Below are 144,179 nucleotides of genomic sequence, written 5' to 3' on the forward strand. Positions count from 1 at the left end.
TGAGAGCTCATAGAAGTCAACAGAAAGACTTGCATCAAAAGTCAACTCAAACATTTCCAAAAATCACCAAATAAATCATGATCAATCCTAACACATAGCATGGTAAGCATGTCAAATTTCATCTCATTTGGACAAGTGGAAGGCAGTCAATGAAAATCAGAAAGTCAAAACAATTTCAAGCATGCTCAAAGAAGTCAACCAAACATGTATCAACTTCAAAAAATCATAAATCAGTGATAACATATGATAAATGAATGGGATCAACACCATGACAAAGCTTAAGATGTCTACTTATCTCATGTAAAATTTCATGATCATCCAATAAAGTATGAGAATTTCACAAATGGAATGGCAACATGTATCACAATAAGTCAACATTTTGGTCAAACAGGGGAGAAAATCTCAAACAATTAGGAAATAGCATAATTAATTCCAAGAAAAATCACAAGTGAACTAGACATATAAGAGTAGGTTCATGCAAAATTTCACATCAATTGGAGGTCAGGAAGCATGGTATCAAAAATCATGAAGTCGCATATCAATGGTGTGACACAAATTGTCACACCCTAATCCAAAAATTCATAACTCCACAACCAGATAAGATAAATTCATGAAATCTACATCAAAATAACCATGGATGAGTCTAGTTTATGCACAAACAATTTCAGGGCCATTGGATATATCATCATCATTTCACAATTGAATTGGCAAAAGGTACAAAATATTGATACATGAGCAAAACCCTAATGCCATTAAAAATCCACTTAGCCAAAAAATCAGCAAAAATCATGATAAAAAACTAGGGATCATGATGAAGATGATGCAAAAATTCCCACTAAATTTGGATTTGAAATGGATGATTTATGAATTTTGCAAGATTGACTAACAAAGTGAAATAAAAATTGAAGAAAAAAATGAATTAATTTGGATTTATGAACCGAGAATGGCATTCCTGTAATTATGGTATTCACTTATCAAAACGGTGCCGTTTTGGGCACGGCCAGGAAATAATGCTATTGGTTCATGCTGGAACAGGGCCATGCAATACGTAAATAGAAGGAAATCTGGGCATGGTTTATGAAATTAGGGTTTACTCAAGAACAGGAACAATGTTCATCACCTTCAATCGAGCTCAACAATAAAAATTCCCAGAAATCAAAATTGGCTACACAGGAATGATCATCCAAGCATGGCAAACACGAATCCAACAATAATTTTCATTAAAACATAACAAAACTCATGAATCGAGCAAGAATCAAAAACATCATCAAACTTGAAAACAACATAACTCGAGCAATAATCAACCATTTCATGCGTTTCAAAGCTCAAAATACTCAGGAACAAAGGATCTACACAATGCATATCATGGATTTGAGAAATAGAGAGATCGAGTTCTTACTTGATTTTGAAGAAAGTTGTGAAACAGTTGTCGTTTTGATAGTATGAGCTCGAACAGATGTCCAGTACCCTTCCAAATGATGATTGGTGAAGATGCTTTGGCTCAATGAAGCTTGGCATGGAGGTACACGAATTCTGCCATGGAAGTTGCTTTGAAAAACCAGTTGAACCAAGGCTGCTTACAGATGTGGAATGGTGGTTGAAACAAGCTTAAAATGGTGTATGGATGTTGCTTCGAGCAAGGCAAGGTTCAGCTCTTTGGAGTTATTGGACAGATTTTGAAAATGGTGAGGAAATGAAATTGAGAGAGTGAATGAATTTCTGAGTTGGTGTGGCTGCTACTAGGGTTGGAAATGACAGAAAAAGAGTTTATATTCATCTGTTTAGGCTTGGATTAGTAAGTGCTAATCAAAATTATCTCAAATGAACCAATATGCCACTTTGCTAAATTTCAACCAAGTGCACAAGGAGGGTGTGATTCTGCACGAAATGGGCCTTTGGCAAGTCAGAAATATCATCTTAAACCATTCCTAATTGGCCATTTGGATGGAAAATGTTTAAATCAAAAATCCAATTTTGCACCCCACTTGAAATTTAAACATGCTAGGTTCAAAAGTGCCATTTTGATTGGCAATGTTTTGGCACATGAAAGTTGCATTTTTGGAAAGAGGAGGTTAAATGTGGTTTGTTGGAAAAAACCTCACCAATTTTGGCCAAATGGTTTGAGAGATATGGCCTTTTGAAGTTCAAGATTTTGTGAAAATGATTTGATCATATCTTGCCAACCATACATGGGAATTGAGAGTTCTTGGACTTTTTGGAAATGGGAGAACAAGATCTTCAACTTTCATGTTGGGCAAAAATTCATTTGAAGCTTGTATCATGATGTAAGTTTAGGATCAAGAAGTTTCCATTTTTGGCAGTTAAAATTACAGGTCCAGTTTCTATTTTTGGAAATCTTCTGTTTGGCTTCAAATTCTCCAATGATATTGTTTGCCATGATATATGAGGCCTATTTGGACATGAATAAGCTCTCTCAAACCAAATCCATCCATCAAAACCATAAAATCAACCACAGTTTACCAAGTTTGACTTTCTAGGGTTTCTGACTGATTGTGCCTTGACTGATGACCTCTGAGCCTCCAATCTTTGACCTAAACACTTCAAATGGATCCCCAAGTCATGTGAACATGTTGGACCAACCCTAGGGCCTTGGCTCCTTGGAAATTGTGCTTGCTTGCTTGGTTGACTGATCTCTTGATCAGTTTGACCTAATTCTCTTGATTGGCTTGCACTTGAGGTAAATGGGGCAATGCAATGTTATGCAGTGGACCATGTTATGCTATGACCTGATATGAAAATGTATATACAATGATAGGTGCAAATTTGAGGTGCTACAGCTGCCCCTATTCAATCAGCTGGGAACCCGAACGGATGATAGCAACGGCTGTCAGACTTTCAGGGTAAACAGGGATTGAATACCAAGAACCGTAGAAATTTGCACCGACTGGATATAATACAAGAATGCCTGTCAGGATCGGCAAAGAAACAGTCTTGAAAGAAAAATCCGTCTGGAACGGAAAAAGAAATCGGCCTGAATACCGAAACAGAAACGTCGACCTGGATACCAAAGTAAATGGTAACACAGGGATAACCACGGCCTGAGCGTCGTAAGTACATCGACCTGATCGTCGGAAACTTCTTCGGTCTGAATACCGGAAAAAACATAAGTACATCGACCTGATCGTCGGAAACTTCTTCGGTCTGAATACCGGAAAAACATAAGTACATCGACCTGATCGTCGGAAACTTCTTCGGTCTGAATACCGGAAAAACATAAGTACATCAACCTGATCGTCGGAAACTTCTTCGGTCTGAATACCGGAAAAACATAAGTACATCGACCTGATCGTCGGAAACTTCTTCGGTCTGAATACCGGGAATTCATGAGACATATCATCTATAGCCGTCAAAACGTAGATAATACACTCGCATGGAAGATTATCCATAACCGGGTTGTAGGTTGTTAAATGAATAATCGACCGACATCATCCTGAAGAGAGCGAAGGCAAACTTGTTAAAGGATGAACATTCGATTCCACAAGGAATACGAATCTTACTCTGCTGGAGATAACAATCGAAAGATTGACCAAAGAGTGCATGAGACATATTATCTATAGCCGTCAGAACTTAGATAATAACCTCGCATGGAAGATTATCCATAACCGGGTTGTAGGTTGTCAAATGAATAATCGACCGACATCATCCTGAAGAGAGCGAAGGCAAACTTGTTAAAGGATGAACATTCGATTCCACAAGGAATACGAATCTTACTCTGCTGGAGATAACAATCGAAAGATTGACCAAAGAGTGCATAAGACATATTATCTATAGCCGTCAGAACGTAGATAATAACCTCGCATGGAAGATTATCCATAACCGGGTTGTAGGTTGTCAAATGAATAATCGACCGACATCATCCTGAAGAGAGCGAAGGCAAACTTGTTAAAGGATGAACATTCGATTCCACAAGGAATACGAATCTTACTCTGCTGGAGATAACAATCGAAAGATTGACCAAAGAGTGCGTGAGATATATTATCTATAGCCGTCAAAACGTAGATAATACACTCGCATGGAAGATTATCCATAACCGGGTTGTAGGTTGTCAAATGAATAATCGACCGACATCATCCTGAAGAGAGCGAAGGCAAACTTGTTAAAGGATGAACATTCGATTCCACAAGGAATACGAATCTTACTCTGCTGGAGATAACAATCGAAAGATTGACCAAAGAGTGCATGAGATATATTATCTATAGCCGTCAAAACGTAGATAATAACCTCGCATGGAAGATTATCCATAACTGGGTTGTAGGTTGTTAAATGGATAAACGACCGAAAACATCCTGAAGAGAGCGAAAGCAAACTTGTTAAAGGATGGACATTCGATTCCACAAGGAATACGAATCTTACTCTGCTGGAGATAACAATCGAAAGATTGACCAAAGAGTGCATGAGACATATTATCTATAGCCGTCAGAACGTAGATAATACACTCGCATGGAAGATTATCCATAACCGGGTTGTAGGTTGTTAAATGAATAATCGACCGAAAAGAAAGGCATCGGGGTACCAGACTAGGTATGCAAAGATGACCAACCAAAAGAGGATAAAGTTGCTAACTCGGAGCAAGTATCCAAAAGAAGGGGAAGACCCAATGGGGACAATACTGCTTGATCAAGGCAAGTATCCAGAGGGGAAAGAATATCAATATCACAAACCGGATACTGATAACTGCAAAGAGGGGATTACATCTACCGGTTAGTAGGCAGAAAACCACGGAAAAGTAACCAGTCATCGATAGGATGAGCACAAAGGGTTAACTCCAACAAGGGGATGAAAGTGGGATTTTACAACTACCAGCTAGTGGGTAGAAAACCACAAAGATAGGACTTACAACTACCGGTTTGTAGGTAGAGGCCACCAAACGATCTACTGAGAGACAGAGTGAGAAAAAAGGATTTACAACTACCGGGTAGTGGGTAGAAGACCGTAAAGAAAGGACTTACAGCTACCGGTTCGTAGGTAGAAGCCAACAAATTCCGCTGAGGATAAGATGAATGAGTGCCGGTTAGTGAGCGACTATTCATTTATGCCCCAGGGAAGTACAGGAGACAGCCAACAGGAAGCCAATTTAGGATCGATCCAAAAAGGCAGACTGAAACAAGACTCATCCTAATGAGGAAAGAACTCAATAGGGAAAACCCATCCCAATGTGTGTTGGGAGGGAACGGAAACAACCGTCATCCACGAGGATGTATCTCAGTGGGGAAATGGCAGGAAAGGATAGACACTTTCTGCTTAAGGGGTTGGCTCTACATGGAGAGATCAGACACACCCAACTCTGCTAGGAGGATCTACTGGAGAGATCTGTATTAACAAATAGCAGGAGGCAACAATCAACAAATACCCGGCAACAGCTGCAACATGAGTATCCGAATGCTATGATTATGCATGTATGCATTCTACCTAAAATGTATGATGAATGCTGACAAACAGACATGCTCAACACGCAGGTCCAGGAATCAACCATCCGGCACCACTCTTTTTCCATAGGGAAGGCAAAAAACACCAGAGAGCAAACGCTATCTGCTGGAAACCGGGATATCAGGGAACAACACCATCCTGTGGGGAGAGGAGAAGACTGCTCTGCTGGAGAGACGAACGCTGACGTCTTCAGTAAACACTCTGCTTGGGGAACTGCCCCACAAAAGTATTTCAACAGCAACCTTGCTGGGAACGCCCCACGGTAGGGCTCAAACAAACCTATATTGGAGATGCCCCACAATAGGGCTAACAGGGACTTGGAGGAAGAATGTTGTACTGCCGGGTAACTTCAACCAACACTGCACTGAGCAACCTTGCTGAGGAGAAACCAAAAGAGGTTCTGCAGGTCAAAGACACAGTCATGCTCGAGATACGAACAAATGTCTTACCTGTTGGTAATCATACCACCCTTGGGAGAGCACTACGGATCTCCTAAGTATCCTTCCATCATTGTGAACGTTCACCTTGTTTAAGAATAATTTTTTTGAAAAATTTGTTTATTTTGAAAACAATGATACTTTATCAATTAAAAAACATGCAAAACATTTGTTGAGTCGGAACAAATAAGAGTGCAAACAATTGGATAAAAGCTCAAATAGATGTGATGGAATGGTAGTCTGCAAAGGGCGAGACTCCATAGATCTGTACAAGTTTGGAATCGGTGATATATATTGGAGAGGGCTACATTGAACATAGTGACCTTTCCTCTACCATTCCGAACTTTCGATGTATTCGGAGCTTCAGTCGACGACGAATCGAGAACCCCTGACGGATGACGGATATATAGCACAGTCTTGTCAAGATGCAGTTACTTGCCAAATCCCTAATTTTTGCCTAGATTTCCCCAGTGTGAGGTGTTCAATCTAGCGGGATGCAAATTCTTTTTCAATGTCTCTAACTTTTGCCTGGATCGCCCTTTCGGGTTTTCAATCCACCGAGACGCTCCTTTTTGCCTAAGTCGCCCTTTGGGGTGTTCGACTTAGCGAGCTATTCTGTTTTTTTCTTTTAGGCGAAGTATTTCTTGACTGCATCGGAATTCACAGGACGAGTGAACTTCTATCCATTGTTGTAAGTGTCAAAATATTGCCTGAAAAGACTCTCTTGACAACATACGGACGTTCATAGCTTGGGGGGTTCGCTTGCCCCTGGAATCGGGCACGAAAGACAAGACTTTCTTGAGCACAAGGTCCCTCGGAACACACGAGGCTTGACCTTCTTGTCGAATGCTTTCACCACTCTCTGCTGATATAACTTGACCATGACACATGGCAGTTGATCTCTTCTTTTCGATCAAATTCAGCATCAGTCAACTTGGGACTTTGAGGGTGCTATTTTTCTTTTATTTCTTTCTTTCTTTTTCTTTCTTTTGATCTCTTTTGATTTTGCACCCTCCTCTTTTTTGTTTGTTTTTTTTTGTTTGTTTTTTTTTTGTTTGTTTTAATGCCCCAGTTGGCTATTCTGCTGATTCTCGAGATGCAGCTGAGTGTGATCTTCTTTTTTTGCTCAAGAAGTCGGGAAATACCGTCAGGAATCCCTTCAACATCATCTTTTTCCGCTTCGAATACAGGGAATTCAAAATTGGGAGATGACGTCCGATCATTATGTTTAATGGGTTTGAGAAACAACCTGCATAAAGATTTTGATATGAAAAGCTCTTTGAAAATCAAACAAGACAATCGTTATGCAGATGAAAAGATTGCTTTTATTCTTGTTTTTTAAGGTTTTTTGTGATCACCAATTTCATGCAAAAAGCGAAAAGGAAAAACAAATTGGAAAAAACAAATGTTTAACATGCATTTATTTGAATGAAAATATCATTGCACAAAATGTTGCCAACAATGTCATCACTTCTCCTTTTGGCATGGGAGAAGGGTTTTTAAACAAAGTGATTATTACTCTGACTTATGAACAACTGTAGAAAAGCCCACAGTGACCCAATTGTGATAGATCCCACCGGGGATGACAACTGTCAGTATCCTTTGCACCAGCAGCTTCTGTTTTTGGACAACCCTTCTGAAGAAAAAGTCGGCGCCAGCCCAGGACTTGTTATCTTCAAGCTTGATTAGCATTGGGACCTAAGTCCTCCAAAATCAGAATACCTGACCTCACAAGGTCTTGAACCTTCATCTTCAGCTGGAAACAACTGTCCACATCATGACCAGGAGCACCCGAATGATACACACAATGCTGTTCAGGCCTATACCACCACCGAGGGTTGACAGGTATGGGCGGCGGGTCTCTGGGAGTAATCAAGTTCCGCTCTAACAGAGAGGGATACAGTTCGGCGTAGGACATGGGGATTGGATCAAAAATGATCTTCTTCCTCTCATTACTTGTACTAGCTTGATTATCAATGGGAGGCTGGTAAGCCTGCTGCTGAGGACGACGTTGTGGAGTCTGATACTGCTGAGTTGGTCTTCTCGGCTGTTGTTGAGTTTGAGTTGCTGGAATAGTCACAGCAGCAACTTGCCGATACTGTCCTCTGTTTGCATTCCTCCGACGGTGCACAACGTTTGTTTCACCTTCTCCCCTTTTGGGTGCCCCAGAGGATGGCTTCTTAGCACTCGAATAACCTGAAGAGCCAGGGTCTTGTATCCTTCCTGCTTTGATAAGACTCTCAGTTCTTTCCCCACAGACAACAACATCGGAAAAACTACTGAACGGGCAGCTTCCCATGCGATCCATGAACACACCTTGCAAGGTTCCAATGAACATGTCAGTCAACTCTCTCTCCAGCATAGGAGGTTGCACTCTAGCGGCTAGCTCACGCCACCTCTGGGCATACTCTTTGAAGCTTTCCTTGGATTTTTGACACAAACTCTGCAATTGGGTTCGGCTCGGCGCCATGTCCATGTTGTGTTTGTATTGCCTCAGAAAGGCTTCACCCAAATCTTTCCAGCTTCTGACTGATTCTCTCTTCAACTCCATGTACCAGTCCAAAGATGCCCCAGATAGACTATCTTGGAAAAAGTACATCCACATCTTTTCATCATCAATGTAGGCAGAGATCTTCCTGAAGTAAGCTTGCACGTGGGTGCGAGGACAGGAGGTACCGTTGTACTTTTCGAATAAGGGTGCTTTGAACTTGTACGGGATTCTCAAACCCTCTACCAACCCCATATTTGTAACATCAAATCCGAGGGAGTTTTGGCATTCCATAGCTCTGACTTTCTCAGCAAGGGCATCAACCTTACGATCCCTATTCTCAATTCTGACCACTTCATCTTCCTCACTCAGCAACGTGAACATGTCCTCTTGTTGGTCGACAAACGGAGCTGGATGACGAATCGGAGCCCGGGTAGCTCTGACATTGACCTCTGCAGCAAGAGGCTGTCCACTGACTCTTATTCCTCTCAACTCATCAACCCCATCAAAGTTACTGGCGGGAGCGGCAGCAGCAGCATTATCATCCACAGGAACACCCACTGGTGAAGCACGGTTGGCAGTTGGAATCATAGCTTCCTGTCTCTAGGCTAAGGCACGCAGCTCCTCTTGCCCCTGAACGACCCCTTGCATCATGTTCATGAACTGGGCCATGTTCGCCCTCATCTCAGCTAGCTCAGCTTGAACCTGGTCCATACTCCTCTGTTGGTTTGGTCTGGTTGCGGTGCGGACGATGATCAACAATCCTGTCTCAGTCAAAACCCAAAGTGAGAAGTCACGCCCCCAAACATGTCTGTAATGCAAGGATGATATGTGTATGATATGCATATGATGCGAATGCTATTTTATCATGAATGATCCTGAAAAGGATATGCGTATGCGAGTTAACTTTTTTTCATTTTCATGCATTACTATTTTTTGGAAAATAAACATGCTATGATGCAAATGATGGAGCCAAGACTGGCAGGAACTGGCATCTGAGGAACCATCTGAAACCCCAAAGTCATCTGAGGAGCTGGCATTAGAACCCAAGTCTGGAGAACTGAGTCACCATCTGAGCGAGTACCCTCAAATTCAGCCCAGGGATCCGAAATAAACGGAACCCACTGATAAACCACGGACAGAACTCCGGCGTCCCAGAAATATAACTCGTAGTCACTATCAGTACCAGGAGTCACCAACTGTACCTGTTAAAATGATCAATCCCCCCCACTCACGGGTGTCATCTAGGCCAAGGTAAGGTCGAGAGAAACGCAGCATAAATAACCTTTCGCAGAATATCATCCTGTGCACACCCGATGTATGCACCGATAATATCCCACCAGGGTCTGAACTGCTCGTGATATCAATGTTCCGCTAAGTGGCGTACACCACCCGCTTCCCATGAATCACTCTATTCCTAGGTTTCCTAGATTTCACTCATAGCCTGGGTATTGGGCCTTTTACCTCGAGTAACTCCCACCCCCAAACAGAGAAATACAGACAGCACAGCAGATGATAATGAATGAATGCAAACATTGATGCAAACAATAAATGCAAATAATAAATGCACATATATACAATAAATGCAATAAATAACAGCAAAAAGCAACCAAAGCCCTAACCTAGAGAGCACTAGGAGAGACTCGCTCAGGGAAGATGGACCAGCAAGAGGTCAACTTCCGTATCCCCAGCAGAGTCGCCAGCTGTCGCATCACACGAAAAACCAGCGGGAAAACAAAACAACAGAGCCGCCACCGTGCGTTATTTATCCCAAAAGAGGGAAAGGAAATGCTCAGAGTAAACCTGGAAAAGACATGGTCTCGCGACCAAAGAGAATGGGATCGGGAGTCGGTTATGCGAAGGGAAGGTATTAGCACCCCTACGCATCCGTCGTACTTGACGGGATCCACGCACAATAGGAAGGAAAAATGGTTGCTAAAACACTGCTCAAACACACACACACTGGCTGAAAGAGACACAGGAAAACAAACGAAACAGGACTCGGCAGGATATCGCATCCTGGGCCTACTTAGTCTATCAGGCATAGACATCAGAGTCGAAGTAGTTCGGACTGGGGAAACGACACATGCTCGCTAGGATATCGCATCCTATGCATACGTATCTCCTTGGACGAAGGAGAATCAGAGCATTCGTAGCTCGGCTGACACGCACACAAACAAACACAGGCAAAGGCAAACATGGAGCCTGAATGCCAATCACTGGACTTACATCAGCATCCGAACCAAAACACACCCACACTGGAACCCGAATGCCACTCGATGGTCTTACATCAGCTTCCAAGCACACAACAACACAACAAGTTAATAGGGAGTCGGGGACACGAGCCTATAACTGTCAAGCACACACTCAAACAAACAGACAACAAATTGCTAAGGAGTCAGGCACTCGAGCCTAGCAACTGTCAAACAACACACTCAAACAAACAGACAACGAATTGCTAAGGAGTCAGGCACTCGAGCCTAGCAACTGTCAAACAACACACACAAAAGAAAAAAAAGGCGCCCGGAGAGATCAGCTCATCTCCTGCCTACGTACCTCATCTGGTATGAGGATCAGGGCGACGTAGTTCCCGTACGCAGGGAAAAAGGACTAGCCTAACCAGATAACAGAGGGAGACACAACACTAGGGAGACTACGACTCGAGCCTAGATGTTGTCATGCAAAGTCGTCCCTAAGTTAAGGTTTCTAGCTAACTTACACAGGAAGCAAGCCTATCCTAAACATGACTTGCACAGGAAGCAAGCCACACCTATCCTAACTTGCACAGGAAGCAAGAAGGGTCTCGATTGCAACTAGGGCAAGAGAAAGGGGAGGTCTCAATCGCAACGAGGGCGAGAGAAGAGAAATAGTGTTAGTTGTTAGTCAAACTCGACAAGACATCGCATCTCGTGCCTACGTATCTCATCTGGACATGAGAATCAGAGTTGCCGTAGTTCGGCTAAACTATTCTTGTTGGTTTGTGTTTTTTAAGTGGACAACGTCACTACGCAATCTACCGGATGCTCGACCTTCGGAGACTTACTCGCCTGTAGTAGAAGGAGTGGACGTATCCTTACGAGAGGATAATGTTTGTTTGTGTTTTAGGAAGGCTCAAGCAAGAAAGGAAGTCCTATACGAAGGAACCGTGCTACCTTAATTGACATGCAAACGAGACTACGTGGAGTCTAACAAACCTAGGGGATACAATCACACCACACAAGCACACACAAGCACATACAGCATAAAATAAACACACCAACAAGGGGCTCAAACATCAAGGTTAGGTTTTAGTCAAGGGGTCATATCAACCTCAACAAACAAACCTCTGGAACTGGGTAGATGTTGCTCTTAACCTTGCCATTGAGGGGCTAAGGTGAAGCAGATGAAAGGTGAGTGAAGATAAGACTTCACAGCTCTTATCCCTGGCCTGGGAGAGCTCAAGACAAGAATGTGTGGGTTCAGAAAGTGGGAACCCTTCTACACATTTGAAACTGACTCAACTGTACAGTTGTACAAGATCTTGGGTTTGTATTTGCAATGCATCAACACAGTGGTGTGAGCAAAGCAGATGACACACAGAATAGCAGGGGATAGGTTGCATATCCCTTGGATTCTGCCAATTGCCTCTTCACTTAGGAGGTCTTTGACTATGTACAGGGACAAATTGTAAACATACACAAACATTGCCTCTTAAGGAGGACTTCAGACAGTTGCCTGGCCAAGTAACAGGCCAGGTCTTCCAGACTACATGAAGATGAGAAATATACCTCAATGCAAATTGCTTATACAAGCAAAGCAAAGCAAAAGTTCACAAGGAACTGAGCAACTAAAAGCACCTGAAATAGTCAAGCAGACATTAGTATACAACTTCAAACAAAGCAAAAAGAAACAGACATCAACAGTTAACCAGAAGCAAATGGATGTGCAAGGCATAAGGCTTAAGGCATGTGAGCCAAGCCACCTACAAAACAAACAAGTTAAACAATGATATTCAAGCAAGCTCAATCAAAAAGAAATGGTCTCATTGGTCATTTGTTGGTCAACCTGAAAACACAAGCTCAAAGGTAAGTAACAGGACCACTAGGGCAAGCCTAGGGTCAAAGGAGAGTGAAAAAGTCAAAACAGCAAAGGGCAAGCATCCAAAATCAAATTCAAACATTTAGGAAGCAAACCCAATTGGTTTCATGTTCATATCATGCATCATCATCATTTCATAAGCAAAAGAAGTCAAAGCATGGCAAATGAGAGCTCATAGAAGTCAACAGAAAGACTTGCATCAAAAGTCAACTCAAACATTTCCAAAAATCACCAAATAAATCATGATCAATCCTAACACATAGCATGGTAAGCATGTCAAATTTCATCTCATTTGGACAAGTGGAAGGCAGTCAATGAAAATCAGAAAGTCAAAACAATTTCAAGCATGCTCAAAGAAGTCAACCAAACATGTATCAACTTCAAAAAATCATAAATCAGTGATAACATATGATAAATGAATGGGATCAACACCATGACAAAGCTTAAGATGTCTACTTATCTCATGTAAAATTTCATGATCATCCAATAAAGTATGAGAATTTCACAAATGGAATGGCAACATGTATCACAATAAGTCAACATTTTGGTCAAACAGGGGAGAAAATCTCAAACAATTAGGAAATAGCATAATTAATTCCAAGAAAAATCACAAGTGAACTAGACATATAAGAGTAGGTTCATGCAAAATTTCACATCAATTGGAGGTCAGGAAGCATGGTATCAAAAATCATGAAGTCGCATATCAATGGTGTGACACAAATTGTCACACCCTAATCCAAAAATTCATAACTCCACAACCAGATAAGATAAATTCATGAACTCTACATCAAAATAACCATGGATGAGTCTAGTTTATGCACAAAAAATTTCAGGGCCATTGGATATATCATCATCATTTCACAATTGAATTGGCAAAAGGTACAAAATATTGATACATGAGCAAAACCCTAATGCCATTAAAAATCCACTTAGCCAAAAAATCAGCAAAAATCATGATAAAAAACTAGGGATCATGATGAAGATGATGCAAAAATTCCCACTAAATTTGGATTTGAAATGGATGATTTATGAATTTTGCAAGATTGACTAACAAAGTGAAATAAAAATTGAAGAAAAAAATGAATTAATTTGGATTTATGAACCGAGAATGGCATTCCTGTAATTATGGTATTCACTTATCAAAACGGTGCCGTTTTGGGCACGGCCAGGAAATAATGCTATTGGTTCATGCTGGAACAGGGCCATGCAATACGTAAATAGAAGGAAATCTGGGCATGGTTTATGAAATTAGGGTTTACTCAAGAACAGGAACAATGTTCATCACCTTCAATCGAGCTCAACATTAAAAATTCCCAGAAATCAAAATTGGCTACACAGGAATGATCATCCAAGCATGGCAAACACGAATCCAACAATAATTTTCATTAAAACATAACAAAACTCATGAATCGAGCAAGAATCAAAAACATCATCAAACTTGAAAACAACATAACTCGAGCAATAATCAACCATTTCATGCGTTTCAAAGCTCAAAATACTCAGGAACAAAGGATCTACACAATGCATATCATGGATTTGAGAAATAGAGAGATCGAGTTCTTACTTGATTTTGAAGAAAGTTGTGAAACAGTTGTCGTTTTGATAGTATGAGCTCGAACAGATGTCCAGTACCCTTCCAAATGATGATTGGTGAAGATGCTTTGGCTCAATGAAGCTTGGCATGGAGGTACACGAATTCTGCCATGGAAGTTGCTTTGAAAAAACAGTTGAACCAAGGCTGCTTACAGATGTGGAATGGTGGTTGAAACAAGCTTAAAATGGTGTATGGATGTTGCTTCGAGCAAGGCAAGGTTCAGCTCTTTGGAGTTATTGGACAGATTTTGAAAATGGTGAGGAAATGAAATTGAGAGAGTGAATGAATTTCTGAGTTGGTGTGGCTGCTACTAGGGTTGGAAATGACAGAAAAAGAGTTTATATTCATCTGTTTAGGCTTGGATTAGTAAGTGCTAATCAAAATTATCTCAAATGAACCAATTTGCCACTTTGCTAAATTTCAACCAAGTGCACAAGGAGGGTGTGATTCTGCACGAAATGGGCCTTTGGCAAGTCAGAAATATCATCTTAAACCATTCCTAATTGGCCATTTGGATGGAAAATGTTTAAATCAAAAATCCAATTTTGCACCCCACTTGAAATTTAAACATGCTAGGTTCAAAAGTGCCATTTTGATTGGCAATGTTTTGGCACATGAAAGTTGCATTTTTGGAAAGAGGAGGTTAAATGTGGTTTGTTGGAAAAAACCTCACCAATTTTGGCCAAATGGTTTGAGAGATATGGCCTTTTGAAGTTCAAGATTTTGTGAAAATGATTTGATCATATCTTGCCAACCATACATGGGAATTGAGAGTTCTTGGACTTTTTGGAAATGGGAGAACAAGATCTTCAACTTTAATGTTGGGCAAAAATTCATTTGAAGCTTTTATCATGATGTAAGTTTAGGATCAAGAAGTTTCCATTTTTGGCAGTTAAAATTACAGGTCCAGTTTCTATTTTTGGAAATCTTCTGTTTGGCTTCAAATTCTCCAGTGATATTGTTTGCCATGATATATGAGGCCTATTTGGACATGAATAAGCTCTCTCAAACCAAATCCATCCATCAAAACCATAAAATCAACCACAGTTTACCAAGTTTGACTTTCTAGGGTTTCTGACTGATTGTGCCTTGACTGATGACCTCTGAGCCTCCAATCTTTGACCTAAACACTTCAAATGGATCCCCAAGTCATGTGAACATGTTGGACCAACCCTAGGGCCTTGGCTCCTTGGAAATTGTGCTTGCTTGCTTGGTTGACTGATCTCTTGATCAGTTTGACCTAATTCTCTTGATTGGCTTGCACTTGAGGTAAATGGGGCAATGCAATGTTATGCAGTGGACCATGTTATGCTATGACCTGATATGAAAATGTATATACAATGATAGGTGCAAATTTGAGGTGCTACACCAAAAACCTGGTAACCGGTTAGACCTGGGACAGCAGGCCAAAATAATGTATTTTTCAGCAGCAGTGCAGTTTCCTTTGCATTCAAAATTAGTCCCAATGCTTGCTTCAATACACATTGTAACCTTTACACAATTATGCAGCAACTAATCATACCATTCATGCATTGAACCAAACTCCTAACATACTTTAATTCACCAAAATTCCCAACATTGTAAGTTAATCATAACACTCCCAACTAATTTCAAACCTCATCAAACTAACTCCAAACCACTTTAACTAACTCCAAGCCTCATTTAACTAACTCCAAGCCTCACAAAACTAACTCTGAACCTCCATTTGATCCGAAATTATAACCTATATAATTCATCATCATCTTAATCATTAGGGTATTTTTTTGGAGCATCTTCACTCTTCACCAATTCTTCTCCAACTTCATCTTCTCCAATCACTCACCAAACACTAAGGCTCTATCACCATTGAAGACATTCTTCACCTAGAAGTTTTCTATCAATTGAGATAAACCTCTTACATTCAACAATATTCTTAGATTCACATAATCAACATCAACAACAACAATTTAGTTCATAATTTTTCAGAGTCGATTCTTAAAGAGAAGAAATTCATAGCAGAAGTAGAAGATTAAAGGTTCAAAGTAGCATACCTCTGGTTTTTACTTCATCTTCTTCATCTCCAGCACCAAACTCCAAGAAAAAGCTTCATTCTTGTAAGTCATTGAATTCATATCCTTGCTTGTTTCCTGAATTTTTGATACCACAATGTAGCTTCTGCATTAGAGAATCAAAGCCCCAAAGTTTGGTGGCTTAAGTCTTCTCCGTCTCCATTTAATTTTAGCTTTTGTGCTTAGGGTTCTTGAATTTAATGCTCCAATTTTAAAAATTGGTTAACTTTAGTTAGAAGTAATGAGAGATTAGAATAGATGAGGTTGAGGGGAGTAGGAAAGTGGTGTTTTTTCCCGATTCCGGCCAACCTCACCGCCTTCGGTGCGGTGGTGCCGGAGCTCTGGTGGTGGTTTCTTTTTGACATGAAAAATGGAATATGATGTATAGATAAAACAAGTTGGCTTTGCTTAATTTTTGCTTCATTTCCTTGCAAATTCTGTTGGGCTTAGGCCATTAAGTCCAATATTTTGCTTTCCACACCCTTGTTTTGATATATGTTCTCCAAGCTGAATCCATTAACAATTCTTTATGTTTGGACCTTTTCTTTTGAGCCCAAAGCCTCCATTTCCAGTCTACACACCTCATGGGTTATGCACCCCTGCATATTTATCCATGAATAATAGTTGAATACATTCTTCATTATTTGTCCATATTGATTCATTTTCATATGAATTAATAAAATTCCATTAAACATGTTTCCATTTGATGGATCATTTTCATTTGTTTTCTTTCATGCTAACTCCATGTGTTTGTATGATTACATGACCATTGAGATTTAAAGTTCAATTCAAGTGTGGATTCAATCCATCATGATCTTTAATCATCATTTGCCTTGTATTGTTTGAGGACATCATGCCACTTGATTATTTTAAGCATGGTGCTTGGTTTGTAACTTGTTTAATCCCATTTACTTTACCTCTTGTACTTTATGTTCTCATCCCCCCATTATGGGTCACATGTTCCCCCATCCCATGCAAGTGTAATAGTTTATGTTTACTATTCTTTTATAGCTTTCCATGCTTGCTAACTAAAAGATAAAATCAAACGATAAAAACAAAACATTTCAAAAGACAAAAAACACATTTGATCCAACGTCAAGTGTTTTCCAAATCAAATTCATTTCATAGCAACGCGAGTACTTGATCCAATGTCAAGTTACTCTTTCCATTATCATTCTCTATTGTCTTCTCAATCTATCTCATTCTATCACTATCTCCATTTTCCACACACACGTTTTTCACACTAAATGTCAAACACTTGATCAAACGTCAAGTGCCTTTTCAAAACAATGTCTCAATAAATTGGAATGCAAAAATAGGTTGTACGTACTTGTACACAATATTCAAGTACTTGGGTTGTTGCTCATACCTAGATTGGGGCCTGATGCTTGAATTCCTCCTCAAAAGTCTAACAATAAAACAAGTTCAATCAAGTGCTCTGAGAGAGAGAAAATAGTGGTTAGGATGTCATTATCCTCTCAACTCCCGAGTATTTTAATTGTTGTTCGTACTTAGCCAAGGGTTAGATACTTGTCTCCCTTTAAGTGTCAATGATTAAAGTTGCCAAATCCTTTCACAAATCAAAACTTATTTTGGATGAAAAAGAGTGTTTAGGCTGCCACTGTCCTCTTAACTCGCAAGTATTCAGATTGTTGGTCGTACTTGGCCAAGGGTTAGATGTTTGTCTCCGTACTAAAATCAACCCCAACTAATCAAATCATTTTCTACCTTAGGGTATCTTTCAAACCTTTTCCGAAAGGGTATGTTACTTTCATTCTATTGTGAACGAAGCTTAAGCCTCCATGAGTGAGCAAGTAATGTTTAACTTCTAGAATACGATCCAAACGCGTCCATTCTACCACAAACAAACAAACACTTAAAGCTCACATGCTCGAGCATACAAGAAAGTTGAGTGTAGAACATGAACATCAATATTGTTCATAAAAACAATCAAACAAATACTTTGTTTTGTGAGCGGAACTACGGAGCTCTGACTTCCTTATTGCACGAATAAAAATACATAGGCACAAGGGTTCGAAACCTTGGCGAGCACACTAATTTAAAACTTATTTTCTTTCCCCATCTTATTCTTTCATCTCATTTCACCAATAGCAAGCAAGATTCAGATAAACAACATTCATACGCATTGATACAAGCTAGTGGTCATCGAGTATGATTGATGTGACGGGTGCTAATACCTTCCCCTTGCATAACCGACTTCGGAATCTGCTCTTGGTTGTGAAGACCATCCTCTTTGGAGTTTTATCGTTATTTTCCATTTCCTTTGGAATAAATAAAATCTGGTGATGACTTTGTATTTTTCGTGGCGCGACAGAAGTCAAGGGAGAAAATGGAAGAATTGAGACACAAAGGGAAATTAGGGTTAGGTTTAGAAACTAGATTACTTGACTTTGATCGACTAGTTTACCACAAAGTCAACAATTGGCCAAAATCAACTGTAGGTCAGAATCAAGTTTTTTTTGTTGTAATTTTTGTATGAATATTGTAATTGGTACTTTGTAAATGAAACAAACAATTTTGAATGAAAATAGTTCCTTGCAAAAATGTTTTATTTTTCAAATTTCCATTTTCCTCTCCAAAGATATGTTTGAATTCTCATTGAATTGGATGAATTATGAATGCACTATGCACTATGAAGCATGAATCAGTGGAATATGAATGCATTATGAAACATGAAGCAATGAATGCACTATGAAACATAAATGGAAACTATAATGAAACATGAATAAGACATGATTGAAAGCTTGAATAAGACTTGGATCAAATGAATCATCAAAAAAATAGTCATGTAATAAGCCATGGTCAACAAATGATTAAAATTGATGAAGGATTCCACATAATAATGGTATGGTGCAAACCAAAGTGATAAGATACCATATTCCATGAACTAGGGTTCAATAGTTAGGCCAAGATCAAGATGAAAATCATACAATCAAGGACCTCAAACCAAGAAGTAAGGCTTCCAAACCAAATGGTCCACCAATGACATGAACCAAAAACTAGGGTTTCCAATATCCCAATTATAAACCACACGGTTTATGAGCATTAAAGATCAAGAACTAGGGTTTATGCATACCATGATGCAATCTCCATAAACCAAGGTCTTAAGCTCCAAGAATTAGGTTTTCATGGCTTGATTCCAAACTGGCTGCACCACAAAAGCCCTGGATCTTCATTCTTGTGTAAACCTTATGCTCTTGTTAGGTATAAATAATCACAAGCTTTGAATCTATGATGATTATTTGAAAGTGCTAACATGAACGAATGATATACATGTATTTGGCATGAATGAGTGCGGACTAATATCAAACCAAAAGTCAGATGAAAAATGAAAAAGAGTGGGCAAATTTTGGGGTATGACACTCTCCATTGAGATTACTTCCTGTATGGCCCATATATTTACAAACTTCCCCACTGAGATTACTTCTTGTACCAGAAATATCATCATTTGCGCCATCATGCGAAGGTCCGTCATCTCAACCTCAAAAAACATGAGAGTTTCTTATGACACCCTAAATATTTCTACCATACCATGTAAATTTACAAAAATTCCCCCTATTTCCGGAGATATATCTCTGGACACACCCAAATGTAAGGTAACGTTAAAATATTTCGGAGATGCATCTCCGGAATATTTTGGAGCATAAGAGTCACGTCAGACTCTTCTCCTTTATCATTTCATATTTCTTCAACCACAACTTCAAACTCTCTCAATACACTACTATACATCAAATTAAATTTCATCAAACAAGGCTCAAGGGAACATCAAGCTTCATCTGTAACATCATTCAACTTCATAAAAACCATCAATTTCAAGTAAGTTTTTCGAGTTTTCGATAAATGTTTAAGTTTTAGTGTAAATGAGTAGAAATCAATAATTAGGGTTCGAAATATGTAGAAATCACATGTAACATAGTTTAGACATAGTGTATAAGTTGTTTGTTGGCTGGAAATGGTGATCATAACATATTTTTTCAACTTGCATGTGGCTCATTCACCATTGACGCAACTTTTGAGTTGCAGAAAATTCCGGAGATGCATCTCCGAAATTGTTCAGTGTTTCATATATTGCAGGAAATTCAGGAGATGCATCTCTGGAATATTTAAATGTATTAGTTCCCTGATGCTTCTAGAGATGCATCTCTAGAATGTTTCAATGTTTTAGTTACCTAGTGCTTCCGGTGATGCATCTTCAGAATTTCCTACAATGTATTTTATTTTATTTACTTGCTTGTGTGTGTTGTTTGCATGCAATAATGGTATACCTTACTTTAACTTACAGGAATAATGGCTGACAGACATGATAGACTGAGGCATGGCAGGGTTGCTCAACACGCATTCATTCGGAGGGAGCGGAGACAGCAGGTTTCGGATGCTCCAGGTACCTCTGGTTAGGCAGATCCGCCTACTTCTGGAGCTCGTGCTTCTCCTCAGGTCACTCCATCTTATTCTTCTCGTAGGAGACAGGATTCACCATCTGACGCGTCACTTCCCTCATCCTCCTGTAGGCGTCATGATTCATCAGTGCCACCTCCTACAGATGATGTTGTTGTTCTAGCCCCACCTTCCACTAATGATGCTGTTGATCCAATGCCACATTCGAAGAGTGAGGCTGCTACATATGTCAATCCAGAGGCTTTTGGAGAAGGTCCAGTTGATTTGTACTTACTTCCCCTGTATCCAGACCATACTTCCAGACATATTTAGGACAGAGAGGTAGAATTAGTTGGATTCTTTATTTTTTTACCTAAATTTTAATTGTTGACATTGATAATTTCTGACATTGATTATTCTTGACATTGATTATTTTTGACAAATTTCAGAAGCGTGATCCCTAGAAGTTTGTTAACCACGGGAGGAATATTGTTTCATTCCCTCAACCAAATAAAGATTGGTTTTAGTTGGTTCTGTCCTTATATGGCCTGAAGGACCTATGCATGATCGGTTACACTCTAGTCAATCATGTGATGCTTAATGCATTCGTATAGAGATGGAACTATGAGACCTCGTTGTTTTATCTCCTGCATGGTGAGATGTCTATCACTCTTGACAATGTGTCGTGTTTGTTACATATTCTGATTATGAGAAGATTCCTCGATCATGAGAGGATTATGAAAGATGAGGCAGTCGAGATGATGGTAGAGTATCTGGGGGATGATCCAGAGAAGACGGTGAAGGAGGTGGATAGGGTCAGGGGTGCTCATTGTAGATTTGATTTCCTAAGGAACATCTATGCGATTAAGATCTAGATATCAGAGCAGGATGATGGTGATGTTGAGCAGGTGACGGTCCATAAATCGCATGCATTGAGAGCATACTTGCTGTTTTTGGTTGGCACTTTGATTTTTATGGACAAAAATGTCATTTATACTGACGTCGTCTACCTACGGTACTTCGTGGATCTCCAGCGGATCCATGAGTACAACTAGGGCGTAGCTTGCTTGGTCTACCTGTATTCGAAGTTGAGAGATGGTTGTTTGTGGAAGACGAAGCAGGTCACAAGCAGCGTGACACTAGTGGTGGTAATAATTCTTGGTCTTTAAATGTTTTTTTTCATTTTCATTTCATATTTGCAAAACCATTGTCGATGATTTGTATTTTCCAAACTTTTTTATTTCAAGCTTGGATCCTCCAACACTTCCCTCCCATCGCTGGTTGGGCGAGTGTGCCTGGGTACACTGAGGTTATGCCGCGTGTTACTACTTTTACCCCCCTCAGTGGGAACCAGGCGGTCGATCCTTTCAGAGTCTATCTTGACAGTTTGGTTATTGAGGGCATGCACTTCAACAACTATGTTGATCACCGTCAAACACAACCATTTGACGAGATATTGATATACTCTAGATGGTTGGCATGAGGATCGCGTCTCACTGCTCCTCATCTACCCGAGCGCGTCATGCAGCATTTCGGCTACACTCAGACCATTCTCAAACACCCTACTGTCTCTACTCATTCTGCCTTGACACGTAGACAGATATAGAAGATGTTTGATGATTATGAGATTCATCTGGTACCGGAGGAGGCACGGGTTACCATAGCTGAGAGCGATTTGAACTACGTCGAAGGTTACATCATATGGTTCTTCAGGATGTCACATTCATACATGGTGCATGTTGCTCCAGGAGATCCGCCAACTAGCTCATCAGGAGGTACTAGAGGAAGAATAGACTCAGACTCAGCTAGATCATACTGATGATGTCTTGCCTAGGTGTCGTTGCATAATGGAGATTGTGTGTGCAGGCATTGATGACGGTATCTTCCCTGATGGGTTTGGTGTCAGGCGAATCCTAGATGCCATCATGGCGGAGGCACATGGGGCATTGTTGTACCGGAGACATCGTCGGAGGACAGGGGGGATTGAAGGCCGAGGAGGTAGAGCAGACGGAGGAGGTGGATGAGAGGTTGTCAAACACACACAGTAATAGTTTCTTATTATTTTGTTGTAGTATTATAGTCTGTACTTTATTTTGACGATTTTACTACATTTTGGATTCCGGTTGTACGATATTTTCGACATGTATTGTTATTTTATTTTCGACACACACAGTAGTAGTCTCTTATTAATATGTACGTCAAATTTTTTTTATTTTCGATCGTACGATATACTTTATCTGAACACAGATAAACAACTTATAACATTAAATATCTGTTCTGATACATTTCAGAGATATATCTTCGAAATATCCACGGATATGCATCTACAGTACAATTCAAATGTAAATGTCTTCTGAGTTGGTTGTATAAAATGTTTGAAATTATTCCGGAGATGCATATCCAGAATATTTCAATGTTTATTTAGAAATATGTGCGTCTGAAAATGTATATCGAGAAACTGCGACATTTAAATAATTCCACTTGGTGGTTAAGTGTCTAGAGTGCATTAAGAAATTCTCAATTACATCTCACCGATGTCCAACAAGCCCAAGTACTCCAACTACTACAATTTTGAGAATTCAGTTTTATTCTTCACTAAAGAGATCCTGTTATAGTCAAGAAATAGTTTACTTTATGCAATCCTCAACCAGTCGATGACAGTTTTGATATTCTTGAGAAACAGGAAATACAAAACATAAGGAAAGTAAATAGATTCTCATATCATAAAAATAGATTCTCTCATGTAATTTACACATGTGAGGATAAAGTGTGATTTTTCACCATCTACATTGAGAGATAAACAAGTGAGGAATTAAGATGGATGGTGAAAGATGATCCTTTGTGTATCAATTACTAATGAGAGGAGTTACTCCCCTCATACCATACATGCACACTAACAAATGCTTTGCTCATTATTACATTCCTGCTTTCTCACACCAACTTACTACTGTCGCTGCAATCGCAAGTATGAGAACAAAACTAACGGCATAAATTTCATTCTGATCGGTAAATTGCAGTATACTAGTCACAAGCATGACTCATGCACCATTAAAACAGTCCGGTATCAGTGACAGAAGGCCATTGTAATTCTTCAGGTTGTTTGGTAAGTACATATAGACGAAGACAATAGTTTGAAACAGTTCAAGTGGTGGAGATTTTAAGTACAAATTGAAGGTTGCGAGGACAATAGTTTGAAACAGTTCAAGTGGTGGAGATTTTAAGTAGAAATTGAAGGTTGTATATCCCATAAGAAACAGTTAAAAGTAGATTGTAAATGAACTCTTTTCTAGTATATTTTAAATCATCTATTAAGAAAAACATTCATATGAATGCCACCTACAAGTCTACCACTACAAGTTACATGTTCACATTTCCCTGAAACAGGAAACTTCTCGAGGCTGAAGAAAAGTGGCAAGAGCCATAAGGCCACTAGTACAGAAATGTATTGACTCCAATTCTGTAATTTAGCCTTGAGCCCAGACTTTGAATCCCCCATATACTTCAGCAGCCTCTTTAATCAATGCGGTGCTTTCCAATTAAACTCTTTAAGGCATCACAAAGCACAGTTACAACATACAAGTCACAACAAAGTTGTCACCAGTCAATCAATATCTTCTAGAATTTTGCCTCTCCAAGACACGACCAAGATTGGCCAAGGCGTCATTAAACTTATGGATCTTGAGGAAGCCTTTGATCATAGAGGTTTCCCTTTCCGACAATTTTGCTCTCTCCATCACCAGATTGATGAGTTCAATGAGAGTATCCTCCATCGATAAAGAACAGAGCCCTTCTGCCAAAAAACGGAACGATGGAAACTCTGGCAGTATTCCTTTCTCCAACATCTCAACTGTAAAATCAACAGCCTCTTGTATCGACCCTCCGCCATTACACAGCCCACGGAAAACAATCCTGTATGTTACGGCATCCGGTGGATCGCTCTTTTCTATCATTTCTCTGAAAAGCCTCATTCCTTCTTTTGTTCTCTTCCTTCTGAATAATGCTTGAATCACAGGGCTATAAGCATGTGGAGTCAAGACAATACCTTCCATCTGAACAGATCGAAGAAGCGTAGTTGCATCCTCTTCTCTACCAGCTTTACATAACCCACCAATAACCGTACCATAGGTAACAATATCTGGGTCACACCCATTTGATTTCATAGTTTGCACAATATCAGCTGCTTTCTCTATATCTCCAAGTCTGCAGAAATATGTAAGCAATGAATTATAAGTGAATTTATCAGGCTTTAATCCTTCCATTATCATCTGATCCATAAGTTGAGAAGCTTCTTCAACTTTCTTGTTTTTACAAAGACCATCAATAAGGGTGTTATAGGTTACTGAACTTCTCGACACTCCCAAAAGTTTCATCTGACCAAAGATTTCCTCCGCTTCTTCAACCCTTCTGCTTTTACACAAACCATCAATCAAATTATTGTACACCACCTCATTCCTAGCACAGCCACTCAACTCCATTTCTTTCAACAGCTTTAATGCTTCTTTAAGCCTCCTTTCAGAACACAGACTGTCGATCAATATATGGTATGTGAACTCGTTGGGTTGACATCCTTTCTTTTTCATGTCTTCGAACAGCTCCATCACAATATCCTGGTTCTTAGTCAAGCATAGACCTCGTATCAAAGTATTAAAAGTACAAATGTCCGGAAACATCCCCTTGCTAACAAGAATTCGGGCAAGTTCAGTGGCAGCTTCAATTTCATTCTCCTTACACAAGGCGCTAAAAAGTGTATTGTAAGTTACAGTATTTGGAGAACAATCTCTCAAAATCATCTGTTGCAAAATTTCCATTGCCTTATCAAATTCACCCAATTTACACATTCCAGATATCAAGGAGTTATATGTATAGACATCAGGATCAAACCTGTTCTCAGTCATAAAATCCACAATTTGCAACGCATCATTAACATTGCCATTTCTACATAATCCTTTCACCAAAGTATTAAAAGTAACCTGATCAGGGAAAAACCCTTCCTCAGAAAACCCATGAATGAATCTAAGAGCTTCCTCAACAAGTCCTTGTTTGCAAAAACAATTGACCAAAACATTCACAGAAACATGTGTCAACAAACAACCATACCCCGCCATTTGTTTTCCTATCCTCAAAGCACCATTCAAATCACCCTCTTTGATTAAACCCAGAATCAATGTGGTGAACGTTTTCTCATTAGGTTTCAAACCACCCCGATTCGCCATATCCTCAAGCATCAAAATTGCAGGTCTTAGCTGATGTGCTTTACACAAAGCCTTTATCAAAACATTAAAAGTAGAAACATCAAGAGGGACACCCTCAGAAACCATCTTAGAATGCAGCATTTCTACTAACTTAAGCTTGTTATCCTCAGCTAGAGCATTCAGAGCCAGATTGTAAAATTTGGTATCTGGCTTAAAGCCTAATTCATTTTCCATGATATGAAGCACGTGCTCAATTTCTTGAAAGTGGCTAAAACCATGGACGAGAGTAGCAAAAGTGTCGGCGTTTGGTATGAAACCAGAAGATTTCATTTGTTTGAGAACGGTAGTGATGGAATCAAAGGAGGAGGTTTGGGTAAGATGAAGAAGGATTTCATTGTAAAAGGATGAATTGGGGTTGAAATAGGGGTGGTTAGAGGCGAGTTGAAAGGTTCGAATGAAGGAGGGTTGGTCGTTTTGGCGGCGGAGGAGGTGGAGGAGTTGGGAGGAAGTGAATTTAGGAGGGAGAGGGTGGTGTGTTGTGGAGGGAGCGGTGGTGCAAAGAGTGGGGAATTTGAAGTTGGAATTGAAAGAGAAAGAAGTAGAGAAAGTGAAGGGTTGTGTTGAATGGTGGTGTGGGTTTAATAAGCGAGGGAAAGGGTGAGGGTGAGGATGAAGTTGAGAGATTTTCATTGATATAATATTACAAACATCTAACATGCGTGAGGAGAACGTTGGTAGTTTGCCGGTGATGTTGGGAGTGCGGCTTGGGGATGAGGATTGGACCAACTGCTATGGTAGATAAGCTGCTCCAAATCATTCCCGCTTTGAGGAAAAGTTTGTTGAAAAAAAAGTTTAAAGAGATAATTGCTCTTGATAATAGAAAATATATTTAATTGGAATATATTGAAAGTGTAAAAAGATTTTAAATTATCAGACGTTTCTTATTAAAATAAGTTTGACTTTTATTTTAAAAATCTATAAAAGAATGTAAACGAGTGATGGTGATGAATCGACGGTGTAAATCTTTTTATACAGACAATGTATAATAATTATTTCCATAAAAATTTGTTATTTAATCAATTTGATTATCTCTATAAAACAAAAATAAATAAATAAATCTAGAGTATTGTTTAAATACAAAAGCCTACATAATATTATTAATGTCAACTTTTTTAACTTCTGCCAAATACAAAAGAGTGTATCACCAAATACACTTTGATTGTTTCCATAGTAAATTTGAATTTGAGACCACTATACGATACAATATTTTGAATTTTGAACAGTCAGCAAATTAGTCAGATGAAAATAATCAATGCATTATGGATGAGGGTGTGACTTAAGAAGAGAAAGTTGTTTGTAAAACTACATTAAATGTGAGCCGATTACATAAATTGTCACATATTCGGGACATGTTTTGTCACCTCCATCAACTAGATTAGTTATGTTAGGTTTCAAAGAAGTCATTGTGCTTTCTTTGAATATTTTAAAAAACCTTTAATAATAAGGATAAAAGACACATGATGGATGTGATTAGAAAACACTCTCTAATGCTTTTAATCGTTATGGAAACATGCATTTGTTTAAGTTTATTTGAAACTGAGATGTCCTATATCACTGACATCACCGTAGTGGACAACTCACTCAACAAGAAAAGTTGAGACTTTGTTGAATCATTTTAGGGAAAGGATGCAACAATTCACTAAATTGAGATTGAAATATAATCAAATCAACAAAAGTCAAAGGCGGCGCCACCATAGATATAGATTTAGCCGGTGCCACATATTTCGGTTGATTTTAGTTTTTATTCAATGATGTATATATGAGGTTAGACATGTTTTATACGTAATCTTATATTAATATTAATGATGTCAAATATATACATTTTCAAAGATTTCAATACATGTTTAAGTTTTCAAAATACTTTTCCATTCTAAAATAGATTATGTTTCTCATTGTTTTTGAAATTGAATATGTGTTGTGCGATTATGCATTTTCTTAAGTTCGGAATAAAGTGATTCCGGAAATGCATTTTTTGAATTTCTCATCGTACAAGATAGAATTTCTAAGGTCCATATTGGCCTAGAACTGTATAAGTATGGGGCTCTCATCTCATATTATTTACCAAATCACATTACACCACAATGAATATCTTGGCATGTAGCATATGTTACTTCAATGGTGTGAAGCCCTCAATTGAATTAAAGTTCAATTAATACACCTCACTTATAAATCTGAAATTCATACTCGAGAATCTCCTAAGCACTCAGACAACCAAAAAATTGTGAAGCTCGAATACCGTTCACCCTCGATTGACAACGAAGGGAAGATTCAATTCAGCAACTGAGCTGAAGACTGATGCATATTTAAGGATTATGTTGAATACATTTACGAAACAAAATGTGCGATGGAGTTTAATGCGGCGATAGCGAGACCGATCGAAGATATTATGAAGATGATAAAACGTCCATCTGAATGTTGAAATGTAAGTTTTGATTTACTTTAGCGATTAACTATGTAATATTTCATTTTTTATGTTATCAATGTTAATTTATCTTCATTCTCCGTCTCCTCGTTTCTGTGTTTGTTTCAGGTTCATTAAATTCAATCAAATATTTGAGACGTAACTCAAAATCAGATGGATAATATGTGTTAGGAGTATGTCTAAAGATATATTTTCGGATTCTAAAAGTAATTTAAAGTTTTCATGAAAGTGGAGAAACAATCCTGCGTTAAACAATTCCCTCTCAAAAAACTTCTCAACAATAACCACTTTCTCAACCCGTGGGCATTGAATTTCAGCATACTGCTACATTATCCACTGTTTCAATTTGAAGCTTAAAATTAGAAAGTAAATGAACTCTTTTCTACTATGTTTTAAATCATCTATTAAGAAAAACATTCCCATGAATGCCACCTACAAGTCTACAACTACAAGTTACATGTTGACATTTTCCCTGAAACAGGAAACATAGAGGCTGAAGAAAAGTGGCAAGATCAGCCAGAAGACCACTAGTGCAGAAATGTATTGACTCCAATTCTGTAATTTAGCCTTGAGCCCAGACTTTGAATCCACCATATTCTTCAGCAGCCTCCTTAAGCAATGTGATGCTTTCCAATTAAACTCTATAAGGCATCACAAAGCATAGTTACAACAAACAAGTCACAACAAAGTTGTTGCCACCGAATCAATATCTTCTAGGATTTTGCCTATGCAAGATACCACCAAGTTTGGCCAAGGCATCATTAAACTTCTGGATCTTGAGGAAGCCTCTGATCATAGAGGTTTCCCTTTCCGACAATTTTGCTCTCTCCATCACCAGATTGATGAGTTCAATGAGAGTATCCTCCATTGATAAAGAACAAAGCCCTTCGGCCAAAAAACGGAACGATGGAAACTCTGGCAGTATTCCTTTCTCCAACATTTCAACTGTAAAATCAACCGCCTCTTGTATTGGCCCTCCACCATTACACAGCCCACGGAAAACAATCTTGTATGTTACAGCATCCGGTGGATCGCTCTTTTCTATCATTTCTCTGAAAAGCCTCATTCCTTCTTTTGTTCTCTTCTTTCTGAATAATGCTTGAATCACAGGGTTATAAGCATATGGAGTCAAGACAATACCTTTCATCTGGACAGATCGAAGAAGCTTACTTGCAACCTCTGCTCTACCAGCTTTACATAATCCACCAATAAGCGTACCATAGGTAACAATATCCGGGTCACACCCATTTGAATTCATAGTTTGCACAATATCAGCTGCTTTCTCTATATCTCCAACTCTGCAGAAATATGTAAGCAATGAATTATAAGTGAATTTATCAGGCTTTAATCCTTCCATTATCATCTGATCCATAAGTTGAGAAGCTTCTTCAACTCTCTTGTTTTTACAAAGACCATCAATAAGGGTGTTATACGTTACTGAACTTCTCGACACCCCCAAAAGTTCCATCTGATCAAAGATCTCCTCTGCTTCTTCAACCCTTCTGCTTTTACACAAACCATCAATCAAAGTATTGTACACCACCACATTCCTAGCACAGCCACTCAACTCCATTTCTTTCAACAGCATTAATGCTTCTTTAAGCCTCCTTTCAGAACACAGACTGTTGATCAATATACTGTATGTGAACTCGTCGGGTTGACACCCTTTCTTCTTCATGTCTTCGAACAGCTCCATCGCAATCTCCTGGTTCTTAGTCAAGCATAGACCCTGTATCAAAGTATTAAAAGTACAAACGTCCGGCAACATCCCCTTGCTAACAAGAATTCGGGCAAGTTCAGTGGCAGCTTCAATTTCATTCTCCTTACACAAGGCACTAATAAGTGTATTGTAAGTTACAGTATTTGGAGAACAGTCTCTCAAAAGCATCTGCTGCAAAATTTCTATTGCCTTATCAAATTCACTCAATCTACACATTCCAGATATCAAGGAGTTATATGTGTACACATCAGGATCAAACCTGTTCTCAGTCATAAAATCCACAATTTCCAAGGCATCGTTAACATTTCCATTTCTACATAATCCTTTCACCAAAGTATTAAAAGTAACCTGATCAGGGAAAAACCCTTCCTCAGAAAACCCATGAATGAATCTAAGAGCTTCCTCAACACGCCCTTGTTGGCAAAAACCATTGACCAAAACATTCACTGAAACATGTGTTAACAAACAACCATACCCCGCCATTTGTTTACTTATCCTCAAAGCACCATTCAAATCACCCTCTTCGATAAAACCCTGCATCAATGTGGTAAACGTTTTCTCATTAGGTTTCAAACCACCGTGATTCGCCATATCCTCAAGCATCAAAATTGCAGGTCTTAGCTGATGTGCTTTACACAAAGCCTTAATCAAAACATTAAAAGTAGAAACATCAAGAGGGACACCCTCAGAAACCATCTTCGAATGCAGCATTTCTACTAATTTAAGCTTGTTATCCTCAACCAGAGCATTCAGAGCCAGATTGTAAAATCTGGTATCCGAATTCAACCCTAAGTCACTTTTCATGATATGAAGCACGTGCTCAATTTCTTGAAAATGGCTAAAACCATGGATGAGAGTAGCAAAAGTGTCGGCGTTTGGGATGAAACCTGAAGATTTCATTTGTTTGAGAACGGTAGTTATGGAATCAAAGGAGGAGATTTGGGTAAGATGAAGAAGGATTTCATTGTAAAAGGATGAATCGGGGTTGAAATTAGGGTTGTTATAGGCGAGTTGAAAGGTTTGAATGAAGGAGGGTTGGTCGTTTTGGAGGCGGAGGAGGTGGAGGAGTTGGGAGGAATTGAAATTGGGAGGGAGAGGGTGGTGTGCTGTGGAGGAAGGGGTGGTGCAAAGAGTGGGGAATTTGAAGTTGGAATTGGAAGAGAAAGAGATAGAGAAAGTGAAGGGTGGTGTTGAATGGTGGTGTGGGTTTAAGGAGCGAGGGAAAGGGTGGGGGTGAGGATGAAGTTGAGAGAGTTTCATTGAGACGATATTACAAACATCTAACATGCGTGAGAAGAACGATGGTAATTGGCCGGTGATGTTGGAGTGCGGCTAGGGGATGAGGATGGGACCAACTGTTATGATAAGCTGTTCAAAATTTAATTTTCCCAGCTTTGAGGATTAATTTGTCAAAATAAAAAGTTTAAAGAGAAAATTGTTCTTGATAATTAAAAATGGTTATTTAGCCCACTGGGTTTGATTTTCTCTAAAAATAAAAAATAAAAAAAAGTTTATTGTACTCTTCAGATTTCTCACATTCATTTATTTTTGAATCACGTCTTAATTTTATGTGTAAATTTAGTTTGAAAATTGTTTTTTGAAAAGTTTTCGAAAATACATTTCTTGAATCTATTGATTGCATTTTCGGAAACATAGATATTTGCAATCGCTTATAGTAGTAGGCTTTCTATGTATTCTTCTATTTATGATATCAAATTATCAAGTATCGTAATGTGTTTGTACATCCTTGAAATCATTGAGGAAAAACAACCCATTGTGACAAATATTTATGAGTAAGAAACTTCAAATTAAACTTGGGGATTTGGTTGTCATGATCCCTAGCAATTCCAATTTTCTGCAATGATTAATCATTTAAACTCTCATAGGAAACAATAATAAAAAATTTGAGTCTAGGAAGTTGTACTCCATGAAATACATATTCAAAATTGACACAATGGTTGATAGATAAAAATTCAAGCGAAATCAATTTTGAAAGTTTTTTATTTGGAAATTAAGATTATTGTGATGCAATAACAAGTTTCTTAAGGCCAATCAAGTTTCTTATCTTTAGTAGGGATTGAAAATATATATCTTGAGTGTCTTCGAAATGTATTTCTGGAATAAATTTATTCACAAAATTGAAGTGTATCTCAAAAATGAATGAATTGTGTATGTATGTGTGCATCCGAAGATGCATTTTCAGAATTAGAGAGACATTTTTGAATTTCTATTGGATATTTTTCCAGCCTATAAAGTGGAATAAAAATACTAAAAAAAAAATTGGAGTATTGTTTTAAAAACAAAAGCTCACACAACACCACTAATATTAAAATAGAGAATTGTTGAATACACATTTTCAGTTACTCATACTTTATTGAGAAAATTTAAAAATAATTGTTAAATTTAAATTTTAAAATTTGGACACATTTAATAAACAATTATTCATATCTAAAGCACGTTAAAGCTAAGTATTAAAAAACTTTGGACTTTAAAATTCATATAATAAATTACGGAGATTGAACTCTGGACGCGCCTAACATATCACATTTATGGTCAATCTCAAGACCATACAAGCTAAAATTACTACGGATTTCAAAGTTCAATTTTTTTTACAAAAATTGGCATCTGAGTGCTTATGTTTAAGTAAACTCACGTCTTTTCCTCTCCCTTCCCATTTTCATTTTTGCAAAAGAGCAAAAAGTAGAGAAAATGAGAGATTCTCCTCATTTGCATTTATAGAGTTTGTTCACCTTATTTTCAAGCATTCTCAGAGTTTCCATCCATTACATTGAAGCTTATCACGTCCATACTCCACTATATTGTATATATTTGAAGTTCCACTCCATTGCCTTTGGAATTTGCTCATTCCATTTCCTTTTTTGATTTCACATGCATGCATTACCTAAATAGTTTATAGGTATGATAATTTATGCTTAAATACAATAGACATGTCATTTGTGTTATCCACAACAATATTTCCTTGAGTTTTTGAATACTAGAGCTTAGGGTTTATGCATGCTCTGTTGTCTGGTTTATTTTTCTGCTTAAATGCAGTCCATAGATTGGAATCCGCACCCTTTATCCAGAGATTGGAATAGCTTATTTAATTTTGTGTTGGTTCTTTATGTGTTTGTTTCTGTTTTCTGTGAATCTATGTGCTTACAGGTATAGTAAAAAAGTGATCAAGATGACAAAGCTTATGGATAATAAGGATATAAGAAAACTAGTAGCTACTTAGTTTCGATGATCACAACACTTGAAGTCAAGAAATTACTAAAGATAAACCAAGCGATCAAATATGCACAAGATGGTTGATCAAGCTATTATATTGAATCAAGTAGACATATGTTTAAAGTAAACATTATAGTAAAACGACTCTCAAGTGAAGACTTAGGATCACAAGTGATTTAACCTTTCAAACCCTCAGATGATGATGATTAACATGGAGTTATCTCCAGCCTCATCAAGAAGACTTAAGGTTCTTGTCTCAAAGATAATGATGTTAAGACTTGAAGCTTCATAGTATGAAAAGAGAAAGTGTAAAAGCTTACTTGATCATATATGTTCGAATGAATAATGTCTTGTAAAGACATAGTGACTTTTTTGGAAACATTATGGTTAAACCGCACACACTAAAAACATTGAGAAGCCTCTCATTTTTTTATTAAATCAACAAAAAGAATTTTGAGGCCTAGTTAGTTGATTAGGGGACAGTCTGCTTGATTAGTTTTTTCCATAACTCTCTAATTGACTATATCATTTGTCTAATTGATTAGATGATGCCTCTTTGAGTCGATAATCGATTATGACAGTCTCTGAATGATTGGTAACAAATTTATACCAAAACCTTTAATTTTGGACTATAATAATAGATTACTTGAGTTGCCTAATCCATTAGCCTAATTTATTAGGTAAGTTAATTGGTCCATGGATTATTTCTAAATTTATATCACCCCTTGACCTATAAATAGAGACTTTCTGTACCACCTTTTCACATCCATAAAACATGAAAAACCCCACTTTTCTTTTTACTTACCACATCTCTAAATTTCTCATATTTTCTCATATATTTTAGCCATGATGCTTTGAGAGTGTTTTTTAATCTAGTGAAAAATATTTTTCTGGATGAGGGCAAAAATGTAAATTTATTAGGAGTAAATTTTTCTCTTGAGTAAATAATTCCTCCAGATGAAATTGATTATTTTAGTTGGGAGCTAACATTTAAAAAGCTCTTGTTTGTATTTGTTGATTGGTCTTAATCTCCATTTGTTTCGTGAGCTCTGTCATTGAAAAAACTAACAAACAATTATCAAAATAAATTCTAAAATTAACAAACAATACCAAACTAAACAATTATTAACATAGATTCTAAAATTAACAAACAATTATCCAAACCAATCATTAATAAACAAATATAAAAAAAACAAGGTGTAGAAGAAGAAGCAGGCTGGGCTTTGAATCATGAAAACCCAATCGGAGGGGTGAAGTAGGCCAAGGGGAGTATGCAGTATCCAGAATTTGTTTGGGCCTTGAAAAATGCTTGAGCCAGAGGCCCAAGCTCCACATTCAGCAACGACCGGGTTTTACTCCTCTAATAACTCATCCACCGTATCCAGAAAAAACCACATCAAATTCAAAGGATAAAACTCAAATTAAATGCAGAGTGAAAGGCTCATCCAAGGAGGGAGTTAGAGATTTTGAATTTGAATTGTGGGGTAGTATATTAATATATAAATTAATTTTCATTTATTTTTAAATTATAAATATATATTATATTTATTTTTTAATCATAAATATATATTAGATTTGTTCTTAAATAAAATTTATCTATAGAAAAATATTTAATATTTTTTTAAATTTTTTCTTTTTGTAATTTTCTAAATTTTATTATCAAAAAAAATTTCTTTATGCATATTTTTTATGAGATCTTAATATTAATATAAAATTTTATAAATCAATTTTTTTAAAGATATAGGAAAAAACTATTTTAAAATTATAAAAAAAACAATTTGAATATATTTTATCTGACATGTTTTGATTTAATTATTAAAAATAAAAAACTCACATTAGTTAGTATCCTAAATAAATTTTTAAACACTTTATTATTTTCACCTAATTTTTAATAATATTTTTATAATAATAATATCATAATTTCAATTAATTTAAAATATATAACTTTAATTAAAAATATTATTTTAATATATATATATATATATCTATATATATATATATATATATATATATATATATATATATATATATATATATATAATATATATATATATATATATATATATATATATATATATATATATTATATATATATATATATATATATATATATATATATATATATATATATAAAACATAGTGGGGGCACATGCCCCCATTCTATTACACTTCCCTCCGTCCCTGGCTCACCCTCGACATTATCAATGGCCGCGCCGATCCGTGCTGTCGCGCTCCGTCGTCGATGATTCAGGTGCTCGTTATCACGTTGGTGAAGATGCGCGTTACTCCGCGTTCGTGTGTGATTGACCGAGGCGACGATGCAAATTAAGAATGACTTTCGATCTGTACCCTGCGTTGTTTAGATGAAGAAAGAATGAGTGCTCCGGTATGCTTCTGTTTCGAACTTCCTTCTATTTTCCTCTTCTTCTGTTTCTTTATGTTTCCCTCTGCTGAAGGTTGTGGCGATTTGTATGTGTATTCTGTGGAGTGAGGTTCAGCTATGGGCAGTGAGTCGAGGGAGAGGAATGGAGATTTTGCTCAGTGTTGAGGAAGATTGGAAGAGAGGTTTAGTTGCAATGCTATGCAAGTTTGAAATGGGTAAGACGTATTGCAGGCGACGAAGATTCAAGAGCTCCAAACTTCACTGCTAACTCTTGTATTTATAGACTTTTGAAGATTGAATTTGGGTGAGTTTGCAATTGGATTGTAAGTTGCGTTTCATATTGTTTATTACCGCCGTTTTCTCTTTTCAAGTTGCATTTTGATTAGCTGTTATCTGTTTGAAATGCTGCGCGTATTTACATTGTCGTTCGCGTCTTGGACTGCATTCAACTTCCTGCATTTCTACTTTTCCTTTTGTTTTATTTGGCTAATGAATCAGACAAATGGGCCTTACTTGAATATGGATAGGGGTGGATAAAAATGGATAATGGATTTGGTAATGGAATTGGATTAGATGAATTGGACATTGGGTTTAGGTAAATGGATATTGAATAAATGGGTTTGGATAAATGTATTATAATGGATAAATGGATTATACTGGATACTGAATGGTTCATGGATTAATTGGATGTTAATGGTTCAAAAAATTGGATGTTAATGGTTCAGAAAAAACTGGATTTGTCTTAAATTGGACAATTAATATGGGTTATTTGGATTGATTGTGGACATGGGCCTATGTTTACGGGCTTATGAATCTTGGACAAATGTTAATTTTTATGCTGAATTTTTATCATTAAAAAAAATGGATAGATGAATGGATGGGCCAAGTTTCAAATAAAACCCCCATGATCCATCAAAAAATAAAAATAAAAAATGGTTGAAATTCCAACAATAAGTCGAAACCGAAAACTTATTTTTTTTTAAAATGACGCGATGACTTCTAAAATTAATCAGAAATCTAAAAAATCAATTCCAACTTTAAAAAAATCAGTTTAAACCTCAAAAATTAATTTGAAGTTTAAAGTCAATTTGAAGCTAAGATTAACTCGGAAAAATATTATGACACAATGATGGATGTACTGGCAACATGTAATGGACTGATGAATCCAACTAGCAACTTGTAAATCAGATCACACCATAGTTGAATGAAATGAATGGATGAATGTATCAATGCAACAAGAAACCAGTAACCAAGAACCAAATGCATGACCAAGAATGATCATGGATCAAGAATAAATTGGGGTATAAAACCACATGGACACCTGATTAACAAAATACATGGCAAACCCTGATGATCAAGGCATGATCAAGCTTGATCAAATGCCTCAAAATTAAACAATTTACAATGCAAGTGAAATCATTCACCAATGTTATAAACCAAGGGATTAGGGTTTGATTGACCGATCCACCTCAAATTGCTGATGAACCCTAGCATCCACTAGGTGCAAGCACAAGGCCATGAAATTAAGCCACATGTCTCCTCGTGTTGAACCATGCTTATTCAAATGAAATGGATGGATGGGGATGATATGAAAATGTTTAGTATTAGTGACCTAGATGATCATTGTGAAATGTAGGGTGAATTTCAAGGTATGACAGCGTTTCTTGAGCTTAGCCCGGTTAAAAGCTGTATCAGCTTGAGACCAACCTATGCTAAAATTTCACTTTGTTTCTGAGTTTAACCTTGTGTAAAAACTCTGTACATTTGAGATCAACCAAGTAAAAATCTTGGTTCGGTTCATGGTCAGCATATGTAAAACCCCAATTCGGTTCAGAGGATATCTAAATAAAAATTTTGTCTTGGTTTGAGATCAACCTACAAAATCGTAGTTTGCTTTGAAGACTAACTGCTTCGAGTGTGGTTCTCTGTTTGGTATAAAGACTAACTGTTTTAATTCATGCTTACTGTATGGTTAGAAGTTAGCCTAAAACTTCATTTCCTTGTATTAGGGGGTTCATGAGCATAACCTTCTAAAATCTCTCAAGCTTAGTGTATACTCACAAGAAAAGTTCTTGGGAACATGATTATGTCTTCTTGGTCAAACCTGTATAATTCTCGGTGTTATTTGTTTTCCCTTATCTCTTTTATCTTTAAGTTATTTTTTCTTTACTTTGAATTTTCGTTGCATATTTTATCAACTATGTTATAAAATGGTTTTAAACTTTGGTTTCTCAAATGATTTCGTTTTAAATCATCATTTTTAAACCTCCATAATTCACCCCCTCTTGTGTATAGAGTCGTATGTCCAACAAGTGGCATCATAGTCTAACTCCAAAATACTGCATTTTCCAGCAATAATGCAATTTCCTTTGCACTCCAAACCAGTTCCAATGTATACATCAATACACATAACAACTTTCACTCATTTATGCGATAATTAACAATAACATTCATACATTAGACCAAGTATTCCCAACACTTCAAATCATCAACTTTAAGTTATTCTAACATCCCCCAACTGTCATAGCAGTCCCAATTGATATTTAACAGAAAATCTAACAATGTTAACATCACTAACCAACTTGTTCATTGAATCACTTAACCATAACAACTGCCCTAACTTCCAACTTCCGCCGCCCGAAAAACTGACTGAAATAGTTGGAATTTGCATCTATATAAACTCATCACTCTCAGCAAATCAAGGGGGCAATGACCAAAATCAAAATCACTCTCAAATTACTCATTGCAAATTCAACTTTTCTCCTCTCACTTCATCTTCTCCAATTCTTCTCCCTACACCAAAGCTCAAATCACCATTGGAGCAAGCTTCACATTGAAGTTTATTATCAATTGAGCTAAACCTATTGCATTCAACATCATTCCTACATTCACATAATCAACATCAACAACAACAATTCAATTCAAAAAATTTCAGAGTCAATTCTTGAAGAGGAGGAGTTCATAGTAGAAGTATAAGATTAAAGGTTCGAAGTAGCATACCTCTGGTTTTCACTTCATCTTCTTCATCTCCAACACTAAATTCCAAGAACAAAGCTCCATTCTTGCAGGTCAGTGAATGTGCATCCTTGCTTGTTTGCTGAATTTTTGATACCACAATGTAGCTTGTGTAGTGGAGAATCAAAACCCCAAGGTTTGGTGGTTTGATTCTCCTCCATCTCCATTTAGTTTCAGATTTTATGCTTAGGGTTCTTGACTTTATTGGCTCAATTTTTAGAATTAATTAACTTCTAGTTAGAATAAATGAGAGATTATGATAGAAGAGGTTGAGACGAGTAGGAAAGTGGTGCCTTTTCTTGATTCCGGCCAACTCCGCCGCCTCCGGCGCGGTGGTGCTGGAACTTTGGTAGGTGGTGGTTTTTGACAAGAAAAATTGAATATGGTGTGTAGGGATGATGAATTATTGTTTCTGAATTTTCTACTTATCCCTTTGCAATTTCTGTTGGGCTTAGCCATTAAGCCCAATATTTTGCTTTCCACACCCTTGTTTCACTAGGTGCTAGCCATATTGGATCCACAAACTTTTCTTTGTATTTGGGCTTATTATGTTGGGCCCAAAGCCCCTATTTCTGAATTATGCACTCTATGTTTAGGTTTTGTACCTCTTTTCTTGGGCTTGTTAATGATCTTAGGATTATTATATTAGAATTTTTAGAAATTTTGAGCTTGGATTAGTAATAGAATTTTCAGAAATGTTGATAATTAGATTTTTAGGAAATTAGAACTAATTAGATTTAATTGATTTTCATGATTACGATTTAATTCAATATTAATGATTTTGTGAAATGACCATTTTGCCCTTAAGGCTTAAAATCTTGATTTTTGTATATGTTCCCTTAAGTTTAGGGCCTTAATTAAAATGGTCTAATTTTACTTAGTTGATTACTTCAATAGTTTAGTATTGTATATAGTTCAACTATTATTTTAATCCCATTGATTAGTGTTGACCAAAGGTCACTTTGGTAAACCAAATCCTTTGTAATTGTGCTGTAAGCCCCAAGCATATTCAAGTGATCAAAAGACCCATGATCACTTGATATGAAAAGTTCATTGCGCTTAAGTTATCGTTTATATACTGAATCGTAGGAGCTTAACACCTCAAGGTTCAAACGCAATATCAAGACTTCAAGTAAACATCAGTCAAGCATAGCTAGCAAAGTGGACTATTTCTCAAGCACAACAAAGGTGTCAAAACACTTGACAAGGGCAGTTCAAATTGTAAGCTATAAGCTTTAAGCAATGAGGAATGACGAGATGGAGTTTCTCCTACCCTTATCTAGAACGACTTTGCGTAAGGGGCGTAGGCCCTAGCTATTCAAAGCATTCACCCTCATTCATAGACTTTAGCACTATGTATATCAAACAAATGTCAAGACTTCTTAATACAACAAATAATATGATATCATCAAGACCAATAGTCAAAAGCCTCTAACAACACTTGTCAATCATGATAAGGGTTACACGCTACGAGCCTTAAGTAATGAGGAATGATGAGCGGAGTTTCTCCCACCCTTATCTAGAGGGAATTTGCGTTCGGGGCGTAGGCCTTAGCTATTCAAAGCACTCACCCTTATTCATAGACTCTAGTGAAATTTGAATCATGCAATCGGAAAATCTTCTTCAAGCAAGCATCAATCTTTTAACACTCCAATAGTGGAGCATCTTTTACTATTGGCAACTTGTGGTTGTACACCCTCTCTCAATCAATTCTTTGCCCTAAGAGTCACGGACTCTAACACTTATTCTCTACCTTGTAAGGTGATAAACCTTGGCACTTACTCTTTTCCTTATAAGGTGCTAAAACTTGGATATTCACACTTGTTTCTCTTTGTCTCGAGAGGTGTTAAACCTTGGCTATTCGATTCAGTTCTTTGCTCTGAGAGTCATGGACTCTGGCATATGTTTCTCTTTGCCTTGAAAGGTGATTAAAATTGGCTATTCGATTCAATTCTTTGCCCTGAGGGTCATGGACCTTGGAATTTGTTTCTCTCCACCCTGTAAGGTGTTAAACCTTGGCAGTTCAGTTCCCCGACATATTCAGTTATAAATTCTGGTAGTGATACCTTGCCTAGAAGGTTATGAACCTTGGCACTCCTTTTTCAGCCTAGAAGTGTAGTGTACCCTGGCAAATCAATCTCGTTCCCCTTTGTTTCATCCGTAGTAGGATGAACTACGATTTCTCTGATTTTCTCATTGAACGATGAGAATACGTAGGCACGAGGGTTTGAATCCTCCGCGAGCAGACTTATTTATTATTCTTCCCCCCGCCTTAGGGCACCACTCATATCTTTCATGTTCCATTATCTATCTTCGATCATAAATCATTCACCTAGTGACGTATTGTTTCTTACAAATTTCTTTGGATACTCCATATATACCCTTTTAGGACCATATAGTGACGGATCCACATTTGGGCCTAGAGTTGTTTGGATCATCCCCAGACATTTAATTCCTTCTTTTTTGGCCCAACCATATGTTGATATCATGTCATGGACCCCTCACTTGTGGATTGTACCACCTTACCTCTATTGTAAAAATTCCACTCCTCTTATAGATTCCAATGTATATCTGACCTTTGGTTTCAAATTATACCTCTTCAATCACTATTATCAAACACTTCAATTTTGTAACTTTGGCCACTTCATTCCATTTCTTTCCATGGTACATTCATATACTACCTTCATTCACTCCATGTGATAGACCAGTCATCTTTGAGCCAAATACACTACCCCTTTGAGCTCCATCTTGTACCCCTGTGTGAATCAAGAGTTGTTTGTGCTATGAAACCAGACACTTAATTCCTTTCCTTTTCGATTGTTCCAATACAGTGATACCGTGTTGTAGGCCCTCACTTGTTGGTTCATATCAATTTACTCTTGGGTTCATATTTAACGCCTTGTTGGAGTTCAAAACACATCATTCATTCATTTAGGCCATACTTTAATCATAATTTCTTTTCATCTCCTACCACTAGTTCTTTAAACTACGGAGCTCTGAATTCCTCATTGCACTATGAGGATACGTAGGCATGAGGGCCCCAATCCTCACTGAGCACTTTATCTATTTATTTTCCTTTTTCCCTATTCTTTTGCAAGTAATCTTTAGATATAACACCCATTCGAGCGATAACAACCAAAACGGTTCCCATGGAGTACCATGGATGTTTGAGGTGCTAATATTTTCCCCTTGTATAACTGACTTCCTTACCCAACATATCTCTTTCCCCTGAGTTTTATCGATGTTTTCTCTTTCCTTCAAGAATAAATAAAGTTAGATGGTGACTCTGTTGTATGTTCGAGCATGCGATATATTGGGTATATTTCTGCTAGCTTCAGCTATCGACTCTGTCGGGGATATGCTTCTTGGAGTAATTCCTAGTCGCTAAAAGGAGTCGAGCCTAGTTTTGATTTCTTTCTTATCCTGCTTAGGGTGTTTATCTTTTCACTTTACTCGCTTTATCATTATATTCATTTGCTTTATATTATGGATAATATCTGTTATACTCCCTGTTGGGTTGGGATAGATTACATGAGAGAAAATCTCTATACCTGAGCTTGAGTAGATACACAGGATATCAATGTGACTAGAGTCATGTTTGACCTCTGTAGAGTTATTCTACGATTATGGTTGACACGAGACGTCACACCTAGAGTAGATCCTTTTGGGAGAATCATTGTCTGACGAGTCAGTCGTCTAAGGCAATGGTATCTTAAAATGGGTCATTGACTATAGGAACCTTTTTAGGTCGCCTTTAAAGGATAGAACCTACGTGTGATGGGGATATGGGTTTTTTCTGCAGGAAACAATAGCCTCTATATACCTTTATTCTCATGGACGTCGAACCTTTGATCCTGCATCAGGCAGTATATGCAGATTATCCAGATTATTTATGTTGTTAACATACATTATTGCATATCGTTTTTGCATTGTTGTATATATGCTGGAGTTTTGAACCTGAGTTATTATACCTTCGCAACTTTGAATCTATGGATGATGCATAATTATATGCATTCCATCCCCAACATGTGCATTCATACATTTTCATCTCATGACTGTCAACCAGAAAAAGCTCACATTGTCCTTTCCTTAGCCAAAAAGACGACAACTCTTCGATACCAATACTTCACAAGAGATAACAAGTCAAGAATCATGGAAAACCTAGAACAAGAGAATGCTATGTACAAGGAAACCCTGGCTCAGTTCCAAGGCGAGATGAACACCTTCCAAGGTAACATGAATACCATATTGGAGTTTATTCAAGCTCAGAAGGCTACTACCTCTACCTCTGCTGCCAATCCTATTACTACTGTAGTTACTGATGTCTTTGTTGTCACCACTTCTGTTGATGATGTTGTGGACATGTTAGCTGACAAATTTCGGCCAAAGAAGGCGAAGCATGATCGATTAGAAAGTCCGTCGGAATATGAGGTCGACGAGGAATCTGACATTCCAAGGTCAACATCAAAGGGTCCAGTCGAAGTCGAAGGATATCTCTCCATGATAAGGAGTGATCGTGGGTGACCGAAACGTGGGTAGTTACCTACGTACATGGGAGAAGTGGGCCAACTCGTGTCATCTCAAGACAGATTCGTAACCTCCTGTCGCAACTCGAAAAATGAGAGACACGACCTTAAAGCGAAGTGCAATCGCACGCTCGCAATGATGGACTGAACAAATTCGCCACCGAACTTTATTTATTCCTAAAAAGGAAAGGGGAAATATCGATAAAACCCAAGAAAGAACGACAATGATTATGGTCATCGCAACCAAATCAGGGTTCGGGAGTCGATTACGCAAGGGGAAGGTATTAGCACCCCTCACGTCCGTTGTACTCAACGGGAACCATTAGGTCAGTTGTGTGCGTTAGTGTTAGTTGAAATGTTAGGCTTTTCAAGTTATTAGGTGGGAAATAAAGAATAGAAGAGAGAAGAATGTTTCTGGATTTTTGACGAAGGACTAAACTTAAGTTTTTTATTAGTGGGCCTGACAAGATTTACAAATCCTGCTCCTACGTATCTTAACAGAGAAGTCAAGGCTTACGTAGTTCTGGGTAGAAAAATGTTTGTTTGTTGGTCGATTTTAGCGAAAGCTACTTTGTGTCAAATCGAAGAAAACATTGTTGGACTACCCAAAACCGGTGGAAAAACATTGCCTTGCATTGTTTTGAAACAAAGTACCTTTCGTTTGTGAAAAGGTTTAAGAGTCAATCGCACAACGGCGAGAAAAAGAAATTGATTGGTTTGATGTGTTTTGAATAATGGCGAGAACTTGGATGAGCGAGATATACATATCGAATCCTAGTCTCAGGAGTGCGTGGTATCCAAAACGTTCCATTTCCATCTTATTTGCAAAAAGTGTTTAATAAAGATTAAGTGTTTTGAATTTGATTGAGAAAGGGTTTGAAGAAACCGCATTGACAATTTTAGACGATGGCGAGAGCTAAGATAGGCGAAGCATCCACCTCGAATCTTAATCTCAGGAGTGCACGGTATCCACCATGTTCCATTTCCATCTTTATTGAAAAGTGTTTAGATAGGAATTAAGTATTTTGAGTTTTGTTGTGAAAATGACTTGACATTAGATCAAGCATTTGATGAACGATTGAGAAGGATTTGAATGAGTGTTTGAGAGAAAACACAGTAGATAAATTTGGATGATGACGAGAGCTAGGATAGGCGAGATATCCATCTCGAATCCTAGTCTCAGGAGGGCGTGGTATCCACCACGTTCCATTTCCATCAATATTGAAAAGGTCTTAAATATGAATTAATATTTTTTGATTTTTGATTATGAAAAATGGCTTGACGTTGGATCAAGCATTTGATGAAGTTTTTGAAAGAAATGGAATAGAATAGGAGGGAGAAATGAATTGATTTGTTTATTGAGAAAATACTCGACGTTGGATCGAGTCATTATTTTTGATCTTTTGAAATTGTTGATTTTATTCTTGTGTTAGTAGCTAACTAAGAAGTCAAGCAATAAAGAAATAAAACAGTAAAATTATTACATGCCAGGGGAGTGGGGGTACATTTTGTCAAATGGGGATTCAAAATACTGAAATAATTAAATCGGGCCCAAACAACAAATAATGCAATTTATGAGTGTAAGTGCAAGCGAACTGTCTCATTGTAAGAAGGCCCAAGAGTAAGCCATGTGAAGAAAATAAATAACACAACAAGTTATATTTACAACACACTTAAAAATTAAATCGAAAAAGGGCAAAATCGGGATTTGTACGGATGGAAATTGAGGGACACACAAAACCCAAATAATGTGCTCAAAGCCGGTTTGTGCATGTTGACAATAATTGAAATGTCATATGCGATTAATCAAAACGCGGCGAAATACTATGAATATATCGATAAAAATAATCATGGATAAATAACAAGAAAATTGCCAAATCCATAAATTAAAAATCGATGTTTAAACCATAAGTCAAGGACAAACATTAAAATCAACAAGTGTTAAAAAAAATGAAAAAATAAATAAAAGGTTTTAAATGATAAAAAAAATGGTAATAATAATAAAAAAACTAGTAGGAAATAGAAAGTACGTTAAAAATAAGAAATGCTAGAACCCAAGAATCAAACCCAGAACCTAGGGTTTACCAAACAATGTTTCTGCCACTAGGCTAGAACTATTTTGTTATCCAATTCTCGCCTGCATTACTATAAATATAATAAACAGGCACAAATATAACATTAGCAGTATCAGCTTCTTGTAAACATATTCATCTTACGATCATTTTTCTTTCCATTTGAACATCACAATTTTACAGCAAGATAACCAAACAAATGGAAGCTTTAAGGAATCTAAAACAGAGAAATGGAAATAGAAGCTCGAAAAGGAAACTAACCGGTTGCGGCGAGATTGACGGACGGATGTCGGTAAGGTTTCGTCTGAACCGGTCTTTGATCTTCTTGTCCGTTTTTCACCACCAAGAAAAAACTGTGGTTCTCTTTTCTCCTTGCCGTCGACTCCTTTTTCTCTTAGTGAACAGTAGTGGCTCCTCTCCAAACTTAGGGTTTTGGCAATCTTTTCAAAAAAAAAAAAGCATAAATGAAAAGTTTATTTTTTTTTGAAAAGATTGCCATTTTCTTAAGAGAAAGCAAAATAAATGAATAATAAGAATTTAACAAAATGCCTTTCATTCATCGATAATGATTATTTGAAAATAAAAAAGGGGCCCTACAACATGATCCATTAGCCTTGGGCAGAGCTAAGGATTTGAAAGGAAAAATACAACAGTTATTACTTTGACAAAGGAAAAATTTCGGGGATCTCAACCGCCTTCCAGTTGTTCAAAGCTGTCTCACACCGGTAAACCAAACATGGCTCATCTTCATTTTCGGTGCTATCTTCAATTGCATTGACCTGATCTCCACGGATGAATCCTATGCTAAGGAATACTTCCTAGATGCTTCGGGTGTTGTCCTTTGCAGGGACTCGGGCTCCTTTCGCAGCGGAAGGCACATATCCCAGACCAAAGCGATCATGCTTCTCACGAATATCGATAAGCTGACCCCAACCTTCAGGGTTTCCTCCTTCAATGCTAGACTTTGCGCTTTTCAGAGACGCAAAAGATGAACAAGCTTTCTCAACAGGGTCCTTCATCTCCACAAAAGTGGCATTGGCTATTTCAAGAGCTTGGAAAGAAGTTTCCAAAGCATCCTCATCAGCCTCGATATATCTGAAGGATGAAAGGTGACTGACCACAAAGTCCTCCTCTCAGAGAAGTAAAGGAGAACATGCAGCTCCTTGAGAACTCATCATTTTTGGAGAGGAGAGAGAAGTCAAAATCGGCACCACGCTTGAAACAAGCATCAAAGAGAGATTGGTTAAGCTGCTACAAGAATATGTGGATGTATTTGCATGGTCATACCAGGATATGCCAGGTCTAGACACCGACATCGTTGAGCACAAGCTTCCGCTTCAGCCAGAATGCCCACCAGTAAAACAGAAACTCCGAAGAACAAGACCAGATATGGCTCTGAAGATTCGCGAAGAAGTCAAAAGACAATTTGACGCTGGTTTTCTCGCAGTGGCGAAATACCCATAGTGGGTAGCTAATATTGTACTGGTACCTAAAAAGGATGGAAAGGCGAGGATGTGTGTTGACTATAGGGATTTGAACAGAGCTAGTCCAAAAGACGATTTCCCTCTACCACACATTGATACTCTGGTAGACAATACTGCAAGTTTTGCTGTATTCTCCTTTATGGATGGTTTTTCGGGATACAATCAAATCAAGATGGCTCTAGATGACATGGAGAAGACCACTTTTATTACCCCTTGGGGCACATTTTGCTACAAGGTAATGCCTTTCGGTCTCAAAAATGTCGGGGCAACTTACCAAAGAGCTATGGTCACTCTTTTCCATGATATGATGCACAAGGAGATAAAGGTCTATGTTGACGACATGATCGTTAAATCTCAGAATGAAGAAGATCATATGAGCCATCTGAAGAAGCTATTTGAACGCCTCAGAAAGTTTAGATTACGATTAAACCCTGCAAAATGCACATTCGGTGTCCGTTCAGGGAAGTTGCTTGGTTTCATCGTTAGTCAACGAGGAATTGAGGTGGACCCTGACAAGGTTCGAGCTATACAAGAAATTCCTGCTCCACGCACCGAGCGAGAAGTCAGAGGTTTCCTTGGACGTTTGAATTACATCTCAAGGTTTATCTCACACATGACGGCCACGTGTGAGCCTATCTTCAAATTGCTTCGAAAAGATCAAGCTGTTGAATGGAATTCTGATTGTCAAAGTCCTTTTGAGAAAATTCGTCAATACTTGCAAGAGCCTCCTATTTTGGTTCCACCTGTCCCAGGAAAGCCATTAATCATGTATATGACTGTGCTTGAAGGGTCAATGGGATGCGTGCTGGGGCAACACGACGAAACTGGTCGGAAAGAACATGCTATTTACTATCTGAGTAAAAAGTTTACCGATTGTGAAAGTCGATATTCGCTTTTGGAGAAAATTTGTTGCGCGCTAGCATGAGCCGCTCGTCGTTTGAGGCAGTACATGATTTTCCATATTACTTTGTTGATCTCAAAAATGGACCCAAGAAAGTATATCTTTGAGAAACCTGCCTTGACTGGAAGACTTGCCCGTTGGCAGATGCTTTTGTTAGAGTACGACATCCAGTACGTAACCCAGAAGGCAATCAAGGGAAGTGTTTTAGAAGAGTATCTTGCTCACCAACCAGTTGAAGACTATCAGCCATTGAAGTTTGATTTCCCCGATGAGGATATAATGGTGATAAAGGATTGTGAGACCCCAGGCCCAGATGAAGGACCAGAACCAGGATCTCGATGGAAACTCACGTTCGATGGTTCCTCCAATTACAATGGTCATGGTGTGGGAGCCGTTTTAATGAATCCAAATGGTGGCTTTACCCCTTTCACAGCGAGGTTGTGCTTCGATTGTACGAATAATGTTGCAGAGTATGAAGCTTGTATCCTTGGTCTTGAAGCTGCAATTGATCTCCGAATCAAGATCCTTGAGGTGTATGGAGATTCAGCCTTAGTGATCTATCAAGTCAAAGGAGAATGGGAAACTCGCGATGTGAAGTTGATCCCGTATCGTGCTCATGTTGTGAAGATGATAGAATACTTCAACGATATCACTTTCCATCACATCCCAAGAGTAGAAAATCAAGTGGCTGACGCTTTGGCAACATTAGCATCAATGTACCAAGTCAGATTCCATAATGAAGCTCCGCTTATTCGAATCGAGCAAAGAGATGAGCCTGCCTACTGTCAGCTGATTGAAGAAGAAACTGATGGTAAACCATGGTTCCATGACATCAAGCGATATCTTTTAAGTCAAGAGTATCCAGAAGATGCTACATTGTTGGATAAGAAAACTCTGAGGAGGTTATCGTCCAAATTCTTTTTGAGCAATGATGTGCTTTACAAGAGAAACCATGACATGGTTCTGCTCAGATGCGTGGATATACACGAAGCAAACATGTTAATCAAGGAGATTCATGAAGGATCCTTTGGAACCCATGCTAATGGACATTGTCGCAACCTGAAAAATACAGTGCGCAAAAAAACAACCGGCGAAAGAAAATGACAGAAGAGTCGCCACCGTGCGTTATTCATCCTAAAGGAGGGAAAGGAAACGCTCGAAGTAAACCTGAAAAAGGAAAGGACAAGACGGGGTCTCGCAACCAAATCTTGGGTTCGGGAGTCGGTTATGCGAAGGGAAGGTATTAGCATCCCTACGCATCCGTAGTACTCTACGGGATCCACTTTTGTAGTTCTTGTCTAAAGGGTGTGAGTTTATCTTGTGCTGTTTACAAAAAAAAAAAGGTTAAATGAAAATGACTCACGCGGATGTCGCATCCACTGCATACGTATCTTATCTGAATATGAGAATCAGAGTCTTCGTAGCTCGGCTGACCTATGGGTTGGGGGGATGTGTGCTCGCTAAGACATCGCGTCTTATGCCTACGTATCTCATCTGGAATGAGAATCAGAGCAAGCCGTAGTTCGGCTAACTACGGGGTTATGGAGTGGGTTTTGGACGAACGACATTACTACGCAATCTACCGGATGCTCGACCTTTGGAGACTTACTCACCTGTAGTAGAAGGAGTAAACGTGTGTTTAGGAGAAGAAAAATCAATGAAGGGTTAGGGTTTGGTGAACTCATGCAAAAAGGCAGTCCTTGACGAAGGAACCTGTAAAAACACACACAAAAACATTGCCTCCTATCGAGGTCTTCCAGCTAGGAAAGCAGTAAAATGCGGGAAAAATGTAAAAGTACCACGCGGATAAAGATCCGAAGTAACAACAGTTAGAGGAATGGGAAACCCAGGGATCCTTCTAAGCTAAACACCATCAAAGAAAGTGAGTCAGTACAGGTAATCAGAATGAAACCTCCAGGGGGTATCCCACAAATAAAGTGGAAAACCACGCAAGTTATCCCTGCAAAAGTCATGTGAGCCCTCACAAAAACTCAACAAACAGGTTAGAGACAAAAAAAAGGGTAATCAAGGGTTGCCCCCAAATCAAAATGTAACCACATGAATCATGCCATTAAAATTCACAAAAAAGACATGCATCAAAAGGGTATCAAATTCACCCATAATACCTCATACATTTAGAACATTCAAATTAAAGGCATAAAGATGATGGATATAGGGAAAACCTAATTGGAGAGCTTGATTGAAATTGAGTTGCACCCGTGAGGTTTACAAAACAATCTTTAGGGTTTATGTGAGGCAGAGGTGATTCTGTGCAGTTGAGTTCCCTTCAGGGTTTGGAGGCTGCTCTGTACTCTGTTAGCTCTTCTCTCACTATCTTTTTCCTCAGGGTAATAGGAATAGAAAATCCATCTTTGTTTCACTGAAACTCTAGTATTTATAGCCTAATATTGGTAGCTTAGTGGGCTTTTGAGAGAGGTCCAAGTCTGAGATTTTTTCTTTTATTTATTTATTTATTATTATTTTTACTTATTTATTTTATTTTATTTATTTTATTTTTTTATTTTTTTATTTTTTTTTATTTTTTTTTAAAATAAAGTTTCTTGGATCTAATTCTGATTGACATGATGGAATGCAATGTATCTAATGTTAAATGACCTAAAAATGAATGCATGCATGAGGTGTAAAGCGTATGCTTCTAGGAAAAATGAAGGGTAAATTTTGGGGTATTACAGACATGCCATGGCCAATAAGATTTTGAGAGCCGGCTATTACTGGTTGACCATGGAGTCCGATTTTTTCAGCTATGCAAGAAAATGTCACAAATGCCAAATTTATGCTGATAAGGTGCATGTACCGCCAACACTGTTGAATTTTTTAACATCACCTTGGCCTTTCTCAATGTGGGGCATCGACATGATTGATGCTATAGAACCTAAGGCTTCCAATGGTCACCGCTTCATCCTGGTTGCCATTGATTACTTTACTAAATGGGTAGAGGCTGCTTCCTACACCAATGTGACGAGGCATGTGGTTGCTCGCTTTATCAAGAAGGAGATTATCTGCCGGTATGGAATCCCAAGCAAGATCATCACCGACAACGGTTCAAACTTGAACAACAAGACAATGACAAAATTATGTGAGAGTTTCAAGATTGACCACCATAATTCTTCTCCATACCGTCCAAAGATGAATGGTGCTGTTGAAGCTGCCAACAAAAATATCAAGAAGATCCTGCAAAAGATGGTGAAAACTTATAAGGATTGGCACGAGATGCTACCCTTTGCTTTGCATGGATACCGGACCTCAGTCCGCACTTCAACAGGGGCAACCCCATTCTCCTTAGTGTATGGGATGGACGCAGTTCTCCCAGTCGAAGTAGAGATACCTTCAACGAGAATATTGATGGAGGCCAAGCTGGACGAAGCTGAATGGATCCAGAACAACTATGATCAACTTAACCTCATTGATGAGAAGCGTATGACCGCATTGTGCCATGGACAATTGTACCAGCAACGAATCAAGAAAGCATTTGACAAAAAATTCCGTCCTCGAGAGTTCAAGGAGGGAGATCTCGTGCTCAAGAAGATCTTTCCAGTACACAAAGATTCACGTGGGAAGTGGACTCCCAATTATGAAGGCCCATACGTTGTAAAAAGAGCATACTCTGGAGGTGCTCTATTTCTCACAACTATGGATGGCGAAGAGCTTATTCACCTTGTGAACTCTGATGCAGTCAAAAGATACTATGCCTAACAAATCCCGGTGGACTGAAAACCCGAAAGGGCGGTCCAGGCAAAAGTTAGGGATAAAAAGAAAATGGTAGCTCGCTAAGTTGAAAACCTGAAAGGGCGACTTAGGCAAAAAGGAGTGTCCCGGTGGATTAAAACCCGAAAGGGCGATCCAGGCAAAAATTAGGGATAAAAGGCATAGACTGCATTGGTTCGTCACTGATCAACACAGAAGAGCTAAAAATGGAAGATCAATCTAGTTACTCCCTTCGGAAGCGAGGTCTCGTGGAGTCATTGTTATTAGGGATAGTAGTAGTCATTGCGATTCAATGTAAACCTTTCCCTATTGCCATTTTCAAATTTGTAACATTCCATGGAGCTACGCCATTTGTGTGCTACCATTCTTGAATAAATACAAGTTTGCCTATCAAATTCTATCATTTTCTGTTTTTCTCTGATTTTCTTTGTTATGCAAAATGTCATTTATTTGTTAATAATGAATTTTGAACTCAAAAAGAATTTTTCAACATAATGAGAAACACAATTTTGCTTTGACATGTGGAAATATTAAAAGGAAACCTTTCGTCTTTCCCCGCAAGTCTCGAGTTGCAAGACTCCCCTTGGATGATCAACATCTATCTCTAGAGAGCATAAATTTATCATTCTCTGGAAGGATTATTGGGCCAGTTGTAACTATTCAGCTTGATAGATCCTCCTTTGTTGCATTTACTCACTCCTTCGGTTGAGTTATTGGTGTTGAGGATTCAATACCTCCATAAAACTTTCCCTAATTTCCAGTCTGTATATTGTCAGCATTTGCATTTCATGATCATTCATACATCATGCATATAAGCAAAATCCAAATCATGCATAACCCGAAGTGCTTCGCGCTCATTTGCATAATCTCAGGTCTTGTTGTTGATCCTATATCCTTTGACCTCTAATTCCAGTTTGTCTTTGGTGCCCTTAAACCAACATCCGGTTTTCGCAGTCATTTTCAAGTCCAATTGTTGTTGGCAAAATCTGTTTAAAGCTGATTGTAATCCATTGCTTACAGCCGAAAGTCCAATTGTTGTTGGCAAAATCCGTTAAAAGAATCTAGTTGTAATCCATTGCTTACGGTCAAAGTCCAGTTGTTGTTGGCACATACAGAGAGTTTGAATACCCTGTCTTTCCCGATGGTTCCGTGGAAGCCATGTATGACTCACCATCTTGAGGAGTTCCCAGAAGCTTGGAGGTTTTGTTTGATTTTTTCTGTAAAGAATCATCGTAGCTTTTTGCGTGGATGATCTACTTATAAGAGGACTCCCATTTATCTTTGTTTTGCATAAATTCCCTGTTAAGAATCTCCAAAATCTGTGATTGGATGAATTTCTTATGAGAAATCTCCAGAACTATCAGATGTATTCTAAAGTGTCAGGTCATGTATGAACCTATTGATGAAACTTGCTTTGTATGTTTTCCAATATTCTCAGGTCATGTATGAACCTATTGGTAAAACTCCCTTTGATTTTTTCCAAGTGATGTCAGGTCATGTATGAACCTGTTAATTGAAATTCTTTGAATAGTCAAGTGTTGTCAGATCATGTATGAACCTGTTGTTGAAAATTCTTTGAATGTTCCTGTTTTGTCAGGTCATGTATGAACCTGCTATTGAGCACTCTTTGAATGGTCAAGTGTTGTCAGGTCATGTATGAACCTGTTGTTGAAAATTCTTTGAATGTTCCTATTTTGTCAGGTCATGTATGAACCTGTTAATCGAAATTCTTTGAATAGTCAAGTGTTGTCAGGTCATGTATGAACCTGTTGTTGAAAATTCTTTGGATGTTCCAGCATTGTCAGGTCATGTATGAACTCGTTGCTGTTGAGCTTTTATTCCAATATTCCCAGGTCATGTCTGAACCTGTTTTTGAAGAATCTTTCCAATGTTGTCAAGTCATGTATGAACTTGTTCTGGAAATTTTCTCAAAATGTTCAAGTTTGTTATCAGGTCATGTATGAACCTGTTGATATACTCTTTTGGAATTTTTCTGAGTTTGTTAGGTCATGTCTGAACCTACTGTCAGAACTTCTTGATATTACCCAGCATTGTCAGGTCATGTATGAACCCGTTGTTGTTGAGCCTTTATTCTAGTATTATCAGGTCACGTATGAACCTGTTGCTGAACCTTTTGTTCCAGTGTCATCAAGTCATGTATGAACTTGTTGTGGAAATTTTCTCAAAATGTTCAAGTTTGTCATCAGGTCATGTATGAACCTGTTGATATACTCTTTTGGAATTTTTCTGAGTTTGTTAGGTCATGTCTGAACCTGCTGTCAGGAAATTCTTTGAATGTTCCAACATTGTCAGGTCATGTATGAACCCGTCGTTGTTCAACCTTTATTCCAGTATTATCAGGTCATGTATGAACTCGTTGCTAAACCTTTTGTTCTAATGTTGTCAAGTCATGTATGAACTTGTTGTGGAAATTTTCTCAAAATGTTCAATTTGGTCATCAGGTCATGTATGAACCTGTTGATATACTCTTTTTGAATTTTTCTGAGTTTGTTAGGTCATATATGAACCTGCTGTCAGAACTTCTTGATATTCCCCAGCATTGTCAGGTCATGTATGAACCTACTATTGAGCTTTCATTCCAATATTACCAGGTCATGTATGAACCTGTTTTGAAGAATCTTTCTCTATGATGGTTTCAGTGTTATCAGGTCATGTATGAACCTGTTGTAGATATTTTTCTTATTCGGGTTTAGTAAGTCATGTGTGAACTTACTGCCAAAATCTCTTGTATTCAAAGTGTCGTTCATCGAATTTCACTTCGAGTACTCTCTAGTGTGTGTCTCATTCTCCAACAGGATTGTTTTCCCCAGCAGAGTCGCCATCTGTCGCACCTCGAAAAATGAGAGACACGACCTTAAAGCGAAGCGCAATCGCACGCTCGCAATGATGGACTGAACAGAGTCGCCACCGAACTTTATTTATTCCTAAAAAGGAAAGGGGAAATATCGATAAAACCCAAGAAAGAACGACAATGATTATGGTCGTCGTAACCAAATCAGGGTTCAGGAGTCGATTACGCAAGGGGAAGGTATTAGCACCCCTCACGTCCGTTGTACTCAACGGGAACCATTAGGTCAGTTGTGTGCGTTAGTGTTAGTTGAAATGTTAGGCTTTTCAAGTTATTAGATGGGAAATAAATAATAGAAGAGAGAAGAATTTTTTTGGGTTTTTGACGAAGGACTAAACCTAAGTTTTTTATTAGTGGGCCTGACAAGATTTACAAATCCTGCTCCTACGTATCTCAACAGAGAAGTCAAGGCTTACGTAGTTCTGGGTAGAAAAATGTTTGTTTGTTGGTCGATTTTAGCGAAAGCTACTTTGTGTCAAATCGACGAAAACATTGTTGGACTACCCAAAACAGGTGGAAAAACATTGCCTTACATTGTTTTGAAACAAAGTACCTTTCGTTTGTGAAAAGGTTTAAGAGTCAATCGCACAGCGGCGAGAAAAAGAAATTGATTGGTTTGATGTGTTTTGAATAATGGCGAGAACTTGGATGAGCGAGATATACATCTCGAATCCTAGTCTCAGGAGTGCGTGGTATCCACCACGTTCCATTTCCATCTTATTTGCAAAAAGTGTTTAATAAAGATTAAGTGTTTTGAATTTGATTGAGAAAGGGTTTGAAGAAACCGCATTGACAATTTTAGACGATGGCGAGAGCTAAGATAGGCGAGGCATCCACCTCGGATCTTAATCTCAGGAGTGCACGGTATCCACCATGTTCCATTTCCATCTTTAATGAAAAGTGTTTAGATAGGAATTAGGTATTTTGAGTTTTGTTGTGAAAATGACTTGACATTAGATCAAGCATTTGATGAGCGATTGAGAAGGATTTGAATGAGTGTTAGTCAGAGGCAGGTTTCTCAAAGATATACTTTATTGGGTCCATTTTTGAGATCAACAAAGTAGTATGGCAAATCATGTACTGCCTCAAACGACGAGCGGCCCATGCTAGCGCGCAACAAGTTTTCTCCAAAAGAGAATATCGACTTTCACAATCGGTAAACTTTTTACTCAGATAGTAAATAGCATGTTCTTTCCGACCAGTTTCGTCGTGTTGCCCCAGCACGCATCCCATTGACCCTTCAAGCACAGTCATATACATGATTAATGGCTTTCCTGGGACAGGTGGAACCAAAATAGGAGGCTCTTGCAAGTATTGACGAATTTTCTCAAAAGCACTTTGACAATCAGAATTCCATTCAATAGCTTGATCTTTTCGAAGCAATTTGAAGATAGGCTCACACGTGGCCGTCATGTGTGAGATAAACCTTGAGATGTAATTCAAACGTCCAAGGAAACCTCTGACTTCTCGCTCGGTGCGTGGAGCAGGAATTTCTTGTATAGCTCGAACCTTGTCAGGGTCCACCTCAATTCCTCGTTGACTAACGATGAAACCAAGCAACTTCCCTGAACAGACACCGAATGTGCATTTTGCAGGGTTTAACCGTAATTTAAACTTTCTGAGGCGTTCAAATAGCTTCTTCAGATGGCTCATATGATCTTCTTCATTCTGAGATTTAGCGATCATGTCGTCAACATAGACCTCTATCTCCTTGTGCATCATATCATGGAAAAGAGTGACCATAGCTCTTTGGTAAGTTGCCCCGACATTTTTGAGACCGAAAGGCATTACCTTGTAGCAAAATGGCCCCCAAGGGGTAATAAAAGTGGTCTTCTCCATGTCATCTGGAGCCATCTTGATTTGATTGTATCCCGAAAAACCATCCATAAAGGAGAATACAGCAAAACTTGCAGTATTGTCTACCAGAGTATCAATGTGTGGTAGAGGGAAATCGTCTTTTGGACTAGCTCTGTTCAAATCCTATAGTCAACACACATCCTCACCTTTCCATCCTTTTTAGGCACCGGTACAATATTAGCTACCCACTGTGGGTATTTCGCCACTGCGAGAAAACCAACGTCAAATTGTCTTTTGACTTCTTCACGAATCTTCAGAGCCATATCTGGTCTTGTTCTTCGGAGTTTCTGTTTTACTGGTGGGCATTTTGGCTGAAACGGAAGCTTGTGCTCAACGATGTCGGTGTCTAGACCTGGCATATCCTGGTATGACCATGCAAATACATCCACATATTCTTGTAGCAGCTTAACCAATCTCTCTTTGATGCTTGCTTCAAGCGTGGTGCCGGTTTTGACTTCTCTCTTCTCTTCCTCTGTGCCAAGGTTGATTGTTTCCACCGGTTCTTCATGTGGCTGAAGGGTTTTGGACTCGTGCTCGAGCAACCTTGCCAATTCGTCGAGGATGTAACAATCTTCTTCACCCTCTTCTTCCGCTTGGTAGATAGGGGAGTCAAAGTTATGAGAGGTAGTAAAGTCATTGGATTCAATGGGGTTATCATTTATTCTGCATGTTTGAATGACTGATTTCTTTTAGAAAAGTAAAAAAAAAAGCATAAATGATTTTTTTTTTGAAAAGATTGCCATTTTCTTAAGAGAAAGCAAAATAAATGAATAATAAGAATTTAACAAAATGCCTTTCATTCATCGATAATGATTATTTGAAAATAAAAAAGGGGCCCTACAACATGATCCATTAGCCTTGGGTAGAGCTAAGGATTTGAAAGGAAAAATACAACAGTTATTACTTTGACAAAGGAAAAATTTCGGGGATCTCAACCGCCTTCCAGTTGTTCAAAGCTGTCTCACACCGGTAAACCAAACATGGCTCATCTTCATTTTCGGTGCTATCTTCAATTGCATTTACCTGATCTCCATGGATGAATCCTGTGCTAAGGAATACTTCCTGGATGCTTCAGGTGTTGTCCTTTGCATGGAATCGGGCTCCTTTCGCAGTGGAAGGCACATATCCCAGACCAAAGCGATCATGCTTCTCACGAATATCGATAAGCTGACCCCAACCTTCAGGGTTTCCTCCTTTAATGCTAGACTTTGCGCTTTTCAGAGACGCGAAAGATGAACAAGCTTTCTCAATAGGGTCCTTCATCTCCACAAAAGTGGCATTGGCTATTTCAAGAGCTTGGAAAGAAGTTTCTAAAGCGTCCTCATCAGCCTCGATATATCTGAAGGATGAAAGGTGACTGACCACAAAGTCCTCCTCTCCAGAAATGATGATTAGTTGATTGTCCACTACAAACTTCATTTTTTGGTGTAAAGTGGAGGTGACTGCCCCTGCAGCATGAATCCAGGGACGCCCCAATAAGCAGCTATATGCTGGATTAATATCCATGACTTGGTAATTAATCAGGAATACATGAGGGGCAATCAATATGGGCAATTCAACCTCTCCAATCACGGTTCTCCTAGAACCATCAAAAGCTTTCACTACCAAGGCACTAGGCTTCATAGCTGGTCCTTGATAAGATAACTTGGCGAGTGTTCTCTTTGGCATAACATTCAGAGAAGATCCGGTATCAACCAACACTCTTGCCAAAGCGTCATCTTTGCACTTTACCGAGATATGGAGGGCACGATTATGATTTTGTCCATCCTCAGGTAATTCCTCTCGACTGAAGCTCAAAGTATTGCAAGCTGTGATATTTGCAACTACCCCATCAAATTGGTCAACTGTTATGCTTTGTCTTACATGAGCTTGTGCAAGCACCTTCAACAAAGCCTCCCTATGGGCTTGGGAGTTCAATAGCAAAGACAGAATAGAGATCTTAGATGGTGTTTGATGCAACTGGTCCACAACCTTGTAGTCACTTTTCTTGATCAACTTCAAGAATTCAACAGCATCTTCGGATTGAACCACTTCGGGTTCTTTAGTGGGAGCTACAACTGTTGATTCCTTGGTCGGCCCTTGAGGAGTCACATTGAATTCGGGCGTATAGATTCGACCACTACGGGTCATTCTGCTCATCCCTGCAATATTGGTGACGTCTTCACTTACAATTTCTGTCACTTCAACATCTGAACTTCCTTCAACTACCTTGTCCACAACGGTAATCTCATATTTCCAAGACACAGCCTTGGTGCTCTCGTAGGGAAAAGGCGTGGGCATACATATTTCCACAGGTGACGGCTTACTATTCGCTGGAACCACTCCACCACTATAATATGGGATTTCAACTGGTTCAGGTAAATTGAAACAAGGTTCAATTACCAACACGTCTTCATTCTTCACAACACTGGATATTTGAAGCACTCCTTTATCCATCAAATCTTGAATGTTGTCTCGTACCACCTGACATCCCTTTGGGTATGTGGCACACTTTTCACAATTTTCATGATTAACATTAATCATGTCAGCTTCCACCAATCGGGCATGGAATGCTGCCAAAGGGGTCTTTACATCATCCACCTTATCAACTGTAACACCAACAGAAGCGTCCTCAATGGCATTTATCGCAGGATCTCCATGGGGAGGAAGAGGATTGTTCTTCACATTTGGCCCCATGTCCTTAAAAGACAAGATCTTGCTCTCAATCAGTTCACGAACCCTATGCTTCAGAGCGTAACAACCCTCTAAGTCATGCCCGGGGGCACCTTCATGAAAAGGACAGTGTACATTAGGGTTGTACCATGGAGGAAGACGGTCAGGTGGGGGTCCCATAGGTCTGGGAACCACCAACCCCTTTTGCAATAGGGAGGGATACAACTCATTGTACGACATTGGGATTGGATTGAAGGTCGCCCTCCCTCTTGCCTCCTATTTTGGTGTTGAGCATTTTGCCTTGGCGCTTGAGCTCTCGGCTGTTGGTAAACAGGAGCTGCTGGTGCTTGTTGATAAGCTGGAGGAGCTGCAACACATTGTTGAACTGGAGCTGGTCGATAAACTGGAGGCGCTTGATAAGCCTGAGCAGGCTGTTGATTGAATGTAGGCGTCACAGCAGCCACATACGGTTGCGGAGCATATTGGACGGGATACATGTGCTATTGATAGGGGATTGGTTGTTGAACATACTGCTGAGGTGGATATTGTTGTGGTTTCCTTCTTGGAAGAGCTCTTCCTTGACCAACAGTCACAACATTTGTTTCCCCTTCCTTCTTTCTAGGAAACCCTCCAGAGAACTTCTTTTGATTGGCATTTGAAGTTCCAACTACAGCCACCAGTTTTCCATTTCTTACACCATATTCGACGCGAGCTCCTATAGCAACAAGCTCCGAGAATCCCAGGGAAGCACTTCCAACCATCTTCTCGTAGAATTGAGGTTGGACAGTGTCAATAAAAAGTTCAGCCAATTCCTTCTCAGCAAGAGGCGGCTCAACTTGAGAAGCCAACTCCCTCCATCTCTGAGCGTATTCTTTGAAGGACTCCTTGTCATGCTGGAACATGCTCTGCAACTGTCTTCTGTCAGGTGCCATGTCCATATTATATTTGTAATGTTTTATGAACGCGTCTGACAGGTCTTGGAAACACCTGATCCTATTCTGATCCAGACTCAAATACCACTTGGAAGGAGCCCCACTTAAGCTGTCCTGAAAACAATGGATCATCAGCTTGTCGTCTTCCACGTGTGCAGCTATTTTTCGATAATACATGATGAGATGGCTCTTTGGACAAGTATGCCCCTTGTATTTGTCAAAATCCGGAGTTTTGAATTTTTCTGGAATCACCAACCCGGATACAAGGCACATTTCTTTGGCAGCAGATCCAAAGACGTGGTCTCCTTCTAGATCTCGGAACTTCTTCTCAAGGAGCTGCATGTTCTCCTTTACTTCTCTGAAATCCTCAAGCCTTACTTCGTCACCAGCAACAGTTGAGTCAACAGTCTGATACATGTGGTTTTGATCTTCATAGTGAGGAATATGCCTAGCATAGGCAACTGGTGGAACCACAGTATGGATGACTGGACGTGCGTCAGTGTAAACCGGCAATGGCACAGCTTGTTGGACAGATTTCCCTATTTCGTGCACCACCTCCGCTCGGGGGACGAAGTCATAAGGTAGCCCATACGGAGGAAGGGTTGAGGGTAATGTCCTCTGAGGTGGGACTTCCACTGATGGGCCCGTGGTCTCTGAAATTATAGTCGCTTGGGGAATCTCAAACCTGAAGGTTAAAGCTTGCAGCATCTCTCGCATCTGGGACATGCCTCCCTTGATTTCGTCTAGTTCCGCTCTAACTCGGACGCTCTCTTGTTCTTGTTCAGCCATTCTCTGTCTTGCTCTGGCGCGAGTATTATACTGGTGTTGAAAATTCAGCGTGAAACGGGAGGAGGAAAGGGCGGTGTGAGACTCTATTTTGAAAATGCATGAATGCATGTATGGATGCATCTTGTTTGTAAAACTCTTGGTTCAAACTAAAAGTTTTGCTTTTTATGCGTATGCAATGAATGGATGGATGCAATGTTTTTTCTTTTTTTTGGTACGGGTTCAAAGGTCCGAGGTATGGATAAATCTGATTGCTTTCCAAAACAGGGGTTCTCACCGGGTATGATCTAGGGCTTTGTTACAAAGGATCCCCAGAGTCATTGATTCGCAAGAATGTTTGACGCTTACAGGAAATACTTTCCGGTCGTCAACTCCATCAAGGGAATCTATTCCGGGTGAGGTTCTCGTACCGACTCTTACGAAGTATTCACCTCGGGAGTCCGCACTACGCAACCATCGACTCGGTTCTAGACAGGGTACTCAGAGTCATGGATTCAAAAGAATGTTTGACACTTACGAAAAATACTTTCCGATCGTCAACTCCATCTAGAGAACCTATTCTGAGCGAGGTTCTCGTATCGATTCTTACAAAGTATTCACCTCGGGAATCCATACTACGCAACCATCATTTCTAGTTGGCCAAAGGTTCAATGTTCTAAAGGTTCTTAGAGTCATGGACCCCTTGAAACATTGAAGCTTACGAGGTATACACCTCGGGCAACAATATTTGCAAAAGGATCTACTCTAAGTGAGGTTCTCGTACCGACTCTTACGAAGTATTCACCTCGGGAGTCTGTACTACTCAACCATCATCCTATCTTATGTTTTTTTCCACTCTAGACTCGGGTGTAGAGTCTTTCCCACATGGTTTGCAATCAAATACCCAAATACCAAAAATCACAATAGAACCAATATACAACAGATATATAATAAAAAAGGTAATAAAAAGCAATAAATAAGGAAAAGCCACACAATTAAACAAACAAAGGCACACAAACTTCCTAACTAGGCTTGACTTGAAGGAGAATTGCGACCCTAAGCGCAGCGGAAATTAAAATTTCTCCTTTAGAGATCCTTACGAATGGTCATGATCAGTGATAGAATATTTACCTCTTGTGACGATTGAAACCTTTGGTGCAGATCTCTTGTAACGATCAAAACCCTTTGATGCAGATCCACAAAACGATCACGAACGTTGAACGATGACAACGTCTCTACTCAGTCCACACGAACGGATTCCTTCAATCTCAGTGCTAGCTGGTATGAATGAAGGCTTTGAGTGAGAGAGAGAGAGAGAGTGAGAGAAAACGAAAATAATGCAACCGCAAATTTTTGCTTCTGCACAAGGGTTCTATTTATAGAACCACTTGTGTGGGCTTCAAGCTAAAAGCCCACTTAAGTGTATTTTGGCCCATATCTTATAATATGCCCAAAATCACTTAAGCTCATGGTACCTTACCATATTTCGTATTCTATTCAAGTACATCGTACCTTACGATGCTCTATAACTCACTTAAGGGCACCGTACCTACGGTATTCCTTAGTTACTCTATCTCTCATCAATCCGTCCTTTGTGTGTGACCCTGTAGGTTTTCGTGACGTTGGCAATTATATTAAATCACGCATTTAACATAATAAACAGTGAGCGGTATCTAGCAACACATCACTGCTACCCAAGACACGAAAATGTCATGTGATCTGACAATTCCTTCTGTGATAATACTTATGTGTATAATTACCCTTTTGCCCTTATGTCTATATTGAACACAAGGCATAGACCGTGTCATCCTTGTCCAGTTCAATATTGGGCCCATAGACATTTATCCTGTTATGCAGGATGGGCAAATTCCATCTAGGTCACTCATGTCCCTCAGCATGCTTTGTGGAGTACCCATCAACTGTCTTTATGGTTATCCAGTTACGGACAACGTTGGATCAGCAATAAAGCACTCGACTCTACATCTAGGATACATAGTGGTTTCAGGTCGGAGAGTGGAATACACTATTATCACCATGAGAATAACTTATGACACTTTGCATAACTTTCTATATAGTATTCTCATAGCGGGTTAATCCGGTATAAATATTACTCCTAATATTCATACCTATGTTTAAGACTTGATAACTCTTTATCCATGATCCATGAGATGTGATCATCAGTCTACAAACATAATAGTCTTAATGCTTTAATGTTATCCCACTTCACACTAAAGCTCGACTACAGATACTTTAGGAATAGTGTCCTTATGTTTAATGTGTTCTCATGATTAAGTCACACTTAATACATTAAACGGACTATCTATTCCAGGGACTTTATTAATCAACCATAATAAAGAGAATGCCTTTTATTATTTGATACAAGTACCAAAATGTATTGGCCTCTAGGGCTTACACCAACAATCTCCCACTAGCACTAGAGCCAATCAGGCATACCCCGTATGCCCATTGATCTAGTATGGCCATCATGCTTCTGCTGTGCAAGAGGCTTTGTCAGTGGGTCAACTATATTGTCAAGTGTAGCTACTTTACATATTTTCACATCTCCTCTATCTATTATCTCTCGAATAAGATGATAACGCCTAAGTATGTGTTTGGATCGTTGGTGAGATCTAGGCTCCTTGGCTTGTGCGATAGCACCATTGTTATCATAATAGAGACCAATGGGATCCACAATGCTAGGGACTATGCCAAGTTCACTAATGAACTTTTTGATCCAAACAACTCCCTTTTCTGCATTTGAGGCAGCAATATACTCGGCCTCGGTTGTAGAATCAGCAACCGTATCTTGCTTTGAAATTTTCAAACTCACAGTGCCACCATTTCAGCAAAACACATAACCATTGGAATCATTCATATTAAAGCGTCTCAGCACCTTGTCTATGTACTCTGACTTAGGCCAAGCATTTTATGATCTATCTCTATAGATTCTGATTCCTAATATATAGGCTGCTTCACCTAGGTCCTTCATAGATAAGCATTTCCCCACCCAAGACTTTGCTTGTTGCAGGGTAGGGATATCGTTTCCAATAAGTAATATGTCATCTATATATAATACCAGGAATACGATCATGCTCCCACTAACCTTCTTATAGACACAAGGCTCATCTTCGTTCTTGATGAATCCATATTGTTTTACTGTTTCATCAAAACGAAGATTCCATGAGTAGGTCACAAGCTCATCTTGATCCATGAGTAATACATCACCTTGATCAGATATCCATATATCTCAGGTAGGTGACGTATCCTGACTGACCTACGCTGGTCTTGTTCTACTTGAGCAGGTTGCTCTTACACAACCACTTGTGTTTCCTGCTCTAATTCCTCCATAGGTGTATCGATAATTTGTGATTCTTGAATTTCTTCAAGTTCTACTTTCCTCCCACTGATTCCTTTGGAATTAAAATCCCTCTCTAGGAAAACTCAGGTTCGAGCGACAAACATTTTGCCCTCAGAAGGATTGTAGAAATAATATCCTCTTGTTTCTTTAGGATACCCCACAAATAAGCATTTGTCAGATTTGGGCTCAAGCTTAGTTGAAACTTGTCATTTCACATAAACCTCGCAACCCCAAATCTTTATGTAAGACATATGTGGTTTCTTACCACTCCATATCTCATATGGTGTCTTCTCAACCTTTTTGGATGGAACACGGTTAAGTGTGTAAGCTGCTGTCAATAGTGCATGTCCCCAAATGGAGTTTGGAAGATCGGCGTGACTCATCATGGATCGGACCATGTCTAACAGGGTTCGATTCCTTCTCTCAAACACACCATTCCATTGGGGTGTTCCAGGAGGAGTGAGTTGGGATAGGATCCCACACTCTTTCAGATGGTCATCAAACTCTAGGCTTAAATATTCACCACCTCGATCTGATTGAAGTGTTTTAATATTCTTACCTAGTTGGTTTTGTACTTCATTCTTGAATTCCTTGAACTTTTCAAAGGACTCTGATTTGTGTTTCATTAAATACACATAACCATATCTACTGAAATCATCAGTAAATGTGATGAAGTACTGAAAACCTCCTCTGGCTGGAATGTTCAGTGGTCCACATACATCAGTATGTATGAGGGCCAAAAGATCATTAGCTCTTTCACCTTTTCTTGTGAATGGAGATTTTGTCATCTTCCAAGTACTTTGGGCAGTTTCTCTTCCAGTGTCCGGTCTTACCGCAATGGAAGCAGGTGCCTGCCTTTGTTATGCCTCCACTAGGCCTCAAAACAGTAACAGTGGGTCTGGGTTTGGCAACTTCCTTGCCCTTCCCTTTATCACCCTGCCTGGTGGGCCTTTTGTTCTGTCTCTTTCCATTTCCGATCATCAGAATGGACTTCCTTTTTGTCTTCAGATTCTGCTCGGCAGTTCTTAACATGGCGAGCAGTTCAGGAAGAGATTTGTCCATATCAATCATATTGAAATTTAGGACAAATTGACTGAAACTATCTGGCAACGATTGCAAGACCAAATCAGTCGCAAGTTCCTTTCCGAGGGGAAAACTCAACCTTTCAAGCTTTTCCATATACCCAATCATCTTGAGCACATGGGGACTTATAGGGGCTCCCTCAGCTAACTTGCCTTAAAAAAAGGGTTTTTGAAACTTCAAACCTCTCATGCCTTGCTTGCTCTTGATAGAGCATCTTCATGTGTTCGATCATATCGAACGCTGTCATGTTCTCATGTTGCTTTTGCAACTCTGAGTTCATGACATCCAGCATGAGACAAGCAGTTTCATTGGCATCATCGACATGCTTCTTATAAGCATCTCTTTCTGCCTTAGGTGCAGAACTAGGAGGTTCCTCTTCAGGAACAGGTGTCTCCAAGACATACAGCTTTCTATTATGTTTGAGGACAATCCTCAGGTTTCGGTGTCAATCCAGAAAATTTGTCCCAGACAATTTTTCCTTATCAAGGATTGATCTCAAGATGTTGTTAGAGGTGTTTGCTGTCATGGTTATCTACATAAGGATTAAGAAAATATAAGTATCATTGACATATTTAATTAGGCCTTTAATCAAATATGCTCCCACTATTTTACTCAAAACAAATGACCCTCATCATTTGATTCGGAAAATCCCGTTGGAAGATTTTCTAGTGGGTCGAGATCCATATTTCACTTCGTTCTAAGTCCGCGTAGGCGGATTACACAAAACTAGGTTATTTAGGTAGGAACTCCTTCCAATTGTATCTCATACAACTCTCGAAAATTTCAATTGGGTGAATAACTCCTTATTCCAATCCATCATATGGATTATTCCCAACTCTTGCTTCTAAACATATATAAGAAAATTATAATCAAGTTTGACTCATCGTTTTAGTAGTTGGATATTACAATTATCCCATCGCACCTTAACTAATACAAAACATGCACCTCGCGTAGGCGAAACCTACATATCCGATACCAGTCTTGATGAGTGCTAAAACTTGGAAAGCAAACACATATAATCTTATTATAATTTGTTTAGTTAAGTTTGACCCATTATTTTAACAGTTGGATATTACAATTATCCCATCGCACCTTACTAATATATAGATCATGCACCTCGCGTAGGCGAAACCTACATTATCCATTACTAGTCTTGATGAGTGTTAAAACTTGGAAAGCATAAACTTAATATTTAATTTTGAGGGAATTGCAATTGTACTGATCTCACCGGCTTGTTTATCATATAAATCGTCTCTCACATGCATCAACATACATTCACATACATTCACATGCATCAACATACATACACAATGAAACAGTTATGGCCCCTAGCGCAATTGTTCTCCCAAGCCAATGAGAGAACCTAAGCTAACCTAATAACGATCTAAGCTTCTCCAAGCAAGATCTTCAAGGTTGTCCTCCTTTGATCTTCAAGGTTGTCCTTCTTTGATATTGAAATCTTCTCTTTCTTCATAACATTGTCTTCTTCTCTTTCTTCATAACATTACATTCCAGAAGAAACTCGTTTTACATACGAGGGATTGAGATGAGAAAAGAAGTTACATTAAGAGATCAAAAGGAGAGGCACGACACGCAGGTCGTATTTAAAAACCCAAAACAAAATAAAGGACAACTAAGGCCATAACTGATCACCACAAGGCAATAATAATAAACACATTGTTATTATTAAATTTTAATTCCTTTAATTAATTAAAACCAAATTAAATTTCGGCGACCGATCACACTACGCAGAGTTAGCCGGGGGTTCCGCTGCCCGGTCAGCGGACGGTGGTTCCGCTGACCGATCAGTGGACGGGGTCAAGGGGCAGCGCCCCTGTCCAAAATTTTAATGAACAATTCATTTGAAATGGACATTGTTTTGCATCAACACAACCCTTGCGTAGTCAAAACAGAAACCCCACTCTGTGTGTGTGACGACCGTCACAAGGCATGTGATGACCGTCACGTCCTTGTTACGACCGTCACGGGCGTCACGCAGCGTGTTACGACCGTCACGCATCTTGTTACGACCGTTACGCATCTTGTTACGCTCGTCACGAATCCATCTTGTTACGCTTGTTACGCTCGTCATACGAGCTTCACGCGGCCAAGATAACAGACTTTGAAACAGTCAACACGCTCGTCACACGAGCTTCACGCAGCCAAAATAACAAACTTTGAAACAGTCAACAGACGTGTTCCAAAAGCCCTAAATTCACAACTCTTTGACTCCTTGACGGCACAACCCTTGCGCCGTCACCAACCCTAATGCGCCAATTTCAGACCGTCAAACACACCTCGATTGTTGATTCAGTATGATTGATCAACAAGTCATTGCTTCACCATACTAATGTCGGATTCCGAAGCAAATGACCATTGATCGCTCAAAGGAAAACAATCATTTAGTGTTCGAATGAATGAAACAGAAACAGCATATCACATATACCGTACTTTGCATTAGGATTACTTATATCATATATAAGTTGATCGGTCTCAATTGCGTAACCTATGGACGATCGATGTATCGCTGCTTCACCATACTAATGTCGGATTCCGAAGCATAGTCAACATCAATCATCCAACTCGTACACTCATGATGCCAAATTTAATTACCCTTTTAATTAATCGATTCATTCTGTCTTTTAATCATATTAATACAGAAATTAAACAGCTATCCGATTCATGGTTTCGTAAGTGGCTCTGATACCACTGAAGGAGAATTGCGACCCTAAGCGCAGCGGAAATTAAAATTTCTCCTTTAGAGATCCTTACGAATGGTCATGATCAGTGATAGAATATTTACCTCTTGTGACGATTGAAACCTTTGGTGCAGATCTCTTGTAACGATCAAAACCCTTTGATGCAGATCCACGAAACGATCACGAACGTTGAACGATGACAACGTCTCTACTCAGTCCACACGAACGGATTCCTTCAATCTCAGTGCTAGCTGGTATGAATGAAGGCTTTGAGTGAGAGAGAGAGAGAGAGTGAGAGAAAACGAAAATAATGCAACCGCAAATTTTTGCTTCTGCACAAGGGTTCTATTTATAGAACCACTTGTGTGGGCTTCAAGCTAAAAGCCCACTTAAGTGTATTTTGGCCCATATCTTATAATATGCCCAAAATCACTTAAGCTCATGGTACCTTACCATATTTCGTATTCTATTCAAGTACATCGTACCTTACGATGCTCTATAACTCACTTAAGGGCACCGTACCTACGGTATTCCTTAGTTACTCTATCTCTCATCAATCCGTCCTTTGTGTGTGACCCTGTAGGTTTTCGTGACGTTGGCAATTATATTAAATCACGCATTTAACATAATAAACAGTGAGCGGTATCTAGCAACACATCACTGCTACCCAAGACACGAAAATGTCATGTGATCTGACAATTCCTTCTGTGATAATACTTATGTGTATAATTACCCTTTTGCCCTTATGTCTATATTGAACACAAGGCATAGACCGTGTCATCCTTGTCTAGTTCAATATTGGGCCCATAGACATTTATCCTGTTATGCAGGATGGGCAAATTCCATCTAGGTCACTCATGTCCCTCAGCATGCTTTGTGGAGTACCCATCAACTGTCTTTATGGTTATCCAGTTACGGACAACGTTGGATCAGCAATAAAGCACTCGACTCTACATCTAGGATCCATAGTGGTTTCAGGTCGGAGAGTGGAATACACTATTATCACCATGAGAATAACTTATGACACTTTGCATAACTTTCTATATAGTATTCTCATAGCGGGTCAATCCGGTATAAATATTACTCCTAATATTCATACCTATGTTTAAGACTTGATAACTCTTTATCCATGATCCATGAGATGTGATCATCAGTCTACAAACATAATAGTCTTAATGCTTTAATGTTATCCCACTTCACACTAAAGCTCGACTACGGATACTTTAGGAATATTGTCCTTATGTTTAATGTGTTCTCATGATTAAGTCACACTTAATACATTAAACGGACTATCTATTCCAGGGACTTTATTAATCAACCATAATAAAGAGAATGCCTTTTATTATTCGATACAAGTACCAAAATGTATTGGCCTCTAGGGCTTACACCAACATGACTCACTTAGGGATTGGGTATGAATCCCCAGCAGAGTCGCCATCTGTCGTACCTCAGGAAAAATATGGGGAAAGAGGTGCAACACAAGGACTTCCCAGGAGGTCACCCATCCTAGTACTACTCTCGCCCAAGCACGCTTAACTGCGGAGTTCTGATGGGTTCCGGTGCATAGACTCCCGAGGTGAATACTTCGTAAGACAGGTCTTGGTCCATCATTGCGAGCGTGCAATTGCGCTTCACTTTAAGGTCGTGCCTCTCATTTTTTGAGGTGCGACACCTCCCCACGGTTAAGTTTTATTAGTATTTAAGCAAGTTATATAGATTATTTTGGGGGGTGGAATTTTTAGCATTTGCAGTAGGAGTGCACTTGAAGTACCAAAGTGTTTACGATAAAAGATTTATCTCCCTACGAAAAATATACTTTTGCTTCCACTTATATTTATCAGTCATTTAAATTATCAAATTGTCTTGACCTTTTTGCGTTTATGATCGGTAAAATAGCAAGTGTACTATTTGCACCAATGTAGTAATAAAAAGGGAGTTATCCCGAGTATCGATCTCGAGGACTGCGTAGTAAGTATCAATATTTATAATAATTCAATTGAACAAAAGTTCATATGGGATTTGATGATTGTTTTCACAAATAATAAGAAATAAAAATATAAAGCGTATAAAAATAGTTTAACCGATATGAGAAATAATGCTAGGGGCAGATGTATGAATTGCTTTGTATTACACTTCTTCCATATTGTTGGTTCTAAGTGTTGGCAGCAATTTTGATAAAACAAAGAGTGTTCACAAGATGTTGCATGTGATGTCTTAACATAAGATATCTATGTACCTGCTGGAGTTTGAAAATATAATGATGCAGGATTGTTTCAAGATGTCATACACGATGTCATGACATTTGATATTATGTACCTACTGGATATTTAAAATGGAACTATGCAGGATTGTTCCAGGATGTCAGACCCGATGTCATGACATCTGTACACAGAACATTCAGGGTGAATGTTATGTGATATGTGATTATGCATTTAATGGCAATCTATGTATGATTGAAGATCTGATTTGCAAACGCATTCAATCATTAATTACAACCCGATTTACTTATTTTCCAAAGAGATCTAATCATCTATCATGAGAAGATTTAATTGGAAAATAGTTTTAGGGTTTTCAAGATGTCCAAGCCCAGCTGAATGCTTCTATAAATAGGACATGGAAAACCTGATTTGATACACAACCAATACAGAGCGAAATATTGAGAGAGAATAAGGGTTTGTGTCTTGTTTGGTCGTGTGACTTATAAGCCATTCAATTCATCCATAGATGATTGAATTGGTCTGATTTGTGAGTTGTAATTTGTCACTCTAAGCTTTTAAGCATGAGTGTGTGTCTACTTGATTGAAACTGTTAAGTAAGATCAAATGTGTGTCTACTTGATTGAAGCTGCTAAGTAAAATCAAGTGTGTGTCTTTGAAGAGTGTCTTCTTTTCATAAGGAATTGTTGTTTAAAATCACATGTGTGATTGGGGGGGGGGGGGAGTGAGTGGGTTCTCATATCTAAGAGTACTTAGGTAGAAATCACACGGGTAGAGATTAGGTGAAAAAGACTGTAACTTGTGGAGTGTACTGAGAGTCTTTGAACTGATTCTATTTAGTGGATTTCCTTCCTGGCTTGGTAGCCCCCAGACGTAGGTGAGTTGCACCGAACTGGGTTAACAATTGCTTGTGTCTCTTGCATTACTATTCTTTATCTTTATCCTGTTTGTGTTACTCAGATATTAGTGTCGTGACATTACCTTCGACATCTCATATCTGATACCAGAATTTTAATTGGTATCAGAGCAGGCATCCTGCTCTGGTTCTGGGTGAGATCTAGGGACAATACTTTCTGGTACTATGGAGAGAGATGGAGGATTTGTTCACAGGCCACCAATTTTGGATGGATCTAACTATGACTATTGGAAACCTCGAATGGTAGCTTTCCTAAAATCTCTTGATAATAAGGCTTGGAAGGTTGTGTTAACAGGCTGGGGACATCCAGTAATTACTAAGGAAGGAGAAGTCACTACTGATAAGAAGCCTGAAGAACAATGGTCCAAGGAGGAGGAGGATCTAGCCCTTGGAAATTCTAAATCTTTGAATTCCATATTCAATGGAGTAGACAAGAATATCTTCAGACTGGTAAACAACTGTGAGGTAGCTAAAGATACTTGGGACATTCTTAAAACGACTTATGAAGGCACCTCTAGAGTAAAGATGTCTAGACTACAGCTGCTCACTACCAAGTTTGAAAATTTAAGGATGAAAGAAGATGAAAATATTCATGAATTTCACAGGAATATCATTGAAATTGCCAATGCCTCTGGAGCTCTGGGAGAGAAGATGTCAGATGAAAAGCTAGTAAGGAAAATACTCAGGTCACTCCCTAAGAGATTTTCTATGAAGGTGACAGCCATAAAAGAATCTCAAGACATATCAAATATGAGAGTTGATGAGCTAATTGGATCCCTCCAAACATTTGAGATGGGAATATGTGATGGATCTGAAAAGAAAGCCAAAAGCATAGCCTTCATGTCAAACATTGAAGGGGAAGATGAGGAAGGTGGTCAAGAGATTGATGAAGATCTAGCAAATGAGGTAGCAATGTTGGGAAGACAGTTCAACAGACTTATGAAAAGGATGGATGTAAGATCTAAGGCCAATGTCAAGAACATCGCATCTTACATCAGTAAATCCAACAATATTGGAAGAAGAACAAGGTTAAAAGAAAAGCCCAAAGAAGGAAAAGGAGTTCAGTGCTATAAATGTGATGGGTATGGTCACATTAGAACTGAATGTGGGACCTACCTCAAGAAACAGAAGAGGGGTCTTGCTGCCTCTCGGTCCGATGAAAGTGAAACAGAAGAAGCTGCAAATCTTGTGACTACATTGACAGGAAGATGGGGTTCTGATGAAGAGTCAAGTGATGATGAAGTAACCTTTGAAGAACTGGCCACCACCTACAGAGAATTGTGTCACAAAAGTGCAGAAGTGTGCAGACAAGTTGAAATCCAGAAGAAAGTGATAGCTCAGCTGGAGAATGAAAAGGGGGAACATGAGGAAACCATCTCCAAGTTGAAAACTGAAGTTGTACTCTTGAATTCCAAACTAGATGAGATGACCAAGTATGTAAGAATGCTTAACAATGGATCTGACATCTTAGACAGGATTCTCCGGACTGGTCAAACAACAGGAGACAAATCTGGCATTGGGTTCAATGAATCTAAGGCTGACTGCAGTTACATAAATGGCAAACCTAAATCCAAACCTAAGTGCAACCATATTGATAACAAACCTGTAATGTCACATCAAATGTCACAACATCAGAAGGGAAGACAGCAGAAAAGGAAACACCAAAGATGGAGATGCCATTACTGTGGAAAATTTGGCCACCTGAAGCCCTTCTGCTATAAGCTGTATGGTTATCCTAGCCCTGTTCATCATTAGACTCACTATCAACCAAGACCCAAACATCACAGGCCTGTCAACAAGAAGCTATGGGTTCCTAAGACTAATGTTTCAAGTCTAATAGCTCACACTTCCTTCAGAGTTTCAGCCAAAGAAGATTGGTATTTTGACAGTGGTTGCTCGAGACACATGACTGAAAATAAAAACCTGTTAACTGACCTTCATCCCCATGCCACAAGTTATGTAACCTTTGGTGATGGAGCAAAGGGTGAAATCAAGGGAATTGGTAAGCTTGATTTCCCTGGAGTTCCTGACCCTGACAATGTCCTACTTGTTAAGGGATTAACTGCTAATCTAATAAGCATCAGTCAACTGTGTGATCAAGGTCTAAATGTAAACTTCACTAGAACTGAATGTCTGATTACTAACAAGGAAAATGAAGTGATCATGAAAGGAGTTAGGTCTAAAGACAGCTGCTACATGTGGAGTTCTCAAGAAACTGGTTACTCTTCAATGTGTACCTTGGCCAAAGAGGAAGAAGTGAAGATATGGCATCAAAGATTGGGCCATCTTCATCTTAAAGGCGTGAAGAGGATCATATCTGTTGAAGCTGTTAGAGGAATTCCAAACTTGAAGATTGATGAAGGAAAAATCTGTGGAGAATGTCAGATTGGAAAACAGACAAGGATGTCACACCAGAAGCTTAGACATGACACCACTACCAAAGTTTTAGAACTCCTCCATATGGATTTGATGGGACCCATGCAAGTAGAAAGCCTTGGTGGGAAGAAGTATGCATATGTAGTGGTGAATGACTTCTCTAGATACACCTGGATCAATTTTATAAGAGAAAAATTTGATGTTTTTGAAGTCTTCAAGGAGCTCTGTCTAAAACTTCAAAGAGAAAAGGAAAGTTCTGTTATCAAAATTAGAAGTGATCATGGGAAGGAATTTGAGAACAACAAATTTTTTGAATTTTGTTCTTTAGAAGGAATTCATCATGAGTTCTCATCTCCCATTACTCCCCAGCAAAATGGTGTGGTGGAAAGAAAAAATAGAACTCTTCAAGAATCAGCCAGAGCTATGATTCATGCTAAGAAATTGCCCTACCATTTTTAGGCTGAAGCCATGAACACAGCCTGCTATGTTCACAACAGAGTGACATTGAAGAAAGGAACTCTTACAACCCTATATGAAGTCTGGAAAGGAAGAAGACCTACAGTCAAATACTTCCATGTATTTGGTAGTAAATGTTATATCTTGACTGATCATGAACAAAGAAGGAAGTTAGATCCCAAAAGTGATGAGAGAATATTTCTGGGCTACTCAACAAACAGCAGAGCTTACAAAGTCTTTAATTCCAGAACTAATGTATTGATGGAATCTATTAATGTTGTGGTTTATGACCAATAGACTGATGTCACAGACGATGTCGAGACATCTCTGAATGATTCCCCAACTGACTTCTCAGACAAAAATGAGGAAAGTGAACCTCCTCAAGCTGAACCTGAAGATGACAAAATCAACAAGGGACCCTCTATCAGAGTTCAGAAGGATCATCCCAAAGATCTCATTATAGGAGATCCAAATAAAGGGGTCACTACTAGAGCAAGGGAAGTGATCTCACATGGCTGCTTTGTGTCAAAGATTGAACCTAGGAATGTCAAGGAAGCCTTGACTGATGAGTTCTGGATCAATGCCATGCAGGAGGAGTTAGGTCAATTCAAGAGGAATGAAGTATGGGAACTGGTTCCTAGACCTGAAGGAGTAAATGTCATAGGTACAAAGTGGGTATATAAGAATAAATCTGATGAACAAGGGGTTGTTACTAAAAACAAAGCAAAATTAGTAGCACAGGGATATACTCAAGTTGAAGGAGTGGACTTTGATGAAACATTTGCTCCTGTAGCTCGCCTTGAGTCCATTAGATTATTGCTTGGAGTGGCATGTATTCTGAAATTCAAACTGTTCCAAATGGATGTAAAAAGTGCCTTCTTGAATGGCTACTTAAATGAGGAAGTATATGTTGAACAACCTAAAGGATTCACATATCCAAATCTTCCAAAGCATGTGTACAGATTGAAGAAAGCCCTATATGGGTTGAAGCAAGCTCCCAGAGCTTGGTATGAGAGACTCACAATGTTCCTCACTAACAATGGATATAGGAAATGAGGTATTGACAAAACTCTATTTGTGAAGAATGAAGGAGGGAAGCTCATGGTGGCACAAATATATGTAGATGACATTGTGTTTGGTGGGATGTCGGATCAGATGGTTGAACATTTTGTTAGACAAATGCAGTCTGAGTTTAAGATGAGCCTTGTTGGAGAACTGACCTACTTTCTTGGGCTACAAGTCAAGCAGATGGAAGATTCTATCTTTCAATCTCAAAGCAAGTATGCCAAGAACATTGTTAAGAAGTTTGGCATGGAGAATGCAAGTCATAAAAGGACACCTGCTCCTACACATGTGAAAATCTCCAAAGATGAAAATGGTGTCAGTGTAGATCAAAGTCTATATATAAGCATGAAAGGTAGTCTGCTATATCTCATAGCAAGCAGACCTGACATTGCATTTGTTGTAGGTGTTTGTGCTAGATATCAAGCTGAACCAAACGTCACTCACATAAACCAACTAAAGAGAATACTGAAATATGTCAATGACACCAGTGACAATGGGATGTTATATACTTATGGATCTGGATCTATGCTGACTGGTTACTGTGATGCTGACTGGGCTGGAAGTGCTGATGATAGGAAAAGCACATCAGGAGGATGTTTCTTCTTGGGGAACAATCTGATATCATGGTTTAGCAAGAAACAAAATTGTGTATCTCTATCCACTGCTGAAGCTGAATACATAGCAGTTGGGAGTAGTTGTTCTCAACTGGTTTGGATGAAACAAATGTTGATTGAATACAATGTCACACAAGAAGTCATGACATTGTACTATGACAACCTAAGTGCTATAAATATTTCCAAAAATCCTATTCAGCACAGCAGGACAAAGCACAATGATATTCGTCATCACTTCATTAGAGAACTTGTGGAAGAGAAGATTATAGCACTGGAGCATGTTTCTACTGAAAAGCAATTAGCTGACATATTCACAAAAGCTTTGGATGCTAATCAATTTGAATGTTTAAGAGGGAAATTGGGGATTTGTATTCATGAGAATCTATAGCAATCAAAGGAGTTTGTGATGAATATCCCATAGGATATTTCTAACAAAAATAGCAAGGATTTTAGCAAGGTGTTTATAAGAAGAAGATGCTACTTCCTCAGACTGAGTAGCGAAGGTCCCCATGTTATGAAGACTGGTCCCCCTGGTGGTTTAGCTGTTCTGGATGCTGTTATGTCTTTTTTCTGTTGTTTTTTTGGAATGTTTGTAATTTGCGGCAATCCTTACTGATGCCTTCATGTAATATTTGGGCTTTTAGTGAGTTCCATGGATTTCTAATTATCTCAGCTACTACAAATGTGTATAATTATGGTGTGTATCTCATAACAATTATGTTTTAACATTTTATATGTTATAACATCTGTTGTGACATTCTCTGCTAGGCTCATTGACATTTATTTTGTCTAACTGGTCACCTTTGGTCTATTTTGACTAAAAAGGGGGAGAAGTGATTATGTGGAGCAGTTAAATATGTGGAGCTGTGTGGAGATGTATGTGCTGGTGTAGCTAAATAGATGATCATCTATTGTTGAAGGAGATGTGTTTGATGTAAGACAGAATGATGTTCTGTTTACAAAATGTTGGAGGAGATGTCTGATGTGGTGCAGAGATGATGTTGAAGCAGATGTCAGAGGGTGACTCTGAGTGTTACAGGTGTTGTTATCCAGGTGTTGTTATTGTTAAAGGAGATGTCTGTGTTATACAGACTTAGGGGGAGAAGAAGTACCCTTGTGCATTTGTGTGTTTTACTAGTTTCTATTATAGCTAGTAATTCTGTTTGCTTCTGCTGCTGCTTAAACACTGAGATGTTGTTTAACTGCTGATGTTTTTTTCTTGTGAACAAAATGGACAGATATATGTTTTAGCCAAAATTTTCCAAAGGGGGAGTTTGTTGGTTCTAAGTGTTGGCAGCAATTTTGGTAAAACAAAGAGTGTTCACAAGATGTTGCATGTGATGTCTTAACATAAGATATCTATGTACTTGCTGGAGTTTGAAAATATAATGATGCAGGATTGTTTCAGGATGTCATACACGATGTCATGACATTTGATATTATGTACCTGCTGGATATTTAAAATGGAACTATGCATGATTGTTCCAGGATGTCAGACCCGATGTCATGACATCTGTACACAGAACATTCAGGGTGAATGTTATGTGATATGTGATTATGCATTTAATGGCAATCTATGTATGATTGAAGATCTGATTTGCAAACGTATTCAATCATTAATTACAACCTGATTTACTTATTTTCCAAAGAGATCTAATCATCTATCATGAGAAGATTTAATTGGAAAATAGTTTTAGGGTTTTCAAGATGTCCAAGCCCAGCTGAATGCTTCTATAAATAGGACATGGAAAACCTGATTTGATACACAACCAATACAGAGCGAAATATTGAGAGAGAATAAGGGTTTGTGTCTTGTTTGGTCGTGTGACTTGTAAGCCATTCAATTCATCCATAAATGATTGAATTGGTCTGATTTGTGAGTTGTAATTTGTCACTCTAAGCTTTTAAGCATGAGTGTGTGTCTACTTGATTGAAACTGTTAAGTAAGATCAAGTGTATGTCTACTTGATTGAAGCTGCTAAGTAAAATCAAGTGTGTGTCTTTGAAGAGTGTCTTCTTTTCATAAGGAATTGTTGTTTAAAATCACAGGTATGATTGAGGGGGAGTGATTGGGTTCTCATATCTAAGAGTGCTTAGGTAGAAATCACACGGGTAGAGATTATGTGAAAAAGACTGTAACTTGTGGAGTGTACTGAGAGTCTTTGAACTGATTCTATTTAGTGGATTTCCTTCCTGGCTTGGTAGCCCCCAGACGTAGGTGAGTTGCACTGAACTGGGTTAACAATTGCTTGTGTCTCTTGCATTACTACTCTTTATCTTTATCCTGTTTGTGTTACTCAAATATTAGTGTCGTGACATTACCTTCGACATCTCATATCTGATACCAGAATTTCACATATCATCTAACATCTATGTTATCATAATTCAAAACCATTTCTCTAGAGTTGTTTTCTCTAATTCCTTAGCCAAAATCCATTAACAAGCAATTTCAATCCTAATTCCTCAGTTATTCAAATTGATGTTATGAAATACTTAGTTTATCAAGAATTAACAGTAACCACAGTTTGATCCTCATTCTTAAGTGATTAAACGCGGGTTTTATTATACAACAAGTGATAAGGCGGTTTGTCCGACCTAAACCTTATCTAGAGATCAGAATTTCATTTGTCCGATAAAATTAAGCATTAAGCGCGTTGTATAATAATTTGAATTAAGAAAACATCAATGATTATACAAACATGGATAAAATATTCATACAGTAGCAATTCATGGACACCCCCTAGCATTGGGAGGTTTAGCCTCTCATAATATTCAAAGACAGTAGATTACAAATTAAAGACATTACAAGTTGTTGTTGATGAAAATATATCTTCAATTTCTTCCGATCTTGAAGATCTCTTCTCCTCTGAACACTTTGCAAGGTCGCTTCTTCTTTCTGTCTCTTTTTTTCCACGATTAAAAAGTCCCTTTTTTCTGTGCGCAAATTCAAACTAAATAGCGTCCAAACAACTAAAAAATTGCGAAATGCCCAAACTGCCCTCCAGACGTCTAAAGGGGTTAAAACATGAAAAATCAGCAAATGGGGCGAAATGGCCAATACGGGCCGTGTCAGGTGACACTGCTGCCCGTGTTGGCTCCACTGTAAGTCCATCATGCAATCCAGGCTGACACGGGCACCCGTGTCAGCCCACTGTTTTCTGGGTTTTGGTTGGTTGGCTCTGCACATGCTGACACAGGCCGTGTCAGCCCCCTGTTTTGTCTATTTTTTGCTTTTCATTAAGTCTCTGACCTCCATTCTTCCGGTACGCAACTTTCGGACTTGTTATCTAACCTGGAAACCAAACAGTCTACACAGAAACGCATAAAATGCGACAAAAGGAGAAAAACTACTAATGCAACATAAAACAAGCGAAAATTTATAAAATGCAATAAACTAAAGAAATCGCAAAAATAAAGAGCAAAATGTTACCGATTCATGAAGATTCAATGCTGGATAGATGATGAAAACTGAGTGTAAATGGTGACCGATCACAACCCCAAACTTATCTCATTGCTTGTCCTCAAGTGATGCAAGAGACAACACGGAGGTCAACCATGGATTATATTCTCTCCACAACACAACTGATGTTATTCGCAACTTGGCTTTCTCCTTCCCGATTAAGCTTCTGGTTTACCCATTCGAACTTCTCCACTGCCTTATCATTCCAGAGAATTCTTTTACCTGCAAGCTTCTTCACACTACTCACCACATCTCTCGAGGTTAAGGTGTTTAGCACTAAATATATCAAGGTACGCAATATCAACTCTTACTTTTTGAATAGATTCTACGTCAACTACACAAACACAATTCACACACTTTAAGAGGTCTTCAGGGTTGTAACGAGGCTTAGGTATGGTGGGAGAGTAGACAACAAAATGGATTACAAATGGTTTTACAACTCGACATTCATGTTGTTGTTTTCTTTGTGCAAGAATTTTTTTTAATGGGGTGTCGTCCAATCTTGACTCTTTTTCGCTCAAATTCACATTAATACATGAGTCTATTTCTAAGGCAAGTGCTTATTCTTCATTTCTCTCTCTATATTTTTTTTCATTTCTTTTTCTCCTTTTTTTTTCGGTAGAGGCAGATGTTTCTACACAGTTTTTCTTTTTCTCATCTTTATTTTTCTTGCACTTGCCCTTTTTCAACATTTCTTCTACGGATTAATACCCTAAACTTATCTTTTTGCACAAATTTTACACTACAACAGTCATGCCGAGCGAGGGTAGGAAATGTATGGTTTATGGTTAATATGATGGTTTACACAAACAAAGGGGTACAGGCTCAACGGGGTTAGCAACGGATGAAAACAACATTATGGGTGGCTAGAAAGGCTCAAAGGGTGAAAACAAACAACGTGCCTTAGTGTGCGTTTTTGTATCGTGCTGTATCAGTAGAACTTACGCAAACTTAGAGAGATAAAGTCATACCTGAATGCGCTCTTTTTGTGTTTGGTTAATCTGAAATCTCACCATGTTGGATAAGTTTGCAGGCTCCAAACATTCTTTATGACATACAACTTCTTTATCAGCTTGGGCTTACCTTCTTCTCTTTCGGTCTAGATTTTCCAAGTTACGTCCAACCTTTTGTTTCTCAGCTGTATCACCTTTCAGATTGCCTTGGGAGAAAATCCGGGGTTGCATCTTTCACTCACTGTCCACTAGTCTATCATTTCTCCAGCATAATCTACTTTCATTTGTAACTTAAAAAAGAAACAAAAACAACCACACAATGAAAAACAAAATAACACAACAGACACAACAAAAATAAAAATAAAAATAAAATATAAAGCAATTAAAAACCCCCCACACTTGAACCAAACATTGTCCGCAATGTTTAAAGTCAAGATATTAGGGGCACTTACAACGTTTATTGTGGAGGTGGTGGCGGGTACGGATAATGCAACATCATGTGTTGCATCATCGCGTTTATCTCATCCAAAATCGTCCCTTGACGGTGTTGTTCGACTCCAAACCTGGTGAGCTCCTCACCTTGCCTGGATTGCTCCGTGCGAAGGTGGCCTATCTCATCCTGAATCCACCCCCATTGGTCTTGCGGCCTGGAGTAGGACCCAGAGGCTTGAGTCGGTTCTGGCGGTTGCTTGTAAAAAGGCTCCTCGGTGCTCGGTGCACCTTCCATCGGTTCATCTGCAGGCAAAGAGTCAAATAAATCTTCGTCCCCCTCTTCCAGGTCGGGACAGTCATAGAGCCAGTTGGCTCTGTTAGTGATACTGATAAAATCGTAAGCAGGTAAATCCAGAACATGGACTTTTTGGCACATCAAAGAGTAATAGTCTTGTTTTACCGTAATCATGCCTTGTTGGATCAAGGCGGCCATGTCCAGTTTGTTTTTACCTGACACCTTTGGAGAGTCAACGAGAGCAGCACCAAATCCAAAATGGTCGGCAATCTGAGTAATCATGCCGCCAACAGAAATGTCGCCTGAAGTAGCGCGACCAACTCTCCCTAAGTAGTCAGCTGCAAATGCTGCTACGTTGATTGGAGTCTGGGATGTCATACTGTACAGAAAGAACAGCTCCCTTTGAGTGGCAACACCGGTGCTGTCTCTACGACCAAACATGGTGTATGCCAATGCCTTTTGCGCGTACCTGAAACACGGGTTATGGATACCCAATGCCTTTGCCCCTTTAGAAACATATTTAGTGTTACCTATTATGGCGGTCCAAAATTCCGCCGGGACAAACGTATCGGGCACCGCTCCAGGGCCTAGGATTGAGAGTTTTAAGATCCTGCCTAACTCATCCACAGTCAATTCCATATCAGTATTAAATAATCGAAATTGCAACGTACCGTAATATTCTTTTTCCATTCCATTCCACCTGTTTTTCAGCTTAAATTCAATGGTGCTCAGGAATTCAAGCGTAATGCGCGCGAAAGTAGGCGCTTCCAGCTGCATGAATTCTAGCATCCCTAAGGTGTGGAACATACGGTGTACCTTAGCTTGCAATCCCAGTTCCTGCAGAGTGTCATTACACATATACCTCGTGGGGGGTTAATTTCCTTTTTAAATGAATCGCATACCTTTTCTGGTGCTCCAGGTTCTCGAACATAATGTCGTACTCGTTCGGGGTTCTCCTTGCCCTTTGTCGTGGACGGGATGATTCCGTCACATTTTTTCTTTTTTCGACTCGGCGAGACATATTGTACCTGCACACAACAAAAAGAAACAAGAATTTGAAAAGAGAGATTAGGTGAAAATATTACCGTAGGAGTGTTGAGGGTGGAGAATGGTGAAACTTTTGTGAAGACGGGTGGAGAATCGATGGAGATATACGGTGAAAGGAGATAGCTTTGAGTGAGAATAATGGAGGTTTTAGGTATTTTTGAGAGAAAGAAAGATGAAGATGAAAGAGTATGAAGGATATGTGGTAAATGAGGAGAAAATTGGGGATAAGGTGTATTTATAGGGTGAATTTCGTAGGTGAGACCTTCCTCCAACGGTCAAGTTTTCAAAAAAAAATCACCACTGCGCAAGCTGACACGGGCGGCCGTGTTAGCGCAACACTACCCCATGACACGGGCCGTGTCATTCATAAACGCGCTTAAACCAACTTATTTTACCCAGGGGCTGACACGGGTCGTGTCACCTGACACGGACGGCCGTGTCAGGCCCCTGGAAATCCAATTTCTCACCATGTTTTGCCACATCCTGACATGGGTCGTGTCAGGCCCCTGTTTTCTCCTTTTTCTTGGTTTCTTTTCTTGTTCTGTGCACGACTTTAGCTTCCGCATTTTCAGAGATTTGTTGCGACCGCTACCTTTAACTCCTCTATCAAACACTATTCACACCTGGAAGTAAATAACACACAACCAAACAAAGAGAATGATTAGATACAAAAGCGTGGTTTGCCTCCCACGTAGCGCTTCGTTTAACGTCGCTTGGCTCGACGATTGTGCATCTTATCAGACAAGATGAGCAACATCAATTTGGCCCACAACTTGCCCCACATTGTACGGCTTCAACCTCTGGCCGTTCACTTTAAAAATGTCTCCATTGGAAGGATTTTTTATTTCAACTGCTCCATGGGGATATACCTTGTGCACCACAAACGGACCCGACCATTTCGATCTCAGTTTTCCAGAGAACAACTTCATCCTTGAATTGAACAATAGTACCATCTGTCCTTCCTAGAATTCCTTCCTTTAGATTCTTCTGTCATGCCATTTCTTTGTTTGATCTTTGTAGATCTTTGCATTTTCATATGCCAGGTTCCTAAATTCTTCCAACTCATGGAGTTGAAGGATTCGAGATTCTCCCGCTTTCACAAGATCCAAGTTAAGGAACTTGGAAGCCCACAAAGCTTTGTGTTCAAGTTCCAAGGGTAGATGACATGCCTTACCATATACCATTGATACGGGGACATACCAATCGGTGTTTTGAAAGCAGTACGATATTCCCAAAGCGCATCATCAAGCTTACTCGCCCAATCCTTGCGAGAAGCATTAACCGTCTTCTCTAGGATTTGTTTTAGCTGCCTATTTGACACTTCAACTTGACCACTTGTTTGCGGGTGGTATGGAGTGGCTATCCGATGTTTCACATTGTATTTCAATAGTAGCTTCTCCATTAGGTGATTTAAGAAGTGCGTTCCTTCATTACTTATTAGAGCTCTTGGCACTCCAAACCTGAAAAATATGTTTTCTTTCAAAAACTTGACCACCACTTTTGCATCATTTGTCGGTAGAGCGATTGTTTCTACCCACTTGGATACATAATCCACCGTCACCAAAATGTAATTCTTTCCAAATGACGGTGGAAACGGTCCCATAAAATCAATACCCCACACATCAAAGAGTTCAACTTCCAACATGGGGTTTTGCGGCATCTGATTTCTTTTCGAGATGTTTCCCATCCTTTGGCATTTTTCGCACTCTTTGATCACTTGTTGAGCATCTTTGAAGAGTGTCGGCCAGCACAAGCTTGACTGGAGGACTTTGGCAGCGGTTCTATCACCACTAAAGTGTCCACCATAGTCCGAATCATGACAAGCTTTCAGCACATCCCTCTGTTCTTCTTCTAGAACACATCTTCTGACCAACCCGTCTACTCCCTTCTTGTACAAGAAGGGGTCGTCCCACAAATAGAACCTGCAATCATGAACAAACTTTTTCTTACGGTTAGAGTCAAATTCACTCGGGATCACCCCGCCTACTAGATAGTTCGCGTAGTATGCGAACCAAGGCATTCCAATAACAGCAAGGATGTGTTCATCAACAAACTCATCCTTTATTGGACGCTTCTCTTCATTCTCCTCTATGGGGGACATCCGGGAGAGGTGATCTGCCACAGGCAACCTCTTTTGTCCCGGATTTCCACATCAAACTCTTGGAGGAGCAGGATCCATCGCAACAAACTTGGCTTTGAGTCCTGCTTAGCAAACAAATACTTCAAAGCAGCATGGTCAGTATAAACAATGACTCTAGAACCCAACAGATATTACCTGAATTTATCAAAGGCATAGACCACAGCTAACAACTCCTTTTTGGTAGTCGCGTAATTCATCTGTGCAAGGTTCAACACATGACTGGCATAATATATGACATGTAGAAGCTTATCTCTATGTTGCCCAAGAACTACTCCCACTGTGATGTCACTCGCATCACACATGATCTCAAAAGGTAGAGACCAATCAGGAGCAATGACAATAGGTGCCGTCACCAATTTATTTTTTATCGTTTCAAAAGCAACGACACACTCTTTATTGTAATACCCCAAAATTTACACTTCATTTTTCTTGGAAGCATGAGATTGTGTTTCACATTGCATTAGCATCATACTAGGTCATACTCATTGCATACTGCATCAATGACTTGGGAAATTAGGGTTTTATTGATCACTCCTCAACAGAAGGAGCCTACACAGAGAAAGACTGAGAATTGAATTTCATTCTCCAAATATACAAGTCTCAAGGGTCTCAAGGGGTTCCATATGTCTTATTATGGTCCTCAGTTCATCAGTGAAAGATTCAGAGCTCTCAGAGTGTGCATATGGATTTAATAAAAAAAATCAGGGTTTCATGGCTACCTGCAACAGGCAAGGTTTGGTTGGAAGTGAAGGGGTTCATTCATGTCGTGATTATAGAGGCATCTTGGCCTAAGAAGATCCACAATTATCACAGAAAGATCCATTGGCAATCAGTGCAATCAGATCCTAGTCATTTTTGCCCTAAAACTAGGGTTTGGTATAAAATCGGTTTATTTCTGATTCCTTGAATGAAACTCATTTCCATGACCCTCCACATGTCCACAAGGGTCTACATGCAAAAAATCAGCTCTTTATTTGAGCCAGAGGTGCCTCAATTGATCAATGGAATCGGGAATTAGACGGTTTGGGAAAAGTCAACTGTGGGGCCAGAAAAGTCAACTCCCGACATTTTGAAGATGGGATCTCAAAATTCATGCCCAAGGAAGCCCACATGTGAAATTTGACCAAGATTGGATCATGGATTCATCATTTAATCAGGAGTTGGAAAAGTTACCAAATTTGGAAATAGTTGACTTTCCATTTAAGGCAAGTTTTATGGTTTTTTGCACCCACTTTAAGCCTATATTCCATCAAGATGCAAGTTCCATTTGAATATTTCTCCAACATGAAAGTTGTTCCTCTTGTTCCAAGCTTTCTAGAGATATAAAGTTTGTTTCATTTGGATTAAAATTGAGAAAGTTATGTTTGGTTAAAGTAGGACTTTATTTTAGGACACTTAGAAAATTTTCTAAGTCCAAAATTTACAAAATTTGTCAAGACTTATGGGCCAGATTTCTTGCACTTCAAGGCATCTATTGGAAACACTTTCTTCATGACAGTTGTACCTTGCTACTTCCTATTTCACACCTTTTTGGAACCACCCCATTTGGATCATTGGTTTGGAAGATACACTCATCTAAAGTTGGTATCATAGGCTGAATTTTTTTGACAGCATTTAGGCCAAACTGGCCCAACCATTTTGCAACCATGAAACCTGAACTTTATGGCCATTTTCCACCTCTTTCCACTCATCATTTTAACTTGTGTTCAACATGAAAGATGTTAAGTTTCATTCCCTCTTTCTACTGTTTGCATTGCCACCCCATTTGGATCATTGGTTTGGAAGATACACTCATCTAAAGTTGGTATCATAGGCTGAATTTTTTGACAGCATTTAGGCCAAACTGGCCCAACCATTTTGCAGCCATGAGACCTGAACTTTATGGCCATTTTTCACCTCTTTCCACTCACCATTTCAAGATGTGTTCAACATGAAAAATGCTAAGTTCCATACCCTCTTGCTATTGCTTTCATTACCTTGCCATTTGGTCACACAATCATCAAGATACATGGTCCAAAAGTCACTCACTTGAACTTATTTTCTTGCCTACCAAACCAGATCAATAATGCTGCACAAACCAACCAGCCCACTTTCTTTACCTCATTTGGCCATGTACTTATCTTGTCCACTCACTTAAGTTTTGCCAAAACAAGAGATTTGCTCATACCACCTCACATTGCCATTTTTGCTCCAAATGCACATAACCAAAACAGATTGGATTTCAGCCCATTAGACACTTTAAACCCAACATATATAAGCACTAAAACCCTAACCTAAAGGTGGTGGCTGCCATTTTCGTTTTGAAGCAAAAGGCAAGGCAAGTGAACAAATTTGCTCTCCCTCCATTTTCACTCCACAAGCTTTTGAAGTAGAAGCATCAAGAGCACTTTTCTTCTTCCTCCATTCCCTCAATACCAAGAGGCATTGGACTTTGCCTCCACTAGGTAAGCTTCCTACTTCTTCTTCCATGGATATATGTAATTTCTTATGCTTACCATTACATGATGCTTGCTACTTTTTTTTTCTCATGACACCACCATGCTCATCATCATGATATTTTGCCATGCTCATATTGTATTCCATGCTTGTGTACATTGCTAACCATATGCTTGTTGTTTTTGTTAAGTTTTGTAAAAATTAATTTTTCTGCTCACACTCGTGCTCATGTGTACGCCTTGCTGTTCACTTTTCTCTATGTTCAAGCCATTATTTTCATCGAAACAAAGCACCATTATGTTCTACTCATTTCAAACTTGAACTTTGCTTTTCGTATCATTGCATTTGGAGCCCTGAGTTGTGAGATATGTTGGCTGGAAGTTGGAAGAAATCTCCCTCGCGTTTACGTTTCAGCATGCATGGTTGCTGTTTTTTTATTTTGCATTGCATGAAACAGGGACACGTGTCACTTAAAAGGCACTTAGTCACTTAAAATTCTGCATCCACCGTCCCATGTTCACATGTACATATTGTTTTTAATTAAACATTTTATTTCATTAAATTAATTCCTTGCGTCACTATTCACGCTGGACCGGGCCTAGCCTTTTCTTCCCACCTTTCACTACCTGCACCCCACACACATGGCCCATTATTCCATTTCATGTTATTTCTTTTCTAAATTCATTTTATTTTTTCTGTTTTCATTTTAATTAATAAAAATATTTTCTTATTTCATAAAAATCTAAAAAATATTTTTTAACTTCCTTAATGTATTATTTAATTTATTTTAATTTTTTATTTTCGTTTTATTTTATGTTAATATTTTATTTTAATTATTTAGTTCAAATAGTCCATTTTAATACACATTTTTTCATTTATTTTATTTTCATAACTTAGAATTATTTTTAGATTCTGATTTTTGGGATGAGGGTTGACCAATGTCCCATGGTCAACCTGACCTTTTCTTGGAATTTTATTTCCCATTTTTAATTTATTTTGGATTTATTTTTGACCTAGTTTACTTGATTGACTTTTCATTTGACTTCTGTTTTTATTTCAATTAATTCAATAACCAATTTACATTATTTTTAAAATCTTTTTGGGGGATGATGATGTCCTGACCCCACCTAACTCAATTTAATTTTTCATAATTTTTGTGATTAATTTACTGTTTATTTGACATTTTTTTTAAGTTGACTTGACTTTTCGGTTGACTTTTCTATGATTGATGTTTGACATAGGGATTGCTTAGGGCAATTGAAGAGATCTTTTGATCCTCCCTTGTTCATCTCATGTGCCACATATTAGAGGCCTTTAATCTTGATTTTATTTGATCCTTGCATGATTTCCCGATTAAATTATTCATTGATTCTTTGTGTGCATAATTTCACTTGTCTTATTCATCTGACATTTTTTATACTTGTTTCTTTCATCCATGTCTTTATTGTTTGATTGTTTAATATGTTTATACTTCTCATACATTGTTTAATGCTTCATTATTTCATTCTTTGATTATTTGATTTGATTATATACTTGTTTATATCTTACTTGTTTGATTAACTGTGGCCTACTTGTATGGTGTATGAGGCATATATTATTATTGTTTGATTGCCATGTACAATCCCCATTCATAACAAATGTATCCCTCTCCCATGAAATGTATAATATTTATTCTTTCACTCTTTATTCACCTGTTAATACAAGAATTAAAATGAACATTCGATAACCATTTCAAATAAGATCAAAACCTCGATCCAACGTCGAGTAATCATTTTCAAAACCTAACAGAACCAGCACGTATTCATCCATTTACCTTGTAAGTCGATTGCTTTATCCATCGCCATCAACCTTGTAAGTCGATTGCTTTATGCATCGCCATCAACCTTGTAAGTCGATTGCTTCATGCATCGCCATCTACCCTTATCCCTAACACCTCTCCTTACTCCATTCGTTGATTCTTGTTCCGTTTAGGTAGCACCCAGTAGGTAGAACCCTTTGTATGATAACATAGGTAGGATTCCCATATCCTTTTGTATGATAACATAGGTAGGATTCCCATATCCTTTTGTATGATAACATAGGTAGGATTCCCTTATTCTTTTGTATGATAACATAGGTAGGATTCCCTTATTCTTTTGTATGATAACATAGGTAGAATTCCCATATTCTTTGCATGCTAATATTAGGTAGATAGTCTCATTTGTAAATCCTAACACTTAAGTACATATTGCATGACAACTCTAGGGAAGAGCTTCCCCATCTTTAGACCTTTCAGAGCGTCTCCGATCTTGTGGCATGTAGTCCATTCTATTGCAAAGAGGTAACTGCCTAAGACTCGATTCAGCGAGCTGCGACACCTGCTGCTAGGACGTGAACACATTGCCCACTCTCCTTTGACACAACTGGTGTCCTCCTTTGTAAGTCCATGTTTAGATGGCAATCCCTATGTAGCCGAACTACGGCAACTCTGATTCTCATGTTCAGATGAGATACGTAGGCACAAGATGCGATGTCTTGCCGAGTTTGACTAACAACTAACAACTAATCTTTGTTTGTTTTTGCCCTCGTTGCGATTCTTTTATCTCGCCCTCGTTACGATCGAGACTTTCCTTTTCTCTTGCCCTAGTTGCAATCGAGATCCTTGTTCCCTTAGTTAGTTTGAACTACGTTTTGCTCTGATTCTCATTCCCGATGAGATACGTAGGCATAAGACGCGATGTCTTAGCGAGCACACTTATCCTTAACCCTTAGGTAGCTGAGCTACGAAGACTCTGATTCTCATATTCAGATGAGATACGTATGCAGTGGATGCAACATCCGTGCGAGTCATTTTCTTTGACCCCTCTTTTAGTAAATAATACATTAGATATTACACACACCCTTTAGACAAGAACAAAAAGAGTGGATCCCGTAGAGTACTACGGATGCGTAGGGGTGCTAATACCTTCCTTTCGCATAATCGACTCCCGAACCCAAGATTTGGTTGCGAGACCTTGTCTTTTCTTTTCCTTTCTCCAGGTTTACTTCGAGCGTTTCCTTTCCCTCCTTTGGGATAAATAACGCACGGTGGCGACTCTTCTGTCATTTCTTTCTCGCCGGTTGTTTTTTCGCACACTATATTTTTTTGAGGCTGCGACAGCTGGCGACTCTGCTGGGGACACCGGTTTCCCTAAGCGAGTCCCTCCTAGCTTTTGTAGGTTTCTTGTTTGTTGGGTGTTTATTTCTTTTGTACAGTTATTTATTTACTTGCTTTACCTTATTGCATTCATGTACATATGTCTGCTGTATCTGTGGGTTCTGTTGGGTTGTTTGTTCGTTGGGGTGGGATGTTCTATGAGATAAGCCCACTGCCCAGGCTTGAGCGTACACACAGGTTTTAGAGTGGATAGTCATGAGGCTTGCGTGGCATGTTGCTACGTTAAGTCGTTCATGAGACCCACATTCCAGACGAGGTTTCTGTTGGATATATTTTGTCTTATGGGTGTTCCATAACGACAGATATTCCTTTAGAAATCATCGACTTTGGTGACCATTTCCCGAGAACTCAGTCAAGGCCTCTCCTCCGAGACGTGATTATGTTAGCTCTGGTGGGCGCATTCTCACTGCTCAAGCCGAGGACCCCGAGACTGGGAACTTGCTTTAGGATGTCCTGTTGAGGGGAGTCAGTGGAGGTCTTTTATTCCGTAATAATGCCAAACCTTCAGTGGTAAACGTATTATTCTCGACTGAAAGGCTGAAGCTGACAAACTTCTGTTCTTAGAACCTACCAGTGAGGGGCGGGCTAAATTCAGGAAACCTTAACCTCCAACCAACCCGGTTTTCTGGAGCAGAGTTTTGATCTTGTATTATATTCCTCAGTGGGTTTCTCTTCAGACAGTGCAACCCGACAGATGTCAAGCAGATACAGCAGTCTTGATTTCCATGTCACTGCATTGCATCACATCATTTGCACTCATATCATTTGATACATGTTTATCTATATCCAGGGGTTTACATCTTCTTCTTGATTCCGGTCGGGGTTTCCTGGTTCTCCTGAGATGGATATTGGCAGAAAGAGACACGTCGCCTACAAGTTTCCAGTGGTTTGTTTGGAGCCTATTCAACAACTGATGAAGTTAATGGATCACGATTCTCTAGAAGGATTCCGGAAGGATTACGGTTTGATTCCAAGCTTCGTCACAGTTCTCTCCAAAGATCAACACGATGCTCTCTTTACACTGCTGTCGTTCTATGACCCTCCATTGAGGTGTTTCACATTCCCGGATTATATTTTGGTCCCTACTTTGGAAGAGATTGCCAGTTTTCTCAGAGTTCCTATCAGGCCACAGTTGTTGTTCTACAGTTCTGAGTTTCTGCCCGATCTCAGCATGGTTGCTTCGGCCACATATTTGGGGAAATCAGTTTTGAAGGCTAATATGTGTCAGAAGGGAGGAGTCAGTGGTTTTCATTTGAGTTTCTTACTGGGAGAAGAAAAGAGGAAACTTGAAGATGGTGACCAGAGGGGTTTCAATGCTGTGTTGGCTCTTTGTGTGTATGGGATTGTCTTGTTCCCTAATGTTGCCAAATTTGTGGACATGGACGCAATACGCCTCTTCGTGTTGGGAAATCCAGTGCCGACCTTGCTAGGAGATTTCTTTCATTCGGTGCACCACAGGAATGAGAATAGAAAAGGAGGATTGTTGAATTGTTGTGCGCCTTTGTTTTATAAGTGGTTCAGTTCTCACCTACCCAAATCAGGAGCGTTCGTTGATGTCGAGGACTCGTTGAGTTGGTCGAAGAGATTGATGGGGTTGAGAGCTGAAGATATTTCTTGGTGGTCTGACCGGAGCTTGCTTCGGGCGGATATTATTCACAGTTGTGGGAACTTCCCAAATGTACCGTTGGTAGGAAGAAGAGGAGGAATCAACTATAATCCTTCTCTAGCAGTTAGACAGTTTGGATATGCTTTAAGAACTCCGCCTTTGGAAAAGGATGTGGAAGAATCACTGTTTTTCCATTCTTCGCCTGATTTGACTGTATCCCGTAAGGAAGCCGAGGCCTGGCTCAAGGTGATCAAGAGAGGAAGAACTGTGCTTAGAAAAGGAGATTGTAGAACTTACCCTCAGTATGGAGAGTGGCTTCAAGGAAGAGTCGAAGAGTTTGGTCTGCTGTTTCCTATTGAAGAACCTTTGTATCCACCTACTCCTGAGCAGTCAACAATGGTGAGCCGAGAGGAGTACGACAAATTGAAGAATGCCATGGAGGGACTTCAAACCGAGAACTCGGAGTTAAGTGCGAAGTTGTAAGACTGTATGCATCAATTCCATGAGGCGGAATATCAGAAGGGGGAAGCCGTCAGATTGCAAGAGGAAGCAGAGAGGAAATTAGCTGTGGAGGTGGACTTCTTCAGGAAGACAGACAAGGCCTTGGGATCATCCAGTTCTGAGTTGAGGCGAGTCAAGCAACAGTTAATGGATGCTCATGGTAAATTAGCTGGGTGGCAAGAGCAATGGGATGCATTTTCAACTTCTCGGAAGGCAAAGGAGGAGGAGATGGTGGCCGAACTGACTGGTCAAATGGAGAAATTGAAGACTTTGCTGAAGGAGAAGAACAATGAGCTTCTGTGCGCCCGTTCTACTAATGGTTACATCACAGATCAACTCAATGAGGCTCGAGGACAGATTGAAGAACTCAAGGTGCTGGCAGGTTTGAAGAAATCTAGACTTGAAGAGGTATTCAGAGAGGACGATGGGAATTACTACATAGAGCACATCAACGAACTGGATGGGATTATTCACAAGAGGAATCTGCTTATCCGGCGTTTGACAGAGTTTCCAGACCATCCCGACACGGTGGCATTGCTGGCTGAAGTGAGGAGCAGTCCTTATGGGTTGTGCACAGGAGGCTGAGTCCTGATTTTTGCTCCTCTCTTTACTTATTATCTTGTTGCTATGTAGTGATGATCCACAAACTTGTTGTGGAGATCCTCTTTTGATGTACTGTTGGCTAAGGCCCTTTTCCTTGAACTCATTTGTATGATGGTTTCCTTTTATTGCATCTTGATCTCAGAAGCTTATCCATTACTCGGTCTTCTTGCACTATTCACCTGATGTGAGACTGGAATCAAGGGGGTAGAATACCTGTTGGATTTGATAAACATGTCATTGCATTTACATATTCATATCTTACATAACAGGTACCGCTGCGGTGTTCTCATATTATTTGGTGTTCCACTAGCAGGATAGCTGATTCAGGAATTCACCGGTACGGTACCCGCAGAAACCAGCAGAGAGCAATGGAAAGCCTACAAGCAGAGCTCGCCGAGATGAGGATCCGCATGACCCAATTCATGGATGTGGTTCAAGGGGTGGCTCAGGGACAACAAGAGCTCAGGCAGATGATGTAGAGGAATCCCGCCACTACTCAACTAGAGACCTTGACTGATCCTCCAGCTGGAGAGGTTAACGGACCCAGTGGACCGGGGCCTACCCCGATCCCGCATGTTAACTCCGGTCAACAACCCGTCTATGATGATCAGGAGGATCAGTTCACCCAGATGCAGGAAGAATTTGGCATGGGCCATGGCATGGACCCCATGTTCAGGAGATTAGAGGAGAGGCTGAAGGCGGTGGAAGGACAAAACCCTCTGGGGGTAGATGTTTTTGACTTGGGGTTGGTCTCAGGCGTGAGGGTGCCACCAAAATTCAAAGTCCCAGTCTTTGACAAATACAATGGCAGCTCTTGCCCCAAAACTCACGTGCAAGCCTATTTCCGTAAAATGGTTGCATACTCTGATGACGAGAAGCTACTTATGTACTTCTTCCAGGACAGCCTAGCTGGGGCATCCTTGGAATGGTACATGAGGCTGGATCGAGCCCACATCCGTTGCTGGAGGGATTTGGCGGAGGCTTTCGTGAAGCAGTACCAATATAATGCAGACATGGCTCCGGACAGAACTCAACTTCAGAATCTGTCTCTTAAAAGCAACGAGTGCTTCAGGGAATACGCTTAACGCTGGAGGGAGACATCTTCCCGTGTTCAACCTCCTATGTTGGAAAAGGAAATGGCCAACATGTTCATGAATACGCTGCATGAACCTTATCTGGAGCGTCTGGTGGGGTGCAATGCCTCCAACTTTGCTGATGTGGTCTCTACCGGAGAGAGGGCGGAGAATTACCTAAAGACCTGCAAGATCCAAAATGGAGGTGGATCTTCATCAGGGGTAAAGAAGCCGTTCATTGGAGGGCATAAGCAGAGAGAGGGGGGAGTGAATTCTTTGACTTCCTATCAGAGCAGAGGTGTCCGGAGGAACAGTTTTCAGAATTACCATCAACAACCGTATGTTGCGGCTGTGACCATTCCAGCTGCAACACCACTACAACAACAACAACCACAACGTCAACCAGCTCAGTACCAACAGCAGCAACAACCGGGTAACAGACCTGCCTATCAACAGAGGCAAAGGATGATGGATCGGCGTTTCGACACCCTTCCAATGTCGTACGCTCAGTTGCTTTCTAGCCTTCAACAACTACAACTTGTGCAGTTACGCACTCTGGCTCCTCCTGTTGGTAGGCTTCCGGTGGGTTACGACGCCAACGCTAGGTGTAGCTTCCACTCTGGGGCACCTGGCCATAATATTGAGAACTGCAAAGCTTTTAAGCACGTAGTTCAAGACCTCATAGATTCAAAGGCCATCAACCTTGCACCGGCTCCTAATGTCGTCAACGATCCCATGCCGCAACATGGTGGTGCAAACGTTAATATGCTGGAAGGAGAAGCCAAGTCCATTAAGGATGTGTTGAAGTTGAAGACTCCGCTGTTGGAGATTAAAGAATGCTTGCTGAAGGCCGATGTTTTCCCCGGTTGTGGGAAGGATTGTTTGGATTGTGCTATACAGGGCAAGGGTTGCTTGAAGCTGCAGCAGTGTATCCAGGTCTTGCTTGACAATGGTATCCTCCAAGTTGAAGACTTGTCTGTCAAAGAGTTTGCTGAAAGGGTAGCTGAAGAGGTGTTTGAAGATGCTGTTGAAGAATTCACAAATGTTGTTCCTGCTGATTCTGTAACTCGTAATGATGTATTTAATTTTTCCAATGTTGTTGCTAATATCCCAAACTATGTGGTTGATGCTGGTGTAATTGAACTTGATTCTGATGTTTCGGATGTTTATGCTTCAATGAATGAGATTTCTGAGTACGACTGTGATGTTGCTACTATCACTATTTTCTACCCAACTAGTCAGATCAGTGTGCCAGAAGCGCAACCCGTGCCACCAGTGCGACAATCTACTATGACCATCACAACCCCTGGTCCTTTACCTTTCACCAGTGAAAGGGCCATTCCGTGGCATTATGGGGGGAGTGTATACACGCACGATCATAGGGTGGAACGGCCACTGAAAGTAGAAGAGGGTCAGAAGCCTGAACTTGAAGCTGAAGATCCCGCAGTGGATAATGTTGGTGGAATCGGGCGATTCACCAGGAGTGGTAGATTGTTCTCACCACCGGTTAGCCAAGCTGATAGTGCTGATGCCGCGGCTAAGGCCAAAGGCAAGCAAGTCGTGAATGAGGGTACCTCTGCACCCCAAGCTGGTTCTGAGCCCACTTTTGCGAAGGATGTGGACGAGCTTCTGAGAATCATAAAGAGAAGCGATTACAAGGTAGTCGATCAGTTGATTCAGACTCCGTCCAAGATATCCATTCTCTCACTCTTGTTGTGTTCGGAGGCACACAGGGAGGCACTTTTGAAGGTTCTTAATGCTGCTTATGTACCTCAAGAAATCTCGGTAAACCAACTAGAAGGGATCGTTGCCAATGTGCATGCAAGCAATGGGTTGGGTTTTACCGATTCTGACTTGACACCAGTCGGACGCAATCATAACAAGGCTCTGCACATCTCGATGGAATGCAGAGACACCGTGTTATCACATGTTCTGGTGGATACAGGCTCCTCTCTCAATGTGCTACCCAAGAGAGCCCTGTCAAGGTTAGAAGTAGAAGGTCTGGTTTTGAAGCCTTCTAATCTCGTGGTGAGAGCCTTCGATGGTTCTAAGAGGTCGGTGTTTGGAGAGGTAGAATTGCCAATCCTGATTGGATCACAAACCTTCAACACTGTCTTCTATGTGATGGATATCAGTCCCTCGTATAGTTGCCTGCTGGGTCGTCCTTGGATCCACAATGCGGGGGCAGTCTCTTCAACTCTACATCAGAAGATTAAGTTCCCGGTCAACGGACGAATTATCACCGTCTGTGGTGAGGAGGACATCCTGGTCAGTAACCTGTCTACATTCAAGTATGTAGAGGTAGAAGGTGAAATTCATGAGACTCTCTGTCAGGCCTTTGAGTCAGTTCAGATCAAGGATGCAGCTCCGGTGGAAGAGGTTAAAGCGAGTGCCTCTATCTCATCCTTTAAGTAGGCACAGGCCTTGGTGGATTCAGGTGTTGCTCCCGGTTGGGGACGTCTGTTGGAGTTACCACTGAAAGACGACAAGTTCGGGATTGGGTATCAACCAGCGCTGACTTCTACAACTTCAGCACTTCAGACTCGTCAGGGGCCGATTACTTTCTCCAGTGCTGGCGTCATCCAATATGGCCAGATCTCTGCGATCAACAATGAAAATGGGGATAGTGATTGCGACATTGACAACTGGGTGCGTCCGAGGATCCCGGGTGAAGTCATCAACAATTGGTCTTCCGAGGAAATTGTCCAAGTCACTCTTCTAGAGGAGTAATCTTTCTTTGTTTATTCATGCATGTCCAAGTCTTACGTTCCGCCCAGGGCGTAATGACTCATTGTAGGGCTCATCTATGTGAATACCTGCATTGTTTATCATAAATGAAGGACGTCTTTTGCATTCAAATATTTTGTTCACTGTCTTTTTATTTTTGCAGTTTTCAAAATTTCAAAAGAATAAAAATATTTGGCAATGTTTTGTTTAGTTTTCACCCACTGTTCACACTCATAAGCACATACCATCACTCATGCAGATGCACATCACCGGATCCTATTGATAACGGTTCTGCTATGGCTCGCTTCGACTTCGAAAATCCAATCTTCCAAGCTGAAGAAGAGGGTGATGAAGACTGTGAACTCCCTGAAGAACTTGCCAGGCTGTTAAAGCAAGAGGAAAGGGTCATTCAACCGCATCAAGAGTCTACTGAAGTGATTAATCTCGGCACCGAGGACGCCAAGAGAGAAATCAAGATAGGGGCTGCTTTGGAAGATGATGTGAAGAAAGGGCTGATTGAATTGCTGCAAGAATATGTTGACATCTTCGCTTGGTCTTATCAGGACATGCCAGGGCTTGACACAGATATTGTGGTACACCGTTTGCCTCTCAAAGAAGGTTGTCCTCCGGTCAAGCAGAAGCTCAGAAGAACAAGACCAGAGATGGCTGTCAAGATAAAGGAAGAAGTGCAAAAACAGTTGGATGCAGGGTTTCTAGCAGTCACAAATTATCCGCCATGGGTTGCAAATATCGTTCCAGTACCTAAGAAGGATGGAAAGGTACGGATGTGTGTCGCATTACGCGAAAAACCGGCGGGAAACAAGAACAACAGAGCCGCCACCGTGCGTTATTTATCCCAAAAGAGGGAAAGGAAACACTCAGAGTAAACCTGGAAAAGACATGGTCTCGCGACCAAAGAGAATGGGATCGGGAGTCGGTTATGCGAAGGGAAGGTATTAGCACCCCTACGCATCCGTCGTACTCGACGGGATCCACGCACAATAGGAAGGAAAATGGTTGCTAAAACATTGCTCAAACACACACACACTGGATGAAAGAGACACAAGAAAACTGACTGAAACTGACTCGGCAGGATACCGCATCCTGGGCCTACTTAGTCTATCAGGCATAGACATCAGAGTCGAAGTAGTTCGGACCGGGGAAACGACACATGCTCGCTAGGATGTCGCATCCTATGCATACGTATCTCCTTGGACGAAGGAGAATCAGAGCATTCGTAGCTCGGCTGACACACACTCAAACAAACACAGGCAAAGGCAAACGTGGAGCCTGAATGCCAATCACTGGACTTACATCAGCATCCGAACCAAAATACACCCACACTGGAACCCGAATGCCACTCGATGGACTTACATCAGCTTCCAAGCACACAACAACACACACAGAGGGGTTGAAACACAAAGGTTGAAAAAAGAAAAAGGGCGAACACGCGAACTAATAGGGAGACTAGAGCTCGAGCCTAATAGTTGCCACGCAAACAAAAAGAGACGCTGAGACGTCAGAAGGAACACAAAGGTTGAAAGGACAAACTAATAGGGAGACTAGAGCTCGAGCCTAATAGTTGCCAAACACACACAAAAAAAAGGAAAAAGGCGCCCGGAGAGATCAGCTCATCTCCTGCCTACGTACCTCATCTGGTATGAGGATCAGGGCGACGTAGTTCCCCTACGCAGGGGAAAAGGACTAGCCTAACCAGATAACAGAGGGAGACACAACACTAGGGAGACTACGACTCGAGCCTAGATGTTGTCATGCAAAATCATCCCTAAGTTAAGGTTTCTAGCTAACTTGCACAGGAAGAAGAAGGGTCTCGATTGCAACTAGGGCAAGAGAAAGGGGAGGTCTCAATCGCAACGAGGGCGAGAGAAGAGAATTAGTGTTAGTTGTTAGTCAAACTCGACAAGACATCGCATCTCGTGCCTACGTATCTCATCTGGACATGAGAATCAGAGTTGCCGTAGTTCGGCTAAACTATTCCCGTTGGTTTGTGTTTTTTAAGTGGACAACGTCACTGCGCAATCTACCCGATGCTCGACCTTTGGAGACTTACTCACCTGTAGTAGAAGGAGTTAACGTATCCTTAAGAGGGAATAATGTTTGTTTGTGTTTTAGGAAAGCTCAAGCAAGAAAGGAAGTCCTATACGAAGGAACCGTGCTACCTTAATTGACATGCAAACGAGACTACGCGGAGTCTATGTCGCATCCGCGAAAATCAACCGGCGGGACTCAAATAAAAACACAACACAGAGCCGCCACTGCGCGTTATTTATCCCAAGATAGGGAAAGGAAACGCTCAGAGAAACCTGGAAAGGAAATGGTCTCGCGACCAAAGAGACAGGGTAAGGGAGTCGGTTACGCAAGGGGAAGGTATTAACACCCCTCACGTCCGTCGTACTCGACGGGATCCACGTCCTAGAATAAAGAAAAGGTTGCTAAACATCACACACACACACACACAGGGAACGCAGGTGGGGTTAAGAAGAAGAGAGCTCGATAGGACATCGCATCCTATGCCTACATATCTCGTCTGGAACGAGAATCAGAGCCACTATAGTTCGGCTTACGCACGCCAAACAACACAAAAAGCACAAACAGAGGACAAACATGGAGCCTGACAACCACTCGATGGAATCACGTCAGCATCCGAACCAAAACACAAAAACGGCAAACGTGGAGCCCGACAGCCAATCACTGGACTTACGTCGGCATCCGAACCAAACACACAGTCAGATAACAAGTAAACACACGCAAAAAAAAGAAAAAGGTTGCCCGGAGTGGTCTCGCACGACCACCTGCCTACATACCTCGTCTGGAACAAGGATCAGGGCGATGTAGTTCCCCTGAAAGGGACTGAATTGCTAACCAGAAACCGGGGAAAGACACACTACTAGGGAGCTGGACTCGAGCCTAGTGTTGTCATGCATCGCTACCCTAAGTTCAGTTTTCTATCCTACTTGCATAAGCAAACTATTCCTATCCAGGAAAGAAGCAAGCACACAAGCATACAAAATATTCAAGCATACATCAAATGAGAACAAGCATCTCAAACAGATATCCACATAGCACGCACTATAGCCAAACAAGGGGCTCACACAATAGGTTTGACTGCCTCAGCAAGTCATCTGTACGGGCTGTGTTTGCTCTTAACCTTGCCATTACGAGGCTAAGGTGAAGCAGATGAAAGGATGAAGTGAGGATGAGACCTCACAGCTCTTATCCCTGACCAGGGAGAGCTTCTGACAAATGAGCATGGGTCCAGAATGGGGGAACCCTTCTATACTCAGAGACTCTGACACAATGTGCACTGCACAAGATCTTAGGCTTGTGATCTCAATGCTACAACCATGTAATGGGAGCAAGGAGAAGACTCACAGAATAGTGGGGGGTAGACTGCATACCCCTACCTTCCACCAATTGCCTTATTTAAAGGACTTTCACCTGCTTGGCACGAAAAATAAACAACCACAATCATTGCCTCTTAAGGAGGACTTCAGACATTTGCCCGGCCCGGTAACAGCCGGGTCTCCAGACTACATGAAGTCAAGAGGACCTACCTCAAGCGGTTTACACAACCGAGCAGCGGCTACCAAGCAAGTTCTTAAAAGAACTAGAGCGACTAAAGGTACCTGTACAAAAGCTAACCAGTTAATAACTCAGACAACCAATCAGAAAACAACAAGTTAATCAGTCAAACTATGCAAGCCAAGGCACACAAAGGTAAGCTATGAGCTCAAGCCCAAGCTTCACAACCTACAAAACAATGTTATGTTAGTGTACAAACATCAAACAACATCATTTCAATCAACTTGGATCATTCTCCATGAGCCTTATGCTATTCATCCTGAAAAATCAAGCAAATATTAGCAACAAGACCACTAGGCCAAGCCTAGGGTCCAAAAGCAAGAAAAATTCCTAAACAGCAAGGTATCTCTAACCAAAGTCAAATTAATGCAAATAGAAAACCAACACAATCATTCCCATGTCCATATCATTCATTATATTCATTCCATGCACAAAACATGTCAACTTATGTCAAATGGAACACAAAACATCCAAACAGAACTATTGCATTCAATTCCATAACAAAACAGTTCCAAAAATCCCCAAATAAATTATACCTAAACAGCACATGTTCAAGGTCTAGCATGTCAAATTTTAGCTTAATTGGACAAATGGAACCATGTCAATGAAAATCAACAAAAACAAACACAATTATATGCTCCAAATCACAACATCAACACATGCAGCCATTTCAAAAATTCATAAATCCATGAAGACACTAAAGAAATGGATGAGACCAAAAGCATCATGTTCTATCATGTGTCTATAACCAGCAAGCCAAATTTCATGTTCATTCAATACCATATGAGCATTTCACATCCAAATTACAAACATGTACCACATGGACTTGCATATTTGACCAACAGAGATGAAAAATAGCAATCAAATTGAAAATGCCACATAAAATTCCACAAAAATTCACATAGCATCTTAACATGTTAATGAACCATCATGCAAAATTTCACATCATTCTAACAAGCCTAGGTCATTCAAATAAATCCAGCAAATTGACATAATGAGGTGTGACACCAATTGTCACACCTAAGTTCCAAAATTCATAACTCAATCACCAGGAATCAAAAATTCACAAAATGTACATGTAAATCATCATCAACCAGTCTACAATTACCACAAAAATTTTCAAGAATTTCTTTTATACTATGAGCATTTCACAATCAAAATGGTAGAATGTATCAAAATGGAGCACATGTGAAACAAACCTAGGTCAAACACAATTTCTACCATGCACAACTTCAACCAATAGGTCAAAAAAAATCTACAGTCAACAAGAAAGTCAACACAAAAATTCCTATATTTTTCTGATTTTTTATCAACTTTTTATGAATTTTCTAAAGTGTTAATGAATTTTTTACAATTTTTATGAATTAAATTAATTAATTAAAAACACTAGTGGCAGAGTTGTAATTATGTGGCGCGGGAGAGGGAAACAGGTTATTTGAATTTTCAAACGGATTTTTGGATCAAACACACTTCCATCATCGTTTTCATCTCAAATTTTCCAGAAATATCAAGAACTTGATGAACACAAAACCTCCACCAAAACAAGCAAATGGATAACCGTTGGACTCGTCTCACTACGTAGATCACAAATATCAACTTAATTTTGCCTAAAAATTCCTAAATCATCTGAATCGATCATGTTAGGGTTTTGGTTCATAATCTTTAAATCCAGATTTCATCCTATATAGTTCATCATTTCTAAAACAAGAAGCATCACTACGATCTATGTGAAACGCACTACACAAGGCATATATCAATCGAGCAAAACGTGAGATTCGAATTTTGGCATACCTGGAAATTACAGTGCTGTTCTTGCTATTCTTTGTGTGCTTCGACCTCAAACAGATGCAGTGGAAGGTCCAGGCAATTGGATGATGTGATTAGGTTCCATTGACTTCACTTCTATTGCTCGAAAACTCGATTTTCCATGAATGAAGCTTGCTTGGACAGTTGCGATTCAGCACTCCTTTCACTCCAATTTCCACAAACAGTTGATGATGATGATGAAAGGAATCCAATGCCAAAAGAAATTCGAGAATTGAGCCAAAATTGATGAAGTTTGATGAACTTTTAGGTTTTGTGTTCTTGAGGAATTTTGAGAGAATGAAGAGTTTTCAGATCTGGTTTTGGGATGTGTGAGTTTCTGTTATGATTAGTGGGTGATTATGTTTATATACTCCTGCTTAATCCAAGCTTAATCACACTCATTAGCCAAATTGAATTGATTAGTGAAATGGCTAATTTTCAAGCAAGGGCAAAATTGGAACTTTCCATGCCAGCTCATTGCCAACTCATGGACAGCTCACACACTCTCAAAATGACATGTGTGAGCTGTTGCAACTTGGCTTATGCTCATTGGATGCATATTTCTCATTTTCACTATGTGATGGCTAATTGTCCAATTCTCCACTTTCATTTCAAAAGCCAATTTTCAAACCACAAGTCTTTGGCATATTATGATGATTCCAACAAGTTTCAAATGCCAATTGTGAAGTGTTGCAAAAAATCCCCATCCAAAAATTTCAATTATTTCACAAGTTGGACAATTTTGCCCCTGGTTCATTTAACTGTCCAGTTGAAATTTGACTTTTTGCATTGACCACTTTTGAGAAAATCCAATTATGCACCATGAAAGTACATGTCAAATGGAGTTTGTGCATATAAAGAACTTCCAATTTGGACAAACCATGTGGAAATTATGGCCTCCTGATTATGGGTCATTTCTGAATTTCACTGAGCCCTAATTTTCCAACCATACATTGGATTTTCAAGTTCTTGGACTTTTTGGAAAGGTGAGAACAAGATCTACAACTTTCATGTTGAACAATTTTTCATTTGAAGCTTCCTTGGACACGTGGTCTTGAGGTCAAAAACTTTCCATTTTTTGGAAACTTCAATTACAAGTCACTTTCTATTTTTGGCAGTTTTTGTCCTGACTTGATTTTCTTCATTCTTAAGCTTTGAGATGTCAAATAACACTTGTTCCAACATGAATGAAGTGTATCCAACTCATTTCCACCTCCAAATCCATCAGATCATGTACAGTTGACCACATTTGACTTTTTCAACTGATAGATGAATCTGGCAATGCATAGATCAATCTGAGCTCCAATCTTCAACTGAAATGGCTCAAGGGTGAAACCCTAGCCTCAATAAGCTCAATATAATCAAATTATGAACCCCATATCCATCATAAACCTCATCTCCTGATTATGCCCTGATTGGCCCAATACAACTGATTAGGGTTGACCAGTGGTCAAAACCCTAATCTCAAGGAATCTGCTTCAACACTTGATTCTTCTGATGATAACCAACCATGATGATGATGATGTATCATTGCAATCAAGATGAAGACCAACATCCATTGAGAATCATGAAACCCTAATTCACAGTCCAATCCTCAGATGGCCCATGATCAGTCAATAAACCCTAAGCTGCACTTTGACTTCCTCATCCTCTGACCAAGACTTGGGAAGATAGCTTGCACAATGTAACCACATGATATGCAATGCCTAATGACCTAAAATGATATATACAATGTTAATGCTAGTCCCAAGAGAGGAGGGCAAATTTTGAGGTGTTATAGCTGCCCCTATTCAATCCACTGTGAACCTGTCGATACGAAATAGCCTCGGCTTTCGGATGATCAGGATGAAGAGTGATTGAATACCAAGAACAGACGAACAATTTGCACTCTGATGGGATATAATTAACAGCGCCTGTCAGCATCGGCGAAGAAACAAACTCGAAAAACGTCGACCTGGATACCAAAATAAATGGTAACGCAGGGATAACCATGGTCTGAACACCACACATCCACTCGGGATTATCACTCTCTCCTTTTTAAGCTTTTCTTGAACCCCGAAATTTTCTCTATTTTTCATTTTCTTGAACCCCGAAAATTTTCTCTGCGCAAACGATCCTCAGATCTCTGCATTTGAACCCCAGAAAATGCCTCAGCACTCCTTTTTGCCAAAATAATGAACCCCAATCTCCAGTTTGAACCCCAGTCGCCTGACGATAACTCGCGATCGCCAATATGAACCCCGTTCTCCAGAAAATGCCGCAACATCTCCCTTTCTCCGTTTGAACCCCAGAAAATACCTCAGTATTTCCTTTTCTCCATTTGAACCCCAGAAAATGCCTCAACATTTCCTTTTCTCCAATCTCTCGTGATAATTCCGCTGGCAACGTCGGAAATAACACCAAACCACTCTGAGGGCGACATGTCAGAGGGTAAACCTTCTCAAAAGGAAGGTAGCATGTGTAACTCTTCCTCAGAAGACACCTATAACGACCTTCATTGACCTCAGCCAGAGTCTAAGGTGACACATGAACAGAAGATAATCCTGAGGACCTCATCCCGGATACAATCTTCAACTCCATCTCTATTTGAACCCCAGAAAATACCTCAGTATCTCCTTTTCTCCGTTTGAACCCCAGAACATGCCTCAGCATTCCTTTTCTCCATTTGAACCCCGAAATCGCGCTGATCGCGTAACGTCTTCTGATTTTATCTCCATCTCTGTCCGACGGAAACATCTCCTCCAATATCGCACTACTGAGGAACATTGTTGATCTGACGTCGTGATGCTAAACTCCTCGGAGTAACATCTTCACCACCCGATGAAACAAAACTCCAAGCGGTAACCACGGCTTGAATGGCGCTGGTCGCAAAATATTTCCCATCTCTGCACGACGGAAACAAACTCCTCCAGTATCGCACTACTGGGGAAATACCTTTGATCAAATCATGAGGCAAAACTCCCCGGAGTAACACCTTCACCATCTGGCCAAAACCACTTCTCAAACGGCAACCACGGCTTGAGACTAGCTGATGCTTGCAATGATGCATGATTGATTTTTTTCTGCGTAATGCTCCATAAACATGGAAATGCTACGCGATTATTATTTTTCTATGCAATATGCCATGTTATTTTTTCATGATGAATGTATAAAAAAAGTATCCCCCTCAAGGGACTCTTCTGGGGAATACGAGACACTCCGCTGAGGAACTCGTCACCTATCGGATTTCCACCATGCTGGGGAATCACTGTTGCTGGGGATAAGGCAACCCTTGCTGGGGAAGAACCTCCTTTGCACCCAATCCACTCAAGAAACTGCTGGGGATAAGCACCACCAACACTCTGTGGGGATACACCAATCTTGACTTGCTAGGGATATCAATCCTGACTCCGCCTCGGGAAAACCCTCACAGATACCTGCTGACTTCACTGGGGAAATGTTCACAGATACTCCGCTGGGGAAAATAGAAATCTCCAGACTCAACTGGGGATGCATCACTCTATCACCTGCTGGGCAACCCTCCTGACCCTGCTAGGGAAACGAATACTACTCCGCCGGGGACAACCCACGCAACCCATAGGCAGAATCCGCTCAGCTGGGGATGCAAAAATCCATCCGTCCGCTACGAAAACTTGTCCGATCCACAGGTAGGATGAACACTGCTGGAGATATATTTTATTGAAACCCGCTCCACTCGGGGATAACAACCTTCAGACCTGGCCGCTGAGGAAACCCCATCGTAAACCCGCCGGGGACAACCATCCCGACTCGGCTGGAGAAGTCCACAGACCTTGTATCTGCTGGGGAGCTAGTCCTGTGATTCTGCTTGGGGACCTAGCTGGGACATGAGAAAAGTAGGTACAGAACACCCGTCGACTCATCGAACCATGGTATCCACCTCCAATACTCGCATCGGCTTTCCACTTTTGAGAATTCCCAGACTCGTCTGGACCTTTTCTGCTCCATCATCTTGTATTCCAAATCGTTCCGCGCTCGACGAGAACGTACTCCTGGAATTATACAGAAATTTCAATTTCTCGATTTTGAAGAGTCTTCTTGATTAATTTCAAGGGTCATCGGACGTCTCGTCGTCTCTCCGTCCTTTCTTCATGCACTCGTCCCTGATCGGGCTCTGCGGGGAATTACATACTTTCCAATCTTCCGACTTTGAAGAGTCTTCTTGATTATCATCAAGGAACGTCGTACGTCTCAACGTCTTCGTCATTCTTTCATATCCATTCGTCCCTGGTCGGACTCTCTGGGGATCTATTACAAAGCTTCCGCATCACAACCTGCAAGTGAGTGAAAATATCTAACAGTTCCTGCAAAACAGATCGTCAGATAAAACCGTGCCCCCAGGCGTGTCAAGGTTTCAACCCTTGGGTCACTCCACCTTCCAAATAAGATTTCAAGCTTTCAATCTTATAAACATGCATTGGAAGGAACCTGTATATCTTAAAAATGCAATAATTCTTTATCAAAATAATCGGATGTTTTTGCAATCAAAGCGGTAATGAAAGACAAAAACAAAATTACTTGACTGAATATGCATTTTATTGATTGGAAAAGTGTGGCTCAAAGGAGCAATACAAAAGGAAGCAATTCCTGAAAAGAGGTAATTGCGCTCAAAAGGAAAAATCTATCCTAATGGCAATGTGAAACCCGTGATCTCATCGAGTTCCAACTCGGTTACACCCCATATGTCCTCAGACTCTCCATGCTTTCTGCCTTCTGAACAAGACGATTCTGACTGATCCCTACCGGGTATTATCCATGATGCTTTAACCAACGCGCAAACGATCATGCTAGACGCAGTTGTTCGTTTCAATCCCTCTTTTGCCTGGACCGCCCTTTCGGGTTTTCAGTCCACCGGGATACCCATTTTTGCCCAAGTCGCCTTCTCAGGTTTTCGACTTGCCGGGTGTACATTTTTCCTTTTTTATCCCTAATTTTTGCCCGAACCTTTCTTTCTGTTTTCGGTTCGCCGGGATGCCCTTTTTTGCCTGGACTATTTTGTTCTTTTCGTCCAGCGGGTCCTTTTATACGAAGTATTTTTTAACTGCGTCCGCATTCACAGGGGATGGAAAATCCTCGCCATCCATGGTCGTTAACAACAAGGCTCTACCAGAGAAAACCTTCTTGACCACGAATGGACCTTCATAATTCGGTGTCCATTTGCCCCTTCGATCGTTTTGAGGAGGAAGGATCCTTTTCAGCACCATATCACCTACGTGATATACCCGAGGTCGCACCTTCTTGTCAAAAGCACGCTTCATCCTCTGCTGATACAACTGCCCATGACAGATGGCTGCTAGCCTCTTTTCTTCAATTAGGCTCAACTCTTCATACCGGGTCCTTACCCATTCAGCCTCTTGCAACTTCACGTCCATCAGGACTCTCAAAGAGGGAATCTGAACCTCAACAGGTAGCACAGCCTCCATCCCATATACCAATGAGAAAGGAGTTGCCCCAGTAGATGTACGTACCGACGTTCGATACCCATGCAATGCGAACGGCAACATCTCATGCCAATCTTTGTAGGTTACCACCATTTTCTGCACAATCTTCTTTATATTCTTGTTAGCTGCCTCAACCGCCCCATTCATCTTCGGACGATAGGGAGAAGAATTGTGATGCTCGATTTTGAATTCCCGGCACAACTCTGCCATCATCTTATTATTCAAATTAGAACCATTATCAGTAATGATTCTCTCGGGAACCCCATATCGGCAAATGATGTCTCTCTTGAGAAATCTGGCAACAACCTGCTTCGTCACATTCGTATAAGAGGCTGCTTCAACCCACTTGGTGAAGTAATCAATAGCCACTAATATGAATCTGTGCCCATTCGAAGCTGTAGGCTCAATCTTTCCTATCATATCAATGCCCCACATAGCAAAGGGCCACGGAGACGACATCAAGCTCAACGGATTTGGAGGCACGTGCACCTTGTCTGCATAAATCTGGCATTTATGACACTTCCGCACGAAATTGAAACATTGGGCCTCCATTGTCATCCAATAATAACCTGCTCTCAGCAACTTCCTCACCATTGCATTCCCACTGGCATGGGTACCGAACGATCCCTCGTGAACCTCTTTCATTAATTGGCTTGCTTCTGCCTCATCAACACATCTGAGCAAGACCCAATCAAAATTTCTTTTATATAAAACCCCATCCTTATTCAGGTAGAACACCATGGCTAACCTCCGCAGAGTCTTCCGGTCCTTCTTAGATGCTCCCTCAGGATACTCCTGCGTCTCAAGATAGCGCTTGATATCGAAATACCACGGCTTCTCATCATCAGGTGCTGTATCAACAACAAACACATAAGCCGGCCTATCCAGACGTCCAACTTCGACACTGGGGAACTGATTCCACCTCTGCACCTTAATCAAGGCAGCCAGAGTAGCCAAAGCATCTGCCAAAGGATTCTCCTCTCTGGGCACATGATGCATCTTCACCTTGGTGAAAAACGTCAACAACCTCCTCGTATAATCTCGATACGGAACCAAATGAGATTGATGCGTATACCATTTCCCGTTAACCTGATTTATCACCAGAGCTGAATCTCCATATATCACAAGGTTCTTGATTCTCAAATCAATCGCCTCTTCAATTCCCAATATGCAAGCTTCATATTCAGCTACGTTGTTGGTACACTCGAATGTTAGCCGGGCAGCAAAAGGAATGTGGGATCCCTTCGGCGTAACTAAAACAGCACCAACGCCGCTTCCATTCACGTTAACGGCCCCATCAAACATCAGAATCCATTCGGATTCAGGGTCAGGCCCCTCCTCCGGGATCGGTTCCTCACAATCTTTCGATTTGAGAAACATGATGTCCTCATCAGGGAATTCAAACTTCATCGGTTGATAATCATCAATGGGTTGCTGAGCGAGGTAATCAGACAATACACTCCCCTTGATCGCTTTCTGAGAGTGTCACAAATCAGTCAACATTCTTTTGCTCTCCCGCAACCCGTCCGGTCGATGCTGGCTTCTCAAACACATACTCGATCGGATCCATCTCGGAAATCCACAAAGTGGCATGAATCAGCATATACTGTCTCAGTCGGCGAGCAGCCTATGCCAAAGTACATCAAGTTTTCTCGAACAGTGAATGTATTGTTTCACAGTCGGTAAACTTTTTGCTAAGGTAAATTGCATGCTCTTTTCGACAAGACGCGTCATGCTGACCCAATACACCTCGTAGACCCCTCGAAGGCCGTCAAGTACAGATTAACAATTGTTCCTTCCACAGGAGACATCGGAATCAGAGGTTCCCGCAACTTTTCTTTTATTCTTCAATGCCCCTTGGCAATCATTATTTCACCTGACCGTTTGATCTTTTCTTTCAACATCTTGAACATGGGTTCACACGTGGCTGTTAGATGAGATGTGAACCATGACAGGTAGTTCAATCTTTCTAAGACCACGAACCTCTTTCTTTACTTTTTCTCGGTTCAGGCATTTCTCTTTTTTTTTTTGTTTTTTTTGTTTTTTTTTTTTTTGCAGGATGAACCTCGATTCCTCCCTTACAATGAACCCCCAACATCTTACCGACTCGCACTCTGATAGTGCACTCATTTTGAATTCAACCTCAGTTTGAATTGTCTCAACTGGTCAAACGACCTGCCCCGGTCTGCCAGATGCCCCTCTCCTGTTTGGGACTTTGCTATCATGTCATAGCATAGCATTCAACTTCATGATGAATCATATCATGAAACAAAGTCACCATGGCTCTCTGATACAGGCACTGGCGTTCTGTTTCTCCAGAGGACAGTCTTCTCTCCAAGGTAGCTTGTGAGCAACGACATTGGTATTCGGCCCTGGCATATCCTGACATGACCAGGTGACGGTATCCACATGCTCTTTCAATAGGGCCACCATCCTGCTTTCGACTCGCCTTTGAAGCGGCTCCAACTTTCACTTCCTTCCTGACCTCGGCAGTGCTTGGAAAAACAATCTCAATCCGCTCTTCATGCGGCTGAATCACCTTCTCCTCTTGTTTCAACAACCTGGTTAATTCCAGCAGATCACAATCTTCTTCGCCTTCTTCTTCAGCATGATTGCTCGGATTATCGAAGTCATATGAGGGGTAACCAAATTGTTATCAATGAGATCCGGAGAATTATTTTTGAATTCGGAACGAGACAAATCAAAAAGGAAAAATGAAAATAAACATTGCCATTTTTGTTTGTTTTTTAAAACTGCAAAAATAAATGAAAAACAGGGAACACCGCTTTTTGACTGAAAAACATCCATTTATTAATGATGCAGAAATGCAAATTTAAACATGAGGTGGCCCTTACAATGGACCATTACGTGTCGGGCAACACGTAAGGCTTTCATGCATATAAACTGAAAACAAGAAACATTACTCTTCAGGCTGAGTGACAGTGATGATCTTTTTTAGGCCTTCCAGTTCTGGATTCCCATCCCTGGTGCGCACGATTTTATCCACAATTCCAGTTTGCGGTCGCTGTCACTCTCTTCACCCACTGTATAGGCATGATCTGAATCTTCAGTGCTTACACCCCCATCACCTGACCATGTGCCGGCATGGGATTAGCATTAACATTGGGAGACGGTGCAAAATTAATGGCTTTGGAATCCACCAGGTCCTGGACAACATTCTTGAAAGCTCTACAACCCTCAATGTTATGTCCCGGTGTTCCAGAATGAAATTCACACTGGGCGTTCTCATCATAGTTAGGAGGCTTCTGATCTGATCTCATCGGAACCATCGCCCTCGGCTGAACCAACCCAAAATCCATCAACTCTTTAAACAGAACAGCATATGTCACGGGTGGCCTGTCAAAATGGCGATCAATCCCTTTACCTCTCACTTGATACCCGGCTCTCTGTTGAGGTGACTGACGTTGCTGTCGTACTGACTGGTTACCAGCAGGGATAGTTACAGCAGCAGTGTGCTGGTAGTAACGACCCCTACCGTGTCCTCTCTGGGCATGCACAACACTTGATTCACCCTCATTCTTGCGCTGGTCGTTACCAAAGGATTTCTTCGGTCCATACGACGAAACGTTTCCCGGTATCTCCCCCTTCCTTAGCCAGTCTTCAATCTTCTCCACCTTCTCAGCAATTACTCTCTGCCCCAAGGCGAACTCTTGCATGACATTGATCAGCTCTCCCATCTTCTCTTTCAGTTCGAGAATGTCGGCGTTGGGCGGATCCATCAGTTTGGATTTGTTGCCCCTAGCAGGATATCTGAGCAAACGAGCTATGCGCACCGGTTGACACCTACAAAACAGCAAAAGGGTTAATATGCATGAATGCAACGTCTGTCCATATGAGGAAGATTCTGTCCTTTGATTCTGGTTTCATCGAGACAACTAATATTTTGACATCCACATTCTGAAATTCAAGATGTCTCTCAACCAGATTCTCAATCAATAATACTCCCCATATGGCTAGACGTGAGTTTGATGCAGATGAATGCAAAATGAGAATGATGCAGATGTATGCAATGCACTGGGCCATCCTCCAAGTCATCTGATCATTTGTTGCTCTGAGTCACAGCCTTGATTTCTGAACGGATCATAACCATCTGAGGGAATATGTAACCACCAATCTGACCCACGGGTTCCGAAATAAACGGAAGACAGATACATCATCATCATCATCTGACAATCTCTGAGCAGATACCCACAACATCTGAATCGGCCCGGGGAATCCTGAAATAAACGGATCCCCACTGATAAAATCGGCCCGGGGAATCCTGAAATAAACGGATCCCCACTGATAAATCACGGACAGCACTCCGGCGTCTCAGAAATAAACGGCCATAAATCCGACTTATAAATAGGACTCTGATCCACGGAACAATTAGTCACCATCAAAGTCACCATCTGAACATGCATCTGAAAGAATCACCCTCCCCTCACAGGTAAATTCTAAACAGGTCATCCTAAGGCGGACAATAGTCTCGACAATCGGGCGGAGATACTCAATGGGTTTGCCCTTTCGGGTGTGCCATTGTAGCTCTCTTAAAACCGTCTAAACCAAAGATCCGGGAAATGATCGGTCACCAGAGTCAATAGTTCAGATGAAGTAACTCAACCAAAGTGGAATGTCCACAGAGGGGAGCACTGTCAAATGAACCTCGTCCGGCTTGTGGTATGTCACGTTACAACAATATGCTGATTCAGCAAATGAGGAACATGAGACCACACTAGTCCTAGGTGTATACTCGGGCCTGAGTTTTAGCCCCACTCAGAACACCCACCCCACACAGAGGAACCACCTGCATAGAGGACGGCAACAACATGATAGTATGATGCATGCAGACATTAATGCAAATATAGATACACACTGGTTAGAATAATAAATGCAATAAATAAAGCAAAATAAGCAACCCAAACCAATCCTAAAACGCTAGGAAGGACTCGCTTAGGGACGATGGACCAGCATAGGTCTACATCGGGTTGTCCCCAGCAGAGTCGCCAGCTGTCGCATCCGCGAAAATCAACCGGCGGGACTCAAATAAAAACACAACACAGAGCCGCCACTGCGCGTTATTTATCCCAAGATAGGGAAAGGAAACGCTCAGAGAAACCTGGAAAGGAAATGGTCTCGCGACCAAAGAGACAGGGTAAGGGAGTTGGTTACGCAAGGGGAAGGTATTATCACCCCTCACGTCCGTCGTACTCGACGGGATCCACGTCCTAGAATAAAGAAAAGGTTGCTAAACATCACACACACACACACACAGGGAACGCAGGTGGGGTTAAGAAGAAGAGAGCTCGATAGGACATCGCATCCTATGCCTACATATCTCGTCTGGAACGAGAATCAGAGCCACTGTAGTTCGGCTTACGCACGCCAAACAACACAAAAAGCACAAACAGAGGACAAACATGGAGCCTGACAACCACTCGATGGAATTACGTCAGCATCCGAACCAAAACACAAAAACGGCAAACGTGGAGCCCGACAGCCAATCACTGGACTTACGTCGGCATCCGAACCAAACACACAGTCAGATAACAAGTAAACACACGCAAAAAAAAGAAAAAGGTTGCCCGGAGTGGTCTCGCACGACCACCTGCCTACATACCTCGTCTGGAACAAGGATCAGGGCGATGTAGTTCCCCTGAAAGGGACTGAATTGCTAACCAGAAACCGGGGAAAGACACACTACTAGGGAGCTGGACTCGAGCCTAGTGTTGTCATGCATCGCTACCCTAAGTTCAGTTTTCTATCCTACTTGCATAAGCAAACTATTCCTATCCAGGAAAGAAGCAAGCACACAAGCATACAAAATAATTCAAGCATACATCAAATGAGAACAAGCATCTCAAACAGATATCCACATAGCACGCACTATAGCCAAACAAGGGGCTCACACAATAGGTTTGACTGCCTCAGCAAGTCATCTGTACGGGCTGTGTTTGCTCTTAACCTTGCCATTACGAGGCTAAGGTGAAGCAGATGAAAGGATGAAGTGAGGATGAGACCTCACAGCTCTTATCCCTGACCAGGGAGAGCTTCTGACAAATGAGCATGGGTCCAGAATGGGGGAACCCTTCTATACTCAGAGACTCTGACACAATGTGCACTGCACAAGATCTTAGGCTTGTGATCTCAATGCTACAACCATGTAATGGGAGCAAGGAGAAGACTCACAGAATAGTGGGGGGTAGACTGCATACCCCTACCTTCCACCAATTGCCTTATTTAAAGGACTTTCACCTGCTTGGCACGAAAAATAAACAACCACAATCATTGCCTCTTAAGGAGGACTTCAGACATTTGCCCGGCCCGGTAACAGCCGGGTCTCCAGACTACATGAAGTCAAGAGGACCTACCTCAAGCGGTTTACACAACCGAGCAGCGGCTACCAAGCAAGTTCTTAAAAGAACTAGAGCGACTAAAGGTACCTGTACAAAAGCTAACCAGTTAATAACTCAGACAACCAATCAGAAAACAACAAGTTAATCAGTCAAACTATGCAAGCCAAGGCACACAAAGGTAAGCTATGAGCTCAAGCCCAAGCTTCACAACCTACAAAACAATGTTATGTTAGTGTACAAACATCAAACAACATCATTTCAATCAACTTGGATCATTCTCCATGAGCCTTATGCTATTCATCCTGAAAAATCAAGCAAATATTAGCAACAAGACCACTAGGCCAAGCCTAGGGTCCAAAAGCAAGAAAAATTCCTAAACAGCAAGGTATCTCTAACCAAAGTCAAATTAATGCAAATAGAAAACCAACACAATCATTCCCATGTCCATATCATTCATTATATTCATTCCATGCACAAAACATGTCAACTTATGTCAAATGGAACACAAAACATCCAAACAGAACTATTGCATTCAATTCCATAACAAAACAGTTCCAAAAATCCCCAAATAAATTATACCTAAACAGCACATGTTCAAGGTCTAGCATGTCAAATTTTAGCTTAATTGGACAAATGGAACCATGTCAATGAAAATCAACAAAAACAGACACAATTATATGCTCCAAATCACAACATCAACACATGCAGCCATTTCAAAAATTCATAAATCCATGAAGACACTAAAGAAATGGATGAGACCAAAAGCATCATGTTCTATCATGTGTCTATAACCAGCAAGCCAAATTTCATGTTCATTCAATACCATATGAGCATTTCACATCCAAATTACAAACATGTACCACATGGACTTGCATATTTGACCAACAGAGATGAAAAATAGCAATCAAATTGAAAATGCCACATAAAATTCCACAAAAATTCACATAGCATCTTAACATGTTAATGAACCATCATGCAAAATTTCACATCATTCTAACAAGCCTAGGTCATTCAAATAAATCCAGCAAATTGACATAATGAGGTGTGACACCAATTGTCACACCTAAGTTCCAAAATTCATAACTCAATCACCAGGAATCAAAAATTCACAAAATGTACATGTAAATCATCATCAACCAGTCTACAATTACCACAAAAATTTTCAAGAATTTCTTTTATACTATGAGCATTTCACAATCAAAATGGTAGAATGTATCAAAATGGAGCACATGTGAAACAAACCTAGGTCAAACACAATTTCTACCATGCACAACTTCAACCAATAGGTCAAAAAAAATCTACAGTCAACAAGAAAGTCAACACAAAAATTCCTATATTTTTCTGATTTTTTATCAACTTTTTATGAATTTTCTAAAGTGTTAATGAATTTTTTACAATTTTTATGAATTAAATTAATTAATTAAAAACACTAGTGGCAGAGTTGTAATTATGTGGCGCGGGAGAGGGAAACAGGTTATTTGAATTTTCAAACGGATTTTTGGATCAAACACACTTCCATCATCGTTTTCATCTCAAATTTTCCAGAAATATCAAGAACTTGATGAACACAAAACCTCCACCAAAACAAGCAAATGGATAACCGTTGGACTCGTCTCACTACGTAGATCACAAATATCAACTTAATTTTGCCTAAAAATTCCTAAATCATCTGAATCGATCATGTTAGGGTTTTGGTTCATAATCTTTAAATCCAGATTTCATCCTATATAGTTCATCATTTCTAAAACAAGAAGCATCACTACGATCTATGTGAAACGCACTACACAAGGCATATATCAATCGAGCAAAACGTGAGATTCGAATTTTGGCATACCTGGAAATTACAGTGCTGTTCTTGCTATTCTTTGTGTGCTTCGACCTCAAACAGATGCAGTGGAAGGTCCAGGCAATTGGATGATGTGATTAGGTTCCATTGACTTCACTTCTATTGCTCGAAAACTCGATTTTCCATGAATGAAGCTTGCTTGGACAGTTGCGATTCAGCACTCCTTTCACTCCAATTTCCACAAACAGTTGATGATGATGATGAAAGGAATCCAATGCCAAAAGAAATTCGAGAATTGAGCCAAAATTGATGAAGTTTGATGAACTTTTAGGTTTTGTGTTCTTGAGGAATTTTGAGAGAATGAAGAGTTTTCAGATCTGGTTTTGGGATGTGTGAGTTTCTGTTATGATTAGTGGGTGATTATGTTTATATACTCCTGCTTAATCCAAGCTTAATCACACTCATTAGCCAAATTGAATTGATTAGTGAAATGGCTAATTTTCAAGCAAGGGCAAAATTGGAACTTTCCATGCCAGCTCATTGCCAACTCATGGACAGCTCACACACTCTCAAAATGACATGTGTGAGCTGTTGCAACTTGGCTTATGCTCATTGGATGCATATTTCTCATTTTCACTATGTGATGGCTAATTGTCCAATTCTCCACTTTCATTTCAAAAGCCAATTTTCAAACCACAAGTCTTTGGCATATTATGATGATTCCAACAAGTTTCAAATGCCAATTGTGAAGTGTTGCAAAAAATCCCCATCCAAAAATTTCAATTATTTCACAAGTTGGACAATTTTGCCCCTGGTTCATTTAACTGTCCAGTTGAAATTTGACTTTTTGCATTGACCACTTTTGAGAAAATCCAATTATGCACCATGAAAGTACATGTCAAATGGAGTTTGTGCATATAAAGAACTTCCAATTTGGACAAACCATGTGGAAATTATGGCCTCCTGATTATGGGTCATTTCTGAATTTCACTGAGCCCTAATTTTCCAACCATACATTGGATTTTCAAGTTCTTGGACTTTTTGGAAAGGTGAGAACAAGATCTACAACTTTAATGTTGAACAATTTTTCATTTGAAGCTTCCTTGGACACGTGGTCTTGAGGTAAAAAACTTTCCATTTTTTGGAAACTTCAATTACAAGTCACTTTCTATTTTTGGCAGTTTTTGTCCTGACTTGATTTTCTTCATTCTTAAGCTTTGAGATGTCAAATAACACTTGTTCCAACATGAATGAAGTGTATCCAACTCATTTCCACCTCCAAATCCATCAGATCATGTACAGTTGACCATAATTGACTTTTTCAACTGATAGATGAATCTGGCAATGCATAGATCAATCTGAGCTCCAATCTTCAACTAAAATGGCTCAAGGGTGAAACCCTAGACTCAATAAGCTCAATATAATCAAATTATGAACCCCATATCCATCATAAACCTCATCTCCTGATTATGCCCTGATTGGCCCAATACAACTGATTAGGGTTGATCAGTGGTCAAAACCCTAATCTCAAGGAATCTGCTTCAACACTTGATTCTTCTGATGATAACCAACCATGATGATGATGATGTATCATTGCAATCAAGATGAAGACCAACATCCATTGAGAATCATGAAACCCTAATTCACAGTCCAATCCTCAGATGGCCCATGATCAGTCAATAAACCCTAGGCTGCACTTTGACTTCCTCATCCTCTGACCAAGACTTGGGAAGATAGCTTGCACAATGTAACCACATGATATGCAATGCCTAATGACCTAAAATGATATGTACAATGTTAATGCTAGTCCCAAGAGAGGAGGGCAAATTTTGAGGTGTTACAGTCTAGCAAACCTAGGGGATACAATCACACCACACAAGCACATACAGCATGAAATAAACACACCAACAAGGGGCTCAAACATCAAGGCTAGGTTTTAGTCGAGGGGTCATATCAACCTCAACAAACAAACCACTGGAACTGGGTAGTGTTAGCTCTTAACCTTACCATTGAGGGGCTAAGGTGAAACAGATGAAAGGTGAGTGAAGATAGGACTTCACAGCTCTTATCCCTGGCCTGGGAGAGCTTAAGACAAGAATGTGTGGGTTCAGAAAGTGGGAACCCTTCTACACATTAGATACTGACTCAACTGTACAATTGTACAAGATCTTGGGTTTGTATCTACAATGCATCAACACAGTGGTGTGAGCAAAGCAGATGACACACAGAATAGCAGGGGATAGATTGCATATCCCTTGGGTTCTGCCAATTGCCTCTTCACTTAGGAGGTCTTTGAATATGTACAAGGACAAAATTAAACAATCACAAACATTGCCTCTTAAGGAGGACTTCAGACAGTTGCCTGGCCAAGTAACAGGCCAGGTCTTCCAGACTACATGAAGATAGAAAGGTATACCTCAATGCAAATTGCTTATCAAGCAAAGCAAAGCAAAAGTTCACAAGGAACTGAGCAACTAAAAGTACCTGAAACCAGTCAGACAACATTAGTACACAACTTCAAAATTAAAGCAAAAGGAAACAGATATCAACCAGTCAACACAAACAAGCTAAGTGTGCAATGCACAAGGCTCAAGGCATGTGAGCCAAGCAACCTACAAAACAAGTGGATTAGTCATGATAAACAAGCATACACAATCAATTTGAATTGGTCTCATTGGATAATTGTTGGTTAACCTGAAAAAATGAGCTCAAATGTGAGTAACAGGACCACTAGGACAAGCCTAGGGTCAAAAAGGGATGAAAATGTTAAAACAGCAAATGGCAAGTGTCCAAAATCAAGTTCAAACAATCAAGAAACAAACCCAATTGGTTTTACATTCATATCAATCCTCATCATTATTTCATGAACAAATTAGGTCAAGGCATGGCATTTAGAAGCTCATAGAAGTCAACAGCAAGACTTAACTCAAAACCAATCTCAAACATTTCCAAAAATCATCAAATAAATCATGATCAATCACAATCCACAGCATGGTAAGCATGTCAAATTTCATCTCATTTGGACAAGTAGAAGATAGTCAATGAAAATCAGAAAGGCAAGGCAATTTTGAACATGCTCAAAGAAGTCAACCAAACATGCATCAACTTGAAAAAAACATAAATCAGGGATGGCATATGAGAAATGAATGGGACTAAAACCATAGCAAAGTTTAAGATGTCTAGTAATCACATATCAAATTTCATGTCCATATAATAAAGTATGAGCATTTCACAAAACAAATGGGAACAAGTGTCACAAAAAGTCAACATAAGACCAAACAGGGGAGAAAAATCTCAAACAATTGGAAAATGCCATAAACAAATCCACAAAAAATCACATGTAAACTAGACATACTCAAGCTCAGTCATGCAAAAATTCAATCCATTTTGAGGTCAAGAGGCATGGCTATGAAAATCAATCAAGTTGCACATCAATGGTGTGACACAAATTGTCACACCCTACTTCAGAAAATCATAACTCACTGACCAAAGATGATAAATTCATGAACTCTAAACCAAAATCACCATGAATGTGTCTAGTTTATGCACAAAAAATTTCAAGGGCAAAGGATAAAGCATCATCATTTCACAAAGGATTTGGTAAAAGGTACAAAAAATGAATACATGTCACAATCCCTAATACCAATTAAAAACCAACCATCCAAAAATTCTGGAAAAAATATGACAAATAAGTAGAGTTCATGATGAATCAAATGCAAAAAATCCCATTCAAATTGGATTAAAAATGATGATGTTATGAATTTTGCAAAATGATGTATCAAATTGAAATAAACATTGAAAAATAACATGAACTAATAGGTCACATGGCACGGATGGTGGCATTTTTGTAATAACCAGGACAACTAAATCAAACGCCGCGTTTTGGGCCAGGGAACGAAATAAGCTGATTGGTTAGCATGAGCGTACAGTAGCATGCAACGTGAACAGGGGACAAATCTGGGCAAGGCAACGATGAACTAGGGTTTCATATGAACAGTGAGCTTCATCTTCATCACTTCAAATCGTGAAAAATTAAAATACCCAGAAATACAAATTGGACACACCATCAGGACCAGCAAACATCCAGCATGCATAATCCAAACATATTTTCCATTGAATCAACTTAAATAACACGAATCAAGCCAAAACAAATTTCAACAACAAACTTAAAAGCTAGATTTCTCAGCCAATATGCAATCATTTTCAACCATTCAAAGTTCATTGTGACCAGGGTAATGAGATCTACACATTGCATAGCATGATTTTGGAAAAGGATGGATTCGAAATCTTACTTGTTTTTTTGAAGAAACTGATGCAACAGTGATGATTAGGTGATGTAAGTTCCAAACAGATGCGCAAAAGGCTTCCAAATGATGAATACTTGAAGACCCTAGCTCAGCAAGGCATGAGATGACTCAAACAAAAATCTGCCATGGATGAATGCTTGAAGAAACAGAGCTTGCTCCTTGGTTCCAGTTGGTTTATGATGGTTGGAATCAGCTCAAAATGGATGTTGAATGATGAAGCAACAATAGCCAGCTCGTGTGCTTTACAAGTTTGCAAGGAAAAGTTCAAAAATGCAAAAATGGAAATTTGAGAGAGTGAGAGAATTCTGTGATAATGTTGGCTGCTAGGGTTTTAGATTGACAGAAAATGAGCTAATATATGTCTGTTTAAGGTTGGTTAAGTGAAAGCTAAACACAATTTTGTTTAATGGTAAGTTTTGCTAATTGGTCATTTTGGCTTGAATGGTGAGGTGCAAGGGCAAAAGCCACGAAATTGGGCTTGTAACAAGTCTCAAATATCATTTCAGACCTTATTCAAATGGCAAAATGGATTAAAAATGGTTATTTGGAAAATTCACTTTTCACCCTCACTTGAAAATAAATCATGTAAGTGCAAAAAGGCCATTTTGATTTGTAATGTTTTGGTGCATGAGGGTTACATATTTGGAAAGAGGGGATCAAATGTGACTTGTTGCAAAAAACCCCACCCAATTTGGCCAAATGGTTTGAGAGGTATGGCCTTTTGAAGTTCAAAAAATTCTGAAAATGATTTGATCACAACTTGCCAACCATACATGGGAATTGAGTGTTCTTGGACTTTTTGGAAATGGGAGAACAAAATCTTCAACTTTCATGTTGGGCAAAAATTCATTTGAAGCTTGTATCATGATGTAAGTTTGAGGATCAAGACTTTCCATTTTTGGCAAATTCCAATTACAGGTCAACTTTCTATTTTTGGAGATTTCTTGTCTGGCTTCAAATTCTTCCATGATGGTGTTTGACATGTTATATGAGGCCTATATGGACATGAATGAGACCTCTCAAACCAATTCCCACCTTCAAATCACTGATTAAATGCACAGTTGACCAACATTTGACTTTTTAGGGTTTCTGGTGAACTGGGCCATGACTGATGACTTCTGAACATCCAATCCTTGACCAAAACACTTCAAAAGGACCCCTAGGTCATGTGAACATGTTGGACCAACCCTAGGGCCTTGTCTCATTGAGAAATGTACTTGCTTGCTTGATTGACTAATCTCCTGACCAGTTTGACCTAATTCTTCTGAATGGCTTGCACTTGGGGCAAAGGGACAATGCAATGCTATGCAGTGGACCAAATTATGTTATGACCTAATATGAGAATGTATGTACAATGATAGGTGCAAATTTGAGGTGCTACAGCTGCCCCTATTCAATCAGCTGGGAACCCGAACGGATGATAGCAACGGCTGTCAGACTTTCAGGGTAAACAGGGATTGAATACTAAGAACCGTAGAATTTGCACAATGCAGGGATCCAATAATGGAAACGTCCACTGGGATCTGATACTTATTACTGGGTATTTTTTTTTTTTTTTCAAAGGATACGGCCACATCCAGACATCACAACGATGATAAATGGGAATAAAAATCACAACTAGATGCCGACGGACAACTAGGAAAAACTCAACGTTTACCAAGACCAACGGAGAGGTAACCAGACATTAATGAATGACTGGAAGAGATACAACCATACGTCAACGGACGAAATGGGAAAAACTCAACGTTTACCAAGACCAACGGAGAGGTAACCAGACATTAATGAATGACTGGAAGAGATACAACCATACGTCAACGGACGTAATGGGAAAAACTCAACGTTTACCAAAACCAACGGAGAGGTAACCAATCATCATCAGATGAATGGAAAGAGATATACAACCATACGTCAGCGGACGTAATGGGAAAAACTCAACGTTTACCAAAACCAACGGAGAGGTAACCAATCATCATCGGATGAATGGAAAGAGATATACAACCATACGTCAGTGGACGTAATGGGAAAAACTCAACGTTTACCAAAACCAACGGAGAGGTAATCAATCATCATCGGATAAATGGAAAGAGATATACAACCATACGTCAGCGGACGTAATGGGAAAAACTCAACGTTTACCAAGACCAACGGAGAGGTAAATCCACATGGGGACAGGTACAACTAGACGTCATAGGACGAATAGGAAAAACTCGACGTTTATCGACACCAACGGAGAGGAGAAAACTCAGCCAGACGTCATAGGACGAAAGGGAGACTCAACGTTTATCGACACCAACGGAGAAGGAGAAAACTCAACCAGACGTCATAGGACGAAAGGGAGACTCAACGTTTATCGACACCAACAGAGAAGGAGAAAACTCAGCCAGACGTCATAGGACGAAAGGGAGACTCAACGTTTATCGACACCAACGGAGAAGGAGAAAACTCAACCAGACGTCATAGGACGAAAGGGAGATTCAACGTTTATCGACACCAACGGAGAAGGAGAATAAACTGGGGACGACCCTGCGGGGAAAGATATCAACTATACGCCAACGGACGCATAGGAAAAACTCGACGTTTATCGACACCAACGGAGAGGAGTAATACTTCACTAGGGAAGAAGGACACAACCAAATCATCAATGGATGATCGGGAAAAACTCGACGTTTATCGAAACCAACGGAGAGGTAACTCTGCATGGAGAGGGGTACAACTAGACATCATCGGATGACTAGGAAAAACTCGACGTTTATCGACACCAACGGAGAGGAGGAAACTCTACTGGGGAGAGTGAACACAACCAAATCATCAACGGATGACCGGGAAAAACTCGACGTTTATCGACACCAACGGAGAGGAGGAATACTTCACTAGGGAAGAAGGACACAACCAAATCATCAACGGATGATCGGGAAAAACTCGACGTTTATCGACACCAACGGAGAGGAGGAATCTTCACTAGGGAAGAAGGACACAACCAAATCATCAACGGATGACCGGGAAAAACTCGACGTTTATCGACACCAACGGAGAGGAGGAATCTTCACTAGGGAAGGGATAGCGACGTTATGAACATCGAAAGAGGATGTTTACCGACATCAAAAGAAGACCAGACACTTACGCATGACTGGAAATCACCGAAGGATGGTGTTTACCGACACCAAAGAAGACCAGACACTTACGCATGACTGGAAATCACCGAAGGATGGTGTTTACCGACACCAAAGAAGACCAGACACTTACGCATGACTGGAAATCACCGAAGGATGGTGTTTACCGACACCAAAGAAGACCAGACACTTACGCATGACTGGAAATCACCGAAGGATGGTGTTTACCGACACCAAAGAAGACCAGACACTTACGCATGACTGGAAATCACCGAAGGATGGTGTTTACCGACACCAAAGAAGACCAGACACTTACGCATGACTGGAAATCACCGAAGGATGGTGTTTACCGACACCAAAGAAGACCAGACACTTACGCATGACTGGAAATCACCGAAGGATGGTGTTTACCGACACCAAAGAAGACCAGACACTTACGCATGACTGGAAATCACCGAAGGATGGTGTTTACCGACACCAAAGAAGACCAGACACTTACGCATGACTGGAAATCACCGAAGGATGGTGTTTACTGACACCAAAGAAGACCAGACACTTACGCATGACTGGAAATCACCGAAGGATGGTGTTTACCGACACCAAAGAAACAACACACGCGGGTGCTGACGGGATAATGACATCTAAAAGATGACAGGGCGAGGCTACACACTTGCAGGGGATTTCACTGGGGAACAAGGTCACGACAGCGAGCAAACAGGAAGGAACACCAAGAATACCGGGTTGTAGGTATGAAACGGGTGACCGACCAAAGCGTGAATTGGTTTGTTTTCCAAAACACTCAACATCTCGAAGAGGGCTAGAAAAGCAGTCTTGTTAAAGGATGGACATCCGATTCCATAGGGAATACAAATCTTACTCAGCTGGAGAAAACAATCAAAAGATTGACCAAAGAGTGCATGAGATATATTATCTATAGCCGTCAAAACGTAGATAATACACTCGCATGGAAGATTATCCATAACCGGGTTGCAGGTTGTTAAATGGATGAACGACCGAAAAGAAAGGCATCAGGGTACCAGGACTAGGTATGCAAAAGATGACCAATCAAAAAGGGATAAAGTTGCTAACTCAGAGCAAATACCCAAAGGCAGGGGAAGACCCAATGGGGACAATACTGCTTGATCAAGGCAAGTATCCAGAGGGGAAAGAATATCAATATCACAGACCGGATACTGATAACTGCAAAGAGGGGATTACATCTACCGGTTTGTAGGTAGAAAACCACGGAAAAGTAACCAGTCATCGATAGGACGAGCACAAAGGGTTAACTCCAACAAGGGGATGAAAATGGGATTTGACAACTACCAGCTAGTAGGTAGAAAACCACAAAGATAGGACTTACCACTACCGGTTTGTAGGTAGAAGCCAACACAATCTGCTGAGGATAAGATGAATGAGTGCCGGTTAGTGAGTCACTATTCATTTATGCCCCAGGGAGACACAAGAGACAGTTACAAGGAAGCCAGTTTAGGATCGATCCAAAAAGGCAAACTGAATCAAGACTCATCCTAATGAGGAAAGAACTCAATAGCGAAAACCCATCCCGCTATGTGTAGGGAGGGAACGGAAACAACCGTCATCCACGAGGATGTATCTCAGTGGGGAAATGGCAGGAAAGGATAGACACTTTCTGCTTAAGGGGTTGGCTCTATATGGAGAGATCAGACACACCCATATCTGCTAGGGAAGATCTACTGGAGAGATCTGTATCAACAAATAGCAGGAGACAACCATCAACAGATACACGGTAACAACTGCATCATGAGTATCCAAATGCTATGATTATGCATGTATGCATTATGCATGATGAATGTATGATGAATGCTGACAAACAGACATGCTAAACACACAGGTCCGGGAATCAACCACCCGGAGAGAAAACCAAAGTCACCAGAGGGCCAAGAAAATCCACTGGAGACTGGGACAATAGGGAACAATCATCATCCTGCAGGGGAGGAAGGCCACCAGAGGCATCCGGAGGGATCGTCGGTCACAACCGGAGAAAAGAGTTCAACCTACAGGCGGGCGCGCCATAACAACTCGTGCTTGAGATCATAGATACCAAGGAGCAACCAGATCTCTGATGAGGATAGATAGGCATTGATAAGGCTCATCATGCCAATAACTCCGCTGAGGAATCTATCTGAGGGACATGATGGAGTACTGGGATGTCAATTTGCAAAATACTGAATCTTCCAAAGACAAGCACCTACGCCGGGGGAAAGAGGAAGACTGCTCTGCTGGAGAGAGGAAAGTTGAAGTCTTCAATAAATGATCTGCTTAGGACTGCCCCACAAAAAGCGTCCAAACAGCAAACTTGTTAGGGATGCCCCACACTAGGGCTCAAACAGCACTCTACTGGGGATGCCCCACTATAGGTGCTAATAGGGACTTGGAAGAAAAATGTTGTACTGCCGGGAACATGAAGATAAACAACTTCAACCAACACTGCACTGAGCAACCCTGCTGAAGAGAAACCATGAAAAGGTTCTCCAGGAAAAAGATACAGTTATGCTCGAGATACGAACAAATGTCTTACCTGTTGGTAATCATACCACCCTCGGGAGAGCACTGCGGATCTCCTAAGTATCCTTCCATCATCGTGAATGTTCACTTTGTTTAAGAACAATTTTTTTTGAAAAATTTGTTTACTTTGAAAACAATGATACTTTATCAATTAAAACATACAAAACATTTGTTGAGTTGAAACAAAAAGGAGTGCAAATAATTGGATAAAAGCTCAAATTAATGTGATGGGATGGTAGTCTGCAAAGGGCGAGACTCCATAGATCTGTACAAGTTTGAAATCGGTGATATATATTGGAGAGGACTACATTGAACATAATGACCTTTCCTCTACCATTCCGAATTTTCGATGTATTCGGAGCTTCAGTCGACGACGAATCGAGAATCCCTGACGGATGACAGATATAGAGCACAGTCTTGTCAAGATGCAGTTACTTGCCAAATCCCTAATTTTTGCCTAGATTGCCCCAGTGTGAGGTGATCAATCCAGCGGGATGCAAATTCTTTTTTCCCAATGTCTCTAACTTTTGCCTGGATCGCCCTTTCGGGTTTTCAATCCACCGAGACGCTCCTTTTTGCCTAAGTCGCCCTTTGGGGTGTTCGACTTAGCGAGCTATTCTGCTTTTTTGTTCTAGGCGAAGTATTTCTTGACTGCATCGGAATTCACAGGACGAGTGAACTTCTCCATCCATTGTTGTAAGTGTCAAAACATTGCCTGAAAAGGCTCTCCTGACAACATACGGACATTCACAGCTTGGAGTCCACTTGCCCCTTGAATCGGGCACGAAAGACAAAACTTTCTTGAGCACACGGTCCTTTTCTCAGAACTCGAGACTTGACCTTCTTATCGAATGCTTTTTCACTTTCTGCTGATATGACTGACCATGACACATGGCAGTTGATCTCTTCCTTTCGATCGGATTCAACATCAGCCAACTAGGGACTTTGAGGGTGCTATTTTTCTTTTGTTTCTTTCTTTCCTTTTCTTTCTTTTGATTTGGGTTTCTTTTGATTTTGCACCCTCCTCTTTCTTTTTTCTCTTTTTTTTCTTCTTTTTTTTTTCTAATATGCCCCGGTTGGCTGTTCTGCTGATTCTCGAGATGCAGCTGAGTGATCTTCTTTTCTTGCTCAAGAAGTCGGGAAATCTCGTCAGGAATCCCTTCAACATCATCTTCTTCCGCTTCAAATACAGGGAATTCAAAATTGGGAGATGACGTCCGATCATTATGTTCAATGGGTTTGAGAAACAACCTGCATAAAGATTTTGAGTATAAAAAGCACTTTGAAAATCAAACAAGACAATCGTTATGCAGATGAAAAGATTGCTTTTATTCTTGTTTTTAGGGTTTTTTGTGATCACCAATTTCATGCAAAAAGCGAAAAGGGAAAACAAATGGAAAAACAAATGTTTAACATGAATTTATTTGAATGAAAATATCATTGCACAAAATGTTGCCAACAATGTCATCACTTCTCCTTTTGGCATGGGAGAAGGGTTTTTAAACAAAGTGATTATTGCTCTGACTTATGAACAACTGTAGGAAAGCCCACAGTGACCCAATTGTGATAGATCCCACCGGGGATGACAACTGTCAGTATCTCTTGCATCAGCAGCTTCTGTTTTCTGAACAACCCTTCTGAAGAAAAAGTCGGCGCCAGCCCAGGACTTGTTATCTTCAGACTTGATTATCACGGGGACCCAAGTCTTCAAAGTTCAAAATACCTGACCTCACGAGGTCTTAAACCTTCATCTTCAGCTGAAAGCAAATATCCACATCATGACCAGGAGCTCCTGAATGATACACACAATGCTGCTCAGGCCTATACCACCATCGAGGGTTGACGGGTATGGGCGGCGGGTCTCTGGGAGTAATCAAGTTCCGCTCTAACAGAGAGGGATACAGTTCGGCGTAGGACATGGGGATTGGATCAAAAATGATCTTCTTCCTCTCATTACTCGTACTGGCTTGATTTCCATTGTGAGGCTGGGAAGCCTGCTGCTGAGGACGATGTTGTTAATGCTGATATTGCTGAGTTGGCCTTCTCTGCTGTTGGGGTTGAGTAGCTGGAATAGTCACAGCAGCGACCTGACGATTTTGTCCTCTGTTTGCACTCCTCCGACGGTGCACAACATTTGTTTCACTTTCTCCCCTTTTGGGTGCCCCAGAGGATGGCTTCTTAGAATCGGAAGAACTTGAAGAGCCAGGATGGCGAACCGGAGCGCGGGTTGCTCTGACATTAACAGTCTCTGCAGCAAGAGGCTGTTCACTGATTCTGATCCCCCTCAATTCAACACTCACGGCATAATCATTGACGAGAATAGTGACAGCAGCATTCTCATGAACGGGTACACCCACTGGTGAAGCACGGTGGACTGGTGGAATCACGGCTTCCAGTCTCTGGGCTAAGGCACGCAGCTCCTCTTGCCCCTGAACAACTCCTTGCATCATTGTCATGAACTGGGCCATGTTTGCCCTCATCTCAGCCAACTCTGTCTGAACCTGATCCATACTTCTTTGTTGATTGAGTCTGGTCGCGGTGCGGACGACGATCAGCAATCTTGTCTCAGTCAAAACCCAAAGTGAGAAGTCGTGTCCCCAAACATGTCTGCAATGCAAGGATGCTATGTGCATGATATGCATGATATGGATACTATTTTGTCATGAATGATCCTGATAAAGAATATGCGTATGCGAGTTAACTTTTTTCGGTTTTCATGCGTTATTATTTTTTTTGGAAAATAAACATGCTATGATGCAAACATGACTGGTCAGGCCGTGCATCTCAAGGCACAGGGTCAAAGCTTCGGCTTGAACTCTGGTATCATAAATCCATTTGAAACCCAAAGTCAACTGATACTGTCATCTGAAACCAATCCGAGGAACCAAGTCACCATAAATCCGACTTGGGGAGTTCCGAAATAAACGAAACTGGAGATTACATCACTATCATCATAGGAACATCCACTGAACGGATGACAGCCAGCTCCTCTGAACAGGTACTCTCAAATTCAACCCGGGGATCCGAAATAAACGGAACCCGCTGATAAACCACGGACAGAACTCCGGCGTCCCAGAAATAAATGTCCATAATTCACAGTCACCATCTGTACCGGGAGTCACCAACTGTACCTGTAATAATGATCAACCCTTCCCCACTCACAGGTGTAGTCTAGGCCAGGGTAAGGTCGAGAGAAACACAACATAAATAACCTTTCGCAGAATATCATCATATACACACCTGAAGTATGCAACGACAATATCCCACCAGGGTCTGAACTGTTCGTGATATCAATGTTCCGCTGAGTGGCGCAATACCACCCGCTTCCCACGAATCACTCTATTCCTAAGCATCCTAGATTTCACTCATGGTCTGGGTATTGGACCTTTTACCTCAAGTGACTCCCACCCCCAAACAGAGAAACACAGACAGCACAGCAGATGATAATGAATGAATGCAAACATTGATGCAAACAATAAATGCAAATAATAAATGCACATATATACAATGAATGCAATAAATAACAGCAAAAAGCAACCAAAGCCCTAACCTAGAGAGTGCTAGGAGAGACTCGCTCAGGGAAGATGGACCAGCAGAGGTCAACTTCTGTATCCCCAGCAGAGTCGCCAGCTGTCGCATTACGCGAAAAACCGGCGGGAAACAAGAACAACAGAGCCGCCACCGTGCGTTATTTATCCCAAAAGAGGGAAAGGAAACGCTCAGAGTAAACCTGGAAAAGACGTGGTCTCGCGACCAAAGAGAATGGGATCGGGAGTCGGTTATGCGAAGGGAAGGTATTAGCACCCCTACGCATCCGTCGTACTCGACGGGATCCACGCACAATAGGAAGGAAAATGGTTGCTAAAACACTGCTCAAACACACACACACTGGCTGAAAGAGACACAAGAAAACTGACTGAAACTGACTCGGCAGGATACCGCATCCTGGGCCTACTTAGTCTATCAGGCATAGACATCAGAGTCGAAGTAGTTCGGACCGGGGAAACGACACATGCTCGCTAGGATGTCGCATCCTATGCATACGTATCTCCTTGGACGAAGGAGAATCAGAGCATTCGTAGCTCGGCTGACACACACTCAAACAAACACAGGCAAAGGCAAACGTGGAGCCTGAATGCCAATCACTGGACTTACATCAGCATCCGAACCAAAATACACCCACACTGGAACCCGAATGCCACTCGATGGACTTACATCAGCTTCCAAGCACACAACAACACACACAGAGGGGTTGAAACACAAAGGTTGAAAAAAGAAAAAGGGCGAACACGCGAACTAATAGGGAGACTAGAGCTCGAGCCTAATAGTTGCCACGCAAACAAAAAGAGACGCTGAGACGTCAGAAGGAACACAAAGGTTGAAAGGACAAACTAATAGGGAGACTAGAGCTCGAGCCTAATAGTTGCCAAACACACACAAAAAAAAGGAAAAAGGCGCCCGGAGAGATCAGCTCATCTCCTGCCTACGTACCTCATCTGGTATGAGGATCAGGGCGACGTAGTTCCCCTACGCAGGGGAAAAGGACTAGCCTAACCAGATAACAGAGGGAGACACAACACTAGGGAGACTACGACTCGAGCCTAGATGTTGTCATGCAAAATCATCCCTAAGTTAAGGTTTCTAGCTAACTTGCACAGGAAGAAGAAGGGTCTCGATTGCAACTAGGGCAAGAGAAAGGGGAGGTCTCAATCGCAACGAGGGCGAGAGAAGAGAATTAGTGTTAGTTGTTAGTCAAACTCGACAAGACATCGCATCTCGTGCCTACGTATCTCATCTGGACATGAGAATCAGAGTTGCCGTAGTTCGGCTAAACTATTCCCGTTGGTTTGTGTTTTTTAAGTGGACAACGTCACTGCGCAATCTACCCGATGCTCGACCTTTGGAGACTTACTCACCTGTAGTAGAAGGAGTTAACGTATCCTTAAGAGGGAATAATGTTTGTTTGTGTTTTAGGAAAGCTCAAGCAAGAAAGGAAGTCCTATACGAAGGAACCGTGCTACCTTAATTGACATGCAAACGAGACTACGCGGAGTCTAGCAAACCTAGGGGATACAATCACACCACACAAGCACATACAACATGAAATAAACACACCAACAAGGGGCTCAAACATCAAGGCTAGGTTTTAGTCGAGGGGTCATATCAACCTCAACAAACAAACCACTGGAACTGGGTAGTGTTAGCTCTTAACCTTACCATTGAGGGGCTAAGGTGAAGCAGATGAAAGGTGAGTGAAGATAGGACTTCACAGCTCTTATCCCTGGCCTGGGAGAGCTTAAGACAAGAATGTGTGGGTTCAGAAAGTGGGAACCCTTCTACACATTAGATACTGACTCAACTGTACAATTGTACAAGATCTTGGGTTTGTATCTGCAATGCATCAACACAGTGGTGTGAGCAAAGCAGATGACACACAGAATAGCAGGGGATAGATTGCATATCCCTTGGGTTCTGCCAATTGCCTCTTCACTTAGGAGGTCTTTGAATATGTACAAGGACAAAATTAAACAATCACAAACATTGCCTCTTAAGGAGGACTTCAGACAGTTGCCTGGCCAAGTAACAGGCCAGGTCTTCCAGACTACATGAAGATAGAAAGGTATACCTCAATGCAAATTGCTTATCAAGCAAAGCAAAGCAAAAGTTCACAAGGAACTGAGCAACTAAAAGTACCTGAAACCAGTCAGACAACATTAGTACACAACTTCAAAATTAAAGCAAAAGGAAACAGATATCAACCAGTCAACACAAACAAGCTAAGTGTGCAATGCACAAGGCTCAAGGCATGTGAGCCAAGCAACCTACAAAACAAGTGGATTAGTCATGATAAACAAGCATACACAATCAATTTGAATTGGTCTCATTGGATAATTGTTGGTTAACCTGAAAAAATGAGCTCAAATGTGAGTAACAGGACCACTAGGACAAGCCTAGGGTCAAAAAGGGATGAAAATGTTAAAACAGCAAATGGCAAGTGTCCAAAATCAAGTTCAAACAATCAAGAAACAAACCCAATTGGTTTTACATTCATATCAATCCTCATCATTATTTCATGAACAAATTAGGTCAAGGCATGGCATTTAGAAGCTCATAGAAGTCAACAGCAAGACTTAACTCAAAACCAATCTCAAACATTTCCAAAAATCATCAAATAAATCATGATCAATCACAATCCACAGCATGGTAAGCATGTCAAATTTCATCTCATTTGGACAAGTAGAAGATAGTCAATGAAAATCAGAAAGGCAAGGCAATTTTGGACATGCTCAAAGAAGTCAACCAAACATGCATCAACTTGAAAAAATCATAAATCAGGGATGGCATATGAGAAATGAATGGGACTAAAACCATAGCAAAGTTTAAGATGTCTAGTAATCACATATCAAATTTCATGTCCATCTAATAAAGTATGAGCATTTCACAAAACAAATGGGAACAAGTGTCACAAAAAGTCAACATAAGACCAAACAGGGGAGAAAAATCTCAAACAATTGGAAAATGCCATAAAAAAATCCACAAAAAATCACATGTAAACTAGACATACTCAAGCTCAGTCATGCAAAAATTCAATCCATTTTGAGGTCAAGAGGCATGGCTATGAAAATCAATCAAGTTGCACATCAATGGTGTGACACAAATTGTCACACCCTACTTCAGAAAATCATAACTCACTGACCAGAGATGATAAATTCATGAACTCTAAACCAAAATCACCATGAATGTGTCTAGTTTATGCACAAAAAATTTCAAGGGCAAAGGATAAAGCATCATCATTTCACAAAGGATTTGGTAAAAGGTACAAAAAATGAATACATGTCACAATCCCTAATACCAATTAAAAACCAACCATCCAAAAATTCTGGAAAAAATATGACAAATAAGTAGAGTTCATGATGAATCAAATGCAAAAAATCCCATTCAAATTGGATTAAAAATGATGATGTTATGAATTTTGCAAAATGATGTATCAAATTGAAATAAACATTGAAAAATAACATGAACTAATAGGTCACATGGCACGGATGGTGGCATTTTTGTAATAACCAGGACAACTAAATCAAACGCCGCGTTTTGGGCCAGGGAACGAAATAAGCTGATTGGTTAGCATGAGCGTACAGTAGCATGCAACGTGAACAGGGGACAAATCTGGGCAAGGCAACGATGAACTAGGGTTTCATATGAACAGTGAGCTTCATCTTCATCACTTCAAATCGTGAAAAATTAAAATACCCAGAAATACAAATTGGACACACCATCAGGACCAGCAAACATCCAGCATGCATAATCCAAACATATTTTCCATTGAATCAACTTAAATAACACGAATCAAGCCAAAACAAATTCCAACAAACTTAAAAGCTAGATTTCTCAGCCAATATGCAATCATTTTCAACCATTCAAAGTTCATTGTGACCAGGGTAATGAGATCTACACATTGCATAGCATGATTTTGGAAAAGGATGGATTCGAAATCTTACTTGTTTTTTTGAAGAAACTGATGCAACAGTGATGATTAGGTGATGTAAGTTCCAAACAGATGCGCAAAAGGCTTCCAAATGATGAATACTTGAAGACCCTAGCTCAGCAAGGCATGAGATGACTCAAACAAAAATCTGCCATGGATGAATGCTTGAAGAAACAGAGCTTGCTCCTTGGTTCCAGTTGGTTTATGATGGTTGGAATCAGCTCAAAATGGATGTTGAATGATGAAGCAACAATAGCCAGCTCGTGTGCTTTACAAGTTTGCAAGGAAAAGTTCAAAAATGCAAAAATGGAAATTTGAGAGAGTGAGAGAATTCTGTGATAATGTTGGCTGCTAGGGTTTTAGATTGACAGAAAATGAGCTAATATATGTCTGTTTAAGGTTGGTTAAGTGAAAGCTAAACACAATTTTGTTTAATGGTAAGTTTTGCTAATTGGTCATTTTGGCTTGAATGGTGAGGTGCAAGGGCAAAAGCCACGAAATTGGGCTTGTAACAAGTCTCAAATATCATTTCAGACCTTATTCAAATGGCAAAATGGATTAAAAATGGTTATTTGGAAAATTCACTTTTCACCCTCACTTGAAAATAAATCATGTAAGTGCAAAAAGGCCATTTTGATTTGTAATGTTTTGGTGCATGAGGGTTACATATTTGGAAAGAGGGGATCAAATGTGACTTGTTGCAAAAAACCCCACCCAATTTGGCCAAATGGTTTGAGAGGTATGGCCTTTTGAAGTTCAAAAAATTCTGAAAATGATTTGATCACAACTTGCCAACCATACATGGGAATTGAGTGTTCTTGGACTTTTTGGAAATGGGAGAACAAAATCTTCAACTTTCATGTTGGGCAAAAATTCATTTGAAGCTTGTATCATGATGTAAGTTTGAGGATCAAGACTTTCCATTTTTGGCAAATTCCAATTACAGGTCAACTTTCTATTTTTGGAGATTTCTTGTCTGGCTTCAAATTCTTCCATGATGGTGTTTGACATGTTATATGAGGCCTATATGGACATGAATGAGACCTCTCAAACCAATTCCCACCTTCAAATCACTGATTAAATGCACAGTTGACCAACAGTTGACTTTTTAGGGTTTCTGGTGAACTGGGCCATGACTGATGACTTCTGAACATCCAATCCTTGACCAAAACACTTCAAAAGGACCCCTAGGTCATGTGAACATGTTGGACCAACCCTAGGGCCTTGTCTCATTGAGAAATGTACTTGCTTGCTTGATTGACTAATCTCCTGACCAGTTTGACCTAATTCTTCTGAATGGCTTGCACTTGGGGCAAAGGGACAATGCAATGCTATGCAGTGGACCAAATTATGTTATGACCTAATATGAGAATGTATGTACAATGATAGGTGCAAATTTGAGGTGCTACAATGTGTATTGACTACCGGGATCTGAACAGAGCTAGCCCTAAAGATGATTTCCCATTACCTCATATCAACGTCTTGGTGGATAACACTGCTCAGTTCTCGGTATTCTCCTTCATGGATGGCTTTTCTGGCTATAACCAAATCAAGATGGCACCAGAAGACATGGAGAAGACAACTTTCATAACCCCATGGGGCACCTTCTACTACAAGGTTATGCCGTTTGGTCTGAAAAACGCTGGGGCAACATATCAACGAGCTATGGTGACTCTGTTCCATGATATGATTCATCATGAAATCGAGGTTTATGTGGACGATATGATTGCCAAATCTCAGACAGAAGAAGAACATTTGGTGAATCTGCAGAAATTGTTTGAACGGTTAAAGAAATTCAAGCTGAGGCTTAATCCGAACAAGTGCACTTTCGGGGTGAGATCTGGAAAATTGCTGGGTTTTATTGTTAGCGGAAAAGGGATTGAGGTGGATCCTGACAAAGTGAAAGCAATACAGGAAATGCCCGAGCCAAGAACAGAGAAGCAAGTCCGTGGTTTCTTAGGGAGGTTGAACTACATTGCAAGGTTCATCTCTCACCTAACAGCCACGTGTGAGCCAATTTTCAAATTGCTGAGGAAAGATCAGGCTATCAGGTGGAATGACGATTGTCAAAGGGCTTTTGAAAAGATAAAAGAGTATTTGCAGAATCCCCCTATCCTCATGCCTCCAGTCCCAGGGAGGCCGCTGATTATGTACTTGACAGTACTCGACAATTCCATGGGTTGTGTTCTCGGCCAACACGAAGAGACAGGTAGAAAAGAGCATGCCAATCAAATACATATTCGAGAAGCCAGCTCTCACCGGAAGGGTGGCTCGTTGGCAAATGGTACTGACAGAGTATGATATCCAGTATACATCCCAGAAAGCCATCAAAGGGAGTATTCTGTCAGACTATCTTGCTCAGCAGCCGATTGATGATTATGAGCCGATGAAGTTTAATTTTCCAGATGAAGACATCATGTTCCTCAAGATGAAAGACTGTGAAGAGCCAGTTGTTGAGGAGGGACCTGATCCAAACGAAAAGTGGACTTTGTTGTTTGATGGGGCTGTCAATGCTAGAGGAAGTGGAATTGGCGCTGTTATTACTTCTCCGAAAGGTGCCCACATGCCTTTCACCGCTCGTTTGACTTTTGAGTGCACAAATAATGAAGCTGAGTACGAGGCCTGTATCTTGGGTATTGAGCAAGCCATTGATCTGAGAATCAAGACTCTGGACATCTTCGGAGATTCAGCTCTGGTGATCAATCAAGTGAATGGTGATTGGAATACTCTCCAGCCCACTCTGGTCCCTTACAGAGATTACACGAGAGGACTGTTGACTTTCTTCACAACAGTAAAGCTGTATCATATACCTCGTGATGAGAACCAGATGGCAGATGCTCTTGCTACTCTATCCTCCATGATCAAGGTGGTTCGGTGGAACCATGCTCCTAGGATCGATGTTATGCGCCTTGATAGGGCCGCGTATGTGTTTGCCGCTGAACTAATGGTTGATGACAAGCCCTGGTATCACGACATCAAGTGCTTTCTGAAGAATCAAGAGTACCCTGCAGGGGCATCCAACAATGACAGAAAGACCCTGAGAAGATTGGCAGGCAGTTTCTTCTTGAACAAAGATGATGTGCTGTATAAGAGGAACTTCGACATGGTTTTGCTCAGATGCGTGGACAAGCACGAGGCGGACATGTTAATGCAGGAAGTTCATGAAGGTTCCTTCGGTACTCATGCCGGTGGACATGCAATGGCTAAGAAATTGTTGAGAGCGGGTTATTATTGGATGACCATGGAATCAGATTGTTTCAAGTATGCTCGGAAGTGCCATAAATGCCAGATTTATGCTGATAAGGTGCATGTACCGCCGAATCCTCTGAATGTGATGTCTTCGCCGTGGCCGTTTGCTATGTGGGGCATTAACATGATTGGAAAGATTGAGCCGACTGCTTCCAATGGGCATCGCTTCATCCTTGTTGCCATCGACTATTTCACCAAATGGGTCGAAGCAGCATCATTCGCGAATGTCACCAGACATGTGGTTGCCCGTTTCATCAAGAAAGAAATCATCAGTCGCTATGGGATTCCCGAAAGAATCATTACTGATAATGGTTCCAATCTCAATAACAAAATGATGAGGAAGTTGTGCCAGAACTTCAACATTCAGCATCACAATTCTTCCCCATATCATCCTAAGATGAATGGTGCTGTTGAGGCAGCAAATAAGAACATAAAGAAGATTGTGCAGAAGATGGTCGTTACGTACAGAGATTGGCATGAGATGCTACCCTTCGCCTTGCACGGGTACCGCACTTCAATACGTACATCGACCGGGGAAACCCCTTACTCCCTGGTGTATGGTATGGAAGCAGTCCTACCTGTTGAAGTGGAGATTCCTTCTCTAAGAGTCCTGTTGGATGTCAAGCTAGATGAAGCTGAATGGATTCAGACAAGGTTCAATGAGTTGAGTCTTATCGAAGAGAAGCGAATGGCATCCATTTGTCATGGGCAGTTGTATCAGAGTCGGATGAAGAGAGCCTTTGATCAGAAAGTGCGCCCTCGATATTTCCAAGTCGGAGATTTGGTGTTGAAAAGGATCCTTCCTCCTCAGACGGATCACAGGGGCAAGTGGACTCCTAACTATGAGGGACCGTATATTGTCACCAAGGTTTTTGATGGTGGGGCCTTAATGCTTGCAACGATGGATGGTGAAGACTTCACTTCCCTGGTAAACTCAGACGCAGTTAAAAAATACTTCGCATAAAATAGACCCGCTGGACAGTAAAAAGAATAGTCCAGGCAAAAATGGGCATTCTGAGGAACCAAGAAAATGAAAAGGTTCGGGCAAAAATTAGGGATTAAAAATGAAAAGATCGTACACCCGGTAAGTTGAAAACCTGAAAAGGCAACTTAGGCAAAAATGGGTATCCCGGTGGATTGAAAACCCGAAAAGGGCGATCCAGGCAAAAGTTAGGGATTAAGCGAATGACTGCGTTCTGAGTTAGTTCTGAATCTCATCTCATGTCAATGACTGGAAACTTTCAAAAGGTAGGAAACAATCTAATCATCTTTTCAGAAGGCTGATCATCTGGAAGATCTTGAAGACGGGCAAGTCATAGCAGAACTGGAACCCAATAGAAATCCATTTCACATTGCCATTAGATTAATTTCTGTTTTGCGATTACCTCTTCCTAGGGATTGCTTCCTGATGTAAATGCCTATTCAGAGGCCATTCAATCAATAAAATCATGTTATTCAGTATAATTTTGTTTTCATTTTCATTTTACTATTTTGTTTGCAAAAAAACGACGTCCGAATTTTTGATAAACATTGCATCATGACACATAAGGGCTTTACAGGTACATACTTAATAAACATTTAAAAATCGCTGTGAATTTTAAGTGCTTTGGATCGTCTATTCAGAACAGATATCCTCGGGGCATTTCCTAAGCATGTGTGTCAGACTATACACTCCCCAGCGGAGTTGACAGTACCAGACTGTATCTTCCCAGCAGAAGCAGCTGCTCCTCAGAGTTCGATGCCAGATCGATGTTTTCAATCCCAGATCGATGATCTCTTTCCTGGAAGCATAACCTCGGTACCGTATCGGTGTTTGCTCCCCCCTGCTGAGTCATCTCTCGTAGATTATGGTTGCCAGAACCACTATCGCTTTCCCCAACAACAGGTTTTCAGCGCCGTTCTCTCCCCAGTCAGAGTCTCGGTATCTCGTCATTGCTAGAACACCGTGTGGCGGGTCATTTCCCCACATAGTCCTTTGCGTTGTGCATCTCCAGCAGCCTTGCCAGGGTCCAGAAGATTGTGATCATTTCCCCAACAGGATTCCTTGCTTCGGCTTGGCATCCTCCCCAGCATTTCGCATCCCTGCATGTAGAATCATATTGCATTGCATCCTCCCAAATCGCGTAGCATTTCCATTTTCATGGAGCATTACGCCATTGAAAAATTCAAACATACGCATGTAAGCATGAAACATTCTCGGTATCCCAAATGACAAGCCAGAAGTTTGTTTCCAGTGCTCAGACTGAAGGTTGTTCATGACTTATCCTCCCCAGTAGGGATCGTTGGCCCACGTGCCGCCTCAATTATCTTTCCCTATTTCTGCCGATGCTGACAGGCATGAAAGTTTCCGGTATCCAGACCGAAGTGGCATTCAGGCCAGTTTTCCGATATTCAGATCGAAGGAGTTTCCGACATTCAGGTCGATGCAACTTATGGCATTCAGGCCAGTTTCCGGTATCCAGACCGAAGTGGCATTCAGGCCAGTTTTCCGATATTCAGATGGAAGAAGTTTCCGACATTCAGGTCGACGTAACTTGTGGCATTCAGGCCAGCCTCTCGGTGTTCAGACCGATATTAATAATCTCATATCTTCCGATGTTCAGATCGAAGTCATTTCCAGTATTCAGACTAATGAGCGACATTCAGGCCATGGTTATTTCTGTGTTACCATTTATTTTGGTATCCAGGTTAACATTCTTTTTCGGTATTCAGACTGACTCTCACCGTACCAGACGGATTCTTCTTTCAAAACCACCTCTTTGCCGATTCTGACAGGCATTGTTACTTCACTTCACTTCAGTGTAAATTTTCGGGTTTTTATTGTATTCAATCCCTTGATACCTCGAAAGTGCGAAAACCGCTGCTATCTTCCTTTCGGGTCTCCAGTTGATTGAATAGGGGCAGCTGTAATACCCCAAAATTTACCCTTCATTTTTCTTGGAAGCATGAGATTGTGTTTCACATTGCATTAGCATCATACTAGGTCATACTCATTGCATACTGCATCAGTGACTTGGGAAATCAGGGTTTTATTGATCACTCCTCAACAGAAGGAGCCTACACAGAGAAAGACTGAGAATTGAATTTCATTCTCCAAATATACAAGTCTCAAGGGAAACAAGGGGTTCCATATGTCTTATTATGGTCCTCAGTTCATCAGTGAAAGATTCAGAGCTCTCAGAGTGTGCATATGGATTTAATAAAAAAAAATCAGGGTTTCATGGCTACCTGCAACAGGCAAGGTTTGGTTGGAAGTGAAGGGGTTCATTCATGTCGTGATTATAGAGGCATCTTGGCCTAAGAAGATCCACAATTATCACAGAAAGATCCATTGGCAATCAGTGCAATCAGATCCTAGTCATTTTTGCCCTAAAACTAGGGTTTGGTATAAAATCGGTTTATTTCTGATTCCTTGAATGAAACTCATTTCCATGACCCTCCACATGTCCACAAGGGTCTACATGCAAAAAATCAGCTCTTTATTTGAGCCAGAGGTGCCTCAATTGATCAATGGAATCGGGAATTAGACGGTTTGGGAAAAGTCAACTGTGGGGCCAGAAAAGTCAACTCCCGACATTTTGAAGGTGGGATCTCAAAATTCATGCCCAAGGAAGCCCACATGTGAAATTTGACCAAGATTGGATCATGGATTCATCATTTAATCAGGAGTTGGAAAAGTTACCAAATTTGGAAATAGTTGACTTTCCATTTAAGGCAAGTTTTATGGTTTTTTGCACCCACTTTAAGCCTATATTCCATCAAGATGCAAGTTCCATTTGAACATTTCTCCAACATGAAAGTTGTTCCTCTTGTTCCAAGATTTCTAGAGATATAAAGTTTGTTTCATTTGGATTAAAATTGAGAAAGTTATGTCTGGTCAAAGTAGGACTTTATTTTAGGACACTTAGAAAATTTTCTAAGTCCAAAATTTACAAAATTTGTCAAGACTCATGGGCCAGATTTCTTGCACTTCAAGGCATCTTTTGGAAACACTTTCTTCATGACAGTTGTACCTTGCTACTTCCTCTTTCACACCTTTTTGGAACCACCCCATTTGGATAATTGGTTTGGAAGATACACTCATCTAAAGTTGGTATCATATGCTGAATTTTTTTGACAGCATTTAGGCCAAACTGGCCCAACCATTTTGCAGCCATGAAACCTGAACTTTATGGCCATTTTCCACCTCTTTCCACTCATCATTTTAACTTGTGTTCAATATGAAAGATGTTAAGTTTCATTCCCTCTTTCTACTGTTTGCATTGCCACCCCATTTGGATCATTGGTTTGGAAGATCCACTCATCTAAAGTTGGTATCATAGGCTGAATTTTTTGACAGCATTTAGGCCAAACTGGCCCAACCATTTTGCAGCCATGAGACCTGAACTTTATGGCCATTTTTCACCTCTTTCCACTCACCATTTCAAGATGTGTTCAACATGAAAAATGCTAAGTTCCATACCCTCTTGCTATTGCTTTCATTACCTTGCCATTTGGTCACACAATCATCAAGATACATGGTCCAAAAGTCACTCACTTGAACTTATTTTCTTGCCTACCAAACCAGATCAATAATGCTGCACAAACCAACCAGCCCACTTTCTTTACCTCATTTGGCCATGTACTTATCTTGTCCACTCACTTAAGTTTTTCCAAAACAAGAGATTTGCTCATACCACCTCACATTGCCATTTTTGCTCCAAATGCACATAACCAAAACAGATTGGATTTCAGCCCATTAGACACTTTAAACCCAACATATATAAGCACTAAAACCCTAACCTAAAGGTGGTGGCTGCCATTTTCGTTTTGAAGCAAAAGGCAAGGCAAGTGAACAAATTTGCTCTCCCTCCATTTTCACTCCACAAACTTTTGAAGTAGAAGCATCAAGAGCACTTTTCTTCTTCCTCCATTCCCTCAATACCAAGAGGCATTGGACTTTGCCTCCACTAGGTAAGCTTCCTACTTCTTCTTCCATGGATATATGTAATTTCTTATGCTTACCATTACATGATGCTTGCTACTTTTTTTTTCTCATGACACCACCATGCTCATCATCATGATATTTTGCCATGCTCATATTGTATTCCATGCTTGTGTACATTGCTAACCATATGCTTGTTGTTTTTGTTAAGTTTTGTAAAAATTAATTTTTCTGCTCACACTCGTGCTCATGTGTACGCCTTGCTGTTCACTTTTCTCTATGTTCAAGCCATTATTTTCATCGAAACAAAGCACCATTATGTTCTACTCATTTCAAACTTGAACTTTGCTTTTTGTATCATTGCATTTGGAGCCCTGAGTTGTGAGATATGTTGGCTGGAAGTTGGAAGAAATCTCCCTCGCGTTTACGTTTCAGCATGCATGGTTGCTGTTTTTTTATTTTGCATTGCATGAAACAGGGACACGTGTCACTTAAAAGGCACTTAGTCACTTAAAAGACACTTAGTCACTTAAAATTCTGCATCCACCGTCCCATGTTCACATGTACATATTGTTTTTAATTAAACATTTTATTTCATTAAATTAATTCCTTGCGTCACTATTCACGATGGACCGGGCCTAGCCTTTTCTTCCCACCTTTCACTACCTGCACCCCACACACATGGCCCATTATTCCATTTCATGTTATTTCTTTTCTAAATTCATTTTATTTTTTCTGTTTTCATTTTAATTAATAAAAATATTTTCTTATTTCATAAAAATCTAAAAAATATTTTTTAACTTCCTTAATGTATTATTTAATTTATTTTAATTTTTTATTTTCGTTTTATTTTATGTTAATATTTTATTTTAATTATTTAGTTCAAATAGTCCATTTTAATACACATTTTTTCATTTATTTTATTTTCATAACTTAGAATTATTTTTAGATTCTGATTTTTGGGATGAGGGTTGACCAATGTCCCATGGTCAACCTGACCTTTTCTTGGAATTTTATTTCCCATTTTTAATTTATTTTGGATTTATTTTTGACCTAGTTTACTTGATTGACTTTTCATTTGACTTCTGTTTTTATTTCAATTAATTCAATAACCAATTTACATTATTTTTAAAATCTTTTTGGGGGATGATGATGTCCTGACCCCACCTAACTCAATTTAATTTTTCATAATTTTTGTGATTAATTTACTATTTATTTGACATTTTTTTTAAGTTGACTTGACTTTTCGGTTGACTTTTCTATGATTGATGTTTGACATAGGGATTGCTTAGGGCAATTGAAGAGATCTTTTGATCCTCCCTTGTTCATCTCATGTGCCACATATTAGAGGCCTTTAATCTTGATTTTATTTGATCCTTGCATGATTTCCCGATTAAATTATTCATTGATTCTTTGTGTGCATAATTTCACTTGTCTTATTCATCTGACATTTTTTATACTTGTTTCTTTCATCCATGTCTTTATTGTTTGATTGTTTAATATGTTTATACTTCTCATACATTGTTTAATGCTTCATTATTTCATTCTTTGATTATTTGATTTGATTATATACTTGTTTATATCTTACTTGTTTGATTAACTGTGGCCTACTTGTATGGTGTATGAGGCATATATTATTATTGTTTGATTGCCATGTACAATCCCCATTCATAACAAATGTATCCCTCTCCCATGAAATGTATAATATTTATTCTTTCACTCTTTATTCACCTGTTAATACAAGAATTAAAATGAACATTCGATAACCATTTCAAATAAGATCAAAACCTCGATCCAACGTCGAGTAATCATTTTCAAAACCTAACAGAACCAGCACGTATTCATCCATTTACCTTGTAAGTCGATTGCTTTATGCATCGCCATCAACCTTGTAAGTCGATTGCTTTATGCATCGCCATCAACCTTGTAAGTCGATTGCTTCATGCATCGCCATCTACCCTTATCCCTAACACCTCTCCTTACTCCATTCGTTGATTCTTGTTCCGTTTAGGTAGCACCCAGTAGGTAGAACCCTTTGTATGATAACATAGGTAGGATTCCCATATCCTTTTGTATGATAACATAGGTAGGATTCCCATATCCTTTTGTATGATAACATAGGTAGGATTCCCATATCCTTTTGTATGATAACATAGGTAGGATTCCCTTATTCTTTTGTATGATAACATAGGTAGAATTCCCATATTCTTTGCATGCTAATATTAGGTAGATAGTCTCATTTGTAAATCCTAACACATATTGCATGACAACTCTAGGGAAGAGCTTCCCCATCTTTAGACCTTTCAGAGCGTCTCCGATCTTGTGGCATGTAGTCCGTTCTATTGCAAAGAGGTAACTGCCTAAGACTCGATTCAGCGAGCTGCGACACCTGCTACTAGGACGTGAACACATTGCCCACTCTCCTTTGACACAACTGGTGTCCTCCTTTGTAAGTCCATGTTCAGATGGCAATCCCTATGTAGCCGAACTACGACAAATCTGATTCTCATGTTCAGATGAGATACGTAGGCACAAGATGCGATGTCTTACCGAGTTTGACTAACAACTAACAACTAATCTTTGTTTGTTTTCGCCCTCGTTGCGATTCTTTTCTCTCGCCCTTGTTGCGATCGAGACTTTCCTTTTCTCTTGCCCTAGTTGCAATCGAGACCCTTGTTCCCTTAGTTAGTTTGAACTACGTTTTGCTCTGATTCTCATTCCCGATGAGATACGTAGGCATAAGACGCGATGTCTTAGCGAGCACACTTATCCTTAACCCTTAGGTAGCTGAGCTACGAAGACTCTGATTCTCATATTCAGATGAGATACGTATGCAGTGGATGCAACATCCGTGCGAGTCATTTTCTTTGACCCCTCTTTTAGTAAATAATACATTAGATATTACACACACCCTTTAGACAAGAACAACAAGAGTGGATCCCGTAGAGTACTACGGATGCGTAGGGATGCTAATACCTTCCCTTCGCATAATCGACTCCCGAACCCAAGATTTGGTTGCGAGACCTTGTCTTTTCTTTTCCTTTCTCCAGGTTTACTTCGAGCATTTCCTTTCCCTCCTTTGGGATAAATAACGCACGGTGGCGACTCTTCTGTCATTTCTTTCTCGCCGGTTGTTTTTTCACACACTATATTTTTTTGAGGCTGCGACATTTATCAAAAATGAAAGCCTTGTCCTTAACCAACAGGGTAGTTAAGGGTTTAACTATCTTGGAAAAGTCTCTTATGAACCTGCATGTCCTAAAAAACTTCTTATACCTTTTTCGTTCACAGGAGGTGGTAGCTTTTCTATTACCTCAATCTTGGCTTGGTCCACTTCTATCCCTTTGTGAGAGATTTTGTGACCCAAGACTATTCCTTCTCGCACCATGAAGTGACATTTCTCCCAGTTGAGAATCAGATTGGTCTGTTGTCATCTTTCTAACACAAGGGAAAGGTTAGTTAAACAATTATCAAAAGAAAAACCAAATACCGAAAAGTCATCCATGAAGACCTCCGTATGCTTTTCGAGCATGTCCGCAAAAATGGAGGTCATGCATCTTTGGAATGTGGCTGGAGCATTACATAACCCGAATGGCATTCTTCTGTAGGCAAAAATACCATAGGGGCATGTAAAAGTTGTCTTCTCTTGATCTTCCGGTGCAACAGCTATCTGGTTGTATCCAAAGTATCCATCAAGGAAACAATAGTACTCATGACCTGCCAACCTTTCCAACATCTGATCAATGAATGGTAACGGAAAATGGTCATTTCTGGTTGCCAAATTCAACCTCCTGTAGTCGATGCACACATGCCAACCCGTGACCGTCCTAGTAGGGAGTAACTCATTTTTCTCATTCCTTATAACTGTAGTTCCTCCTTTCTTCGGGACCACATGAACCGGACTCACCCAAGAGCTATTGGATATGGGATAAATTAACCCGACATCTAACAGTTTAACTACCTCTTTCCTAACCACTTCCTTCATCACGGGGTTTAATCT

The 144,179-nt window shown here is 40.2% G+C and overlaps 3 protein-coding genes and 1 pseudogene across 3 annotated transcripts; all 4 read right to left on the minus strand.

The window, feature by feature from the left end:
• Window positions 1-23,751: 23,751 nt before the first annotated feature.
• Window positions 23,752-26,519, minus strand: LOC127091431 (pentatricopeptide repeat-containing protein At3g53700, chloroplastic). Its single transcript, XM_051030069.1, has one exon. The coding sequence runs from the start codon at window positions 26,394-26,396 to the stop codon at window positions 24,093-24,095; it is 2,304 nt and encodes a 767-aa protein (XP_050886026.1). The 5' UTR covers window positions 26,397-26,519; the 3' UTR covers window positions 23,752-24,092.
• A 2,001-nt stretch (window positions 26,520-28,520) lies between these two features.
• On the minus strand, window positions 28,521-31,267 carry LOC127091430 (pentatricopeptide repeat-containing protein At3g53700, chloroplastic). Its single transcript, XM_051030068.1, has one exon. It carries the CDS (start codon window positions 31,166-31,168, stop codon window positions 28,865-28,867), a length of 2,304 nt encoding a protein of 767 aa, XP_050886025.1. The 5' UTR covers window positions 31,169-31,267; the 3' UTR covers window positions 28,521-28,864.
• Window positions 31,268-57,360: 26,093 nt separating this feature from the next.
• On the minus strand, window positions 57,361-59,094 carry LOC127094188 (uncharacterized). The gene is made up of 3 exons (XM_051033048.1): window positions 58,930-59,094; window positions 57,677-58,798; window positions 57,361-57,393 (listed from the first exon to the last, which is right to left on the minus strand). The coding sequence occupies exons 1-3, from the start codon at window positions 59,092-59,094 to the stop codon at window positions 57,361-57,363; spliced, it is 1,320 nt and encodes a 439-aa protein (XP_050889005.1).
• A 9,808-nt stretch (window positions 59,095-68,902) lies between these two features.
• On the minus strand, window positions 68,903-69,022 carry LOC127098694 (uncharacterized; annotated as a pseudogene).
• Between the last annotated feature and the right edge of the window lie 75,157 nt (window positions 69,023-144,179).

This window comes from Lathyrus oleraceus, chromosome 6 (assembly GCF_024323335.1).
Source record: "Lathyrus oleraceus cultivar Zhongwan6 chromosome 6, CAAS_Psat_ZW6_1.0, whole genome shotgun sequence".
Taxonomy (NCBI): Eukaryota; Viridiplantae; Streptophyta; class Magnoliopsida; order Fabales; family Fabaceae; genus Lathyrus; species Lathyrus oleraceus.

What these genes read in the sequence shown, in the direction of transcription:
- LOC127091431 (XM_051030069.1), bottom strand. Translation starts at nt 26,396, where the DNA reads ATGTTAGATGTTTGTAATATTATATCAATGAAAATCTCTCAACTTCAT.
- LOC127091430 (XM_051030068.1), bottom strand. Translation starts at nt 31,168, where the DNA reads ATGTTAGATGTTTGTAATATCGTCTCAATGAAACTCTCTCAACTTCAT.
- LOC127094188 (XM_051033048.1), bottom strand. Translation starts at nt 59,094, where the DNA reads ATGTATCCCGTCCAATATGCTCCGCAACCGTATGTGGCTGCTGTGACG. An exon ending in AACAAGCACCAGCAGCTCCT is followed by an intron (nt 58,799 to 58,929) that starts GTTTACCAACAG and finishes CTATTGCAAAAG; the next exon opens with GGGTTGGTGGTTCCCAGACC. An exon ending in ATCGTGCCCTCCATATCTCG is followed by an intron (nt 57,394 to 57,676) that starts GTAAAGTGCAAA and finishes TTCATGCTGCAG; the next exon opens with GGGCAGTCACCTCCACTTTA.